Source organism: Pipra filicauda, unplaced genomic scaffold, assembly GCF_003945595.2.
Source record: "Pipra filicauda isolate LSUMZ 115617 unplaced genomic scaffold, ASM394559v2 scaffold89_size2521313_pilon, whole genome shotgun sequence".
Taxonomy (NCBI): Eukaryota; Metazoa; Chordata; class Aves; order Passeriformes; family Pipridae; genus Pipra; species Pipra filicauda.
This window is the reverse complement of record NW_024105086.1, coordinates 2,196,473-2,339,149: the sequence shown is the minus strand read 5'-3', so window position 1 is coordinate 2,339,149 and position 142,677 is coordinate 2,196,473. Positions and strand designations below refer to the sequence as shown.

The 142,677-nt window shown below is 46.7% G+C and overlaps 4 protein-coding genes across 7 annotated transcripts in view; 2 read left to right on the top strand and 2 right to left on the bottom strand.

Annotated features, from left to right (window-relative positions):
- Positions 1 to 7,577, bottom strand: part of UBE2B (ubiquitin conjugating enzyme E2 B) — an 8,852-nt gene extending 1,275 nt beyond the window's left edge. Inside the window, exons 1-6 of the mRNA XM_027747635.2 lie at positions 7,440 to 7,577; positions 4,117 to 4,197; positions 3,342 to 3,367; positions 2,229 to 2,318; positions 915 to 1,003; positions 1 to 111 (exon numbers count right to left, since the gene is read on the bottom strand). The exon at positions 1 to 111 is cut by the window's left edge and continues 1,275 nt beyond it. Of these exons, the coding sequence (XP_027603436.1) occupies positions 1 to 111; positions 915 to 1,003; positions 2,229 to 2,318; positions 3,342 to 3,367; positions 4,117 to 4,197; positions 7,440 to 7,483 (441 nt within the window). The 5' untranslated portion in view covers positions 7,484 to 7,577. The remainder of the gene's footprint in view (positions 112 to 914; positions 1,004 to 2,228; positions 2,319 to 3,341; positions 3,368 to 4,116; positions 4,198 to 7,439) is intronic.
- A 24,257-nt stretch (positions 7,578 to 31,834) lies between these two features.
- On the top strand, positions 31,835 to 49,663 carry PPP2CA (protein phosphatase 2 catalytic subunit alpha). The gene is made up of 8 exons (XM_027747629.2): positions 31,835 to 32,167; positions 42,685 to 42,894; positions 43,382 to 43,555; positions 43,735 to 43,824; positions 44,120 to 44,281; positions 45,025 to 45,143; positions 45,914 to 45,982; positions 49,511 to 49,663. The coding sequence occupies exons 1-8, from the start codon at positions 32,066 to 32,068 to the stop codon at positions 49,548 to 49,550; spliced, it is 966 nt and encodes a 321-aa protein (XP_027603430.1). The 5' UTR covers positions 31,835 to 32,065; the 3' UTR covers positions 49,551 to 49,663.
- A 5,738-nt stretch (positions 49,664 to 55,401) lies between these two features.
- On the top strand, positions 55,402 to 64,688 carry SKP1 (S-phase kinase associated protein 1). Of its 2 annotated transcripts, none has more exons than XM_027747600.2 (6): positions 55,402 to 55,500; positions 57,961 to 58,057; positions 60,392 to 60,465; positions 61,695 to 61,838; positions 62,501 to 62,641; positions 63,411 to 64,688. In XM_027747600.2, the coding sequence occupies exons 2-6, from the start codon at positions 57,961 to 57,963 to the stop codon at positions 63,444 to 63,446; spliced, it is 492 nt and encodes a 163-aa protein (XP_027603401.1). In that variant the 5' UTR covers positions 55,402 to 55,500; the 3' UTR covers positions 63,447 to 64,688. The 2 variants fall into 2 exon arrangements, with proteins under 2 accessions (XP_027603401.1, XP_039246911.1); XM_039390977.1 differs by lacking the exon at positions 55,402 to 55,500 and adding an exon at positions 57,515 to 57,562.
- Positions 64,689 to 68,052: 3,364 nt separating this feature from the next.
- Positions 68,053 to 138,040, bottom strand: TCF7 (transcription factor 7). 3 transcript variants are annotated; one of them, XM_027747594.2, is made up of 12 exons: positions 137,798 to 138,040; positions 137,637 to 137,703; positions 137,125 to 137,234; positions 88,002 to 88,134; positions 84,823 to 84,913; positions 80,308 to 80,394; positions 78,548 to 78,658; positions 78,156 to 78,318; positions 77,830 to 77,937; positions 75,894 to 75,942; positions 74,053 to 74,125; positions 68,053 to 70,011 (listed from the first exon to the last, which is right to left on the bottom strand). In XM_027747594.2, the coding sequence occupies exons 1-12, from the start codon at positions 137,993 to 137,995 to the stop codon at positions 69,696 to 69,698; spliced, it is 1,506 nt and encodes a 501-aa protein (XP_027603395.1). In that variant the 5' UTR covers positions 137,996 to 138,040; the 3' UTR covers positions 68,053 to 69,695. The 3 variants fall into 3 exon arrangements, with proteins under 3 accessions (XP_027603395.1, XP_027603397.1, XP_027603400.1); XM_027747596.2 differs by having other exon boundaries at positions 137,125 to 137,231; XM_027747599.2 differs by lacking the exon at positions 74,053 to 74,125 and having other exon boundaries at positions 69,855 to 70,011.
- Positions 138,041 to 142,677: the final 4,637 nt, after the last annotated feature.

The window sequence follows — 142,677 nt, the reverse complement described above, 5'->3', positions numbered from 1 at the left end:
TTGTTCCACAATAGCTGAAACTCTTTTCTCATATTCACGTTTGTTCTCCTGGTAAAGCTGTGCTGCCTGACTGTTTGCTGGACTGTTTGGATTGGGTTCATCAAGCAGAGACTGGAAAGAGGGGAAAACATAATGTGAGACAAACCAACACATTTAAATCAGGGAAAATCAAGTTATAACTTTCAAGTCAAATGTGTTTCACAGGGCAGACATGACTCAGAAGGGCCAGATGAATAAAACCTGGTTAAACTCATGGTTAGGCACCCATAATTACATTGCTGAACCTCAAATTACACTCTGCTTAAGCATTAGTGCTGCACACACTTGTAGGTTCACAAGCTTAAGAGGGACAGGGTCCTTTGTGCCAGTCAGCACTATGAAGCTAATTGCCTATTTGATAATTACACTACTATTGTCATTCAGGACTGAAGAGGGGCTTAAGATGTCTCCTACAAAACTCCACTGTAGAAAAATATAATCATATAGGAGAAAAGGAAATGTGCTTTTCTGCTGTGCCAGGCCATTTTCACTCATTCCAAGTAGTAGGTTCCAGCAGTATTGTCCCTTTGAGGACTTCAAAGGGCAAAGCTTCATGATAAAGGTTGGTGTTTGAAACACTAGGCAAATTTCTGCAGCTCGTGTCCTATCTTGACTAAAAATAGTTAAAAATGAACCCAAATCAGTAACTGCTTTCCTGTCCAAAAATATATAATGGCAGTTTTGTAGCTCAGAATCAGTAATTATGTAGGTCAGCACCTCTGCCTTCACTTGATCTGAAAAGCTACTGCTTAGCTCACAGGGGTTTGAAGTTCCCCTTGACAGAGATGCCTGGCTTATCCCCATCACTGAGCTGGGTATTCTGGAATAGAGACAAACAACAACATCATTGTTTGGTAAAACAGATGCAAAGTTACCTGAATTGAAGTTAAAATAGATGAAACATCATATGTTGGACTCCAGCGGTTCTGAAGAATATCTAAACATATGCTGCCATCCGCATACACTGCGAACACAACGGAGAGCATTTAGAACCTGTCACATTTAGAGTTCATTACATACTGTTCAAGGCAGAGTTATTGTTCCAAAGCACTCTGTGCATAAATTAATGCTTTAGGAAAAAGGACAGCAGTTATGTCTCACGAGCTTCTGTAGCTTGACACGTTGTGTTTTGGAGATTTATTACTGAAATTAGCAGAACGCTTAAGAGGAAAAGAAGGAAGGTCTGAAGATTTTGGCATTAGCACAGGAATGGGCAGGCTGGGTTTGCTGCTCCTCCAGTGTGACTGATCCATACCGTCACACAGAGAGGCCTCCCAGGGAGCAGCAAGGCATTTACTGCAGGACTGGAACCCACTCAGGCCATCACACACTGCCGTTTTCACACGCCCTGTGCTCACTATGAGATGCACCAAGGCAGACAACAGAAAATACGGGAAAGTGTGCCTGAAATCCTGCTTCTGTCTGGATTAATGGAGCCTGTGTGAACCTGAGACTCACCACTGAGTCCTACACCCTTGTGCTCCAGGTGTTTGTGCCAATAAAACCCAACAGAGCACAACCCCCCTGGCAGAGACACACTGGCCTGCACAGGACATGATGTATTGTTCCTACAGAGGGGCAAGAGGCAGGGTTTGGGTTTTTCTCAGTAAAACCTGAATGTAGGCAGGAATAACTGAGCCAAACCTATCAAGTGCTGGGGAGGAACCCCGGTGCACACCCTCCCAGTGCTGCCCTCATCACCGAGTTCAGGTCAGCTGCCTCCTCTGGGACTGAGCATCCTCATGTTCTCCCTGTGCTAGTCCAGCTTGGTCCAGAGCACAGGACAAAAGCAGGGACTTGAAACCTTGCCCAGCAGAAATAAATAACATTTGGCTCCATCAGGTCCCTGCAGTCACAATGTGGCTGCACACACACAACTGCTGTTAAATGGAAGGGGGCAGGAAGCTGCAACCAGAATTGCCTCTTGAAACCAACCTAAGTGCAGCTGCTGCTGAAAATACTCACAGGCTTTGCTACTGAGGGTACACATTGGTTAGAAAGAGGCAGATAGCTGCTTCTTAATAGCATCATAACTCTTAATTTTTCATCAAGCAGTTGCTGTCCTAGACATCTACTTAGGAGATGGAAGAGAGATGAAGAGCTGTTAAGCATTCTGGAGGTTTGGAGAGTACATGACCACACCATAATATTTAATGGGTATTACAGCTAAATAAAGATGGTTCACTCACCATTTGGATGGAACATTTTTGATAGAAACCTAACAGTTGGAGGTTTATTTGGATATTCTTCGGAGAATTCTATTACTAGTTTAAAAGTACCTGTCCAAACAAAGATAAGGACAATCAGATAACTAACAACAAAAGAACATCTCCAGGAACATAGACAAGAAATTAATGTATGTGTTCCATGATCAATACTTCTTCTCACCATTACATAAACAAACAACACTGAGTCTGATTTCTTTTCATGTATTTCGAGTGACAATGAAATCTAAGAGTAATAAACCCAGCAGCAGAAGCTGGGTAGAAGCTTGGAGACTCACTGTATGCATGGCAAAGGCAGCTAGAGCCAACTTTATCCCACTGCCCTCCCCTTTTTCCGTGACCCAACATGCTGGTTCTGTGGACTTGGGTGACTTGAAGGCGTTTCATTAAGAAGGCACTGTGGTGCCAGCAAAAAAACACTGGAATTTCATAATCAGCAATCTCAGTCTTTGGAGCTCATAACTGATTCACTGAAAACCTTTATTATGGATCAGTGAATAATTTACTGTAACTCCTCCAACCCAACACAGAGAAAAACCCATCTGCTGCCAATTACTGCAATAATACTATAATTATTAAACTCATTATTCCTCATATGCCTAAGGGAGGTTCATTACACACCAACTTTCATGTTTATGTACAAATTTGGGATTCCCTCGCCCTCATTGAGTTCTATATTCAGAACAATTCAAGGTTTTTCACCTGTTCTTCATTAGAAGAACAGCAATGAATCAAACATGCCAGGAAGATGAAACGAGAAAAGCAGAGTCTTGTTGAGCTCAGCTCTGGAGATGTGAAAACACATCTGGCAGCATTAGGCCAACATCCCCTGCTAAAAGCTCTGGTGTACATGTACAAACAAGGCTTGATGGCAGCACTGCTTTGTAGCTTCCTAACTAACCATCAGCCACTGTGACAAGACACTGCTTAGATCAAGATGCATATTTTTATGGCCAACAAACCTTGGTTTGTTTCAAATTATATACAGATAACATCTATTATTTTTCCAGAGCAGAACAATGTTAATACTGGCAATATTTATAAGAATGACAAAGAATATAAAAGTTAGTGGCTTACCATCTTCAAAAGGTGTCCCTTCCGGCCTGAAAGGTTTTGAAAAGAAACTCCAGTTAAAAGTGATCATTACCTACTTCCACACAGGCAAATTAACTCAACAAATTTATATCTTCTCCATCCTCTCCAAGATACAGGTAGAGGCAATAATCTAAATATTTAGAGAAGCATGCAGAAGCAATCTCTGAGAGCTTTGTTGTATCTAAGACACTTGTCTACAGTCACTCTGCTATTTGGGATATCTACTTTATCATCATCCCAAGCAATACGTGTGCCATTATGTGACCAGATGGGAATTAATGAGCAGATTACTAGCAAGCATGCTGCAGTTTTATGAAAGGATACTAAACCAGCTCCTCTTCTGTAGGATACATGTAGCTTCCCAGACAGAACCCGTACCTCGTCCCACTGGGAATCAATCCAATCACTGCCAATACATCTGGATTTAATGGCCTGGAACATGTGACGCTTATGTACTTTAAAGAGGAGTCCTGCTTTTTCATAACCCAACTCCTACACACTCTAACCCTTTCATTAAGCCACATGCAGGCTTTATTCAACATAAAAAGCTGAACAAATTTAAAATTTTAAGTTTTTCTTCCCTACGCATTCCGCTTTATTCCTGAAAACGAATTATTACCACAACAGCATCCTTACTCATTCTTCTCAATTTGATGACTTTATGTACAGAAAAAAAGAGAATAATTGTAAAAACAAACACCAGATTATTATATTTAGCCCACTGGTATAGAATTTCCTAGTGACCAAAAACTCTTACCCAAATATAACTGCATTCCACTGCATTATATTATTCTCGGATGGTGCACCACTGACACCCACAGGAGGGTCCTCTTGCAATCTAAAAATCAGAAACACAGAACGACAAGTCTTATATAGATGAAACACTTTCACCTGCAAGTATAATTTAACAGCAACATCCACATTTTGTAAATATTTTCTCATTCCAAATCAGAGAATACACAAAGCATTACATGCAGATTATCCATACTCTGAAAGACAAACCTACAAGGCAATGCACATAAAAGTTTTCTCATGTTTTACTCTGAGACACTCCAAGAGCCCAAAAGGTCTGATTAAGTGTTCAGGGAACAAAGGATTAACTGTAAAATAACTTAAAGCACCATGGACAGCTGGGATTTACAGTGCTGCATAGTGAACTATGAAAGAGCAATTGCTGCTGGCTGCCACCATGAAGAGGAGAAAAAGCTGCAGCCACAACCAGGAGCTGAGATCCAGGCAGTGGCACTCACACAGATCCAGGCAGTGGCACTCACACAGATCCAGGCAGTGGCACTCACACAGATCCAGGCAGTGGCACACAGAGCACACTGAGATCCAGGCAGTGACATTCACACAGATCCAGGCAGTGACACACAGAGCACACTGAGATCCAGGCAGTGACATTCACACAGAGCACACACTTGCTGGGACTCAGCACAAGGGACTGTCGGTGGAGCTTTTCCTGCATTCTCAGATCCGTGCATGCGATGTGGCTAAATTTGGTAGAAGCCTATTTTGACTGGCAAGCTGATTGCTTCAAAGGGGAGCAAAGGGAAAACCTGTGCACTGCTCCCTCCTACCAGTTCAACAATGTGTTTATCTCTACAGCAATCACTGGAGCATTTAAAACTATTTTTAGTTCCTTAATCCTAAAGCATGTAACTTACTGAAAGCCTCATAAACTTGGAGCAGACAGAAACATGTATTGCAGCCAAAGAACAGGATTCAAATACTCCCCTCTGCCCAGCCTTCTGTGTGTCAGGGTTTCTGCTTAAGCATCACATGAGACCCTGAACAACACGAATCAGTGAGTCCCAAACAACTTGCCTGATCAAACCTCCACAGCGTTCTACCTCCAGTTATGCAAGAATAAGGAAAATGCAGTGACTGCCTTTGCCTCACAAGGAATTCTGGAGTCTTACCATGAGGTTTGATCACATCACAGTAACTTATGAACAAGCTGCCACGAAAAGCTCTGCAGACCAAGGGACAAGTTTTAACTAAATGTCGATGTGCTAATGCAGATTTACTGAGAGCTGACAAAAGCACAGGCAGGCAATGCTCCTGCACCAGCACTGCCTCACCTGGGATAAACCCCATGTGTCCATGGATGCTGAGCCGTGGTGCTGCCCCAGAGCCCCTCTGAACCCGTGTTTACATCCCTGCTCTCCGAGCACATGCAGTTCAGACAGCTCAGGATCAACAGCATAAACCACCTACTATTTTGGTCAGGGAAAGGAGGAACAGGACTCCCTCCTCCGTGACAGCCGGGCTGTCTGCCAGCAGCAGTGCCTGAGCACTGGCCTCACAAATGCATCTGGAACACGGCTCGGGGGGTTAAATCAACTTTAAAGCACATGTGCACCCTACTGTCACAGGGGCTAACTGCAGAAAGGGTCTGGCAAGGACTGCAAGTGGCACCTGGAAGTCTTAAACACCTCAGGAAAATGTGGTGTTTGTAATCCCTTTTTATCAGCAAAAATAAATAAGTAAATAAATAAAACCGGGTTGTGTTTTTTTTTCCTTTTGGTTTAGTCAAACAAATTAGAGGAGCTACAAAATCTGCTGAACTGTTCTCTCTTCGCTGCTCCTGACAATCACAGTGTCTGAAAGCAGTTTGTATTTGATGACGTGAATCAGAGTTCACAGCACACGATGTGTTGTTTCAGTGTGATGAAGTACAAGTAACATGAGGCTAAACAAATATATAACTAGGAAAGGGCAGAGTAAAACAAAAAAATGACATGAAAAGGTTACATTAGTTTTGGGGTGTCATATATATGAAAAATAAATTTCATTTGCTTTGTGTATACTTCGTTATACTTTTCCACAGCTTTAAAGTCTTCTCTCCAGCCTTAACAGCAAAATTATTAAACCAGTCATTCTAGGATTATAAGGGCATAAAACCCACATCTGATTGCAATCTTCAAAAATTACTTAGTCACTCAGCCTGAAAAAAAATCACTGGTTCGTGTCATCTGTGTAACCAAACACAATAAAGTCCGAATATCCTGTTTTGATTTGAACAGGAATCAAGAAACACCCTCTTAACAAACACCAACACTCGCACACAACAGCGGGGGAGGGCTCCACGTCCCAAAAAACCCTCCTACTTCTTGGAAATCCACAAACTGGGCTTTTCCTGCTGTAGCCTTACGTGCAACTACAATACACGTCAACTGTTTGCTGATGTATTTTCAGGGCCTGCGATAACATCGCTATGCTAAAAAAAGAGACACTATCAAAGCTGACTCACCTCCAGCTACTCCCGAGGAACTCCAGCCCAGAGAAACCCCAGGACACACTGTAAATCCTGCAAAGGAACCCCCACCCTCCTCCACACTCTCTAAGTGCGTTTACGTGTCAGACTGGAAACAATTTATTCCAGAGTCAGTGGCTCGGCCATTAACATTTAAAAGAGTGCAACTAATAACTGCTCCTTTAGGAGTTCGCATGCATTACACAAAAGATTCCTCACGCAACTTTAGAGAGGGCAGCATGTGCTTAAAAACACCGAGGGGCACTTTGGCTTTTGCTACGTACAAACCAAAAGGGCACTTCGGCTTGTTTGCGCTTCGGTTTTTTGGGAGCCTACCCCAAAAAAACCTTAATTTTCAGGGAGACACTGCAAGCCTGGAAGGCTCCTAAATTCTGCATGAGCTATCCCAAAAGCCGGAGCCTTTGGATACCGGGGGTGTTTGGCGGGGGGGGGGGGCGGGAGGTGCCCACGGACACCTGGAAGCGCCGGGATCCCACGGCGACATCCCGACGCCCCGTCCCCCCGCCGGGGCATTCCCGGGGGCATTCCCGGGGTGCCCTCGTTCGCAGCCACCGCTCCAACTTTTATCCTCACACGCCCCCAGCCGTCGGCGCCGGGGCTCGGCGGCACGAACAAAGCCCCGCTCCGCTCGGAGAGAGCCCCCCCTTCCCCTCAGCCCGACGCCGCTTCCCTCAGCGGGATCCCCCGCTCCCCGTGAGGGAGCCCCCGCGCCGCCCCTGCCCCGGGGGGCTCGGCGCCAGCCCCGCGCTCGGCAGGAAGGCGCAGGACGGCGGCAGGTCCCCGTTCCGTGCCCCGCTCACCTCTTGAAGTCGCGCATCAGCCGCCGCCGGGCCGGGGTGGACATGGCGGGCAAAGAGTCCGCGGCCGCCGCGCCGCCTCGGCCCGCGCTCCCTCCGCGCCCGCCGGACCGCACAAACAACCCGCAATGGCGGCTCCCTCCGCGCGGGGCGGAGCCTCCGCCGGGCCGGCCCATGTGCGGGCGGGGCGGGGGGGGCCGGGCCGGCCCATTGCGCCGTGGGGGGGGGGGGGGGGAAGCGCGTGCGCAGCTCCGCGCTGGGAGGAGTTCGGGAAGAGCGACCGGGAAAAGCGTCCGGGAAACAAGCCGAGCATGTGCGCCCAGCCGGGTCGTGCGCTGAGAAAATCCCAGTCTGGGCGTTGATCGGGTTGGGGTTTCTCCGCGGCACGCACGCCAGCTCAGCCTGGTTTAACGCGCCCCTGCAAAGCACAGCAGCAGTAACGTGCGGTCGGATTGCGGGTTATAGAGTTGGGTTCTTCTGTGCTGCACGCTCAGCCCGCTTCCGCTCCTTGCAGTAACAGGGTGGTTTAAAAATTCAAGTTTTTATCAATTTTTAATTAGAGGTAATGACACATTTTGCCATATGGATTCCCCAGCTTCTCTCGATGTCCCCTCTAAAGGCAGACTGGTGTCCAGGCTCCCAGAGCCCTTCTTTTAATCCCATTACTCCAGCAGACAGAGCAGGGCTCTTTGGATTCGTGACCCAGTTCTTCCGTGGAGCCTTGGAAGTTATCCCTGAACTGGGGTCAGTGTGGTTCATGTGCCTTTGCTTTGCTTCCAGACGATTTTTAGGAGGTCAAATCATCATGAGACTCATAAGGAAGTGACAAGAAAAAACACTGCATCCTCTGCCCATTCCCTTCGCCTCCAGCCATCCAGGTGCTGGAGCAGCATCAATCCAGGGTTTAACAGAGCACAAAGCTCAGTTCTGGTTGTTGAGAAAGCTTGTGCCAGGCCCACACTGCAGCACCCACTGACTGGGGGATTTAGGAGAGGCTGATCGGACACTGCCTGGAGTCGGTACCTCACACAGGGTGGGATTTAACTCTGCAAGGCTTTACCTCTGGACACTTCAAGCCAACACCCACCTCAGTGGAAACATTCAGCTGCCAGCAGTGAGACAGAAGTGTAGGGATTCATGTAAAGCCTGGTACTGCAGGGAGAAAGCTTTCCCAAGAGGTTTGGTAATAGGAAACTACCATTCCCCAGGCACTAAAACATTACTCTCCACACTAGTGAAGAATGGTCCCTGCCAAGCAATCCCCCCCTCTGGACTTTTCCTCCTCCTCCCATCGCACAGACATTTTCACTTCACATTCCACTGCTACTCCTCTGCCTTTCTACAGCTTATATTTAGCTCCTGCTAAAGCAGACTGTAAAAAAACAAGTGCAAGCTTGGACTTGTACACATAATTAGTGTCATTTAAGAACATTAATTAATTCATCATTAACAGGCACTGCTGCAGTGCCCAGACAGGGCATCCCCTGCCCCAAGGGCAGCTCTCTGTCCTTTGAAGCTCGAGCCACCCTCAACTTGCCCAGCAAAATAAACAAAACCCAAACACCAGCACCAAACTGGAGTTAAACCTGAAATCCTTTGTTGTTCCCACCTGGCTTGGGAACCTTGTCAGCCATATTTCATCAGTGACAATATTTCTTCTTCTCTGACACCACTGGGGAACAGTGTGTTGACATTATCTAATGGAACATTTTCTTTTTAATCCCGCCTGGCAGTAACATGTGTAGCTTGCAGTTTTATTAGTAAGTTGAAAGCTTTTTTTTTAACTCTGAAGAACCACCTGCAATTTCTGCTCTGTTGATTGCATGGCACATGTATGTTTTAAAATTAATATATATTGTCAGTCCCAGCTAACAATTAGAGAGAGGCTCTGGCCTTGCAGAGGTGGTTTAAAATGTCTCAACATGAAATCTGCACTAAATAAGCACTTTAGATTTAAAGCTGCTGATAATTATTTCCAGTACCACCTTGCTTAATGAATTTAAATGCATCACTGCCATTATAATGTCACTATGGGCATCTCAGTTCAAATCTTTTCGGGAGGGGGTGTGGGCTGTGGGGAGTTGCTGGTTATCCTGCCTGGGTGTTGCTGTGGCTGTTTCCATACCAGCTGTCCCCTGTCCTCAGCTCCATCAGGCCGTGGCAGAGGGAAAGCAGAGCTGGCTGAGAGGCTTCTCCTGGTTCTGCAGTTCCAAGGTCAGGGTTGGAGCTCACGCTGCCCTGCCCCAGCCTCCCCAGGTGCCCTTTTTGTCAGCTGGGGATTACATCACTGTGCTCTGGCTCCCTTCCCGGCATCCCCAGTGCACATTGGCCACCAAAGGGGTGGTGTATTTGTTACACCAGTTCTGTGCCGTCCCCAAACACAACAGGGATCATCGACAAGTATTTCCTTGCAAAGATAATTCAGCATTGTGGGGGTGCAGTGGGGAAATCTCCTCTAAGAGTTTAGTTTGAGTTCAGACCTCTGTCCATGAAAGGTCTGCAGGAATTTTAGTCTGGACATGGGGGAGGTTGGATTTTCTCCTTGCCAGACACAGCAGCTCACTCTGATTTAACTGAACTTCTGCAAAGTACAGGAACAATAACTTGCAGTCAGATTATAAGGGTATAAATTTGGGCTCTTGCTTCTGTGCTGTATGTTCATCCCACTTCCACTCTTTGCAGTAACTGGATGTTTTAAAAATTTAGTTCTTATCAATTTTTAATTAGGCATAATGGCACATTTTGCCATATGGGTCCCTCAGCTTCTCTCGAGGTTCCCTCTAAATGCAGACTGATGTCCTGGCTCTTGGTGGCATGAAGGAAACGTGGCACCATGGAGAGTGGAGCCCTCAATTAAAATAATAAAAAAAAAAGGGTAATTAAAATGGCAGATACTTTTATATTGGGTTAAAACTAGCTTTGGTTTTAACCTAAAGCTGCTTCAAAATATCAACAGAAAGTAATGTAAAAATGAAGTGGCAAATGGACCTCAGTGTGAAAAAGTACATTTTTACTGTGATTCTTTTAGTACAGGAGTTCCTATCTATGATTTATTAGTGTAAATAAAACACAGTCAAGAGGGCATTTTAAGCTAATGAAAGGAGCTGCTCCCTTCTTTGCTCTATTCCTGGCATAGCTGTGTTAGTTCAGAGACTGGAGATGCACTGTGAAAAATAATGTGGTAAATGTGTGTGAGTATTGGAGGAAGGCTGAGGGAGCAGAGACAAAGACTTTCAGCATGTTTTCAAATTAATGACAATCTTTAATTAAGCAAATTATAGTTCCTGTTATCAGCCTTTTAAAGAGGAAGTCTCTATGAATTGAAATAAAAAGCCATGGTAAAACTGTTTTTCTTCTTTTTACCAACAAGGATTTCATCATAAGAATATTGTCACCCTGATTCGAGTATTTAGGCAGGAAAAAAAGACTTCACTTAGTGTTGGAATTTATCCATCATACAATTCCAGAGGAGCTTCAGCATTATTTTCATGGATTGGATAACAAAGGGCTTAAAAATACCTTTTCCAGTTGGAAAAAGCATCTGAGTACCTTCACAACAATAAAGTAAGAACTCAGGGAAAGACTGATCATAAATAAAATGTTATTGCTTCTAGATCACACCTTTTCTTTATTGTAGTGATTTGTCATACAGATATCAAAAGTGATAATTCTTTATTAAGAACAAGAGTTTGTTTCACAGTTTAAGGCTTCCAACTGGTGTGAAATGACCTGCAGAATTGGAACAACCCAGTGAAGAGACCTTGGATGGATGATGGGAGGAGGACTTGGTGTAGCAGTGGTGCCACTGCAGAGAATTTGGACCCTCCTCTGAAAGTTGGAAGAGTTAAAAGTGTTCAGTACTTTGCCTCCCCACCTTGTCCTTCTCCTTGGTGCTGTCTCATCTCTTCTAATCACTTCTGGTTTGTCCCGTTGGTAGGTTGGGTACTGTGCCAAAGCCCTGCTCTCTTTTGCTCATCACCTACATTAGCAGTTGCTAATTGCAGCAGGATCAGGACATTGATGACTTTGGGAAATGAGGGCACTCTGTGCCTCAGAGCCAGTTCTGATGGAGCAGGAGGGTTTTTTTCAGTTCATGCTTTCATGCCTTGAGAACTTTTAAAACCAAGAGAAGCTGATTCTTATTAAACTGTTTTGGGGTTATTTTGGTGGTTTATTTTTTTCCCTTCCTTTGTTATACACCATGATCTCATCCAAGAATATTTTGTTAACACAAAGTGGAATTACTGAACTTTCTGATTTAGGTTTTGCTTAAACATGAGCTACCCCTGGTGATGTTTATACAGATGATGTGGTTACATGATGGTACAGGGCTCCTGAACTGGTTTCAAAAGACATGGAAAATATATATGAGGGGTTTTTTTGGAGGGGGGTGGCACCTCTAATTCAGCTGGTACAGAAGAAGCTGTCACCTGCACATGAACTTCTGGATACAATGTCAGATTAGCAAAAGGAAAATAATCATCTAAAAGCTAAATTAAAATGGTGACATACAATATGCCTACATATGAGGTCAGAGCTACCATTATGCTCTGGTTCCAGATTCAGAGCAGTGCAAGGTTTATCTCTGAATACAGCACTGTTATTGCACCAACCAAACAGCAGAGTTGTTTTATGAATCTCTAGAAGATGATAATCTGTGTTATTCCCAGGTACCCTGTGCCTGTTTGCCCTGCAGATGGTTTTCCATATTGTCCATATCAAAAACATTCAGCAGTGCTGGCACTGAGCCCCTGTGACTATCAGTGACAAGAGCCCTGTGGAGCAATGCAAGAGAAATTGCTGGAAAAATGAGGAAGCAGCAGCGTGGAACTTTGGAGACACAGCACACGTGGGTAACAACATGGTAGCTTGGAAGTTTTTCCAAGTGTGTACTTAATTCCCACGGAAGATTTTATTCTGTATTTTATAAAATTCCGTTATTGCCCTCCTATTCTTATGGAATTCTGTAGAGGTTTGGAATTGTGGAGAGGAGTGATAACTCCTGTTATAAGCCACGCTCTCATTCATATTGTGAGATATTGATTGCTATTATTCTTAGTAATAATAATAAAAACAACAGTGCCCTGCTGTAGTTATTCTGGCAGTGCTGAACTATAAATATTGAGGTAAATAGCTCCTTAACAAGCCAGGATAATTCCCTTAGTCTCAAACCTTGGACAGGGTTTGTGGAGCAGAATGAGTCAGCGGGAAGGATCTGCTCTTACACATCCCTCTTCTCCGAGGGGAAGCACAGGCAGGAACACAGCAGGGCATTTGGATTCATCTCAGTTTGGAAGACAGCAGGCTTTTTGGGGAGAGGTTTGGAATGTATTTTACCAATCCCCACGTGGGTACAAGAAGAAAATGGTATTCAATCTTTATATCTCTTTTAACCAGCCGATTTATTATCTGATCACAACGTCCTGTTTGTCAAGCAGCTGGACACTTCTCCAGAGATTTTTTTATAGAGCCCAGGATTTTCAGGGATGTTACTTCCTTTAGCCCAGCATCCTAAAAATGCAGGGAAAAGGTTTTCCCAGCTCACTGCCTTACTGGAGATGCTATTTCTTATCAAAAAACCTATTTCCTCTTAGAAACCCTGTTCAGTTCCAGTTTGTTGCCCTAACTCATATGGGGAGGGTTTAATTGGGGTGTCCACACAGGAGGAATGTGGCACATCAGAAACTGTTAATTGGAGAAGTTGGGATTTTCAGAAATGCCAAGGAGACTCAGAAGTGTAAGTGCCATCCACGGTTTTCTAAGCATTTCATTTAATTTAAATTCACTGATGTTATAATTACTATATTCACTGAGATGCAGTTGCAGACACTAATGGTTTAAAAAAAATGTGTTCTGTTCAGACATTGAATCTCGTTTCTCCTGATGTCAGTGGGAATGGGAATGGATTTAAGTTTTGCCATTTCCATTAAGCAAAATCAAAAATCCAATAGGCAATTTCCTGCCATAAAAAGATCTGAGAGAGCAGATGGAGGAGGAATAATCTAATTGAGATGCATTTTCTTTTTTACTAGCTTGCTGTATTTCATTTTTAAGAGCATACCTAAAATGTCTCCTTCCCCAAAGAGAGCTTGTTCATTAAGTCTTAAAATAAATGGCAAGCGAAAAGCTCTTTTACAAATTCAGGGTGCTCGTGGTGATACCAGGCATTTCTCATAACTGATTAACACCACAAAAACCCAAACAAAAAAATGATGAAGCGCTCTCCTGATGACAGACCAGCAAAGCTTTCACCAGCAGCAGGCTCTTCTGACTCATTCTTTGTGTTGCAATCGAAAATGCAGTCGCTGCAGAGGAGTGAAGGATCTCATTCACTCGTGGGGGGACGGGGAAAAGGAAAGACCAGAGGCTGAGTTTTCCTCCCATGGCTGGATTAGAGCTTTGAGAGGGGCTACTCCTTCCTCCTCTGCTTCTGTTCTGTCCTTCCAGACCTCTGATAGCTGTAGAGGGAAATCTCTACGAGGGAAATCGTTGAAACCTCCAGAGCCACTGAATTTGTTGGTGGTGGGTCGACTCTGTGTTACAGATGTATTTTCAGAAGGTTTCGAATTGTAACAACTGAGTTTAATGCTTAAAATGAAACAGAGCTTTGGAGTGCATGAGAGAGGAAAGGGAAAGCAGTTTATCCGTTAGGCTGCTTGGATTCCTCAGAAGGTCTTTGTAACCCTTCAAAATCCTTCCACGTTTTGAGAAACATCTCTCAAACATTTTGAGAGATTCCAGGAGGATTTGTTTTATTTTGTCTTAGTGTGTTTATTTGGATTTTCTTTTAGATTTTCCACATAATTGAATCCCAGAGAGACAGCATAAAGGGATAATATAAAGTGCCCCACTTTGGAAATGGCCACAACCACCCAGCTGTGGTAGCTGGAAGATAAATGGAAGTGCAGGGATGGAGGATGTTTTTCCAGAATGAGGACATGATACAGGAAGTTGGTCTTTTCTTCTACATTTAGAGGGGTATCAGTCTATCCATTTCAGACATTTGATTTATTTGTTGAGGTTGGAAGCATCTGTTTTTCATCCCAACAGCCAAGGAAGAGAAGCAGAAATCCTCAGAAAATGCTTCATATGACCCCAGTTAGGCAATAATTAAACTATTAAATCAGATGTTCCAAACTGTTTATGGAAGAATACCCTCTGTTTATTGGAATAGGGATCCCACCTCTCTCACCTGGGCCCTTTAGTTTAGGAAGCTCCGGGCTGGCAGTCTTAAAGTTGAGTGGTATCCCTGAGAAATGCAGAAGAGGATGTGGATGAGCTCTGGAAACACTGCTGGCAGGAGCCTGAACCCACCTGGGCTGGGCTGCAAACCTGCTGCATCTTCTGACACGCTCAGAGATGATGCTGCACACTGGGGGAAGACTCTGCAGCAGGAGCTGCTGCATGTCCTGGCTGCCCAGAAGACCCATGTTGATGATCTTATGGTGCCTGCCTCGTTTCCTATTCCATGCTCAAAAACTGCATGACTGTAAGGACTTCAGGCTCTGTTCATGCTGTGAATCGTGTCCACAGAAACATAAAGGGTAGGGCAGCACATGTAAATGCCATTTGGGAATAAAGATACAGGGACAGATCCTTGTTTATAGAGAGAAAGAGAGGTGAGACGGCCTTCAGTCGATGTACAGTTGCCACAGCTACCCTGACAGTCCATTCATAACCCCTATCTAACAAATTAGAGGAGTATTTTGGGACAGTCCTCAGCCAGAAGAGTGCCCTGGAGGGAACATTTTCTCCGGTATAATTTAGGTAAAACTCTGGGGCCCTTACCTACCCTAGAACTGGGAGCTAAAATAATAACTCACCTTCCACCCACCCGCTGTACCAATTCAGAATGATGAGCCAAAAACCATGAACTAGGTTACACAGCAGCAGAACAAGGCCCAGACACCCCAGATGTTACTGAAGGAGGTGCAATGACAAAAAAATTATAGGATAATTTAAGTAGAGAACGGACACTGAATAGCACCAGATGAGAAGATTCTTAATAGCCTAATGATATTAATTTATGGATTATCTAATTATATGAACAGTTATCAGTTCATAGCTATGTACACAGTGGTAAACTGCTCCTGTAGAACAAACTGTCCTTGTGCAGATGATCAGAGGAGCCCAGGAATGTCCCAAAGGGTCCCCAAAAGCCGGAAGTGTTTCCCTAAAGTTCTATAAGGTCTTCCACAAATCATTAATTATATGTTCTCCTACAGAAGACAGACTCAGAGACACTGGCCATGTCTTCAGTGTGCTGAGCCTGCTCCTTCAAAGGCATAAATGTATCCTGGAAAACTGTTGGATCCGTCCCTTTGCAGAGTGAGGAGAAATCACACAGTGAACAGTGAAGAAAAACCATTTTGTTGCCACCCAGGCAGGGGGTGAATAAAGCAACCCCCCCAGTCGAAACAGCAGATACCTTTTCACATGTAAAGAAAGGCCAATGAGTTGTGGGAGCTCAGGAAACGTGATTTCTGCTTTTTACCTTGTCGTGGCTCGGCTTGGCCACAAAGAGAGGTTTTTACAGGACACTTCTTTAAAATGCTGAGCCTTTTTCTTTGTGGCACACCGGGGGCACCACACCCCGCTGTGACACGGCCTGAAGCGTCGTTTTGGAGTGATTTCTCCCAAAATCTCCCAGCACAGCCCGTGCTGTGCCGAGCTCTCCAGCCAGCAGGTGTGGCTGTGGAGCCTTTCGAAATCCAGGGATTCCTCCCGTCCGTCCGGAGCCTGCGGGGAGGTGGCATCATCCTACCCACTTCCATCGAGGGTATCCCTTCACCCTGGGAAATCCCAGGGGAACCGCAAACACGTGTCTTTTGCACTGATGTGGCCTCGGGATTTGTCGCTGCGAAGGAAAGCTGTGAGTTGTGTCCTTTGCTGTCAAACTCCCTTTTTACTGCACAAAATTGCTGTTATCCTTGGAACTACTCGTGAGGGATTTGTCTCTCTGAGTTGTTAAATAACAGTTTAGTTTTAAAAGAAAATATAAGAGAAAATATAACTTAAAAGATCATTTCACCCTTTGCTGTCGGATTCTTACCAGAGCTGAAAGCCAAGTTCTTACAAGAAACAAAATTAAATTCTCCTTCAAAGCACAGAGGGAACTACAAAGATGTAAAACTACTAAAAGGTGAGAAATGCTGGTTTTAGGGCCTGCCAGAATGGTCAAGGATTTGGGAAGGTGAGAACTGCCCTTCTTCAAATATTTATGGCTGCCTAAAATTGTTATTGTAATTACAACCCACTGGTGATTTTAAACACCAGCATCAGAAACGTCCTCACTTGTTAAAGCATCTTCCAGGTAGGGATTTGAGACATCCTTTAGGGTTACATTGCATTGTTACAGAGTTGTTATATTTCTCTTGCAGATGATCATCTGCTGTTTTATTCCAGGTGAGTTAAGAAAACACTGGACTGAGTGTTCCAGCTGATGTTTTGTCATAGTTTCCAAAAATAAAAGAAAGTAAATGAAGATTGTACAAAAGCAGTTGTGATTGTGGAGTCAGCAATTGCTGAGCTGACTTAACTTGGAATAACAGCCAGGGAAAAAAACAACAAAACTTGGCTCATAGAAATTTCCTGAACTGGAACAGTCAACAGGATTATTTTTAGTTCAGGTTTTAATGTTTTATCATTTAAAGGGAAAACAGTTGTCAGATGAAAAACATTACGTATAGACTGAACAAAAGGTATTTTCTTACATGCTAAACAACACATTTTTACAGGTATGGTTTCTCAACTACAGCTGCTTCTTAAGTTTTCCAGCCTCAGCATCATTAACAAAAATAAAGCTGATGTGAAAAAGTGAGAAGGGACATTTTAGCCAAAAGCTATTTTTTGTATACTTTTACAGTGATGTGAGGAAATGCTTGAGTGAGGGGTCCAGCATTGCCCAGGAACCTCCTTTACTCCTAAACACTGATTAGAGGCTGTAGTCTGGGGAGGAGGATGACAAGCACGAGGGATTTAAAACATTAATTTAATTTTTTTGTTGTTAAATAGCTAGTATTTAAATATGCACAGCGAAATTACCTATTGAGGCTCCACAGTCCAATTTTGTATCTGTTTATTCTGTATAATCAGGAGCCAGATTTAGCTTTGGCTGTAGCCTTTTATCCCAGCTAAACACACTTCATCTACAAGTGTTCTGAAACTATATTTCAAAATTGTTTCAAAACAAATATTTGGTACAGCTTGATCAGTGTTTCTTTTGGCAGCAGCTCTGGCTGATGCAGCCCAAAAAGTCGTGCTGTTTGTTTGCAGTCCCACATCTTTCCCTAAGCTGTGCTGGCCTAATTGCACGGGGGGTTGTGCAGTGAACCCGGTCAAGGGGCTGATCTGGACTAAAATACCCTGACCAAAGATGGGTATTTTGAACTTGGATCCTTTTCCTGCAAAACAGCCTCCCAGAGATGCTGTGGCACCGCTCAGGCAGTGGCCTAGGGAGGGACACAGGGAAAAGAGGGGCAGCTTCACCCAGGACATGGAGCCATAGGCTTGGCTTCACAAACTGAACCCCCTACAGTGACTTTGACCCCTTCAATATCTAAAGAAAAGAAGAAAACAAAAAGAAATTGCATAGCTCTGACACTGCAGTCTTGTTTTAATTATGTTTCTCCAATATCCATGCCTAAAACAACTGAGTGTACTGTGAAATAATGGCATGTTACAGGGATTAGTACACACAGAGAACACATGAGGAATCTGCACAATAAGGTAAGATGAGGGAAAACATGCATTTCTGGGAGGAAGATCGACTTACAGAACATAAATTGCAAACAAACAAAAAAAAAACCCTTACACAATTAATAGGTATTTTATAGTTATCTTTGTGTTTTCTGTTAGCAGCCTCAATTGATGGTGGGTCTGAGCAAGATGAACAGTTACCCATCAACAGCCAAGTAACCACAGCATGATTCAGGATTGTAACTGAGGATAATTTACCTGCAGAGGCAGCAAAAGAAGCTGGGACTAAAAAAATACTTAGTGGAGGTGAATTAAACTGCTGTTCCCACATGTTTAACTGAAACTGGAAGGAGTTTGGGTGACACAGAAAATGTGTTATTGGGGCTGCATGGGAGGTGTTGTTGGAGCTCTCTTGTCCTTCCTGGGTTTTTTGGGAGAAGCGATTTCTGCTCCATCACGACATAGTCTGGTGTCAGGAGGTGTCTGGGGAGTATTTAAAGAATGTTGCTGAGCAGCAAAGCTTGTGCAATAAGGAAACTGGAAGAGTTAATGAGTTGTGAAGTCTACAGGTCTTTGTTGATCACAGCAATTGGGATGCAAATTCCAATTCTTATTGAAATCACGTTTCCTATTTATTGTCACATATTTAAAATTTTTCATTAGCCCCCCCTCCCCCCCCCCCCCCCCCCCCCCCCCCCCGTGCATTTTCCAGGTGGTCACTGATGTTGCTAGGAAAAAAAAGCACAAACACCCTAATAGCAAGACACAGTAAAAGGCTATGAAAAGCCTGGAATGTGACAAAAATAAACAATGTTAAAAAATAAAGAGCCCTATTACTATGTTTAAAATAAATATATCCTTTATTGGGGGGTTTTATAGCATGATAAGTACTTAAATTCAGCAATTACAATATAAAATCTTGAAATATGAACAGTTTTGTACAACGTCTCATGGCAACTAAAAGTCACACCATCACAATTAAGATAATTTGGGCGCATCTTAATTTCTTCCTCTTTATCCTTGCACTGATGATTAAACTTAAGCACTAGGATCGTGCTGCCCTTTCCTTTATGCTCTCTGGCCTGTGGTTTGCTGCCAGCTGTTACTATTTGTGAAGTGTGTCCTGCACATGGCTCAAATTTACCAACACCAGGCTAGTCCAGCCCCATGCCCTGTGCTCAGATACTGGAGGAATTAGAGGAGATTACACCCACATTTAGCTGCTAGGCTATTTTTAAAACCCCTTCCTCTCTTAATGCGTTTTCCCACATAATCCCATCTAAAAATTTATTTTGAGGGCTTGGGGTAAGTAGGGAACTGGGGGCTTAAAGTCACCAAATCCAGAAAAAGCTTGTGTGGGCTCGGGGTGAGAGCTCAGAAAAGCGGATTTCATCCACTGCATCCCAGCTGAGGAGAAGGAAGAGCACACCTTGAAGGTCCCAGAAAGAATAAGAGTAGCTATGACACTCAAAAAAAAAAAAAAAAAAAAAAGGTGTGAAAGGGAGGCTGAGCTAGCAAATCCTCCCAGAATAAATAATGAAATATTTTCCATTTTAAATGGCCAGCTGGATCTGACACTATCCTGGCTGTCTGGATCATGTTCCTTCCTTGTTGTGCTGCTGGCTGAGATGGTTTGGGGTAAATAAACTCATTGCTGAACAGGGCAGATTCCCCATCTGTGAAGTGGTACTGACTTTGCAAAGCCCACTGAGAGCTACTGATGGAAAATGCTATTCTGGAGTTGGTAATAACATGTGCACTTTCCCTATAAAAGACCAGTATTTAAATTATTGTAGAAATGTGCTCAGTGTGTTCAGGTAAAAGCAATTATCAGGTTTAAAAGGGTGGTCAAAGGAGACTAGATAATCAAGTCGTCTCTGCTGTTAAGTGCTGTGACCCTGGGAAATCAGTAATTCTCTGCCTAAGTGCTGTGTGCCTCCAGCCACTCTGCAGAGGCAGCAAAGAACATCATGGAAAGAGGAAATCCTGACACAAGCAGGAACCTTCTTGCTGGAAGAAAACTGGGGGGGGAAAAGGTGGAAATAACTACTCAGTGCAGGGACATCTGTTTTACTCAGTGGTTCTGTGAAGGCACTGCCGGGTCACAGCACTGCCCACCAGGGGCTGTGCGAGAGGCTTTGCACAGTCACACCAACCCAGCAGCTCTGGGACTTCTGCTCTTTGCCACCCCTTTCTATCTATTGGGGATTAATTATTTTCTGCAGAGGAACTAACATTAAAATTGTTAAGTATTTTATTGCCCCTGTGGATAAATGTTTAAGAACCACGTTGCAGTTGCTTGACTGCAGAAGGGCGTTTTCCAAGGGAAAAGCCTGATTTTAAGGGACTGTGTCAGGCAGAGTACCTTATTTACACTTTGAAGGGCTTCAAACAGATTTCCTTTCTAGTTGGTTGTGGGGTGTTACTGATGGTAAGAGCTGTACTTCTTACACCTCTGATGAACAGCACTCTTTAGATCTAATGGAGGAACAGTTGCTCCAGCTGTTGGAAAGAAAATAGTCATTTTCCTAGTGTAAGTATTTTGGACTCATTGGATAATTCTTTCCTTTGTTGTGTTGCAGAGGAAGCTTACACAGGCTGTGATGAGACAAAATTACCTCAGATATACAAACATCCTCTCAAAATTCAGCACTCTGGATCTTCCTTGGAGTCCCCTGAATACAGCTGCTAATTACCTCATGGAATGTGTTCTGCTGCAGTGTAAACCCAAAGGAGAGGCTGCTCAGTAAAACCAGAGGCTTTACTTCAATGGTGTGAACGTTTCCCCAAACCAAAAGTCCCTGCCTTTTGAAGGGAAGGAAGGACAAGCTAATTGTTAAAGTAGAAAAGCAAGAAACAGGCAGTGCAGGAGCCATTCCTCAGCTGAGAGCTGCAGGGGAAGTACAGGGAAGACAAAGGAAAGCAGGGAAAAGGGAGTGACACATCTCATGCAGGGGTGGGCGAAGGCTTGAGCACCACATATCAGGTTCCCTGGCAAAACCTGCTGCCATTACAGCAATGTTCTGCCTTGCTCTGAGGGAGGTGGGATGTGTTATGCTCTGAAACCATTAACCATCCTGTTTTTCATTTCTTTACCCCAGGTAGAGAAACTTCAGTGTGTTCAGGAGTTGAACGCTGAACATTTGAAAACCTGAGATCTCTGTGACAGATAAATATGTGCAGTTAATAAATGTATTGTTCTTCCAAGGCCTAGAAGCAAATGCAGCATTACTGAAGACGGAAACAATTTGGTTGATATCACTTAAGCCAGAATGAAACATAAATGCTCACATAATCCCCTGTGACCTCTCAATTATTCCCACACAGTGTGACAGTGATTTCACACTGAGGGGAAGTGCAATTTAAACTTTCTGTGCTGTGTGTGCTCATCCCTTTAACTTTCTTGCTCAATAGTCACCAAGGCAAGTTAATCTGTAGTGTATTTTAGCTGGAGTAAGGGTTGCAGCAGAGACACTTGGGCCCATTGTGAGCCTTTGTGTTCTTTCTAGTACTATTTTCCCTGATGATTTCATCCCTGTCCCAGTGTCTGATTATCAGAGGAATAGCCTTTGTATGCAGGAGACAATGTATTGATTGCAGGCCATGGTGGAGCTGTGTGGGAGACGGGTATTATGTATCTACAGCTGGAGCTTGCTGAGTAAAGAATCACTAATACAAGACATTTGCTGTAGCTTTCCATAGATAAAAACATTTCAGTAATAAAACAGAGGATTCCCCAAGTGTAGCTTAGACAGGTCTCGCTCAAATATTTACAGTCAAGTATAAATATTTTCTGAGATTTAAGAAAATCTAGCAGTGTCCACTGCTGCTTATAAAATTCATTCACCTACTTTTGGATTTTCTTTTTCTGTCTTAGCTCTAGTAGTTAAAAACCCTGTCTCAACAGAAGTAAGACAGTTTGCTCTCTGAACTTCTGAAATCTCGAGAGTAGCATCTTGATTCCTGGGATTAGCAAAACACTCACTGATTTTTTACCAGTATCAACATTTGGTTTGGATTGTCTGCCTTAAACCTACCTCTGAAACCACGTCAAACCCGACCCCTCTTGTTACACCAGTCTTCATACTGGACAGGCAAGCTTGTGCTTCTGAATATCTACTCCTTTTTTAAACACAGGCAGAATACATTGTCCCCTTTTCATGTCACATAAAATCCACAGGTGAACAGTCAAAAAAAGATTCACTGTCGGGTGGCATGTGAACTATACTGGCATGGAGAAACACCCTTTTCTAGCTGGGTTGGTCATATGATTGGTATTTGGCAGAGAGTCATAGCATGACTCAGTGAAATCTTTTCAACAGTGAAGCTTCTCATATAGTAAACATTCCCAAGCACTAGACTGGAGTTTTATTTCACTCAAGTAAAATCCCATTATATTAAATTATAACGTGGGGACATTCTCTACATTAATTTAAAGGATGCAGCTCTTCAGGTTCTCACCATCTGTTCTACCCTTTAATTACAAACCCAAAAAAGCACAATTCACAATTCCATGATAAAAAAGGGAAGTAGAAGTGATTTGGATGCACTACCAGCATCTGCTGCACGCTTGACAATAAGATGTACTTTGCTGGTAACACCCCTGCTTTAAAAATACATATTAGTAGTTTCAAGTGGATAAATTTAGTCATTCCCTCACCTAGAAATCTTATTGTCCAGTGCTGTGGTTCTGACTTTACCTTAGACAGAGCTGCTTTTCAGGACAAGTGAAAATACCTTTGTGTCTGCAAGCCATTGAACACTGCAGAACCTTTTGGGGCAAGTGAAAAGCAACACATACCCTCTGTCAGTATTTTTTTAGAGAGGCTGCCCTCTCTAAAAGGGATGTATATATGTATATATATGTATTCCTTCTGGATGATATGTAGAGAGCATTAACATTTAAAACAGATGAACAAAATGCAAGTATTTGCATTCAGTGACACTGCCCAGAAGCTTTTTCACAGACATAATAATGAGTTTGTTCTCCTAATAGTTATTACTTTTCTGCTAAAGACACCTCATACTTTGAAGAAAGTGTATTTCAGTTTAAAAAAATCTGCTCGTATAAGTAGCAAAAGTAATAGTAGCTGTAGCACTTCACAGAAGGGGAAGTGGGAGTTGGAATGGCCCTGAAGATTTTAAACAGACACAAGAGACATCTCCTGTCTCCTGATCTGTTCACCAGCCCGTGGTGCCTCCTGCTATACTGGTTTCCTAGTACAGAGTGAGAACGAGAGTTATTTTCTTCAACACAGAAGTGCATTAAATAGTCACATAAAACCAGAAGAACTTGTTTTGGAAGAAGTCAGCCCTATCTCAAGGCTACTGCAACGTACACACCTTTATTATGGAAATTCTTTCACTTGGTGCATTATCTACACATGAGTAATTCTTGACAGATTTTGGTGCATTTCCTGACTCTCCAGTTGGACACTGTCAAAAAAATGGAGCTGTTGTAGCGATACCAGTGAAGTTTTTCTGACTACTAAAAGAATAAATATGAATGATTTTCTGGTGTAAGAGATAAAATTTGTTAAGGGAAATGTAAATATAGAGAGGGAAATTTATGAAAAGGTACATTGAGAGACTTCATGTAGGAAACAGCTGCATTACAAGAATGGTTGGTTTAACACTTATGCTGTTGAGAATAAATTGTGTTATAGCTCTGATGCCTGGAAGGTGATATTTCTGAAATAAACATTCTTCTCAAGAAGTTCAAATGGATTTTTTAAAGATTTTTTTTTATAGTAAAGTGTGAATCAAAATTAAACTTGCTGGGCAGTGCCCCCCAGCATGAGACCAGTGATTCTGTTCCCTTGTGAAGCTGGAACTCCTCCCTCTCATTCTTCATGGCTGAGATCAAGCACTACTGTGATAGACCCTGCACTGCCTCTCACTCACTCAGTCCTGATAAATATGCATTCATTATGGAATTGAAAAATTCTGATTGCTCAAGTTAATGACAGTTTTCTGAAACCAGTTCTTCTCCCTGATAATATACCTGATAACATTATTTGACTATGGAGTAATTATTCACCCAATGAAAACAACAGTCCTAATTTCACTGATCTTTTCAGTTTCTAATCTGAGGAGGAAAACCACACTGCTGAAGTGTACAAATTAACATCGTGCTTGTGCTAGATATGTACACCTGGGAGTACATCTCTGTGTACCTGGGCAGCAAGGTCAGTACGAGCTCCTGCCTTTGAGCAGAGAGACTGAGCTTTTGGATGCCCTCAGTGCCTGTGAGTGACACTCAGGGGGTTACTCAGCTCAGGGTCAGTGTGCACTTGGGCAGCCCAGCACAAACCCAGCTTTTAACCTGCAAACCTTAAGGATTTGTTGGTTTGAGCTTCCAACAGCTGAGGAGGGGGTGACATCTGCATGACAGACAGGCAGTACAATGCAGTGGAGTTGTGCACTCTGGGGCCAACACAAGGAGTGTTACTTTGCCAGGGAAAGTGCTCAGCAGTTCCCACTGCTGCCATACACATCACTGAGGAAGTCAGATGCTTTGGCAGTAAGATCCCAGTCCCAGCTGAAATGCCAGGAATTTTGGCATTACCACCTTCCAGTGAGATTAATGTGTCACCCTTCGTGGCCATTTCTCATTCTTCTGCCAAGTGTGAGATTTTCATCAGTCAAATTCATAACAGTGTATTTTTAACTTTCAGGATATTTGCCTTATGCTCAACTCCAGGGAGAAAAGCCAGTTTAGAATGACATTTCCAGAGCTCATGAGGTGTTGTGGATCATTTGGCCAAATCCAGTTCTGTGAGACTGAAAAGGGGAAAAAAGAAAGTTTTGGACAGGGAGAGGGATAGAGGAGAAGAATAGTAATCAGGAAGAATGGGTGCTAGCTTTGATGTGATAAAGGCATTGATCAAAGAGGGAGGTCACAGCATGCAACAAAATAGGATATGAAAAAATAAAATCTGCTCTTCAAATAGAAGAGATCAGGGCTTGTTATTGTGATCACAGGGAGAGCAGGGAAGCTTGTGACTGCTGAATATTACATCTAATAGATGTAACACATCTAATTGTAATATTAATGTACTGTAATCTTACATCTATGACATCTAATCTTCGCAGGATTGATCACTACCTCTTCCCAACATTTTTCATCCTTCCCAAGTCACATGTGTTTGGTGGATGTGATGAGGAAAGGTGGGGAAAGGTGACACAGCTCAGGGGTGGAAGGGTGAATGTCTCAGCTACTAAAAATGGAGACAGTACTTTGTGTATGAACACAGTGTTACTAATGAGGAAACTCAGGTTTATCAAGTGCAGCTCTATCCACCTGGGGGTTATTCTAAGTAATTTACCATTGTTACTCCATTTTGCATGTTTATATATTTACTATTCTTACACTCACAAATATTTTGACTGTCATTGAGTTGGAATGACTGGTAGTTTCTGCTTAGGCAAGGTAGGATTTCCAAGGATGCTCATGCTCAGGACTGAGGTGGGCTGACAACACAGGACTTTGTAACTCCAAAGCTGAGGCAGTCCACACATTTTGACTTTAATTAATATCTTTATTTTTATTAATATTAAAATGACATCTCAAAAAAAGAGGAGACAGTTCTATCTAGACTCTATATAATAGTGCAAATAATTTCAGGTTGCTACAGCATGTTCTTCCAGTCCACCCTTAAAATAAAGCTTTTGGTGGGAACGCTGTTACGTAAGGCTGCAAATGAGATTTGGAACAATAAAAATAATTATACAACTTGCCACCTATTTGTAATACCTAAGATGGAAGGCACTGAAATTCTGAATGAGAATATTTAAAGAGCAAAGCACAGCAGTGAACCCTCCTGTTACAATGAGATCTGATTCAGTATTAGGTTAAAAATAAGGTCAAGTTCTTATTTGTAACTAGCTATTACTAATAATACACTTGTTAACCACAGTGAAGCAAAATCAGGACCTAAGAATAACTGTACCTGTGCAGTGCATTTCTCCTTTGTCCTTTAGCACACACACAAAGAGATTTCAAAAGAAAATACCCCTCCCCAGGCTCTCTATTCAGGGGAAGCATTCAAGCAGCAGCCAGGACACAGCACTGTTTGGAACTGAGCTTGAGAGCTGGATGGCAAGGCAGCAGTTTAGCCAAGCCATCTTTAGCAGGTCATGTGTACCTATTTTGTCACACAAGACACCTGTGACATCTCCAAACCAACATGGATATTATATTAATATGCACTAGAGGTCATGGGTTCTCCCCAACTGGGTTCATGCTTCCTTCACTTCAAGATGGTGGCAGGAAAGTGAGGGAGGAATAATTCACATTTTCTTGCTGCAATTCTTTTTTGCACAGTTTCTGTAGCTTAGCTGCTTGGCCCAGATCAAGGTCATTAAGACAGTAACTGTGATGTAATATGAACTGATGAGTAAATATCTGAAAAAAAAAGAAAAAAGCTTTAATATGCAGAGAATCTTCTGCATTCACCCAAATAAACAGGGTACAAAATTGCTCCAGCAGTTGCCTGGCTGAAGTGTAACAGGATCTCCAAGAGGCACAGAATAAAGGTGAGAATGGTTAAGTGCACAGGGAACGACTTTGCAGGGGCACAGTTAAAGAGCAGAAATGTTATGATAATCACAGGCAAAACGTCACCTGGATTTATAGACATTTAATGGGGTAGCAGTCTCATTCCAAGGAAAACGATCCTCGTTATGTCCCTGAAGCCTCCCCAGCTACATTAGCCAGCTGCCTTCTTTTGGATTAATTCCTGCATTTTGGCCTAAGTCTGTGTAACAAGAGGAAGAGAGAAAATGCATCCTGCAGAGGTTTTAGCCAGAATTCGGCTGCCTCATTGTATTTTTCACAGGAGTGAGCAGAGCAGCCCCTTGCTAAGATGTTGCAACTCAAAAAAACCCACCTCTTACAAGTCCTACGTTTTTCAGATTCCTAAAGCCAACCATCTGAAAGCCAGAAACTGGTTTCTCCATGGGGTGCTGGCAAAAAAAGCAAAGATATAATATATCTATCCCATATCTGACACAGGAAGCTTTACGTAGGAATTGTCTGTACAAGGCATGTGGGATGTGCCAAGTTTGTACCACTCATAAAAAAACCACTTTGGATCATATTATCTCCATGACAACTGCTTGTGTGTATTAATAATTTGTTGTGTGCTTAAACAGAGCCTATGGGAAGGACTGAATAATAGGAGTTCTTCCAAAGCAAGCACTTGTAACGCAAGCTGTGCTGATCAGAGTCACACCAGCGATCAGCGAGCCTAAAGCCTCCCAGCACGAGCTTAGCAGGACATTTCACAGATGCTTATCTGTGTAAGAGGAAGGAATTTAAGGATGGGCCTAAGTATCTATTGAACTGGGGTCTCTAATCCCGACTCTAAATGCTTCTGTCTTGTTTGGAAAGTGAATTAACTTCAGGATCTGTGTCCTCACGGGGCTGAAGCCACGTGTTTGTCCACCTGGCCACAAAGTGACAGTATTTGTCCTGGCAGAGGTAGCATTGTCCAGTGCTCTATGGATTAGAGCTGTTAGGTGGTGGATGGGAAGGACCATGTGCTCCGCTGCACAGGGATGTACCCACTGCCCCAAGGCTCCTTCCAGCCAGCCAGGCTGGACTCAAAGGTTAAAGTACCACACTCTGGGGAGAGAGCAGGGCATAAAATATTAGCAAAATATTAAACCCCTAACATTTGAGAATGAGCACTCCGTTCTCAGCCTTTTAAAGATTCCTGACTATGAAATATCTGTAACCATAGTGATTTGACAATGTGATTTTCATGGTTACTTTGTAATTTCTTCTTTCAGTAAGACACTGCTCTTCCAGCTTTATCTGCAACACCAGGGAGGATGAACTAGCAGATCTCAGTAATATGTTTTGTGGTATATGAGGTGATTAATAATGAGATTCCATCCTTTACAGGAGCTGTTCAGCTGAAGTGAGTGGGCCTCTGTTGATAGTGGTACTACTGATGTCACTGGTTCTGTCATGTACGATCTGGACTCTGAAATGAGTCAAATACACAGAAATAGTATTTGTTCATGGTGATGTAACAAATATCTGATATAAATTGTGTTCTTCTTCCAATCTTTTGCAATCATTCTACTAAAGATGACAGGATTTGTCTGACTTAATGGGACTATTAAGACACCAAACTTGTATTTTGCCTCAGTAAGTGGCCAGTATCTGAATATGCAAGAGATTACATGATATATACTTCTGACTTCATTCGACCAGGAAGAGTCCCTTTCCCCACAGAGGCAGTTGACTCCCATACTGATGGATGAGTGGCTATACTCTTTGCTTGCAAAAATACCCATGTTAATCAAAGGAGGCAGCCCTACATCAAAAGGTGGCAGCTCATTATTACAACATTGTATAGCCTTTTAATTGTATAGTATAGTCTTAGTATTGTATGGCCTTTTAATTCTGCATTTAGTATTAAAACACCATAGCAACAGACACTTGGGACATGCATTGACGGATAATTTAGAATCAGTAAAATATTCAGAGAGAGACAAGTGTGAAGAAAACTGATTTACGTGTTCCTTACTCTACAATGCTTAATTGACACTACATTGCATAGTTGGACAATGTGATATAAATCTGCATAGTTTAAACACTGATGTCTCATAGTACAATGGAAATGTTGGTGTTACTGCATTAACTGATAGGATTATTGCAGTTGCTAACACGCTCATCAACGAGTTTGGGATTAATTTCAGACTGTTACAGAATTAGTTGGCACTATAGGTGGCTTTGCAAAAAGCTGAATAACCTACAGCTGGATGTGTGCAAACAGCAGTGCAGTGAGTGCCCAGTTCACCTCTCTCAGGAATGCCACACGTGTGACACACAGGTTTGACTCAGGTGTCAGCACAGCACTGTGGCCTCACTACCCCTGAGTCATCAGGGCAGCCACACCCAGCAGCTCCCTGGTTACAAACCACACACACACAAGCCTGGCATATATTCACATACTAAATATGACTTATTACTGCCATCTCACAGTTCACAATTTAATCTTCCCGTGCATCTGAAGCACTGACAAACCCCCACCTTACGCAACAGAGCAGGTATTCTTTCATTATTGTGTTCTCCTTTGAAGGCTCTGATAACTATCTAAGAAGAGAAAAGCAACTGTGATTCTCTAAACTATTGATTATCACTCTCAGGCACGAGGGAGGAAAGAGATCTGATTTCTGATCTATTCAAAACAGTATGAAGAGAAAATACAGAGCTAATGCTTGAGATGGAGATGAAGATGGAAACCAAAGTTTTCCCCTTCTCTGTGACTGTCCAGATTAAACGAATCCCGAATTTCCTTTGCTGAGTCCCGAGTTCTCCCCTAGTCAGTGGCTTCAGCCGCAAGCAGGGAGTGCTGAATCACCTTCCCCTTCCCAAGTGGCATTTGTCACTGTGACTGTGCCACTGAGTCTTTTGATTATGACTGAGCCTTTTCAAACAGAAAGTGTTCCTTTCTCTAACACTGTGCTCCCGGGAACCAGCACAATTGCTCTGAAGACAGCAGTGATTGTTACTCGGTCTGTGAGGAGCCCTGGCTAACCCACACTGGCTGTGCTTTCCCCACACCTACCAGATAAAACATCGCAGGACTTCAGGCGCAGTTCCATCAGCAAACAAGCCAGGTTAACAGTTTCCTGCTGCTGAGAAGGTTCTGTGTCTCCTCTCTCGCTCAATCTTTCCTTTTCCAGAAACCCAGACGGGTGCAGGGAATGCAATCCTGCCCCGTTCTGAGCTCTAGGATTGGTACCCAGCACCCTCTTTCTCAGCTGGATGGACTGCCCGCCACAGAGAGCCCCAGAGTTACAGCTGATGACCCAAGCCGGACCATCCCCACAGCTCCTGACTGACACCACAAGGAGTTCAAAGATGTAATCGCCTCGAGTTTCATCAAGAATTTCACTATCTGTATGGAAAATACAGAGCTAAATGTGCTCTTCAAACATCTGACTATGTCAGAAGGTCAGCAGTCATTAAAGAAAATGAACTTTTGCTTGGCAAGTTACACAAGAGTTGATGTTATTGCTTCATATTATTTGCTCAAGATTATTTTGGGACTACTAAGGAAGATGTGAATTCTTGAAACCTATCACTTCTCAGTGAATAACACTTTTCCTTCTACAAATTTAAGCACAAAACTAAGTACATCTGAAGATGGGAACCTATCTAAAAAGAGCAACAACATTCTGGAAGGAAAACAAAGCACCTGAGTCAGGTCATTCAAACAAACTCATGTCTACCAGGAGAGTATGACACCAAGAAACCGAGACTGACCTACGAAAGCAAACATTCCTTACCCCTTGCTCACTATGGAATCCTTAATTTGCTTCAATAGTAGGCAAAGAATTTAACAAGTCAGACTCTGTATTAGGCAAATGATGACCAAGACAATTAGCGCAAATTAACGAGGAAAAGTCCCTGAACCCTCTTGAAATGAACAAATCAACATTTTGTCTAAATTTTGACCCATTAAGTGAAAAAAATATTTTTTTTTTTTTTTTACTGATCATTTCATGCCTTTTGGAAGTTATTTAAGGGAACTCTTGCATTGACTGATTTCTCTCCCATTTAAGATGCAAATTGCAATAAGACACATAATCTATTACAAATCGGTGATGCCTATTTTCTTCCATTCCTTTTTGTTGCATCTTATCCCTGTCTTACTGACATATTTCCCATTAGGAAGAAAGGAAGCGTCTGAGAGCACTAAGGTAGCTGAGGTCCACCACTAGTTTCCTGAAAGGACCTGAAACATGTCCACCTTCCTGAAAGGTTCCTGAAAGGTTCACCTTTACTGAAAGCTTACACTGCACTTCGTGCATTATTCCTGTCCAAAAAGGTCAGAATAAACCCTGGTCTTCCAAGAACTCTTTCAATATAAATTGTTTTTTAAAGAAACGCCACACAGCCTTTCTAACCTAAGCACTACATGGTGGTACAAGCGAGCTGATATTATGCTTACGATTTAAATCTGAAAAGCTTTATTTTTTAAATACCAACACCAGCAAGCGCCCTCTCCTTCCCTGTTCCCTGGAGGACAGGGTAACGGTGCTCAGGACTACGGAATCATGGAATTGCTGGGGTCGGAGGGCACCTCTGGAGATCATCCAGTCCAACCGCCCTGCCCAGGCAGGGTCACCTGGAGCAGGTGACACGGGGACGCGTCCAGGTGGGTTTGGAAGGTCCCCTGAGGGGGGGAGACTCCACGCCTTCCCTAGGCAGCTGTTCCACCCTCAGCCTTAAGCTGTTCTTCCTCATGCTGAGGTGGGACTTCTTGTTTATGGCCATTTCTCCCTGTCGTGTGGCTGAAGAGAGCCTGGCACCGTCTCATTGGAGATATTTATGTGCATTAATTACAGGGAGAACCGCAAACACTGCGGAGCCACACAAAGCCATTGGGGACCCGCGTCCCGCCTTGTGCCCCGCGAGGAGCCGGCGCTGGGCACACGGGGACAGGAGGGGCAGGCACGGCCACGGCAGCGACCCCGCCGCGGCGGTACCGCCGCTCCCGCCTCAGGGCTGGGAGCGGCCCCGACAGCCGCCTCCCCTCAGCCCCTCACGGGCTCCAACCCCTCGGCCCGCGCGGCCCCTCAGCGCGCACTCGCGGCCCCGCCCGGGCGCTGCGCAGGCGCCGTGCGCTCCCGCGGCGTCCCCCTCCCCGCGGCGGGGCGGGCGGTGACGTCAGCAGCGGCGGCCATTACACGGTGCGGAGCGAGGAGCGGCAGCGCTGCCGCAGCCGGAGCGCCCCGGGCCGGCCCCGTCCCTGAGCCCCGCGCCCGCCGCCCGCCCGCCCTGACGCGTCGCGGCCGCCGCCGCTGTGGGGAGCGCGGATCGCAGGGGCCCGCGGGGCGGTGCGGCAGCAGCAGCCGGTGAGGAGGAGGAGGAGGGAGAAGAAGAGGAGGAGGAGGGGGAGAGCGGGATGGAGGAGAAGGTCTTCACCAAGGAGCTCGACCAGTGGGTGGAGCAGCTCAACGAGTGCAAGCAGCTCTCCGAGGGGCAGGTGAAGAGCCTCTGCGAGAAGGTGAGGGGCTGCGGGGCCGGGCGGGGAGCTGGGGCGGGGGAGGCGGCGGGCGGCCGGGCGGGGGGTGCCCGGGCGGGCCGGGGGCGATGCGGGGGCCGGGCCGGGAGGGGAGCGGGGCCGGGAGCGATCCGGGAGCCGCTCCGGGCTCGCGGCGGCCGCTCGGCGCTGCCGGAGCCGCGGCCCCGCCTCCCGCCCGCTCAGCGCCTCCTAAAATGGCGCCGCGGCCGCGATGGATCCTCGGGAGAGACCCCCGAGAGACCCCCCGGGTGAAACGGGAAATCACCCCCCGGAGCGAGAGGGAGCACAATGGAAATAAAAGCTTGCGGTGATCGGGTGGAAATCACACGCCTTAAAGAGCTGCTGCTTTGATTTTTTTTTTTCTTTTTGTGTTTTTCATGATATGAATAAGCACCGATACGTTTATAGCTCATTGAAAAATAAACTGGCATCAGGGCTTTGGTTTCTCTGAATGAGGTTCTGGATTTCATGGAATTCACAGAATAAACGTTCGAGATCCTGTATAACTGGATGTGTTTTTAAGGTGATGGATGGGAAACATTGGAACTCGGATGTTACAGAGCGCTGTGTTGATTCAGGCATTTGTGGCACAGAAAGGTTGTAAAGCCAGCCCAGGATAGATTGGTTGCCTTTTGGAAATTCAAGAAAAATTTTGTTCTGGTAGCATCCATATGCATTTTCCAATTGGATTCTAATTCTAGGTGTAACTTAATAGCTGAGTTGTTTTTTTTTTTTAACTGAGGGTTTTGTGTATTCTTACATTCCTAGACTGAAGGATGGAATATTTGTGAATTGTGTGGGAACTGGACATTAAGGAATACGTGGATCACTGTACTAAAGTTCTAAAGAAGCCTCCGTACTTGCCACAGAAAGTAGTTAGAATATTTTAAATTTGGAATCATGCCTTCAAATACTACACCATGTTGTTTTTGAAGCAAATTGTTTCCAGAGGACTGTCTATGAACCTAATAAAGAACTTTTGGCCAGACGGGTTCTTGCTCCAGTACAGATTTTAGTTCACTTGTATTCCAGCAACTCAACATTTTTTCCGTTTGATCCAGGCTGTGTATTTTAAACGGTGCTGCGAGCAAGTGGCAATGTCACTGCCTGGATGTTTCCATGTGCTTCTCCAATGACAGTGGTCCAGCTTCTTCCTTGTATTGCTTTGTTTGAGAGGCGAGTGTGTCACTTGCCATCATCTATAAACTGAAGGGTGCAGAGTCCTGAATCCCACAGGAGTGGGGGTGTTTTGGGGGGCTGGATGGTAACTTGCAGGACCATGAGGGATATACAAGAAGCTTTCAGTTCATGGGGGTTTTGGTTCAGTGAGGAGCAGGCATGCCACTAGAAATTCCTTACAGAGGATACAGTAGTCCCAGTCATCATTGTTGCACGAGATGACGTTTTCATTTTTTCCCAGTGAAGAATGGAAATGAGCTTTATTTGTGGATAAATGTGTAATGCTCATCACCAAGCTAATGGTAAAGGAGAAAAGAAAGTTGCGTGTCCACCTGCTGGGTGTTGACATGAGAGACCAGGAGAATGTTTGAGAGAAATCTACCTGAAAAATATCATTTAGTAGCAACCTTCAGGTTGTCTCAAGTCGGGTGTCTGTGAGCAGGTCCAGACCAAAGGTGGCTGTTCTCTGGATAGTGGGATGGAGTTCCCTGCGTGTGCCGGGTGTGGGCTCAACACTGTGCAGAGAACAGCCACAGCCTGGGGATGTTACAGAAAGGTGATTTGTTGCTGGTAACTACAGATGGATTTACTGGGACTCTCTGCTCAGAGTAGTTTAGTTTCTACATGGTTGCTGATGCAGGGAATTGGAAGCAGGCCCTTGACGTCTGAGTTTTCCATCAGGTTGTCTCTGCCCCTCAAGTGGGAAGCTGTGACTGTGGAAGCAGGGCATGAGCCGAGTTCTGCACCTTCCTGCTGAGGGACAGCACCTGCTTTAAAGTGTTTCCATGTCTCCAGCACTGACTCTCAGAAACTTCACTGAGTTGTGCTTCGTTTGGACTATTTAAGTAGTTTCATGGATGTAATCACACCAAAAGGTGGTTTTTCCACAAATAGCTTAATGTCTTAAGGGCAATGCCAAATATAGCTCGTGTTCCAAGGGACAGTAAAGACCCTACTGGGTATGAACTGTTGTTCTTCACCACATTTCATTGTAGCTAGGGCTAGTTAAAATAAACAAATAAAAAATATCTTTGTGAGAGCTTTTCCCCTATAACATGTGGATGGGGTGATCTCCCTGACTAGTATTTCTTGATCTGCTGGGGCTTCATGTGTGCAGTGTGGTGCCTGTGTAATGAGAACAAGCCTAAGGGCTCTCTTGTATTTCAGTATTGATACCTGAAGAACATAACAGCATTTTATGAGCATGATAATTAAGTGTGGCCTTTTGTGCATCCCAGTTACTGTCTTGGTGCATCTTACATCAGCCATGGTTACCTGGGTGATGGTGGTGGTGGGAACTGGGCAGAAATGTCTTTGAAATCTGGGAGTAATTTGTAACCGTGAATAATACATAATACGTTCACAGATGATTTGAAATAATATCAACCTCTGAGTGGCAGCTAAATTATTCTGGGCTTAATACATGCTGTGTGTTTAATGTTGCATCAGTTGAGTGACCGACTGTGTGTGCTTTGCTTCAGCATTTAAGTGCAAGTTCTGAAAAAGTGGTCAAAATATGTCCAGTATAGTTCACTGTTACATGTCAGCAGTGTTTGTCCTCTTAACACTGAGTTGTTTATTGACAGAGGAGAAAGGAAGTCCTTTATTGCCAGGTGAGGGTTTTTCCACTGGCCATTTTGAATGAAAGGATGCTGGTTTGGAATTTCTTTTCCATACATTGTGAGGGTAGAGGGAAATGGTGTTGCCTCGTCACTGGTGTATAGATGGCCTTTATGACAGGAGGTTGGGGGTGTGGTGCATTGCTCAGGAAGGTGGGATGACAGTCTAAAAATGCACAAAGGAATGAGTTGAATTTGTGGATAGTTTCCTTTGGTTACTGCAGAAGGGATCTAGTGCAGGTGGAGGCAGAGGTGTCAGAGTGTCTCCCCTGGAAACGCTAGTTTGTGATTAACTGGGTTTGAGCACAGCATCAGGTTTTTAGAGAGAGAGGACAGTTTGGTCATATAGCTGTGTAAAGTGTTCAGGGCTCTTGAATTACTGGTGAAATGCCTCTGAATGGGCAGTGCTGCTAGCCAAAATATTTTTAAACTAAACAAAGGGCTGATACTGGGAAAGGCATTCAAGAAACTTTGATTCAGGCTTTGTCTCCTGCAGTTTTTGATCTGTAACAATGATCTTGGTTACATATGCTTTTTGATTTGTCATCAGTGCTAATTTTCATAGAATAAATACGTTTCTGGGCCATACTGTTCTCTGGTATGTACCTTGTTCATGGTGTATTTTTCTGATTTTTTTTTTTCCTGTTGCAGAATTTTGAATTTGTTTAACACCTGATATTCCAAGTTAGATTTTCTCTAACCAAACAGGCTTGTACCTACTGCAGCTGTATGAGCTGCTCCAACTCGTGTAGCTTATGTTGAGTGCCTTAGTTCTGAGAGGGCAAGTATATTAGTGGTGAAGCTTTCTTTTGGGTCAAGAAAAGCCTCTGCAATCAAAGTTCAGTTCCTCCAGTGCGTAGGACTGGCATGTTTTGTGGATCTCACTCCTGTGTTTTAAGCTGAGTTGTCTGCCCAACTTCTTTTTCAGACAGAGGCACATGCTCCCTTCTGCCTCCTCTGCTGTTCAGGAGTCACCTTTCTTAGCTGATTATTTTTGGCCAGAAGTGAATGTTTTAAACTGTCTCCAGCTGCATTTGCAAGGGCTTTTCCATTAGCTAGCTTCCCATATCCATCACGTATAACTGTTCTTCAGACTAAGATGTTTGTGAAAATTATTGTTCCTGTCTGAACTTGCTGTAGATCAACCAAAAACCCTGCCCCAGCAGAATTCCCTGGTAGTGAGATTATCTGTGTGGTGGGCTGTGCAGCGGGCAAGGCGTGTGTCCCTCCACCCTGGCCCTGGCACAAGAGGAAGGTACAGCACTGCACTTCTGCCTTGCTCCTGCACTGGCTTCTGGATTCTCTACCAAGGGAACCCTTCACCTGCTGCCAGTGGCAGGAGGGCCCCTCTGGAGCTGTTCAGGGGGCTCTGGGAGACCAGAGGTTGGTTTAGAGCTCCTTCACTGCTGCTTTGTGAAACATCCCCAGGGGCCAAGTCATTGATGGGGGTTATGTAGTTACACCTTCCATCTCTGAAGAGTTACAAGTGTAGTGTACAGAGCCTCTTGTAACATTTTAATAACTCTGGTTTCCATTATTCCAGAACATTTTCACCAAAGAAGTCAATCCTTTTACTCCCAGTGTTCTGGTTTGTTGTTGATTTTTTTTTTTTTGTTTTGTGGTGGTTGATAATATAAAATGGAAATTCTTTAAACAGAAGGCATTTGAAGTGTCAGCCTTCCGGTCTTCTCACCTAGTTCTGATTATACTCACAACACCTTGATGTGCATGTGAAAATTTAGTCTTGTGTGTGCCAGTGATTGTAGCATCAGCAGCTTTCTGCTTTTTTTCAGTTCTAGTAAATTCTATAAAAATTGAATTGCGCTGGTGGTGAGGTGCTTTGGTTTTGGCTTTTTGGTTTTTAATTACAGCATTAGTTGTGATCAAATAGGAGTGAGAGATATTTGGGTTGTTTTGGGGATAGCTTAAGCTAACAGAAGTAAGCACTCCTAAGTCAGAGCAAGTTCCTATTTGAAAATACCTTCCAGTGCTGGTTAGCTCTGAAGTACCTCTCTTGGGTTTTAACACACGAGCCTGCCCCATCCTCCATCTGGTGTTCTGACTGCACCTCCACCATCACTGTGCCAAGCTGTGGTTGGAGTTGTTGGAGCAAAAGAGTTGAAAACCTTTTGAGTTCATTGTATGAAGCTGGACTTGTGGATATCAGGCACAACTAGTTTGGAAATGGCTTTAGCCTGTTTCTTTTTTTTACAACTGGAATGATTCAAAATGAATACAGCTTGTTCTACAGATGGGACTGAAAGCAGTGTAAGTGGTCAGCTTCTACATTACTGCCCTGGCTGTGTTTCTTGGAAGTCCCATGAGGAGAGGAAGGCATCTGGATTTCCCAAGCTATGTGGCCCCCTATGTTTTGAAAAAGCTTTTCTAGACTTTTTTTAAAAATTTAAAATTAAACACGCTAAGATCTTTTATATGAAGCAAAATAAGGACATTGAATTTTTTCAGAGAAGCTCCTTCCTTCAACTACTGATTGTTAAATAGCAGTTCCCCTTTCCTTCTCTTATATCTGCATCTGAGGGAAAGAATATTCCATCAGTTAACACTGAGTTTGTAAGACTGCTACCGATTTTTCCAAATGGAAGTGTTGAGGGGACTATCAGGGCTACAAGTGGTGTCAGTATTACTTTGTAATACAAAGGCATACAGGGTTATTTGGCAGAAGTTCAGTGCTTGCATGCTTTCTTGTAGACCTTCTAGAATTGACAGGAGATAAAGGAAGGTGGTTATCTCAATCTTAGCTGCAGTACTGGCATTGGGATTGCTCTTCTGGCTGGCTAATGTCTTGTATTTAAACTGGTCTGTCTTTGAACCAAACAGAAGAGACGAGAACTGAATGTTTAGATGCTCGTCAGAACCGGAGAGAAAGCAGATCTGTCATCTTCTGTTTCAGTCCTGGCAAAAGAGTATTTTGCTGCTGTGACTTCTCTGTGGATGGAAATCCTGGTTTTACTTACTTTGGAATACTAAATAATTAAATGTCAGCGGGGAGCTTTGTATTTTAATTTTGTTCCTACTTATACATTCACATTGAACTCCTTAGTGGATTGCCAAGTTCAGCAGAAATCAGTTCCCCATTTGTGTCGTGTGTAATCTGGCTGCTGCCATGGCTTCTTCACAGAAGGGTGATATTGGAGGCTTCATTTACCTAGTTTTGTTTAAAATGTCAGACAGTGAATGAAAATACCTTTTGTTTTAAAAATGAGCCCACTTTTTGTTGGAACACGTTCTCTTTCCTCCTCAAGTAAAGGGGTGATGGGGGGAAACCCTTAAATTGAAAAGCGTGGACTCTGCAGAAGAACTTGCTGACTGTAATGGATGACTTTGCTTGGGACTGGAATCTCTTCCAGGTCATGATGTTTGGCCAGCTAAGACCAGTATTCATCCCAATTAGCTGATCACTGTGCCTTTAGTCACATCCTGTGCACCTTGGCCACAGGAAATCATGGGTGTGGTCGAAGGCTTCGATCTCATCAAAATGTCTTTGTGGTAACTCCCAATAACTATTTGTCTGGGTTACTGTGGATGCCTCTCATCACACACTTTACTAGACAACGTGGTGGGCTGCAGGTGTGAATTCTGGTCTGCCAGGAGTGACACTTCACCATCTGCAGCCATGGCTTTGGAACTGTGTTGTCTAATTAAAAGAATGGTTGTATTTCCTTTACTGAGTTAGTGGTGATCTTTGGTAAGTGCTTCATAGTGCTGCTTCGAGCATTGATTTACAAGTCTACACAGACACACTGGTGTTCACTGTTTGATTTAGGTCTTGTTATTTTTCTTTTATGTGCCCCAGAGTTTTTCAGGGTAGGTAATTGGGCTGAGTTGTCAGAGCTCCTGCTACAATGTAGGGACCTAAGAAGGGGCTGGAGTAATAAGAAATATCTGGTATGTTCTGGAAACACAGAGGAATTTGGTTGCAGATTAATTCAGAGGATTTTGCAGAAATGGATCACTTGAAATTAATTCTCTGAGACAAGGTTGAGGTACTCTGCTCAAGAGGGAAACTTGCTTATCCTCGGTGTAGCGAGAGTTGAGAAAGAAAGAAAAGGATGGATTATGGCTTTTGTGGCACTTACAACTCTGAGCCTTAATTTGTGGCATAGAGGGTAAAATTATATATAGGGAACAGGGGAAATAAGAGAGATGTCTGCATACACACAACCCCTGCATGTTATGAAATATGTTGTGAGGGTCTGAAAATCATACTGTAATAACTTTAGTAGTCATGCATTTTTTTAAATTCTCATCCATGGCTGTTCATTCACTTGGATCTTGCATTGTCTTAAAACAATGAAGCTGATCTTTGTGTTTTAAGAACAGTGCTTTGCATAGATGTGCTTTGTAAACAGAGGCACCCAAACAGTGTGGTACTGTTCCACTGGCCCTTTAGATGCTGTGCAGCAGGCCAGGAACAGTTTAATTCTAAACCACTAGGGTTTAGGTATTTTTATGCAGTGCTACTTGCTTTGCAATAAAGTGAAAATGCGCTGTTTTCTTGTGTGTTTAAACCAATATTGGTTTTATTCCTGTTATGCTTTGGGATCATACAAGTTGTCTTTTTACAATGTCAGCAAAATGGCTGAGCAAGCCAGTATCAAGTCAGAATGAACTCCAGTTGCTGTGACTAAGCTGAAGTGTATTTGATGTGCTTATTGTGTGAACTTTGAGATTGTTCTAAGTAAAATACGTGACTTTCCACCTCAACAGTAGTGTTGTGACACCATTGCACTTGGTTCTTATGTTCTTCTTGTGCAACTGTGTTGCACAGCCACATGGTTTTTTGCATTAGACTTTATTGATGCTTGGATGTAAAATCAGCATTTACCAGCTTGAAGTAATTGTGTTCTTTTCATCTTAGTCTGTATCTGTTTGCACTTGATTTTGAAATCTGAGAAAAAATAGTTGGACTGATTTGGAGTTAGGGTCTTACAACTGTAATGTAGCAGATTGTTGGTAACAAGTTTTTGCTTAAGTTAATTAATCTCTAAGTTGTAGAATATCACCACAAGTCAAACTTCTGTGGTGTGGGGTACTTACAAGGGTTGAAGGTGTACAGAAATAATGCTAAGAATTGTTAAGAACTGAAAAAAGGCTGAAATACAAAAGAATAAGTGTCCAAGAAAAATCTGTTTCAGAATTGTATAGTTGTTTGTCCTGATGATAGACAACAAAACCTGGACATATCAAGATGTTGATGTCAAAATACTGCAGTGTGTTGCACTGTTATCCTTTGTGGCAATAAGTCACTGAGTTTTTGAAGTTCAAGGGGTTGTGGGTGTGCTTCTTTCTCTCTCTTAGTTCACCTTTGTGAGATGGTTGGATCAGTTGCTTTCTGCCTTGTGCTGAAGGATACTGAAGATTGCTCTGCTGCTTCCTCTCCATGAGGAAGTGCAGGAGAGCTGCTGGTGGGAAGTCCATTTGTTGGAGGGGAGGATGGGCAGGGAGGGAGTTGTGTGATGTGGCTGAGTAAGTAGCATCATCATGGATCTGGCAAAAGGATCAATAAAGAGGGAGTGGAACTAGGTGAGGTTGCACAGGGTGGTGTGATCCAGTACGAGGTCAGGGGCACAGAGAGTGCAGTGGTGTTGTTAGTGATCACTTCCCTTTGTGAAACTGGAGTCTTCCATGTGCTGCTGTTTTACCAACCTGTGTTCCTTCCATAGGAATGAATGTGGAAATTTGGTTTGGTTGATGGACTGCTTGTTGGTGGCTTGTTTTCAGGATGTTACTTTTCCCATGTTCAGCTCTGCCAAACCTCTTTTCTGGAGTGCTTAATCACTTTTATATGTGCCACTCTTAATGTTGTGGGACATAAAGCTGTAAATGGACTAAGCAGTTAGTAACACAGTATTGCATGAAACTGGTTTTAGAACATGGAGATATTGGAATCCCTGCACCAGCATTCCTCCACTGCAGGATTTAAATAGAGATTGCTGTTCTGCAAGTTGACCTGGAACAGTCTTTTTCCATCAGAGTAGCTGTCTGAGTTATCTACGTGTTTGGTCACGTGAGTATCTGAGTGATTTAATATTTCAGAAACCAAGGAAGCAACAACTCCATGGCTGAGAAGTTCTGCCATTCTCATCTCAGTCAGCACAAACGCTGCATACCTTTGATGAAAAATGAATGCTGCATTCTTTGTGCAGTGCTTAGAAAATACGGTGGTAGAAGCAGTCTAATTAAAGAGTAGGGTTTTTTATTGGGGTGCTATAAGCATCTGTAAGATTCTCTGTCAAAAGGATAATTAAGCTGGCTAAAGCTTCTGAATGTAAGAGCGTATTAGAAGAGGCTAAAGCTGTTAAAACACCTTCAAAACATCCGGTGAGTGTCACTGCATTAAAATGAACTTAAGTCAGGCTATCTTAAAATAAATCTACACTTTTAGCATCTACCACAAGCCAGCAATGACCTATCTTTAGTAGGAGGCACAGCACGAGTGGAAACTGTCATAGGGGGGTTGACTTCTGTTGTAAATATGTCAGTAAATGCGTCTGCAGAGTGGTTCCAGCCTGGGCTGGGGCTGGGGCATCTCAAGCTCTGTGCTGTGCAGGGTGCTGAACCACGCTGCATTCTTCCATTTCTTTGCAGTGTTCAGTGAAACATTTCATGTTCCATCTCATGAACCTCCATTATTAAACTGTTTGGTGCTTCTGTTTGAAGTGGTGACCATGGTGGTCAGCCAGGATGATGTGAGGGGACAGAGAGACCGCTTTTGGGTGGGAGAGTCAGCCACTGTCTTGTGATACCTTGGGTTATAGAACAGAATACAGTTTTTTGTCATTCTGAATAGGATCACTGAGGGTTGAAAAGCAGGGAAATCTTTGTTAGATGGTAACTTGTAAACTTGTTACTATTTATATTTCTAATACCTTCTTGATTTAGAAAATTATTGTGGCATGTGTCTGGTGACTGTTCTGAGAACAAACTGTAACAACTCTTTGGCTATTTTAAAATTACCTTTCTGATGCTATATTTAGCCTGTGCTGCTTCATACAAATTGCCTTTGTGTGCAAGTTTTATGTACGAAATTCTGTGGGGAAAAAATGGTGATGACAAAGATGTTTCCCAGTTTTGATTTATAAGGACACAACTTGATGTTATTAGTCTGTGTTTAAACACAAAACTTGTTGAGAGAGCTTGTGCAGGTAATTACCTGCTCTGTAATTGCTGCTACCAGTGAGGGCTTATGTTCTCATTCTGCTTCATGTAGGACTCACTGCCTTTGTGGGTGAGTTGGTGTCTGTGCAGACGGATGTCAAGATGTTGGTAGTGTTTTAGCTGTGTCTTAAGTTTGGGCTTTTGGAGGACGTTGGCAGGATTTTTAGATTTAATTTTTCCAAATACTTACAAACCTTTTTAAGTTCCAGCAATGATGATAATTTTTTTTTATGTTTTTGTAGACAGTTTGAAGTTTCACTGAAGTTGGAAATTACCTCTGAAATACCATTCTCAAGGAGAGAAAACCCCCACCAAACCAAATTTCTGTTGCTAATACAGGGCTGCATAAAGCAAAATATTATTTTAAGTAAAGGGAAACTCTTATCTCAAATGCCTCAGAAAAGGAAGGGACAAGAGTTCCTAAAGAGAGCAGGTAGTAGAGAGCAGGAAGTGGTAGAGTGTGCTTTGAATAAAATGACTGTTCATAGACAAACTCACAATGAATGTGTTTTTGTTTTGTAGGCTAAAGAAATTTTGACAAAAGAATCTAATGTACAAGAAGTGCGATGTCCAGTCACAGTCTGTGGAGATGTCCACGGACAATTTCACGACCTCATGGAACTTTTCAGAATTGGAGGCAAATCACCAGACACAAACTATTTGTTTATGGGGGACTATGTTGACAGAGGCTATTATTCAGTGGAAACAGTCACATTGCTTGTAGCTCTTAAGGTAACTTTTCTTCTCAGCTGCACAGTTCTGTATAAACATATATAATTACTCTGCTGACTACACTTAATATCTATTATGATTTTCACTATGCTGGTATTAGAGGTACACAATCTGACATGTTGGCTGTCTTTAGTTTTCTAAGTCACTCCTTAAAATAAATTCATGTTCGATGCAAGCCTGAGCTTTATCTAAAATGAGTACTTTTTACTTGCCTAAGTAGCAGTCTTTAAGAATTTGCTGAGAGAGATCAGCTTAATGCACAGTTGTACTGAAGTCCACTAGTAATACTAAATATAATTTGTAATTAATCCCAGAAATATTTGGCAGTTAAAAATTATTCCTTTTTTTCTCAAAGGCTATAGGTGAACCTTAATCTTAAGAAGGGCTTGGTTTTAATTGCTTTATTGATGGGGATTAAGGGGTGCAAATTGTGGTTTTGGGAAGCCACACGTGTTTTGATGCCTCTCCCATGCACTGTTGTGTTCAGGTCCGTTACCGTGAACGTATCACAATTCTCCGAGGGAACCACGAAAGCAGGCAAATCACACAAGTATATGGGTTCTATGATGAATGTTTAAGAAAATACGGAAATGCAAATGTTTGGAAATACTTCACAGACCTTTTTGATTACCTGCCTCTAACTGCCTTGGTGGATGGCCAGGTATGTTGACATTTGCCAGAGTTAAATGTTGTTGGTTGTAAAGAGAGCTCCTAACGCTGCATTCTGTCGGCTCTCAGCTGTAAAGGAATCTCGTGCAGATTTTCTCCTAATCATTTATTCTAAACCATTATAATTGCACTCATTAAATAAATAAACTTCATATGTCTGAACTCCTGCAGATTTTCTGTCTACATGGTGGCCTCTCTCCATCGATAGATACACTGGATCACATCAGAGCACTTGATCGCTTGCAGGAAGTTCCCCACGAGGTACTGAAAAATCATTTTCTAAACCAATGAGTTTCATGATTCAGCATGTATTGGGTGGTTGGGTTCACAGGCTGAAAATGAAATTCAGATCCAGCTTAGCAATAAGAAAGTGCCTGTCTTCCTGTTCTGGGTTTTTGAAGGAAAGGTGAGGGACACCTGCCTAAAGAAAGAAACATATTAAGTCTCAAAGTGTTGCTGCAACAAGTTGTGTGGGAGGGGAGTGTGTGCAAGTTCTTTGTGGGCTTTTTTGGTATTTTGTACTTCACCTCTGAAACATCTTCTGCATCTCTTACAGGGTCCAATGTGTGACTTGCTATGGTCAGATCCAGATGATCGTGGTGGCTGGGGAATTTCTCCTCGAGGTGCAGGTTATACATTTGGACAGGATATTTCAGAAACCTTTAACCATGCCAATGGCCTTACGTTGGTTTCAAGAGCTCATCAGTTGGTAATGGAGGTGAGCAGGACATCCTGTGTGTTCCAACCTTGAATTCTGTGCCTGGTCCATTCTCTGTGTGCCAGAGGTGTGCACGTGCTGCTGTCACAACTGATGGTCCAGCTGAGAGTCTTCCAGAAACTTGACCTTGGCAGTATTGATGTGCAGTTACTGAAAGAGCTTCTCAGTTTGATAGTGGGATAACCTTTATTTTGGCCTTTTCTTCTGAAAATTTACAGTAATGTCCCAAACCAGGCTTTTTGTACTAGATGTGGCATTGCTTTCTGTGTAGATAAAAAGGTTCTTAAATATGTGTTCCTTGAAAAAAGATGTTTTTTTTCTTTTTATCCTACATGAGTGCTTTTGTTGTCAGTCTGTGGTTATCTCTGGCAGTTCAGATCCTTAAATGTATGTCTGGATTCTGGTTTTGGTGATCACAGCTGAAGGTTCAGAGTAGATTGTGTGCTTCAGAATTGCTGTTTTAACTTTCTAACACTAATGCAATGGCAAATTCTCGCTGCTTTGTTTTGTTTTTTTTTTTTAATGTTTAACTCATATCTACTAGTAAGAAGCAACCTGTGAAGGCCAAAATTCCTTTTTCTCTCCAGAAGTGAAATAAAGACATGGCCTTACCCTTATTTAAAATGGGGTGCCACAAGTGCCACTTAGGGCTTTGCACATTAAAAATTCGATGAGTAGTCAGGTGGTTACATGGGGTACAAAAGTGAACTTGACTGTCATAATTCTTTTTTCTCCCTCTCCAGGGGTATAACTGGTGCCATGATCGGAATGTAGTAACAATTTTCAGTGCTCCAAACTATTGTTACCGTTGTGGCAACCAGGCTGCAATTATGGAACTTGATGATACTCTAAAATACTCCTTGTAAGTATGTTTAAAAACGAGAATTATATTGCCTGTGGTTTTAAGATAGTTGTTGTAGCAAGTTATTTAATTATTGTGTTAAGGTATGGGGTTTTTTTTCCTCCTCTATGCTTTTTGGAGGTGGAGTGAGTGTGGTATTGTTGGGTTAGTCACATTTAAAGTCTTGGAGTCAAATATCTGGGACAATTTTTGAGATCTTCTCTGTCAGATTAAAGTGAGACTCCTCGTTTTTGTTTTGTATAACTAATTGGAGTTTAATGAATTACTACAGAGCTACGTGATTTGAGAGTAGGAGTAGTTTGTCACATCTGAGGTAATGCCCTCCTGTAGGTCTAGGCCAAGAGACTTTTGGAATCTTTGAATTCTTCAGATGTTGGGATGTCAGCTTTTTAAGTGAGGTTTCTAATTAACTACCACAGCAACAACTTCACTAGTAAATGGGGGAAAAGCTTAGTGTAAACTGACCTCTTTGACAATTACTGGAGACTTTAACTTTCTAAATATATGTTAATGTTTAACCAGTTTGAGTCTTAAAGCTAAAATTAATCTCTCTCCAGACCTTTTAGTAAGAGGAGTTTTAAATGTGGGGATTATAAGTACATACTGATAGAAGGGGTGGAAGAGGTTGAACGCTTGGTCTACAGGACTTCAGTTGGGTGGTAAAACTTGGAAAGACTTACCTGGGGTAAACCACTGCTGCTGTAACTCGGGGCTGGAAGGTACCTGAGTGGAAGCTGAGCCCTGGTGTCCTCACTGCTGTGTGCTCTCAGTTTGCAGTTCGACCCGGCGCCGCGCAGAGGGGAACCGCATGTGACCCGCCGCACCCCAGACTACTTCCTGTAAAGAGATTTTAGACCTGTACAGTATTGCCATGAACCATATGTTGACCTAAAGAAAATGGGAAGAGCAACAGTAACTCCAAAGTGTCAGAAAATATTTAACATTCAAACTTTGTTTTCACATGGACCAAAAGACGTGCCATATTCAAATACAAAGCCTCTTGTCGTCAACAACTGTGACCACTTTAGAATGAACCAGTTCATTGCATGCTGAAGCAACATTGTTGGTCAAGAAACCAGTTTCTGGCATAGCGCTATTTGTAGTTACTTTTGCTTTCTCTGAGAGACTGCAAATAATAAGATGTAGACATTAACACCTCGTGAATACATTTAACTTTCCATTTAGCTATAGCTTTATTCAGCATGACTGTAGATAAGGGTAGCAGCAAACAATCATTGAAGCTTAAAGAACATTTTTAAAATAAGTACCAAGGCCTCATATTTGTTCTGAAACTGTTTGTTTGTTTTATTTTCAGGGAATACTGTTTAATTTAATTGTATTGATTTTTTTTTTGTCTGCACTCAGTTCCCTTTTCCACTCTGCCCTACCATATTGTCCCTTGTAATTGTCCAAGGATAGTGAATTACTTTGAACAGAACTGTTTTTTTCTGTAAAACAATTGTTACTGCAGGACAGAGCTGCAGTGTTTTTCATAATAAACTTGTGAACTAAGTATGGAAAAATGTCAAAATCCTAATTGCATCTCAGGTCAACTGTGGTTTAATAAACTAACATGTAGCTGGATGGGTTTTATAAACTTGCATAGAAATTTCCACCTTAAGTAACTAAAACTGAGGTGATCTGGAGTGTGCTGGAAAACTCTGACCTTTTGAATCCTGGGCCTGTGTCTTGCAGCTGAGAACAGCTCACTGGTTACTCACATGTTGCTCTTTCCCTCTTGGTGCTCTACTGAAATACTCAAAAATGGAAGAATATAGGATCACTTAATTGATTGTGTGGCTTATTTTCAAGTGTAAATCTAAGTTTGAGTCATTTACAATGTAGGTGCTAATACTTAAAATCATTTTTCTGAAAAACTTAAGAATAAAACCAGTTTTCTAAATATTAAAGGAAACAACGTGAAGTTTAGTACTACGTGTATTGCCCAAGCTTCTATTCTGAAAAATAGTGGTATGTGGTTTATGTTAACTTCTGTTCAAATATTTCCTTTCTACTAACTTGTTTCAGAATTAGAATCCCAATTTGATAATTTTGTTCAAAACAGAAATTCAAATTTTTTGCCTTCTTAAAGCTTGTGCTTCAAACTTCTTGGGCATGTTGAAAAGACACACTGGGCTGTTGGTTTTATGGAGGACTCTTAATATTCATATTGTTTGAGACTTTAAATTTTTTGGGCACAATGTAGATTCTGTAATAACATGGAGATTTGTTTTCTACTGCTTGTTTCTAAGGGAATGCACTGAAACTTTGCAGATTTCCAACCCACCTGGAGGCCTGGTCTTAGCCATGCTTTTTGGGGCTTTCTTGCTTTTCTGAAAAGCTGAAGGCCCACTTAATTCTTTACCTTGCAAAAAAGGTGCTGCATTTCACAGTGTTCCTTCATCCCCTTTCAGAAAGGCTCAAGGGGTTGCTTTTCCTTCAGCAGAATCTCAGCCTCGTGTCATAGGTTGGGTTCCAAATGGCTGCTGGGGAGCTCAGTCTGCTGCAGTTTGATCTCTTGCAGGAAGAAGTGCATGCTAAAAATAAGTGCATCTGAAGTGGCTTTTTTTAGTATATTGGGAGCTTTTGCTTTGATTGCTGTTGAAAACCAATCCTTTGCCTGTGGAGAGCAGTTCACGTTCCATTCCTGTCACTTGCCATTCCCTGTGTTTGTGTAGATAGAACTGTGCTTTCATTGACACCATTCCTTCAAGAGGAATGTCTTTGCCCTATTTTCTGTTTTCCTTGTTGCTTTAATTGGCGTGACTCATCTGCTCTGAGCCCCTTCCTTGCTTCAGTTTCTGTACACAAATCCAAGTGCTTGTTAGTAAAGTCCATGGACAATGTTGGAGTCACTCCAGTTTTTGTGCTTTCCCCAAATTACGCTGTGAGGGTCTGTGTGAAGATTCCATTGAGAAAACCACGTTGTGAGCAAAAACTGGTTACCCTGCTGGAGTACTAACCAGCTAAAAGTGTGTTGGCAAGATTCAAGAGGAGAAAGAAAACTTCAAATGTCAGTAATTGGTGTTTGATTTATTGGTAGCTGATCCATTAGTTCACCTGAGCAAGGCTTCCTTCACTTCAGCCTGTGAGGACACTGGCTGCAGAGAAAGGAGCATGATTAGGGTTTGTCCTTGTTCTGGAGATCAGGGGTGATGTTTCCTCTGTCATGACAAAGACTGATGAATTCCAAGAAATTCACAATAGTAGCTGAGAATCCCAGATTGTGGTAGTTCAGTGTTCAAGCAGGAATGTTACACCCAGGGCTGACACTGGGGTTTAGATTTGAGAATGAAATTACTTTTCTGTGAACCACTTTAAAGACTTTCTCCTTCTTCTTTCTCAGAACTTGGCCAGAGCCAGGAGAATCCTGGTGGACAGAGGGGGGGTGGGTTTTGGGTTTTCCCTGTTGTGTTTTGCTTTAGACATGTGGCCATATCAGCTGGAAGTGAGCACCCTGCACTGGTGGAGGCCTGTCCTGAACTAAGGGGCCATTAAATCAAGAGACCAAATCACACTCCTACACAGGAAAACATTTAAGTAATTTTGCTTTTGAAAGGAAAAATGAGACAGATTTGAAGTGCGTGGATTTGCCGGGGTTTTTTCCCCCTTCGCCCTCTTTCTGCCCCTTTCTTCTGCCTCTTCCCACCCTGTGCTTTGCTCCCTTTGATCCCTGGGGATCGGGGCTGGCTGCTGCCAACAGCCCCTGCTCGTCTGTGACTGAGCTGCCTCTGGAGAGGGATGTTTTTCCAAGGTAACCAGTGTCTGTGACTGTCACCTCCTGCTCATGTATGATTGTTTCCAGCTGCTGATGCTTCCATACACACTCAGTATCCCAAGTGCTTGGGCAGTGTTACCTGGTTTAGGTCTCTTATAATACCTTGGAAAGATACTGGATACATGGGAGAGGGAAGACAGAGCCTTGCCTCCTTCTTCCCACGTGTCTGGGTGGTAACAGAACAAATTCTGCCCTGGGGAAAAGGTGGTGAGGGGAGACCCCTCTGCTGAAAGCTGGGACATTTCACCTGCCTGTATCTTAGTCTGCTTACTGTCAAAATCCATCTGGAAATAGAGAAAAAACTGCTGAGAGCTGCCAATCCATGTTCCATGAGAGGGGAGTTTGTTTTTGTAGTAGTCAACTGAAATACTGAAAGGCATTTTCATAAAGCAGTTGTAGGTTAAGAGCCTGGGACAAAGTCTTTGACAATTTAAAAATTCAGCCTGAGTCTTAAAGGTAAAGAATTTCCTCCTGTACAAGACAAAACCAACCTTGTTACTCAAGGGCTGGGTTTATTTTGGGCCTTTTTTTCATAGTTCGATAAACACATTCATCTGTTTTTCCCCCTCTCACCCCTTTGTTTCCTTAGTAATACTGGAGTGCAGTTCCTGCTGTTGGAGAAGCTGTGACCTCAGGAGGGGGCTGAAGGATAAATGTTCATTCAGGAAAAATGGTCTGTAAGAAGAGGCAAGTGCGATCACAGCTTTGAATTTCAGATTAAATACTTCTCCAAGTTCAGTGAGTTGAAGGTGTGGCCCCACTCCCCACCTCCTTATGTACCTGTCACACACTCATTTATCACTTGAGTTGCTGCCTGTTTTCTCTGAATGCAGAGCACTCATTGAAACTCGAGGTGTGTTTTAGAGGTTGTTGCCTAAGTTAAAGCAAATTTTACCCAAGAGGAGTGGCTTTTTAGTGTTCCATGGTTTTTGGCAGCCATGTACATGGTTTCCACGAGCTTGGATTTTGGAGCCAAATGCAAGCAACGATTTTTGAAGCCCTGTAGAAGGCATTGGGTGCCTTCTGTGTGCTACAGCAATCTCAACACGGAGTATTGGTGCTCTGCAAGTTCAGGAGAAGGTTGGAAACAGGTAGAGAGCCAAGTAAAAGTCACACTGGGCTGTATAAAAATCTTTCAGTACCCATGAACACACCAGCAAAGCCCTGCAGAGTCAGCAGTTCATGAGTCAGCCTTCTGTGGTTTTACAAAAAGTTATTTCAGTGCTCTAATTCATTTGGCTGTGCTCCTTTTTGGATGGGAATAAAGGCAGGCTGCTCTCTTGAGCAAGGGACCAGAGTGCTTTGGCATATGGACAGGAAAAAAAGGCTGAAACAACACTTTAGGTTTGAAATTAAGCAGTGCTGCATGTTTTAGCCTTTTAAAACCTGTGCTGCAGCTTAAAAGCTTTATTCTCTAAGATGGGTTGAACTACTGATCTCTTAATTACTCTCTGGTGAACAGAACTGCTTTGGGGTGGGAATTAAACTGATTGCTGCTGGTGTATAAAACATTAGTTGGTTATAGTATCTGGGACTGGTGATGGAGCATCCTGGATGAAGACTTGCAGGAAAATGATTGTGAGGAGAAAACTTTCCTTTTTGCAGCTCCTCATATCATTGCACAAGGTTTTATAAATTGAACTAAACCTTTGCTATCTGGTTGTCTTGACTTCTGTGTTCATCTTCCTCGTCAGATTTCCCCCAACCACATCTGGATTTTTGGAGGTTGGGTGCTTGGGGCTTTTTTAATTATTTGTTTCATTAAACCTATAACCTGTTTTCTGGATTATGCATTTAAAACCCAAAGCGCTGAACTGTCAAAGAGGAATGTGACTTGTTTACATTGCTAATTGCATGATCGATTGGGCTGAAAGGCTTTAGGCTGGCTCCCAACTGCCTTTATTTTTCAGGAGTTTAAAAAAACACCCCCCACACCCAGCCTAACCATAAACCTTGTGGGAAACCCTTTATCGCGGCAGTCGGTGCAGGACTGGGCAGTGACTGCTGCTCTCTTCCTTGTTTTATAAGGAAAAAGGGGGGGCCCTGGAGAAGCCCTGTCTGGGAGGATCCTGTGGTGTTTCATTCCACGCTTGACCCACTTTACAGGCAGCTCTGCTCCTTTTCCAGCGCCGTGTTGTCCTCGGGGAAGAGGAGCACAGCCGGCTGCTGCTGGAGCGGGACCGTGCCCGGGGGAGGGAGGGGGTGCCACAGCTTCCCGGGAGAGAGAGAGAAAAGAGAGAGAGAGAGAGGCTGGGGATGGGTTCTCTGACTGTCTGGTCATGAGTTTATCCAGCTTTAGCTCTGCCCCTTTTTCCCTGGAATCTCTTTTAAAAATGCTTTGAATTAGCCTGACTTCTGAAACACACTGTCTTTATTCCCATGGACTTTGAAACCTCAAAGCAACTGCTCGTTATCATCCGTGGCGTCAGAGCCAGCCTGGAATTTGCTTTTTGGACTTTGAACAGCTCCAGGGTTGGACACCAGTGCCAGGCAGCCCTGTAGAGCCAGCACAGTTCCCTTCCCCTCGTGCTTATATCAAGGATATATCAAGGATATTCACAGTTCCATGCGTTACCGCTTAACGTCGTTCTTAAGGCCACATACAGCGAGCCTGCGCTTCTCCCGGAGTTCTTGGAATGCTCGGGAGCGCATCTCCCGGGGCTGAGCTCCCTCGGAGCGAGCCCCGGCGCCACCGCGTGGCACTGCCCGGCCTGCCGTGACCCTCTGCTTAGGCGAGGTTCTCACACGCGCTGTCTCCGGGCTGGGCTCCTCTGGAACGGTCCAGATGATTTCAGAGGATGCCACGGCACAACTGGTACAAAAATCACTGTTTAAAGTGTGCGGAGGTGGAGGGAGGATGAGGTTAGGAAGTAGATGCTGCAAATAGGTTTGAGGTAGGTGTTTCTATTTTTAGTCTTCCCCCCTCCCTTCATCTTTAGTTTTTTAAACTATCTCGAATCCCTGCAGTTATGTAAGGGGAATGTGAGCAGAGTTAGAGGGAGAAATAGAAGCTGATAATGAAAAAAAGCCAGTTGGTGTCTGCTTGGCAGAATTTGGTTGTTGGGTTTGGTCAGTCCATTGGTGTCTACTTTGCTCTCATGAGACCCCCACCTCCAGCTCTGGGACCCCCAACAGCACAAGGATGTGGAGCTGCTGGAGAGAGTCCAGAGGAGGCCAAGGAGATGCTCCGAGGGCTGGAGCCCCTCTGCTCTGGAGCCAGGCTGGGAGAGCTGGGGGGGTTCACGTGGAGTAGGCTCCAGGGAGACCTGAGAGCCCCTTCCAGGGCCTAAAGGGGCTCCAGGAGAGCTGGAGAGGGACTTGGGACAAGGGGGAGTGGCATCCCAGTGACAGAGGGCAGGGTTAGATGGGATATTGGGAAGAAATTCTTCCCTGTGAGGGTGGTGAGGCCCTGGCACAGGGTGCCCAGAGAAGCTCTGGCTGCCCCATCCCTGGGAGTGTCCAAGGCCAGGTTGGATGGGGCTTGGAGCAACCTGGGCTGGTGGAAGGTGTCCCTGCCCATGGCAGGGGGTGGAACTGGATGGGCTTTAGGGTCCCTCCCAACCCAGACCTTTCTGTGACTGATTCTATGGCCTGGACTCTCACCCAAGTGCTGGGCTCTGTCACCCACCATCTCATGCTGAGGTACAACGGGAATGCAAAGTGACTCCTTTCTCAAGGATGCTGCTGCAGCAGAAGTTTTAATGAAGTGGAAATGCAATAATTAGCTTTTCATATAATTGGCTCTTTCAGATTTGTCCTGAGAACAAGAATTTTCCTCTTCTGCCACTGCATTGTTGCAAGAGTGCTTTAAACAACAGTGGCACAGGCCTTTGAGCTCAGTGGTGTCTTCCTGCCATCTCTCTCACATGAATAATTCTGATGTTTTCTGGTTTTACACTGAACCAGTCACTTCAATTGTTTTCAAACTTGTTGATGTGGCTGCTTGTTTTTAAAAAAACGTTCCTTATCTTTTGTATTTCTGGGGGTGGGGGGGAAGAGGATTTTTGGATTTTTGCAGCATTCTCCCCTAGATGTAGATGAGGTTTTTGTTCAGATTCCATGGTTGTACCTGGCTCAGGGAACCTCTCTCTGGTTCAGAGAATCCAGGCTGAGTTCTGTGCAGTTTCATGGAGCAAAGCTGAGCCCTTTCAAGCCTGATTGTCATTAGACCTTGACAATCCCATGTCACGCTCATACTATTGAAAAATAATCAGTGTGTTATCTCCATAGTCTCTAAATCAGCCAGCAGCAGCAAAAAAAAAAAAAGGCAGTTTCTCAGTCAAAATGGAATGTGAGGTGTTCTGAGGGGCGGGAGGCTCCGTGATTTTTGCCTGAGAGAAGCAGCCAGGAAGGGAATCGGGGGCTGTGGAGCCGGGGCAGGGCTGCGTCCGGGAGCTGCTCCCCCCGCTCGGCGCGTTCAAACCCCTTCCCCCGCTCAGCCGGCTGAGCCCCAGCCCGGGGATGCTGCGAGTATGTAGGTCAGAGCTCTTCTGGATCTGATTAAGCGTTAAACCAAGCTCAGTTGCTCCAATCTTTTCAGGTATTTGCTTTAGTATTAAGCTTCCCCCTCCCTCGCCTGCGTTCGCAGCGGTTTTTACCTCAGTTGCGGCGTCCCCGTGGCCGACACACGGCGCGATTCTCTGCGCTCAGGGGGGCGATGCTCGGCTGGAGGATTATTTTGCGTTACAGTCGTTACCTGCGCGCGGAACAATTGAAATCGGGCCGGCCCTTTTCGGAACAATCATGTCCTCTGCCTCGCAGCTTTAGCCAAGGACGGGTTTTTTGTGCCATTAACGCTGCCTCGCAGGCAGCACTCGGGCTATCGGCGCCGCAGCAGCTGCTCTTGCAGGGCAGATAACGGGAGGCATCTGGAGCGCCGGGGAGGTTCTTTGTACGATATGTGGGGCACAGCGGGAGGTACCGTCCCGGCATTTGGCATATCTGTGCCAGCCGGCTGCCTCTTCTTGGGCCGTGCGGTGTTTATGCTGCTTTGACTTTCCCAGACTTCGAATTCAACAGCGAAATCCCCCGAGGATGGAATTCTCTCCTTTGGAAAGCTGTAGAGAGCTGTACCGAGTATAAAACTCATCAGGAGTATAATTTTTAATTTAATTCACCCGCAGCTATAATTAAGGAGGGAACTTCGCTCTCTGCCTGTTCGAGATTCCATGAGGTTTGTCTCCTGGTGAGAGCGAACCCCATCCCCCCTTGGCCGAGCCTGATTTGCAGTCTGAGAGCTTGTGCTCACTGGTCACGAGCCAAATCAGAAACCTTGGGCTTTGGCAACATCGGGAAAGGGGATTGAGGATTTGCAGATATGTTCTCCACAGACCACCTTCTGTCATTCTCTGATCCTCTAAACCAAGGAGTATTAATATAAATAAATAAAAAAAAAATGAACAAACAACAACAACAAAAAAAAACAAACAGGAAAAAAGGAAAATAAAGGAATAAAAGGAAAATAAAGGAATAAAATAAATAAAAGGAAAATAAAAAGAAAATAAAGGCAGTGTTGTTTATATGGAGTGAATGTGGCTCTCAGCATTGGAGATGGAGTGACTGAGGGGGAAAGAGGTAAATGTGATGAAGGTACAATCACAAGGTCTCAGTAGACATAGTTTGGAGGCTTCACACTCTATGTATGTGATATAGGATTGTCACTGTGTAAATATCTTCCCTACTTAAAAGGCCACTTTGCCACAGAGGGCTCAGCACCAGAGTGTGGAGCAAGTGCTGTGAGAGCACAACACGGTGCCCTGGACACCTCGTGGAACCACAGAGTGGGTCAGGATGGAAGCGACCAAAGAGGGCCATCTGGTCCCACCTCCCTGCTCCAGCAGGGCCATGCCAGAGCACATGGCATTGTGTCCAGAAGGTTCTGGAATATCCCCACTGAGAAGACTCCACACCCTCTCAGGGCAGCCTGTTCAGTGCTGGGTTCACTGCACAGCAAAGTTGTTCTTCCTCGTGTCCAGGTGGGACTTCTTGGGCATCAGTTCCTGCCCGTTCCTCTTGTGCCATCGCCGGGCCCCCCCACCCCGAGCAGAACCTGGTCTATCCTCTGCCCTCTCTCTGCAGGCACTGATAAATGTTTCCTGCACCCTCACGACGGGGTTTCCCTGCACGCGCTGCCGGAGGGGGTCCCGGGACGGGCCGTGAGAGGGATCGGAGCCCGCGGGGGTCCCGTCCGGGCCACGATCCCTCTCACGGCCCGTCCCGGGACCCCCGCGGCGGCGCCTGAGCGCTCATGGAGGCCCCCTGCCCGCCGTTCACTGCCTGACAAACTCAGCACCCTTCGCTCCGCTCCCCGCCCTCCCCCCGGCCCCTCTCCCCGCTCTGCACCCCGCGGAAGGCAGCGCGGGGCCGCGTTTTCACCGTTCTGCCGCCTTCGGCGCCGTTCGGAGCGCGGTGGCGGGGCGTTCCGCTCAGGCGTCCGCGGCGGGCAGCCCGTCGGTTGCGAGGCGGCGGGTCCTTGCCCTTCCCCCGCCCGCTATAAAAGCGCCGCCGCAGTCGGGCCCGAGCGCCGCCGCCACCGCCTCCTCACGGTGCGAACGGAGCTGCCGCCGCCTCCTCCTCAAGGTGAGGCCCGAGAGGGGCCTGGGGTGTGCCCACGGGAGCGAGGGGGGCACTGTGAGGGGGCGGTGGGAGCGGCCTGGCGCGGGCAGAGCCCGTGGGGTCGTTGCGGGGGCCGCGGCGGAGCGTTGGGCGCTCCTGGGCCCTGCGGGGCTGAGGGGCTGAGCCCGCCCGCGCTCGGAGGGGATGAAGCTCTCAGGGGTCCCGTGTTGGAGCCCCCGGGGGTCAGTGTGGGGAGCGCTGCCCGCGGGGGTGGCCGGAGGAGCCCCCCGGACCCTCCGGTGTGTCCGGGGCGGCCGCGCCTCGGGGGTGAGTTGGTCACCTGGTTACCGCGCCGGGATCCATCCGGGATGGGGCTGAGCGCGGCGTTCCAGGATTATCCGTGTAAGTGATCGCCGTGGTTCAGGTCGGGCTCTGACCGCCCCCCCAGCCTGTTCTGCTGCTGTCGAATAAAGCTTTTAGGACTCTCCTGCTTAGTCACCCAGCGGTGCTGCTGCCCAGGGACCGGCACCTGCCAGAGCTCTGCTGCAGCTGCTGAAAATGACTCTTTTAAATACATTTTCCAGGCAACTGAACTCTGTGGTGTAAAATAACGAAATGTGGGTAAAACCCCGATTTGTTCTCAGTGACAAGGCAGTAGATTAACTTCATTCTCACTGTTTCAGACCCTCAGCAGTAGCTGAAGGGCTTGTTTAGAAGCGGGTTTGGGTGACACGAGGGTCTCGCTGGAAATCCCGGGGCAGCATCCCCCCCTGGCCGGCTCTGCTGAGCAGGATTATGTAAGCCGGGCTCAGGAGGCTGGGTTTGTTCTGGAGAGCTCCCAGGCAGCCACTGCAAGAACAGATGCATCAAATTTGATATGTGTGCCTACAGCACTTTTTCCCAGAGCATCACTCAGACTGCTAACCCAAGATTTTATGTTATTTATAATCCAGGTTTTATTTCTGTGCACGTGTGTGTATTTATATGTTTGTACCTTTGGAACAATCATGACTGTGCCCCTCCAGAACACCCATCTTAATTAGAAGTAGCACTGTCATATAGGGTTTCATTGCTGTGTAAACATTAACTGGCTGCTCGTTGCCAAATGGAAATTAAAGCAATGAGGGCTCCAGGCTGGTGTGAGCTGCTTAATAACGTGTGTTGGCCGAGCCTCCCTTGGCCTGGCTTTGCAGCAGCTCTGTCAGGCTCAGCCACACTGATGAGCTTTCAAAAAGGGGTAATGCAAGTTTGCTGTAAGTGGCCCAGCTAATTCACTGTTGGTGGCTCAAGTACTGCTGCCAGGAACTGGTGTGCAAGGCTCCTAAGTTTGGTAGGGGAAGGACATTGGAAAATTGAGATTGATTTGAAATTCTTTGTTCCTAGAGCTGTTGAGTGCCTTGCAGGCTGTACAAACACATGCTTCAGTGATCTTGAAGCAGGTAACTCCAGGGAAAAAATGAAACTGTTGCAATAGTTTGCTGCTAACAAAGGAGCTTACGACACATCCTACTAGCTGGTTGAGAATCAGTTTATGAAAGTTATACAGGCAGACAGTCGTGTTTATCATGTCCTTCAGTTGGTTCCAGTGCAGCGATACCCCCACACTCTGCATGTGCTGGCATGACTCCTGGCTGCTGTGTCATGTGCTTTACTTTTGGGTTTGAGTTGTTAAACATCCAGAAAGATGTTTTCTTGTAAAATTTGTATTTCTGCTGATGACATCTTCAAAGCCTGCTGCTTTTTATTGTAGGTATGATCACATTTTGTTTGAGAAACTTTGTTAAAGTGCATGGTCATGTCAGGTACTAACAAAGTGCTGATCTAACTTCCTGCTTTGCAAGAGCAGCAGTGAGTGCTGAAACCTTCCTCCTAGGGGTGTATTGCTTTTTAATCTCTTGAGAAAACCAAACACTGTTCTGAAGGGAAAGCCTTTGATCCTGAGTAATCTGGTTTGTTTAACTCTGTTTGGAGCAGGGGAGGCTGGACTAGGTTGTCTAGAGTAATTCCTTCCAACCTCAATGTTGTCATTCTGTTCCAGAGGCTATCATTTGAAACTGCTTTTGAGATCTGACATCATTTGAGCAAAGTGAGTAGCAGTTGTTTGGATTTGGAGATAAGTAGTGTTTGGGAAGTGTTGAAAATTAATTCAAGAGAAAATAGCTCCAGTGTTGCACTGTAAAAAAAATAAAAATACAAGCACTATTGACTGATGAATTCTATGTATTTTATGTTTTCACATTAAGAAAAAAAACTCTTAAACTAGTGTTAGGCTTTGATCAATCCGTGTTTCTTAATCGTGAGGATTAATGAGTTTAGGGCTGTTGATTCGAGCAGTGAATAATCTGAGTGTGCTCTAAGTGGCACCAGGCTCTGCTGTTGAGAAGGAGCAGTATAAACAGTAAAGGTGATGTACCTCTTTGGGTCAGCTAAACTTGTGACATCTGCTGAATGTTGGGTGGAAATAACTGTCAAATTCTCTTGTAGATGCCTTCAATTAAACTGCAGAGTTCAGATGGAGAGATCTTCGAAGTTGACGTTGAGATTGCAAAACAGTCTGTGACCATAAAGACTATGCTGGAAGGTAAGTGTGAGACCCTGGGGGTCACAGTGTGTTCAAGGAGGCCTCTTGAGCAGGAATTGTGACCAGAGGAGACAAACTGGCACTGTGCTGGAAAAGGATTCCCAGCCCTCTGGAGCAGCTTGGTGTGTCCTGCCAGAACAGCTGGAACAGTCGCTGCTGTAGCTGAAGCTGTTCTGGGTGGATGTGCTCTTGCAAAAAGCTCTTGTTAAGAGTACTTACAGGGATGCCAATAAAATATAAGCACCCCACTGCCTACGGTTTTGCGAAAGCTGAGCAAACAGAACATTAATAATATTAACAACTTCGGTTTATTTAATCACCCAAACCAATCTTAGAATGTAAATATCACTTAAAGGGAGTGGGAGATCATAAATAATGCAATAAAGAGCTGAAGTGAAACCTATATTGTGAGCTGGTAGAAGCAGTTAAATTATTTGGGATAAATACTTAGTTCTGATCTCCTGCTGACATAAATTTGAAACAAAAGAACTCGTGGCGGGGGAGGGGAAATGTGCCAGATGGCTGAGATACAGAGCAAACTGTGTCTAATCCCTCCAGTGCAAATCCTCATTGTTTACTGGGGGTTTTTTTCAAGTTTTTTGATGTATTCTTGAATTAACTTAGAAAAAAAATATTTCTGTAGATGTAGTTCAAATGATGCTCTTGGTTATAAATCTTTGGTTGTGACACCTTAAAAGAACAGTAAAAATAGGGTTGAGATACATCAGGCATTGAAGTCTTTTTCTGTTAATAAGATGCTGTGGAACATGACTGGCAGCAGGAGCAGGAAATGGAATGCATTAGGGAGCACAATTCCTCTCAGTTTTCTCCTGCAGGAGCTGTGTCACTGCTGGTGTCCAGTGACACTCAGGTGGGGATGGAGGGGGAGTGTGTGAGCTGGGCACCATAAACTTACCTCTGCTAAACTGGGGGAGAACCAGTCTCCCAGTACAGGTGAAATGCATTTTCAGGTTATGTTTTGGGTGCTGCAGCTGAGAGGGGAAGAGCTGAAAGGTTTGGTTGTGTTGGGTATCAGGGGACCACCAATAAAGTACCAGTTTTCTGATAATGGGTGACAGTGCTGGTTTGGAGGTGATGGTGACAAGTCGAGCAGAGTTGACTGAACTTGAGATATTGCTTGAATTATTTCCATGTACCAACAATTTTGGACTGGTCACTTCTTACACTGGATCTGCCATCATGCTCAAAGTCTGCTTTTGAAGTCTCTGTTAGCTGGGGGCACCTTTTAGTGGCAGAGTTTTAGTTCTGAATTGAGGAAGCTGGTTATTTCAGACAAAAAGTAGTGTTAATGTGCCACTGGTAACAACAACTGACTTGTCTAAATACAGAAAAAATACATGTTTTTTTTTTATAATGTTCAAATTTGATCAGTGACAATGATCGTATGGTCTTAAAAATGGAGTTCCTTGGTGATGTAGAATTGGCTCATCTGTGCATGTAATGAGTGAAGTTTTGTATAGTTCATTACATAACTAATTACAAGATGTCTTTGACAGCCAGGGTGTCATCCAACTGTTGGCATTTGGATAATAAAAAAGCATATTCTCTAACCAAAGATGTGCTATTTGTTCTGTGTATCAAATCCAAACTTTAACTATGCTTTTCTCTCAATTTTTACTTCGATTCCTTAATTATATCAAGAGGGTAGAGTGACAAACTTTATCCAAAACTGGAGCATGCTGACAAGCTTTTAAAACAAGGAGTGTCAGAAGTGTACTGTATAAATGCTTTTTTGATGAAAGGGTTTGTGCTGCTGTGTTATCATGTGAACTTTTTCAGCTGGGAAGGATCAGTGCAAGGCTTCAGAGCCAGAGAATGGCATCTCTGTGGCTCCAGTATTTACTGCTCATACAGAGCACGAGGCACTGTCTCTACTTACCACAGTAGATCTGAATTCTTATTTAACAATCACTGGAATGGGAGCTCTCAGTTTGAATTTGTGGATTGACCCCTGTAAGTGGTAAAAATATGTAAATATTTATCAGATTGTTGAATGTTCCCTATTCCCAGAATACTGAACTAGCAAGTTCTGCTCTAACAAGTACCTGACTGCTTATAGGTGATGGTTTGTTGATGCTCTATGTGATGAGGCAGCTTTATTAGCCACTTGGCCTAATCTTGGTATAACCTGGGATGTATAATGCAACCATAGCTCCACAAAGCTTTCTAAAAGCTCCTGATTTCACCATTTAGAGATCCTTTGCTACCAATCATTCAGCCTCAGTGTTGTTAAAACAGTGGATAACTGGTGAAGCATCCCAGTTCAGTAAATGGTCTTGTCTGCCAATTGCTTAGTCATCTTTCCATTTTTAGATTTGGGAATGGATGATGAAGGTGACGATGACCCAGTCCCTCTTCCAAATGTTAATGCAGCTATCTTAAAAAAGGTAAGATGCTGGAAGTGGTTGTGCTGTATGGCAGTAATGGAATGTGAACTTCATCTTGGGAGTTGGGTATTGTGAACTGTTGGATAAAAAATGCTTTTCATGTGCTGGCTACAAGGTTAACCAAATCCATGTGCATGAACACGGGATCTGGGTTATCTGGGAAGTGGGGTGAGGCTGGCAGGAGCTAATGGCAGAGGGGACACACAGGGGTGACATGGAACAGCAGCTGGAGGCCAGAGAGGCTTCCTGAGGTGCTGGGGTGGTGCTGGACATGTGTGCACACGGGCATTTCATGGTGTTAAAGCACTGATTTTAACTGGATTCTGTGCACTGAGGTGGCTGTTCATGAGATGCAAGTGTTCAGAGAAAGGATTCAGGACAGGCAGTGGCAGTAGCTGTGCCTGGGTGGCAGTGACAGAGCTCAAGGGACACTGTGTGCACTTGGTGGCATTAAATTCACTGCCAGGCCATGGAACTGAGTCACGTGAGAAAAGTGGGGTAGTGTGTGTTTGTCTGAGATGCTTTTTGCTTTGAAATAGGAAGTGCAGTGCCAAAATAAGCACCGGTCTGTTGTGCCTGTTTTGGGGTAAATACAGGGTTGGGAATTCTTTCCTGGCGAACAGACACAAATAACTTCACGCTTGTGGAGTCTCTTGGATTGGTGAAATGGAGCAGGATTTTGCTTGCTGTAGATCCATTCTCCTTTTAATTGTCTGGTGATGAGATTGCATGTTCCCAAGCTTGTATTGTTTGGTTGTTTTTTAAAGGCAAACAAGCCAGGTGAACTTTGTTCTGGGGTGAGCATGACCTGCTGGTAGCTGTTACCACCCTGCACTCTTCCCCTGTGGAGTATCCTGTTTAATAAAAATTATGTTTCTGCAAACAGATTGAACGCTGCAAAATGAGGTTTAGTTTTCTTGGTACGGTCCTGTGTGTGTTATAACAGGGTGTAATAACTTTACAGCACCAGCAGCTGGCTTTTAAGATTAAGTAATTAATGTGCTACTGACTCATTGAGATTCCTGAAGGCTGTTGTACTCTGGGATTGGGGATCAGTTCTTCTAAAATTAAAATATTGTTGATTTGAGCATGTTCATGCAGGATTCTAACATTAATCTCGAAAAAAACGTCCATTTCTTCCTAAATGAAGTTAAGTTTTATAGTTGGGGCCTAATGGGAGAATCACTTGGATAAAACTCTAATATAAAAACTTTAATGTCAAAAATTAGGTGATTCAGTGGTGCACCCATCACAAGGATGATCCACCTCCTCCTGAGGATGATGAGAACAAAGAAAAAAGAACAGATGACATCCCTGTGTGGGATCAAGAGTTTCTGAAAGTAGACCAAGGAACCCTCTTTGAACTTATCCTGGTGAGTATGTTCAGAAAGTGCAAAGGCTGTGCCTGTGAAGTGATCTCTGTTAGTGCACTTGAGAAACAGCCTTTGTGCTTCTTGAGTAACTTCTTCATTGGGAAGGGAGGTGGTTCTGGTAACTACTGGCTGGAATTGCTGAGGATGTTGGAATGCTTGTCAGTGTAATGCTGGCATTAATTGTACTCATTTATCAACCAGTTTTCTGAATATTGCTGTCTTTTATTCTTGTGGCTCTTAAGTCTGAGCTGAGGGTTTATTTCTAGTCATGGAGTTCTGGAGGTCTGCACACAAATTAAAATACAGCTTGGACTTACAAATTTGTACCTTGTATGGTCCTGTGAGCCCACATTAACCTGCCTTGGCTAGTTAACAGGACTGCAGCCCTGAAGATCTCGGATGTTTGCAGACTCCTGAAAGCCCTTTGCAAAAGGAGCAGCAGGAGTGTGTATTTTTCATGGTACAAATGACTTTCCCTTTTGTTTGGCAAACAAGTTGTAGGTAGTGTCACTTGAAGGTTGTAGCTAGAAGCTTCTCAAAGTGGAGATGATCTCTTTGCAGTTACAGTGTTCTACAATTGCAGTGTAAGCATGACTTTGGTAGTACATCTGCAGAGGCAGAATATTGATATGGAGGCTTTACATTTGGCAACTCTTCTGCAGGCTGCAAATTACTTGGACATCAAAGGTTTGCTTGATGTCACATGCAAGACAGTTGCAAACATGATCAAGGGGAAAACTCCAGAAGAAATTCGCAAGACATTCAATATTAAGAATGACTTCACTGAAGAGGAAGAAGCACAGGTACTTGATCTGGGTTTAATTACAATTGAGCTGGCTTTTTGTGCTGGATTAGTGTGTGGTGCTTCAGAATTTAATGTCATACAATTGACTCGTTAATAAATGTAAACTAATGCATAAAATTCTCATAACTGGGTTGCTACTGGTAGAAAACTTTTTGGTGTCTACTGCACTTGCAGCCCATTGCCTGAAAAGGTCAAAACAGCATATTGATTTTTCTAGCTCCAACATGTACCTGGTAAGAAAGTGTGTAGGATTGTTTGTGGCAGCCCTAGTTGGCTGTTTGGGAGCTGTGGTCGGAGTGCTGGAGATGCACTGCTCTGTGTGGCTGGAAAGGTAAGATGTTTGGGTTCTCATCTTTAACGAACTCATTGATCTTAAAACTTGAACAGCAAACCAACTGCAAAATGGCAGAGCTGAGAAAGAGCAGAATAAGATGCCTTGGTTAAATACACAGGCAGTGACTGGACACTTGGATTTGTCTTCAGTGCTATGTCATGAAACGAGCAACTTAGACTTAAACTAATCCACTTGCTTTGCTTGGTGGAAAATTTCCCAGTGTTGCTCAAATATAGGCATAAGTTTCCTGGCTTACATTGATAAAAAGGTCAGTTTGGAAGACTGACTTTCTAATTGCAAACCCTGCATGAAGAGTTAAAGCTGCTCCAAGTTGATGCCTCCCTGCAGGAAATAATCCTCAATGTTTATGGGAATTGACAGCCAACTCTTAGGAGTTCAGTGCAACATATTAACATTTAAACTGTTCTTTCAGGTACGTAAAGAGAACCAGTGGTGTGAAGAGAAGTGAAGTATTTGTGCCTGATACTCGAACACTGTAAGGATTGTTCCAAATACTAGTTGCACTGCCCTGTTCATAATTGTTAATATTAGACAAATGCAGCAGCAAATGAAGTTGTGTTAGCAGGATATTGTTCCCTTTGCATGTGTAGTGGTTTTTTGAGTACAAATCTAAATCTTCTGAGTTTTTACTAGCGTAATTGGATGTCTTTTTACTTTGCAAAGAATAAAATTGAATTAAGTGTGGATTCTGTATGGGAAGTAGCACTTAAGGTTATCATTTTCATTACACTTTTAAACTATTCAAGTCCAGTTACAGTGCTGAGGATTGACTCCGTTGTAAATAAAAACATCTATGACTTCTTCCTCAAGAAGAGCAAAACACTTGTATTTACAGGGTATTGATAGTTTCAGAAAGAAAACCAAACTAGAGTGTGTCTTGGGGAACTAGGTAATGTAAAAAAAAGTTACTGGATTTCTTCCAAAAACATGGTGGAAAAAAATTAGTGTTACTTAAAGCTATATAATTTTCAAGATGGTTCTTGTCCTGCATTTAAACAAAAAAAAAATTAAATATTTGACCACTTGCTTGTCCTGTTAGTCTTGCCTTATAGACTAGTGAAAATGTGATCTTGAACTAAGCAAGCTCCTGACAGCTAAATTTGAATACTTCAGCCATGTCTTGAAGACCTGCCTCTAGCTGGTAGCAAATAAAGTGTGTTGCTTTATGCACAGGATGGGTGTGTTTTTATACATGTTACTGTTAAAAGTGGAACCCAGATTTGACCAAAAATGACTGACATTACCAAAGTTAATATTATTGACCTGTGCATGCCATTAGTGGCTGGTTTTTAGGCAGTTTTAAAGAACCCTTGTGATGTAGCTCTTGAAAACATGGTTTCATGTGTCCACAGGAAATCTTATGCCTCTGTATGTGATACTTCAGCTTGTAGAGACTTAATTATTGCATACAAAGCTAATGCAATATCAAGCTTAACTTCTTTGGACAAAGCCACTTGCAACTAGTTAAACAGTAACTGGTTTTCTGATTTTTATTTTATTTTTTTTTTTACAGTTCCCTTATAGGGAGTAGGGGATGGTTGTGTGGTAGATCTTTGAGGTGTGCTCTTAGCTTGTATTGCATTCCATTCTCTGTATAAACCTTAGAGTAGAATGAACCTTAATAAACATACTTATCTCACTTTAAATATCGGTGTTTCACTTCTGAATTAATAAAGGGCTTTTAAACTTTCGTTTGCAAACGGTCCTAGTTATTTGGAACTAGACAATCTTGCTGCCACTTCTTTCTGAGTGTACAAATAACAGCACTGAGGCAGTGGGTGATTGGAATAAAGCAGATGTAAAGATTCTGTTAAATGACTAATGCAGGACAGTGGGCAACTTTCAGATGAATTTGAGTGATGGTTAAATATCCAGATGGATATGTTTTTTGATGCTTACTAACTTTTAGATAGTCCTTGATGTAACCATTCTGAAAGCATTAATAACTTTCTCTAAAGCAGCATTCAAACCCAAGCTTTGGATGCAGCTGCTGCTCACATCTGCTTACTCCTGAGGTGCTGGGCCTGCCTTTGTGCTGCTGTGTATTGTGTGGGTGTCTTAGATATTGTCAGTGGGCAGAAAATACTCCACTGCTGCTCCTGGACATGCTGAAGCCTTTCCAGCAGCCTGTATTGCAAACAATACACCTCAGTTTAAAAGTGCTCCCAGAGAAAAACCTTTGCGTGACGTTTCTGTGGCTGCAGTTGAATATTCAGTTTATCCTGGATTCTTACAAGAAATAAATCCGTGTGTGTACTGCTCCAGAGTATTGCAGTTCACCCTCAGAGTGCTGTGTGGCTCATGCAGAAGCCTGTCCTGTAATTGTGTTTGGTAGGAACCTGTGTGAATTCCTTCAGGTGCTTGTCATGAGACAGTGTCCGTGTGTGTCAGCAGCCGCCGCCTTGCACGAGGCCTCAGGGTGCTGTAGGATAAGGAAGAGGCAGTTTTCTTCCTCATTGCATTGCTTGTACTTTGTTTGCCATGCCATGACCACACCTGGATAAAAGCTGGCAGTTCTTAGAGCAGCTGGCCTAAAGCCCAAGCCGTGGTGGCCAAACGCTGCAGCCCAGGAGCCTCTGCTGAAGCTCCAGGCTGTGACATGTGGCTGATGACCCTGAGGCAGCTGTGGAGGTGCAGGATAGGGCTGCTCTGTGCTCAAGGCATTCTGCAGCTTTGACAGATTTTTAATACTCTTAGTAGGTAGTTAGGATTCCATCCTGGTTATTTTCTCTAATTGAAATTCCCCTGTAGTAGTGACTCAGGCTTCAGCCAGATTCACATTCTGTAGCTGCCTGGCCGGGATGGCAGCAGGACAACTTTGGGTTTTTTTGAATCTCTCAGTTGTCTCACCCACTCCAGTGACATTATGCTGTGCTGTAGGGAAGGACACGGGGGAGGTGCTGAGACAGCTTGGGCTGCCTTGTGTTTCCTGTTTCAGCTGAGCCTGTTCCCTGCCTGCTGCTCCAACAGACACTGCCTGGGAACTCTGACATTCTAGAGAGGGGGAGACACTGATTTCCCACTGTTAAACTTTCTGTTGCTGTTTAACTTGCATGGTGCTTCCTTAACTTTATTTTTTTTTTTTTTTTAAAGTCATGGCATGATCAGGGATCAGGCTTCTCTTGGCTAAAGGGATTAATTGTGGGGGAAGGCTGGGTATCAATAGGGATTGTAGAAGAAGGTGTATTTCTTTTTACTCTTGCTCTACTATTGCAGTCTTACCCATTGAAGACTACTGGCAGTTATTCTAAAAACTATTCATACATGCAAATGCTGAAGGGAAAAAAAAAAAGGCAAGCAGGAATCCTCTTGAATGCTAAGAAATAGTTATTTGAGAGTTTGAGAGGATTATAATTTCCAGTGGCCTCTCTTGAACAGCCAGTCTGGCAATTACTTTATTTATAAAGCTATAAACATATTTTGAACATAAAAGCCAAAAAATACAAACTCAGTGAAGTAAAAAAATTACAACAAATGATGGATAGTCATTGGACAAATGAAAGTACAGCTGCAAAACATTTATCCCTGCTACATACATACAGTGATTTTACTTGGTTTAATGAAGTGGTACTTCCATGACTTCTACATTCAAACTGATTTCGGGAATTCAGATGTGTATTTCAGGAAGAGTTAAAATTGCTGTAAAATAACTAAAAAATTCTTGTTGAGATAAAAATGTAAGGGCAAAGTTTTCCTTCTATTAAAAAAGAATATTAACACAAAATAGCAACACTTCATATAGCAGTTCTAAAGACACTTTTTTTGGTATTAATAAGAGTAACTTTGTTTTGGCATCAGTTATCAGCTGTGGGGCATGGAACAGAAGTCAGTTGTGCTGTTTTGTCTTGGAAAGGGGCAGCTTAGAAGATATCTCTTCTGTGTTTTGGGATAAAAATAAGTCAATTTTCTGTTACCCCAGTATGAACTGATTACAGCATATCACAAGGGGGGGTTCTGAGTTTATCCTGTGGGTCAGTCTGGCTGTAACCTGTATGTACAGAGCAGAGCACGGGCAGGATGAGTCTGTGGTGGAGATGGGTGTAAGTGCTCCAGTTCTGGAAATGCTTCTGTGCCACCAGGGCACGAGGAAGGGCTCCTGGAGAGGGGAGTGGTACTTCCACTAAGGAGATTTGGCAGCAGTGGGGTGGAATAAGGATGAGAGGAGGCTGTAATGCAGACAGGCCTCTGGCTGGTCGGGGCAGGGACCACAACACCGAGGAGGGGCCAGAGGAGCCTTGAAATAATGGGAGAAAGTCCCAGAGTGTGAAATGAGTGAGGGCTGCTCTGGGTGCTCGCGCTGCCTCCTCCTCGGCCAGATTAATACTGATCAGGGCCTTCCCCTCAGCTCCCTCTGCTCTTACTCACACCCATCTGCTTTTCCTTTACACCTGCCTTTGCTTTGCTGCTAAGTTCCATCTTCCATCCCACCACCGAGTACCAGTGGGGTGTTGAGTTACACCAGCTTTACACCCGGTGTGGGGCTGGTCTGTTGTCTGTGGTGTTCCCTTGTACAGCACCTTACAGCAGAGGGGCTCACAGCAACAGATGCTGAGCTGAGACATGGCCATTTTTTAAAAAAAACACTTTGTCTTGTTTCTTTTTTAAATCAAGTGATTGGAGAGACCATGTCAGATCTGGCAAAAGTCTGCTGAGTTCCTCTGTTCAGCACTGGAACATGCTGTTGGCTAAGCTTGCTAAAATAATTTAAAATGAGCAGATTGCATATTGATCTAGTGCTATGTAATTAACCCTGTGAGTGCAGTCAGTACAGGTGGCATTGGGTCAGGTAATGCTACTTCTCTGAGGGCTAAAATGGTTCAAACTTTAAAATGACTCTTTGCAAACTCATCAGGTTTGTGCACGTAGCTTTCAGTCAGTGCTTCTGAAGTTACATTTACACAGGAGAGGAATAAAGCAATAGGTTTAGATCTTCTAAACTAAAACCAGAAAAAAAAGTCTATACTGCTGTAAGCAAAACTACCTAAATAAAGGGAATAAACCCAAAGCTGCTCTACAGACTAATCAGGTTTGGCTTTTTTTTTTTTTTTTTTTTTTTTAAATTTTAAATCTTTGAGGCGTAAACTTGTTTAAAAAGTTATGTTTAGTCCAATGTAAAAAATTAGGGTTTGTGTTTTTGCGTTAAGGAAAAAAATATAAAAATATTTTGTACATTATAAAGGTCATCTTAAATTTCTCGCAGTTCTACAATAATATTACTACATAATTTGTATTCAGTACTCCAGAACCTATCTATCAAATAGGAAAAAAATAGACCCCCCTCTTCCTTTGTGTGGTGTCATTTTTCTCTTCAGCAGTCTGGAATATATTTCTTTCAAGCAGGAAAAAAAATTGCACTGGACTAGATTGTGACCTCTGTGAGAAGTCTGTAAACCTGAAGTAAATCCAGAACTTGGAATTATTTGGGATTTACACCAGTTCGGGGAGATCATAATCCGTCCACAGTGTTTTTTGTTTATCAAACTCAAAATATAAATACAACACCAGAAACCGGCAAACGTTTTCAAGCTGGAGAGAACACATCAACATTTGGTGTCGTCATGGGGGTGGAGGGAGAATCTTTCAGAAAAAGCTAGAATAACGGTTTTTTAAAAAGTTACACACTGAATCATGAAAAGCAGGGTTCTGATCTCACCGAGGGCACGGACAGACTTGGCCTGCAGCCAAGGGCAGGGCGGTGCTGCTGTCCCGGGGCTGGCAGAGCTGTGCTGGGGCAGAGCTCACCCCTCTCCCCAGAGCCTCTGCTCAGCAGGAGGGGCCGCCTGGGCCAGTGGGATCCTCAGGGCCTTTCCCAGGGCCCACCCTGCCAGGGCCGCCCCTGGGGGGGGCACAGTCAGTCAGGGCCTGCAGCATCAACACAGGGATTTCTGAGGCTTTGCCCAGCCTGTCTGGTGGGATTTCTGACGGTCCTCATCTGCAGAAGACAATCTCTAACAGCCAGGGAGACCCTGCCCCTGACCAGTGCCCCCAGTGACCATCAGCCCTTCCTGGGGTCAGTCCATGCTCCTTCTGCTGGTGCTGCACCACCGTGGAATGGGACACGTCTGTGTTGCCTGTAAACAGTATCTTCCTGTTCTCAAACAAGAAGTGTAAAAAATTCCCCTGGTTGGTTGAAGTATTTAATTTCTTTATGAACCCGGTCAGATCAGAGCACTGGCACCGCTACAGTTACTTTTCAGACAGAAGGGCTTTTAAAAAACGCTCCTATTCCAGCTTTTCCAGCTCCATGGTGGAATGGCTGGGAGAGATCCGTGAGTGACTACACTTTGAAGCAGCTCAGAGGGCAGGGCTGGAAGCCAGGGTTAGATGGACAGCACCTACCACCTACAGCAGCAAGCTGGGGACTGGGCTCTGCTCTCTGCCACACTGCCAGATAATGCAGTAAAAAAACAAAACAAAACCCCAAACAAAACAAAAAAAGCAGCACAGGGCAGGGACAAAAGGCTTGTTTACTCATTAGCACTTTAAATTTTGGCAAGTACTTATTTTTGAAATTTTTTTTTTTTTTTTGAAATCGCTTTTCTACCTTTATCACCCGCCCCCTCCAAAAACAACCAACCCCAACCAGAGGAGTTTTTCCATCATCCTCAGGGTCATCCCGTTGCGTGTTTGACGGTGAGCTGGGGGTTCGGCCGGGCCCCTGGTCCTTGTCCGGAGGAGCCGGGCGGGCGGGCAGGGACTATGTCCCCGCGGGGGCGCGGCTGTGCGCGGGGGACGCGGCCGCGGAGCGCCGGGAGCCGGGTCTGGAGGGGCCGGAGCCGGGTCTGGAGGGGCCGGAGGCGGGCGGGAGCTGCGCGGGCACCGGGCGGGGGTCGGGCTGGTCGCGGTGCGCGGGGTCGGCGGGGGCTGCGAGCTGCTCTGACGGGAAGGCGGAGGGGAGGCATCGGAGTGCGTCCGGAGGGGATGGAGGCGAGTCTATAGCACTTCCATCGGAAGAAACTGGGCTGGCACAGCGTCCTTCTCCTTGTAGGTACCGAATGCACTTCTTTTTCCTCCTGGAACAGCGGGGAGAGAGGGCTCGGTCAGTGACGGGGGGGTCACCGGCAGCCCCGGTGCTGCAGCGCTGCGGGGACACCGCCAGGAGGCGCCGGGAAAGGATCCAAGGGAAAGGGTCCGAGGGAAAGGGTTCATAGGGAAAGGGTTCACAGGGAGAGAGTTCGAAGGGAGAGGGTTCAAAGGAAAATGGTTTGTAGGGAGAAGGTTCCAAGGGAAAGGGTTCCAAGGGAAAGGGGTTTAAAGGGAAAAGCGTTCCAAGGGAAAGGGTTCGAAGGAAAAGGGTTCCAAAGGAAAAGGGTTTTAAGGGAAAGGGTTTGAAGGGAAAGGGTTCCAAGGGAAAAGGGTTCAAAGGTAAAAGCATTCCAAGGGAAAGGGTTCAAAGAAAAAGGGTTCCAAGGGAACAGGGTTTGAAGGGAGAAGGGTTCGAAGGAAATAGGGTTTGAAGGGAAAAGGGTTCCAAGGGAAAGGGGTTTGCCAGTAACGTGGGGAGAGGAGGAGGTCATGAAACCAAAATAAAAAAACAGTAATAAAAATGAAAATAGAAAAAAGAGAAATAATAAACCCCAAAATAATAATAAAAATAAAACCCGCAAAATGAAAATAATAATAAAAAGCGGAGCAATATAAAATAATAAAATAAGAATATAAATAATAATACTAAACACGATAAAAGTAATAAAGCCCCAAACAAGAATTAAAAGCAGCCCAGGAGGTCACTCCTCACCAGCCACCACCCCGGCTCTTCAAATTCCGGGAGGCTGTGTGGGGTGACCACCTCACGAGTTCAGGACCAAAGCACTGCCCCCCCGGGGTCACCCCTCCCCACAGAGCCCACGGGACACACGTGTGCTGGTGCCAGGGGGCAGTCACACCCCTGTGCTCAGCAGTGCTGGGTGGGACACTGCCCTTCACACCAGTCCTGGCTTTTCTCGTCCCAAAATCTGAAGGTTCCAAGAGCCCATTTCCCAGCACTTTCCTGGACTTGTGCACAGTATCATCTACTGGTTTGGGTTGGAAGGGACCATAAAGCTCATCCTGTTTCAACCCTGTGCCATGGGCAGGGTCACTCCACTAGACCAGGTTGCTCCAAGCCTTGTCCAACCTGGTCTGAGCTCTCAGCTTTTCTTTTGGCAGCAGGAGCCCCTGCTCTCAGCTACTTGTGCATCTCTAAGTATTTCCCAGACACTCCCACCTCCAAGAACAACTCAGTGATGCAGCTGAGTGGAAAGTGCTCAACAGAGGTTCAGGAGGAGGGAAGGAAATGGCCTGGGACTGGCTGGAGGTGGTCAGAGGCTGTCTGAGGTGTTGCTTTGGATGCTGGAGCAGTCCAGGTACAAAATGACAGATTTGGCAGCAGGACCTGAGTGGCCCTGCAATGGTGCCAGACTCAGTTCCACACTCCCATTCTGTGGAGTGTGACACACAGAGCTCAGCAGCTGGGGAAGGATTCACTGACCAAAGGGGTTTTTCCAGGAAGTACCCCATGGCAGCTCTCCTCCCCCAGCCCTGCTCTTCTGGTAAGAAGCCCACTGGGACTGGGAAGGTCCTGAAGACAGCAGCACCTCAGAGCAAGGACCAGCCTCCCCTCATCCCTCCTGGAGAAGATGCTCAGGTTTCCCATTTGTTTGGATGTCACGATTTGGGGGTCTCAAAAATCCAAGTCACACATCATTCTTGCTGTAGCTGGTTTAGGACACGATTCCTCCACATCCCTGGACAGTTCTGTTCAGTGTTTACCCTGAACTCCATGCACCTGATGGTGCATGAGATGACTCCATGAGGTCATCTCATGCACCTGATTGTTTTAACTACCCCTGGCTGTCCAGTCAGTCCCTCACACTGCTTTGTCTTTTACACACTCTGTTGAGCTGGTTTTCCTTCTCTCCATGTGACAGATCCCTCATGTCACTTGCTGTGGGTCCTTGAGCACCTCTGCACAGATCCTCAAACAAAAGAGCCCTCAAGATGTCACCTTAACAGTAGCGAGGGGACAATTCCTCTGCTGGAGATGGCATTAATGACTTTACAGCTAAAACAGGTAGAAGAACATCTTCCTCCCACCCAGCTCCCTGCCTTGGCTGTCTCATTTGAGGAAAACAGATCAAATGAGAACTCGCTAATGCGGGCACACACCTTTCTTTGATCTCCCTAATGAAAAACCAGACAGTGTGAGAATGTGTATGAACTAGTCCAGTATTAAACATGACTTTCACTGGATGTGAACAGGAGCAGTGCTGTTACTGCTGTCAGTGCCATCGTTAGCCGTGGTGACCCAATTAATGCGATAGAAACACAACGGCCTGGCTTTAACTCGCAGGGTATTTTCCACGGGTGGTAATTCCCCAGGGCAGACAGGCCTGAGGAGGAGCTGTGTTTCCCACAGACACCTCAGGAGTAGCTGCAGGATGGAGTTTCAACGACCTGTTTGAGATGACACGAATCTGTCCATCAATTCATTGATCTGATTTACAGCAATGGGGAGAAAAGAGCAGGTGTGATACTACAGACTGCTGATAATGGACCAGTCCGTGGGTTATGCTGAGGGGGATGGTACACAGCTAAAGGGGTTTATCTCCCTCCTTTTAGCAACTTATCCCTCTCCCTGTAGGAACTACAGCACCCTGGAGTGTTTGTCCAGGGTGTGAGGGAGAGGGTGAAAGCTCTGAAGCAGCAACACCCCGTCTTAACCAGGTAACCTCTCCTGTGGATGGAAACCCTCCTGGGGAAGTTGTTCTCTGCAGGTGAGCAGAGCAGGCAGGACAAGAGCCCTGGAGTGTTAGTGCAGGAATTGCAGAGCAGCTCTGGCTGACCAGGGTTTGGTTACACAGGGGACACAGTAAGAGCATGCCAAGGTCTCTGAGCACTCCAGCAGCCTGTGTTAATTGGGAAGCCGTGCAGAGGAGAAGCTGAATTCAGAGTTGCAGTGGAGGCAGAGCAAAGGTGGAGGAACTGCCCACAGAGGCACAGGGTGCTCAGCCTGGCTGCAGGAGGGATGGGGGCCTCCAACAGCTCCCTCTGGACATTCAGGTATTCATGAGACACTAAGGGAGCTCTGTCCAGATTCTCAATCAGTTAAAAAATGGTGCGTGATGACACTATCTGGGGTGTAAAAGGTGAGCAGGGAGCTCTGCTGTTGTGGCACCCCGAGATGCAAGAGGGGAGCTCACCTGGGGCTCAGCCACAGGGACCAGAGCTCGGGGTGCAGCAAAGTCTGGGCCAGATTTGGGTGCACTGAATGATTTCAGTCACTTCAAGCTGCATTAAGCACATCAAGCAATACTTTACTTCCAGCTTTTCCTACAGTTCTCAATGCATTGGTATAAAAATGTGCTGTGAATCACAGACCTCTGTCCAGGCTGGAGCCTCCCTGTGCTCCAGTGCCCAGGTCCAGAAGCCCCGACGGAGCTTTTTCTGCCTGGCTGCCTTTGCAGTCCCCTGAGCCAGGCAGTACTTGGTTGATGCACTGAACTTTCCTATCTCCTGGCCATGTCCATTCCCTGGAAGCCTGAGGGGCAGGGCACTGCACTGTTTTGCTGCTCGAGGCTGTCCCACCCCACCCATGGTGGGTACTGCGAAATTTAAGGGTCAGGAAGAGCTGGATCCTGAAATACATGGTTAGCCCAGTATAAATGGGAAAAAGAAACCCACTAACTCCTCACTGCTGGCCCTAGGGTGCTGTTTATGTGATTGGAAATCACTAACGGGGGGGGGGGGGGGAAAAGCCCCACATCAGGGTCACAGAGGTCTCCACCCTGGAAATAAGCCTTTAAGACCAGGGAATTCCATCAGCTGAGGAATATGTACAGCACTACACCAACACTGCCCCGGGGGTGTGAGAAACCCAGCGTGCAGCCTGACCCCTGCAGCTCAGGCAGCAGCTCCGGAGGATGCCCAGAGAACACCCAGGGAACACCCAGGGAACACCCAGGGAACACCCATCCCCGCCCGGCCGGAGCTGCCCCCGCCGGCACCGGGAGGACCCTGGAGCTGCACCCACTGTCCCAGGAGCACCCCAGCAGCGAGGAGATGCCGATACACACCTGCACGGGCCGCACCAGTCCGTTTGTTGGTTGAGGCCAAAGCGAGCTCTGCATTTCTTAGGAGAGGCAGGATCTGAACACAGAAGCATGCGCGGCGAGAATGGGCAAGGCAGAGGCACAAAGAGGAGGAGGAGCAGGAGGAAGAAAAGAGGCAACATCATTTTAGCCACTTGAACACACGACTAACAGACTACAATCCCATTTTTTTTTTTCCTGCTGGCACCACCTCTCCTGGAAAAAAGTGATCGTTAGGCAAATATCGGTGATCACTGCTGGCAGCTGGAGGAGGAGGTTTGGGAAACAGCTCTGGGAAACGTGGGCAATTACGGGGAAATCCACGGACCTTCGAATTTCTTAAGTTTGGAGATGCTGCCAAATCCCAGAGGCGCTACCTGGCTCCTGTGTCTGCATCCTTACCTGCTCCCTGCCTTCCCAGCAGCGACAGCCAGGGCTGCCAGCGAGCTCGGACTGCGCACAGAAGAAAGAGGAGGAAACGTTGCAGAAGCAGCTGAAAGCAGAGTTAGCACCGAGGAGACCTAGGCCAGGTTATTCCACTCTGTCCCCCCCATCATTCCCCTTCCAGTTTCAATGGAAAAACTCTTCTCCATGGCCTTTCTAAAATGTTGCAGTTTTACTGTTTAATTATGGGACTCATTAGGGTGAAGCCCTATTTGCTTTCAGGCACATCCTGTTTTTCTCTAGTGCTGTAAATGGGATTTGAACAGCACATTTCTGTGCTGGATTCAGCCTCCCTCTCTCAGGAAGGCTGTTGTGTGTGACCAGCAGTTGGTTTCAATCCGTTATCATTTTTGTATCACACAGACAGGACATATATAGGGATATATAAATATATATACACACTACATATAAACCTGAAAACTTGTATTCCCTTTATCAGTCTAGACACTAAGATCAGTAGTGTTAATTAAAGTGAAGATATAACTGCGACACAGTCATGGAACTGCTTTTTAGGGACAATTTGAAGATGTCATCCAGTGGTGATTCATTAAATTAATAAATTTGCTTAGATAGCCAATAGCTTATCATATGGATGGCACAGTTTCATCCAGAAGTAAGAGCAATGAGCAGTAATGGACTGGTGAGCTGGAGTGTGGGAAAAGCTCTTTGTGACTCTATAGGCAATCCCAGAATGGAGACACTGAGAAAAACAGTCTAACTTCATGTATACGTGATGCCACAGTGGGCAAGGACAGTCTCTTGATGGTTTATAACAAATATTTATTGGTACAGATATTATTTGTTCCTGATATGGCAGAAATACTTCAGAAATCAGCCCAGGAATAGCTTTGGATGATGGGGATATGTCTGAAATCTGTCAAAGGGGCCTTTCCTCATCAGCACTGGGGTGCAGGGAGGCAGCTGGTACTGGGTTTTAGTATGACTTTGCTTCAACCTTGGTTACTTTGAAAAGAAAACCAAACTTGGGGTAGCCCCATGGGTGATCTTCAATCCTGTCACTGCATTTCATCCCACCCACACTCCTGATGCATTTGAGAGCTTTCTTCAATTGATGACACTGATGGGGGGATGTGCCCTGGATGTTTTCAATAGATTAAGTTTAGTGATAGTTTATATGAAGTTACACACTCGCCAAAATCTAATCTTTCCCGCTTTCACACACTCCCCATCTTCTAATTCAAACACGTCCATGAAAAAGTCACAGAAATGTTAATTTGCCATTTCTTAAAAAATATAATAAATGTGTGTTTCTCTCGTTAAGCTCAGGAGAATAAAGGAAAACATGGTAAAACACAACAACTGCTTTGGTTTATCCCCTCTGAGCGGGAATGCAGGGACAGCCACCCCACACACGCGTTTACCTGAGTTGGAATCTTGCTGCTTTTCCCGTGTTCGTCTCTTCTTTTTCCCCTGGGAAATCAAAGGAAAGGCTGTTATCCGTGCTCCAGGAGAAGGAGGGTGCTGTGCAGGGTGTTTGGGGCTGGATTGGTGCTGCTGGCTCAGCCCACTCCAGGGAGAGATGAACTGGGAAGGGCTGCAAAAGGACTGCTCCACTTTATCTATCAACAGCTGATGCTCCTGCTGTATTCTTATTCCTCTTCCTTCTTTATGTTTCTAAAAAACCCTCGGCCCATTTTAGCACCTTCCCTGTTTCCAAAATGTGCTTTACTGTGGTGCCTTATACCCAAACAGAAATTGCTCCTTAACGTTCCCTGATTTCAAACGGGAAAGAACGTTTAAGGAAATCCCCAGAAATTTATTTTCAAATCACACTGACCTATTTCAGTGCTTTTGCAGCTCTGGACCCATCTTTTGTTCTTCTTTCACTAACAAGAAAGCCCCATTTTATCCCCAAACTGCCTCTCTTGATTCACAAGACGCAGCAACTCCCCTCCTGCCCTACTGAGCTGATTAATGAGGGCACAGCAGCGCAGGAGCAAATCTGTCTGTGAGGAGCAGCAGCTCACAGGGCTGCCTTTGACCTGTGACTTTTTATATGACTTCTTGTGGTTTGAGTGAAGGTGGAAAGCTCTGAGCTGTGGTGAGCTTTTTCTTCAGTGGGGGAGCAACTGTATTTCCTGCCCAATATCCGCATCACGTGCTGCAGAAGTGACCTACATTCCTCCTCCTCCTTCTCCTCCTGCTCCTCCCTGCTCAAGCTCCGCAGAGAAAAGCATCTCTTCAACAACCACAACACCCAAACCAGCTGGTCTGCAATGCTGGGAGGACCAATATCCATCTTCTGGAGCAAGGAACCAGCCCGTGATTCCCCAAGGAACCAGATGAATGATGATACAGGTTGAGATTTCCATGGAGGGTGTGCTTGGTCTTGGTGCCGTGCCCTCCAGGTGTTAATGTCCTCCAGATGTGTGCCCACCAAAATGTGGGCTGGGGGTTTCCCCTCACCTCTGCTTTTTCTGCATCATCTCTGCCCTCTGTTTTTTAGGGGGTTTCGGGGTGGTTTGGGCTCTTTAAGGGTGTTTTCCTGCCCTTGGTGGAGTTTGGGCTTTCTGGAAGGAGGGCTGTGGTCAGTGTGGGATGGATGGGAGCTCACTGGGCAGCTCCCAGGGGAAAGAAACTGTCTGTGAGGGAAATGATGGAGCCTTAGATCAAAGGGACAGAGTCCTTGAGTGGATGGACAGACCTCTGAAGACTTATGTGTGCTTCTCTTCAGGTCTCTAACGAGCTCATTAGGCACAACAGTCAGGAAAGTCACAAGGAAAAACCCTTTTCAAAAATATCCACTATTTTAAACCACAGAATACTAAAATGGTTTGGGTTGGAGGGGACCTTAAATATATCCTACAATCCTGTTTCAAACCCCTGCCATGGGCAGGGACACCCTCTACTAGCCCAGGTTGCTCCAAACCGTGTCCAACCTGGCCTTGAACACTTTCAGAGATGAGGCAGCCACAGCTTCTCTGGGCAACCTCCCTCCCTTACCACCCTCACAGATACCTCAGCTGCTGCCCAAGATGTTTTATGTTTCTGTAAAACTGTATTTCCAAGGACCATCCCCATCACTTCAAAGCTCCTCTTCCTTACTCCTTGTATTTGCTTGGACAATAAGCAGACAAACACCTGTGGTAGCTGGGGCTGTACCATTCATCCTATAGACAGGCAATAAACCAGGAGGGTGCTCCAAATACCCCTCAAATGTGAATTCCCACAGCGCTGGTGCCACCAGGAGCGACACTGCCTGTGCCAGGCAGGCTGTTTGGCAAACACCAGCTGTCACCCCCGGGGTCATTTGGGGCCATGCCAAGGGAAGGGGGCCCGAGCAGGGCGGGCACTCACGTAGTTGTCTCTGGCAGACCAGCCAGGGTAGAGCTGCATGTGGAGCTGCCGTTCCTTGCGAGCCAGTTCGTAGTACTTGGCCTGTTCCTCCCGGGACAGCGCGTGCCACTGCAGGGACACACACAGAGCAGTGAGACACGGCCCCCCTGCCCCCTCCCAGCCCACCCACCACGGCCATCCCGCCCCGGGGCACACCCGAGCCTGCGTGTTTGAGGGATAAGAGCACCCAGCCTTGAAGCAGATGCTTGTTACGTGCTGAAGAGCATCTGCAAGGGACGGGGATGTGGCACTGGGGGGGGGTGGTGCTGGGCCCCACGAGCTCTCACCCTCCTTCCCAAGATCTGGTTGATGGCAGCGCTCTCCTTCAGGGTGCACTCGGCGATGACTTTTGCCCGCATTTCTTTCATATACAACATGAAAGCGTTCAGGGGCTTCTTGATAGTGGGCTTCTTGGCTTCCTTCTCTCTCTTTGGTTCTGGTTGAGGTTTCCTTGGTGGGACCAAAGGAGGAGCTGTCAGCATCAGAGCCATCCCCCAGCCTGGCTCAGCAGAAAACTGCCCCTCAAACCAACCTGACAGTGGGGGGCCAGAGCTCTGCACCTCAGGTGCAGACAGAGCTCGGTGTTCACCCACCCTGCCCCCAAAGGGGCATTAAGAGGGATAATTGAAATGGTTGCCAAGGTGCCGTTTCACGAGCCCTGCCCGCACTTCCAACTCACATGTTTCGGTCATAGTGCTCCATGTCCTGCTTGCCGGAGTGGGGCACGATGGCGGGGTGCGGGATGCCGGTGGTGTGCATGCCAGAGCCCAGCATCAGCGGGTGGGTGAACCTGCAACAGAGAGCGGGTGAGCCGTGCCGGGGGGGCTGTGCCGTGCCAGGGCTGTCTCACGGGATGGCACTCGGACGTGGCGGAAGCGGACGGAAAGCAGAGGACACGGAAAGCACGTGGGTGCTGCCAGGCTGGCGGGGGGTGGGCAGTGCCCACCACCCCGGGTCACCCCTGTGGGCACGCGGCTGGAAAGGATCCGGTGCCACGGCGAGGGAACCGCCCGCAGCGGGAGCCGGCCTGGCCGAGGTCCAGGGCACTTCCAACCAGCAGCTTCAGCTACTCAGATCTCTGTTGCTGCAATATCTTATTAGCACTGCACAAAGAAACAACAAGCTCAACCGGGGCTTTGGATGGGAGAGATGAGGACCACCCCACACCTTCCTTTTAACAGAAACAGCCTAAGTCTGAACACGAACCCGACTGCAACTCTAGGAGGTGCACCTTGCCTGAGCAATGCTCTCCACAACACAGGCTGAGATCATGAGAGGTCTTGCTCGCTCTCAGGCTTCATTAGCTCTCTCCGGAGTTTTGGAGGGTAAAGCCAGCACAGTCAGCTTTGCCAAGCTTGCCACTTTATGACTGCAGCTTGAGATGGCAGAATTGCCCATGGGAGATGAACTGTTCATTAGATATGCTGGCACGAAAAGAAAAGCTGTTTAATTTAATCCACCAGCACAGTCTGATCCTTATCTGACCAGGTGTACTTTCTCGGTTGCAGCACTGCTGCAAAATCCACCCCAAAATCCTGCAAGCAGGAGCTCGGGGAGGCTGCTGGGGCTCCGGGGGGAACCGTTAGCTCCTCTTGCCTTCGCCTTCGAGGCTGTGCAAGGCTGATGCCTCGTGAGCAAGGAGGGCTGGCAGCGCTCCCTCCCCTCTTCTGCAGGACTAGGGGCTCCATGGATGGGGGATGAATGGCATGGATCGAGGGTTGCATGGTTCCAGGTTTCTGCATGGCTAAGGGCTCTCATGAGTGAGGGTTTGCCTGGTTTTCCTGTGGGAAATCTCCACTAAAAGCTCTTCAGGACAACATGAAGCAGAAGCAAAAGCTGGTGCATGAGCCCAGACACCCCTACAGAGCCACGGGGGCTTTGCCCAGCAGCACACCTGGAAGGGCTGGGCTCTGTCATGCCCATCCACAGGGGATGTACTGTGCTCACCTGAAGGCAGAAGCTGTGCTTTTGTCTCACAGAACTGACTTGTGCCCGATGGGAGGGCAGCAAATCACTGCCCATGGCCTGTCCTGCTTTTAAAGCTGAGACCAGGAGAACAGAGGGGCCTCTGCAGAGCAAAGCTCAGTGGTGGTGGCAGCAGGGAAACATCCAGGATTAGGGTCAGTGGCACAGAGCAAAATCCTGAGCAGTGGATTCCAGCCCTTTTTCCCAATGCTGAGCTGAGGGCTGGGGTTTCTGGCTCTGTTTAGACTTCTGCTCTGTTAAAACCCAACTGCTCTGCATCCTTCATCCTCGATGTTCCCCCGAGCACCCTCTGGACCAGACACTGCCTCAAAGCGCCTTCTCTCCCCACGGCTGCCCCGGGGCGGGTGCGTGGCTGTCCCTGGGGGCCGTGGTCTGCTGCAAGCTCCTGCTGCACACACTGCAAGCTGCGAGAGCAGCCGAGCTGCTGCCCTGTGTCACACAGCTCATACTCACCTGGAGAAAGAAGCCCCAGCAGAAAGCGCGGACGAGTACGGCTGTCTAAATCCACATGACGGGAGCGGATAGACAGACTGGCTCTGCCTGGGATCAGGAAGAAAGAGGCTATAAAGTATCCACAGCTACGTGGTGTTTCCTAAAGATATCCTTTGCTAAGGGGACTCGGAGCACCGATGCCCCTGGCTGGCAGGACACTCAGGCTGTCCTTTGGATTCAAGGGGCCCTGCAGGACTTGGACATTATTTTGAGAGAACCTGGGCCTTCCTACAAAGGTTGGATTCGATTCTGACCCCCCTTCCAACCCTGGTGCTGAGCAGCTCTGCAGCTTTGAGTTTATCTGGTTAAAATGCAAAATGCAGAGGTGTGTGCTGAAAAATCAGCTGCTGTTGCACAGAAGAAGTTGCTAAAAAGAGCACAGCTTGACCAAAAACCTAAAGCCTGGTCAGAGTCTTTGTGCAGTGCACAAGAGGCTGCAACAGGAGGATGAACATGAGGAAGAACTTCTTTACTGTGTGGGTGACTGAGCACTGGAACAGATTGCCCAGAGAGGGTGTGGAGTCTCCCTCACTGGGGATATTCCAGGACCATCTGGATGCAATCCTTTGCCATGTGCTCTGGGATTGCCCTGCTTGAGCAGAGAGGTTGGATCAGATGACCCTCTGTGGTCCCTTCCAGCTTTACCCATTCTGTGATTCTGTGATCATGGAACTTCCTGATGTCTGGAGAAAAAGTACCTACTCTCTTGTATTCAGGGATACTCTGATTTCCCCAGCATATAATTTCAAGGATGCCCATCAGTTTTAAACAGCCAAAAGCTCATTCCTTTTCAAAGTGCTTTCATACTGGGGACTGGGCATGTACCAGACCTGGAGCTGGAAATTATTTCTGAGATAGTAAAATAACTATGCAGGAAGTTCCTTGTTGTTCCCAGCAAGGGAACCCCCACATTTTCATATGGAAATAGCTCAAAAATACCTTGGCTTGTTCTGCAAACCCACCAAAAGATGCTTCCAGCCTAAAACTGCACATGGAAACTGAGATTATAGAATCACAGAGTGGTTTGGGTTGGAAGGGACCTCAAAGTCCATCTTGTTCTACCCCCTGCCATGAGCAGGGATACCTTCCACTAGTCCAGGTTGCTCCAAGCCCTGTCCAACCTGGGGCACGATGGGGTGCTTACACCTGCACTGGTGCTCATGCTCCTCTGGCTGGGCTGCACAGAGCTGTGCCTAAAACCAGCACCAGCTATTTTCAGCTCTAATAACCAAAAACCCCACCAAAAGTCCACTATCATCAAGTGTGGTGCCCTGCAAAGGGCCGAGCTCTGGGGTGCCTGGGATTTTTCAGGGCCAAAGACAAGTTTGTGCCCTGCAGAGGAACAATGACAGTGGGGCAGCAGTCAGGCCCCTGAGCCACGCTGGGCAGGAAGGAGCTGCCCAGGGAGCTCAGGGAGCTGCTGTGCCTCGGCTTGACCGAAATCTGCAGGATCTGTGTGCAGGGAAGGAGCCGGGGCGGCGGGGCTGTTTACACCCTGCCAGGCAGGAGCCCTCTCCCACCCCTTAGATGTCGGCGGGTATAAACACACCAACAAACAGCCAAGTGCCGCCGCACCGGGAAACCCAAACAGCCTTTGAAGTTGGAGGCGGCTGCCCCAGGGCCGAGAAAACACTCGGAGCTAATCCAGAAGCGACCTGCGTTACTCCAGAGGCTGGGATACACCGGGACAGGAACAGAGTGGGGCACTCGCAGCTTCATCCGAAGTCCCTCTGACGTGCAAATTAGTGCAGCTGTGAAATCAGCCCCTGATGGTTGGGAATGCACGACTGCAGCCCGTGTCATGGAATTACAGACCGGCTTGGGCTGGAAGGGACCTTAGAGCTCATCCAGTTCCACCCCCTGCCATGGGCAGGGACACCTTCCACTAGCCCAGGTTGCTCCAAGCCCCGTCCAACCTGGCCTTGGACACCTCCAAGGATGGCACATCCACAGCCTTTCTAGGCAACCTGTGCCAGGGCCTCCCCACTCTCTGAGTAAAGAACCTCTTCCTAGTATCTAATCTAACTCCCTCCTCTTCCAGTTTAAAACTGTTCCCCCTTGCCCTATCACTATCTGCCCATATAAAAAGTCCATCTCCTTTTTTATAAGCTCCCTTTGTGTACAGGAAGGGGCTGTGAGGTCTCCTCAGAGTCTTCTCTTCTCCGGGCTGAACAGCTCCAGCTCTCTCAGTATCTGCACACTATCACAGATGCTGGGAGGGCAGCTCAGACACAGCCATGGGATGGCAGTGCCGGGGCTGCCAGGGCACCAACACACTCTGCCCAGGGCACAGGAGAGTCACACCATGTGCAGGTTCCTGGCCAAGGCGAACTGCCAGGCTCCATGAGCAAAACTCACTTGACTGGACTCTCGGAGGCTTTTATCCGACTGTCATCCCAGCTAATAACAGAGAGAGTGATTGCAGCTCCTCCTCCCGAAGCGCTCGGTGAGAACAAAACCCGTTTCTGCTCAACTCCTGCCTGCCAGCTCGTGCAGGAAAAGTTGCTTCCTGTGTGTGGCCATCCTGGCTCAGCAGCTGACTTGGTGGCACTGGCACAGGCACAGAATCATGGAATGATTGGGCTGGAAGGGACCTTAAAGACCATCCAGTTTCAACTCCCCTGCCATGGGCAGGGACACCTTTCACTACCCCAGGTTGCTCCAAGCCCCGTCCAACCTGGCCTTGAACTCTTCCAGGGATGGGGCAGCCACAGCTTCTCTGGGATGCATCCTTGGCATGACCATCCCTGGCACACAGCCCCTGCTGCCACGAACCTGACGGGATTTGGTGCCGACACTGGTATGCTGAGCCTCAGCTGAAAACTGGGCACTCCAGGAGTGGGTTTGAGGCTCTTTCCATAAAGTTTAGGCAAGGAAAAGAACGAGCAAAAGCTCTATTAGGCACATGTGCCTCGAGGTGCTGCTCTCTGCATGTCAGGCCGTTGGTTGCTTTACCATATCTGCTCTATTAGTCACTAATGAAGGCATCTGAGGATGCCAAACCCTGTGGATGCTGAAGAAGCTCTCAGCCATGCAAACTCCCTCTACCACCAACTACCCCACAAAATCTCCACAACAGCCACACTGCTCTAACTCCATTCTCCCAGGGCTGCCTGAACAACACTGTCCCATCCCAGGAGTGGACCTTCCTTTTGACAAAGAGGCTCGTTTCTCTCCATCTCCCAACTATTTCTTTCATGTTACAGCACAGTCGCCCCAGTCCTTGTTTTCCCTGAGGATGAATCACATCATCTGAGGAGTTAAATCATCACCCAAGAGTAACAGATTTAGCACAGAAGGTGAAATGTAATCTCTTTGAAGCCGAACTCTGTATCAAAGGCCTCAGCTCCTGTTTCCTTGTGGTTAAATATCTGGAACACGAAATTCATAAACAAAACAAAGCAAAAAGCTCCCCTCTCCCATTCTGCAATTGGTTCTTGTACCTGGAGCTCTCTGTGGGGCTTTGCTGATAAAAATCCCTCAGCACTGGGAGGATCTGGCCACCTGCCCCCATGATCACCCTCCCTGCACTCTTTTTCCCTGTCCTGACCACCCTGAATTGCCACCTGCAGCCACCACCCTTTCTGTCAGCCTCTGTCACGCCTCCGTGTCCTCAATGGGGGCTAAAAATTAACCCGAGGAGTGACGATGCCCCCACGGCAGCCCCGGCCAGCCCCGCTCCCCCGGCCAGCCCCGCTCCCCCGGCGCGCTCGCGGTCACGGGGACACAGCCAGGGGACACGACCACAGGGCACACACTGGTGTATTTTTAACTTGTGTGCCTGGGGCAGGTTTCCCAACAGGCTCTGCTTTGCAGGATGCTCCTCAGGGCTGGCCCATGCAGGAGGGACATTTTGGGAGCACTCCAGCTCATGGTCCCTCCTTCCCCATCCCCACTGGGACAGCAGTTCCCACTGAGCCAGCAGTGCTGTGGCCAGGCTGTGGGTACTGGGGTCGTTTGCTGGGCAGGTCTCTGCCATGGTGTACTTCTTCCTTGTGTGTCAGACCCTAAGAAACACCATGGCCTGGCAGATAGATCATCCCACAGGATTACACTGTGCTGGTGGCAGGCTAAGGAAAAGCACTGTTTGTGCCGCAAACTCCAGCAAGGGAGAAAATTACCTCCCGCTCAAGAGAGAAACTTTTGCTGGGATTAGGAGGGATAGGTAGGAAGCTCTCCCTGGATTCCCTAATCCACACAGGTAGTTGGATGTAAGGCAGCAGACAGTTTTGGCTCAGGCAGGTTGTAACACCTCTCCAGGGGTGCTGGGATGAATCCCTCAGCCTCTCCACGCATCTGCTCCCCATGTGTGACACAGGACTAAATTCTGCCTGTTCCCCCAGCACACAGGAGGGATGAAGCTGTGGGGGGATGAAGCACCGTGGAGGTCAGGGAGGGCACTGTGGGTGCTCAGTGACCCGTCCGTGCGGAGCGTCCGGCGGGTGGGGCTGTGTGGGCAGAGCCCTCCTCACTCACCATCCCATCGAGGGCGTGATCTGTCCCACTCCTCCAGGGGGCAGGGGGTAGAAACCAGGGATGTCTGACGTCTGGGAAGGACGGTGCACTCCTGGAAGAAGGGAGAAGGAGATCAGTTGGACCCAGCACCGCATCCCCCGGCTGGCAGGGACCACTCCCAGCCCAGTCCCCTGGCTGCTTCATCTTTGGACACTTGTCCAGCAGGCCATATATATGTGAAATATCTGTCTGCAAGTGGCAGGATACTGCAATTCCCCTTTATTTGCTGTGGTTCTCTCTGTGGGGATGTGGTGGGTCACTCATGTTGCTGCAGAATCACCAACTCGGGTAAGGTGGTGGGGAATGCAGCTCGTTCCTGTACAAGCATCATCCCTGCTCCATGCCACCCTGAGAACAAGCAGCAACTTGCTTTGCCAAGGATTTAGTTGACTCCAGACATCCCTCTGCCCTTCCCAGAGAGCCTCATGAGGTGCTCAATGGATGGTCCAAGCTGTTCCTATGCCCCGTCCCCATCAGTCACCCGCGGGACCCCCCGTGAGCAGGCAGTGGGGATGCTCCAGCAGGCACCACTTCTATCTCCATTTTAAACAATTTGAGTTCAAAACAATTGTTCCGTGGGCTCTGTGGGTGCCAAGGAACTGTGGAGGTGGGTATGGTGCCAGCTGGGAATTCACCCTTCACACGGGGAATCCCTGTGGGATCTTCAAAGCCGCTGGCACGGGCAGCACGGCCAGGGGACACAGCCCAGCACGGCTCCCTTTCCACCTGGACTGGAAAACATCCTGCAGAGCCTGAGGCTGAGGGTGGGACTCAGACAACCAGGGAGCTGCTGGCAGGAACAGCCTCCAGCTGACCCCTGCACTGGGAGACTGGAGGGGCACTGGGGCTGAGCTCTGTTGCACAGGGGTGTAACGCTGGCTGCTACCCAGCCTCAGACAAAAACTGGGGACAGGGATTGTCCACTGGCTGTCCTGGGTGATGAATACATGGAATAAATTGGCGATGAGTCGCAAGCAGCTGCAAACTCAGAAGTCTGGATTATTTTTTTATGTGTAGTAATGATTAATTATTAATTAGGAATGACACCAACAGATTCCAAGCATCTTATCAGGAGGTAGCTAAAATAAATATATAACTGACCTGAAAGGAATATATAACTTAGTATGAGATTTGCTTCAAGTGGGACTCAGCAGCCCTCTGAGGGTCAAACAAAACCAGCACTCACGTCAGGCAGCTGCTGGAATATCCTGAGATTTGCACCTCCAACAGTGCAAGTTGCATAAGCCAGAGCACAAGTTATTCTTGCTGGCCCAGTGGTTGGGGCACCAACCACTGACTCAGAATTCCTGCCTGTATTTCCTTGTCTGTGTGTCCTTGGGCTACTGTGAATACGTTAAAGGCATGCTGGGAGAATGAGTATGATGGTGACTCTCAAGTGCTTACACTGGGTGATAATGGGAGCTATTTCAGTGATGGAAACAGAGATGGGACACATCCAGAAGGAACAGGGAAGAAAACCCTCGCCCAGCAATACAGGGATGGGGCGTGATCCCAGCTGCACCACGGAGGCAGGTCCCAGCTGAGGATGATGGTCTGAACCTCTGCACAAATAGGACCTGGGGGTCTCTGGGAGGGACAGACTCCCCGTGTCTGTAAATGCACAGGATACACGGGAAAGGGGAGACTGGACAGTGCCTGCACTGAGGGCACACCTGGGTGGGCAGCCCAAGGACAGCTTCCCAGAGTTACTGACCCACCACAGAACGCTCAGGGACTGCCCCAGTGCCAACTGCAGCCTCCACAGAGGGACACAATCAGCTCATCCCTTGGGTGATCTGCTCCTGTGCTGCTCAAGGCTTCCCAGGCAGGCAGTGAGTCCCAGGAGGCAACTCACAGCAAGGGGCAGGGCTCTGCCAGGCACTGCCAAGGCAGAGTGAAGGAGGGTGTGTCGGGTCACCTTCCCTGCAGACTCAGAAATCTGCAGTCTTCCTCTCGAGACTCAAACTCTGCCGCTAGCTGAGCTTCAACAGGTTTATTTTGTTAACTCTTCCAATTTTTCTGCTGAGTTTATTATGCTCTGGTGGCTGACAAGCAAAGTGCTGGCTGGATGACAACCAGGATGTGCCTGGGTATCTCTTACACCTAAATCCTACCCATTGCCATCCCTGGTGAGTCCAGAACGTGGCCCCTGGGTTCAGACCAGGGATCACTCAGCCAAAAGCATCCTTGACAGCCCATTGTTTTATCAACAGTGTTAACTTGGTGAAGCCGATGCCTCCAGGACAGTTTGGATCTCTCCTGGGTGGAGGCCTTTGCCCAAATCACAACAGTTGGTTTTGTGCCTCTGTTTTGGCACTGATTTCTGGGCTCTGATGGGCTCTGAACTCCTTCCTGAATACAAAACTGTGAATTTGCTTGCTTTCCCACGAAATCAAGATCATGGTTGTGTAAAAGCCTGGATAATCTGAAGAGAAGTTCTGCACTAATGTAAGGTTGAGAAAAGTTTGATTTTACACTCACTTTTGCCAGTAACCCATGAAGAATGATGGAACGATAAACTGGGGTGAATTCCTCTGCACATACCTGTCTTTCACAGTTCAGGGTATGTTTTACAGTTCAGGGTTTAACCTCTGCCTACTGTACTTTCCTCTGTAGCCTCAAGAGCCAGCTGACATGGCCTGAGCTCACACAGGAACCCAAAGAGCCAAACCGTGTGACAACCACACAACGTGCGGCTACGGGGACACACATGTCACAATCCAGTCAGCTATCAGACACCGATCCTGTTTAGTCAAAATATTTCCTGTTTCAAGCATTTATTTTCTCAAAACGACAACCTGACAACAGTTTGGGTATGAGTCAAAGGAAAGATTACTTTCCATTTTCTGGTTGACTCTCGCGCATCACCGCGCAGCCTCTGCTCCGGTCTCAAGGTACAGGACAGCTTGTACAGAGAGCTGAACTCACCCCATCAGCAGGGCTGGCACTTTGGATACCAAACTGCCCTTGCCCAGGATTACAAGGCATTGCCAATAAGAGAAATAACCTGCTACTGCTGAGCAACACCCCAGCTCTTGACTTTTCTCACTGATTTGGGACCAGGAAGGTGACAACCTTCACCTCAGTGGTCTCCAGCACTGTCCCCCTCCCACCACACAGGCCCCCAGCACTGCCCCTACCTTGTTTCTGGTTGATGTCAGCGGGCAGGTGGGGCGAGTGGGAGCCGTGGCTGAAATGGTCGTTGCTGTACGGGATGAGCGGGGTGAGCGGGTGGACTCCGTGGGACGGCTGCACGACGGGAACTTTGTTGGACTGCAAGACACAAGGAGGGAGAGCACTCAGAAATCATCAGGATCCATCAGCAAAAAGGGCCAGGGAATCGAGTCCAGGCCCTTTGCAGTCCTGTGATCAGAGGTGAGGCTGGGAATGACTAAAAACACTAAACAAATCACTAAATCAACATTACAGCACCCTGCTAGAAAAATCCATAAATGAAGCAGGGACAACAGCTGGATATGATTACATGGATAGGTGGAAAACAGATAAAATCAGCATGAAGTTTTCAAAATTCAGAACTTTTTTTTAATTCATTTCCAGTACCTTTTATTCCAGGATGAATGCTACAAGCATGTTACCCAATGCAGTGCTCTTGTTCTCTGCTGTGTGCTACCACAGGGTCTAAATCTGGACTCGCACATCTTTCACATTCACTCAAAACCATGCTTGGGCTTTCCTAACCAGGGCTCTCATGCAGGCACAGACACAGAATCATATAGGTTGGAAAAGTCCTTATAAAGACCAAGTCCAACCATTAACCCAGCTCTGCCAAGGCCACCACTAAACACTGAGGGCAACGCCTTTGAAAACATGACGTGGTCACCAGCGAGCCCTTGGGCTGAAATCCCCCTTGGACTGAGGTCCAGCGCTCAGGGAGAAGGACCAGGGGGAGCTGAGGCAGCACTGGGGATGCATCAAACCCAGGACACTAAGCAAAGAAAAACCTGTCTCCTCTTGCAGCTGCCCCGGTTAAACACGGTGTGGCCGTCGGAGCCCAACACCTTGTAAAAGGCTCTTTTTGGTGAACATAATGGGAAGTACTTCTGTGTGTTGGAGCAAAGAGAGGGGAACCTATTCCAAAGAGCTGCACAGCTGTAAGGACCAAACACAAACACACACACACACACACACACACACACACACACTCTCTCTCACTCTCTGCCATCCACACCAGCCTCCTCGCCCCGAGCGTCTCGCACTGCTCCCTACATGTCTGGTTTCGCCCAGGGTTGCCTTTAAGCCCAAACTGACAGGGCAAAGCCTTGGTGGTGGAGTGTTAGGATTTGTCCCAGATAAATCCAGAAAGAGAAACAGGACAGACAGACAAAAATGGGGAGAAAATGGCAACAGAGCAGGTCAGACAGCTCTGCAGGGGCTAAGAGCTGTGGGCATTGCCAGCCAGATCTCTGGTTCCACCAGGGACTGCAGATGATTTGCTGTGTGACTTTTGACAAGTCATTTAGGATCCCTGGACTCGATTCACTGGTGCCTTTCACTTTGGTAATGATTTTGCTCAGGCAGAATGAGCACGGAGCTCCAGTTGGCTTTGGTGGAGGTGGCACAGACGGAGACAGGGCTCTGGTTGACTTGTCCTGGACCTCTCCCAGCTGCTCCAAGCTGCTTGCACAGCAGAAAGGGAGTCCTGGGCAAGTCCTGTGTTTTGCATCCCTGCTCTGAGAAGGAAACCCATGAAGCGTAAAGGAAAACAGGCCGATGGAGAAGCCACTTTACATCTGTCTTTCCCACAAAGGTTTGCTCATGCAAATGAAAACCAAAAGGCATGCAGGTTTGCATTTGAGAATGAATGAATACCCTAATTCCTGATGCTTAACAGGGGTAGATTTACTGTGTACAGTGGGATAGTGGGAATGTAACCCCCCTTCCCAGCACAGACTGGTGTGCAGGTGTTCCTGTCCTGCAGCAGGGCCATGGGTTGTGTGGTTTTCCCACTGAGAGTGGTGCTGGGCTGGCTCCTGCTTACTTAAATACATGTTTGGAGCTCTGAGCTTTTTCTATTCTTAGCCATGAAATGAGACAAAGAATAGCTTTTCAGTGATATTTCTAAAATTAGCTTTGGCTGAGCTTGTTTAAGAGCCACAAAGCCCAAATGAGGGATATGCTGTTTTACATGTACATTTGAACATGACACTGGAGCAGAACGAGCTCCGTGATGGGCTGTTTTGAAAACTAAACTTGAGCATTTCTGCTGTTCAAAGCAGGGTAGATCTTTCCTTTCCATTTGCCTCGTGCCTGATCCAAAGCACAGCACCAGCCACCAGCCAGCCTTGCTGCCTGATGACTGAGAACAGCTCTCAGAGCAATGACAGAAGACACAGACCACTACAGCTGCAGAGGAACAGTCCTGATGCTGATCCACAGGATACCTCCACAGGGAAAAGCAGAGAGCAAAGCTGCTTACTGCAAAGGCATGGACTGTCCTGCTTCCCATCAAAGCAGAACATGGAAGTGTTCAAGGCCAGGTTGGACAGGGCCAGTGAAAGGTGTCCCCGCCCATGGCAGGGGAGGATGGAATGAAATGAGCTTTAAGGTCTCTTCCAACTCAAATCATTCTGTTATTCTATGGTAACCTGGTGTTACAAGAAGGTTGCACTCGGCTACTCAGATTTTCCATTGGTTCAGATGGCAAACAAGATGCTGCAACAGCAGGAGCTGCCATCCCCATGGCCCTTCTACATTTGCCCTTGCCTCACTCAAAAACTTTTCTGCTCTCTAAAGCCATGAAGATCTGGTGGGGAAGGTTGCTCAGGAAGGAGGCCAGAAAAATTTCTGCAAGAGGCTGTTTATCCCCCTCCCCCTTCCTCCATTAAGGAGTTTGTCACAGAACGAGCCAACCAAGGGAACAAGGAAATGCTGCACAAACATCTGGAGAAACAGAGAGAACTCCTCCAGTGCTGGTCCCCAGTTCAAACACCACAGCTGCTAATGGTTGTGGTCCATGGCCAGGACTGCAGCTCCTTGTCTTCCCACAGCTGTGCTGTGAAACCACACCTGGCTCATAGAAATCCATATGCCAGAGAAATGGGATCGATTCCTCTTTTTTGCAAGGATCTAGACTGCATTCCTGCAGATCAGCTGCAGCACCTGAACCTTGAAGAGGCTTTTCAAAGCCAGGACTTAGCAGCTGACAGTGTTTTACGCCATAAAAATAACCTGATGTAAATGTTTTCTTCCAAGTGGAGGTTTAACAAGAGGGCAGTGGTTTGGTGTCCTCCCAGCAGGTCCCCTGGGAGGACGTGGGGTGCTGCTGGTTGGGACTTCATGGGGATCTGCTGTGGTTTGGTGAAGCATCTTTTTTTGTCTCTTCCCCAAAGCTGGGTTTCAGTACAGCCCAGAGCTGCAGTGACAGAGCTGCTCACTGCCCACCCCCCAGAATAACACAGCTGGTGCCCAGGATCACAGCCCAACCCCAAGCTGTCACCTCTTGTCCTTCAGCAGCCATGGGGGGTCATGAAAGGGCTCCAAGGACAGCTTTGCCTCACCTCTCCAGCACAGCCCTTTGAGGGCAGGTGGGAGAATGAGCTGTGCAGCCACACCCTCGTACAGAAATGGAGAGACACCTTTTCAGCAACAGCAGAACGGTATTTCCAGAGGGGACGGAGTAGCAGGATGGGGTTTGCAAGCCTGGAGGGCCTTTTTGCCTCTCAAATTTGCTAAACTGCAGCTCTGCTGAGTGCCCACCCCCCGGTAAGTGCTGCCTGCTTGGTGCCCGTGTGCTGGGCCAGGCACTGACGTGCAGCACATCCCCCTCCCGGGACCAACCACCCCCACCACCCTCCCTGAAACCAAAAACCCCAACGCTATTGTGAGGGAAGGAGATCCCACTTCGAAGCCAAGAAGTGACATTAATAACCAGAGGTAATTGGAGGAGCAGAGAGAAAACACAGTTGCATTAATTATTAAGGAAGACTAATTGTTGGCAAGAAAAAATTAGGAGACACCGCTCACGCCCGGGTGTCTGATTGCCATGGGAGCTCCAGGCTAGCTAGAAAAATCTCTTTGTGCTGAGCACGCACAAACCCAGCAGGTCTTTCACATGAGGATCACCCTCACCATCAGAACTCCAGTGTTTTTTGACTCCAAGGTGCCTGATCAGGCTCAGCATCCTTCGCCTTTACTCCCATCCCACACCACACGTGCTCTGGCTGTGGGTAGCACTGGGGTTATATAAGCTGCTGGTTGATCAGAACTATAAATGAGGGGGTTTTGGTCAAAATGTGGGTTTTTCAATAGAAAATCGCGTGAGATTATAATCAAACATTTTCTGGAAAGCACCTCGTGTTAGCAAGCATTTTGATTCCTTTTTTAAAGACTGATGTATTTAGTCATGACATGCTAAAAATGAGTGGCTTTGCTTTGCTGGCTTGATGGAGGAATTTTCTTTTAAAGATTTTTCTTTTAAACTTTAAAGCCAATCTTAGCAAAACGTAGCACAGAAGGTCAAAAGTAAAAATTTGAGTGAAATGATCAAACCAAAAAATTTCCATGGCCAGCAAAATTCTTCAGTTTTTAACTCTGTGAAAATATTAGAAAAAAAATTGAAGATTTTTTTTTTTTTTCTGCTTGGATCACTTTAGGAAAAGAAACAAATGGAAAAAAAGAAGAGAATATTTTGAAACCTGTGAAAAGTATTCCTTGCTACAACTGAACACAGCCATCAAAGGCAGAATTGGTCACACCAAACTTCCTGGGGATCTGCTAAGGAACCCAACAGCTGCTTTCGTGGATGGGAATGACTTTAATTAATTTTCTGACAGAAGACAATTCACAACTAAAATAAATCAGCTGAATTCTACTGTCCCTTCCAAGAGTTGGTGCCCAGTTTGGTGAAAAACATTACATTTCATGCTATTAGATTTTCTCTGGGGACAAGACTCCGAAGATGCTGTGCTCCCCATGGAGGATAACAGGGTGCTGCCTGCCTTGCATGAACCACAGCTCCCATAGCATCAGCCAACACCCTGGAGAGCCAAAAGCCCCATGGTCAGACCAAAATCAAGGAAAGCAGGGAGGAGGCTGCTGGGAAGCCCTGCACTGTGGGAGCCAGGGATGCACAGGAGTCTGGAGAGAGGAGGAAGCCCCAGGGCCCCTCCGGGCATCCCAGAGTCAGGTGCCCCCATCACCCCGGTCATGCTGGCCCTGGCAGCACCTCCAGCCTCGGGCAGGCTGGAGCACCCTGGGGGTGCAGGATCTGAGTCCCCAGCACGCAGGGTCAGGGTGCAGGGCCGGGGGAGTGCTGCGGTTCCCAGCCCGCCAGGGAGCCGAGCCACAGGCAGGTGAGATGAGTCACATCACTTTCAAATTTCCCCACATGGTCCGCCCCAAAAACAGAGAAATGAAAGAGCCCTGGCCAGTGCGGGGCGAGGGGCCTGGGCAATGGATGGGAGCTTGGGGTGGCAGCTGTGCCGAGCTGGTGGCCAATACCACGGGAGCTCAGGCTGGCAGCTGTGCCAAGCTGGTGGCCATCACATGGGAGCTCAGGCTGGCAGCTGTGCCAAGCTGGTGGCCATCACATGGGAGCTCAGGCTGGCAGCTGTGCAGTGCTGGTGGCCATCACCACCACGGCAGAGCGGGGATTTGGCAGTCCCAGAGCCCTGTGTCACCAGTTGTGCTGTGTGTCCTGCTGCTGGGAGCATCCCCACGGCTGTTCCTGGCTCAGAGCTGGCAGATGGATGGGGTGAGCTCCACCCCTGCTCCTCTGCCCTGCACACAAGCTCCAGTCCAGCCCCAACAAGCTGCCCCATGAGCGTTTGCTCCGACGTCACTTCTCAGAGGGGGTGAGATGAGTCGACGTGTCGTCTACGAGAAACAAAACCTACCAAGTTTTGCTGTTGCTGATTCAATGAGGAATTAATTCCTCTTAGCTGCAAAATTAGTCATCGTGCCAGAGAAAGGTAGAAGGTCAGGTTGCACCGAGCATGCACTGCTGCTGGGGAAGGTACCTGTGACCAGTGGGACTGTGCCTTGTGCTCTTTACCCATCAAATCAATCCAAATTAGCAAGTGATTAGTGACATATCAGGGACATTAGGACAGGCTGGATGAGGCCCTGGGCGACCTGGTCTAGTGGAAGGTGTCTGCCCATGGCAGGCAGGTTGGAACTGGATCATATCTAAGGTTCCTTCCAACCCAAAGCACTCTGTGATTCTATGCTATTATTAAGGACATTATTAGGTACATCGTGTCCCAGGAGGGCTCACAGGAGGACTCCCAAGGGAACGCTGTCATTTGGGGCACTCGGGGATCCGGAGCTCACACCTTCCACCCAGCTCTGCAGAGTTCCAGGGTTGGGATCCAGAGCTCACACCTTCCCACCCAGCTCTGCAGAGTTTCAGGGTTGGGATCCAGAGCTCACACCTTCCACCCAGCTCTGCAGAGTTTCAGGGTTGGGATCCAGAGCTCACACCTTCCCACCCAGCTCTGCAGAGTTTCAGGGTTCCTCTAAGTTCTGGAAACACCTCCCAGCTCAGAGCCCCAGACCTTCAGACACATTCACCCCTCACTGCCCCGGGGTGTCACAGGAGGAGATGCTGTGATAACAGATCACCCCAAACACCCGCTGCAGGCCATTTGTGGCACTGCCTGCACCGCCGGGACCGGAGCCCTCGGCAGCCGTGGGTGACGGCAGCGCCGACTCATTTCTCGCCTCAGCTCGCTCTTTTCTCCTTTCTCACTTTTGCTGCAGTCCCAGCGCCCCAGCCCGCTGCCGCAGCACAGAGGAAACAGGGAAAGTTAAAGCCACCCACGCCCTCATCCAGCCATGCACCCCTCCAGCAAAGCCCAGCTTTGGCTGCAGCTGCAGCATCAGCATCTCCCTGGCCCCTGCCTTGGGTCAACAGCGAGGCTGCGGCACAAGGGCTGGACCAGGTCCTTACCCTCAGCACCACCAAGGGTTCCTCCAGGGACCAGACACCACCTGCCCCATGGCCAGAGGAGCCCCATGCACCCCATCTCTGGCTGGCCCCAAAGTGCTCATGAGCAGCAGTGAGACGAAGAGGAAAGTAATAATATGCAGCTCTTAATTCTTGCATTAATTCTGCATGTGAATCGCAGCAAGGAGCAGATTGGTTTAAGAGACACATCACACACACAGGCAGATATTATCTTTGCTCAGGTTTTTATCCAAATATTGTCCTCACTCAGGTTTTTATCCCTGCACTCCACGTTTTGTGGTTGATGGAGCATTAATTCCCTCAACTCTTCCCTCTCCCCCTGCTTTCTTTCAGCTTCATGAAAATGCAGCTCTGCTTTGAAAATGCTGATGGGGCACCTGGACAGACAGCCCCACTATTCTCTGAACACTCAAGGGGATGTGCTCTCCTTAGCAGCCAAACTCAGCTCCCCTGGTGCTGATTTCCCTGGGACTGGGATGTGCCTCCGGGGACAAGTTCCCTGGCATTTCACACCTTCCATGTCCCAGCACCGAGATCCAGTCACGACAGGGGCAAATCACAGAATCATGGAATGGTTTGGGTTGGAAGGGACCTTAAAGCTCATCTTGTTCCAACTCCTTACCATGGGCAGGGACACATTCCACTAGACCAGGTTGCTCCAAGCCCTGTCCAACCTGGCCTTGGACACTTCCAGCGATGAGGGAGACACAGGGAAATAACTTAAAACCCTTCTAGAACTTCTCAGTGACCTTCTGTGCTGCTGCTGGTTTCTGGTTTTAAGCAATAATGGTTATTATTTTTAAGTTAAACTCTTCAGGGGAAATCAGCTGAGTTTTTCACGGGCACAGGAAGAGCTGTTTCACTTCTCAAGTATTTATGTTCTAAGAGAAAGATGTAGGTGGTTCTTCGTGAAAATTACCAAAAAAAAAAAAAAAAAGAAAAAAAGGCATGGAAAAATAAAGATCAAAAGTCCCTCCCAGAGGCTGCTGCATTAGGGTGACAGGGGCAGTTACACCCCATATCAGAGAGGTGGTACCCCCAGAAAAATAAAATTTAGGCATCACCACCAAATGTTTACAGTCCCATTCAGCAGAAAAGCCACCTCACTCCAGAAGCTTCCTCAACCCTGCAGAAAGTCCTCTTGTGCAAGGCTCTCTTTGCTTGGGAAGTGCTGTTGCTGTGAGTCTCAGAGCACCTGCTCAGGAGGGGACAGAATCATCCCCCAGTCCCAATGTGCCACTGCCACAGAGGGCAGCAGTGACATGAGGCTTCATGGAAACAAGTATAGTCCAGGGGCTGCCCCACAGCACCAAACCCCAGCTAGTTTCCTCCCCAAACCAGGGTAATATAATGGCAGGGGCTGCCCCACCCCCCAGCTATTTCCCCTGTTCTGCAAAACCCACCCCTGGTTATTGGCTCTCTCGTGTTCTGGGCTATGGAGAAAAAACATTTCTGGCCCCGTCGTGCTCTGAGGTTCTGAGAATTTGAATCAAGAGCTGCAAACCCTGGAGTTACCGGTAACTCTGAGGCTCTGAATGCCAAGGCTCTCACTTGACCTGTGGGGGCTGATAGGATCTGACCTCCTTTACCTCACTTCTCGACGGCGAGTGCTCGCTCCAATACCCAGAATTAATCAGGAAAATGTCCAACAGGGCAAGGCAGGAAAGCAAAACAAAAGTATGTCACAGAGGTGAGGCTCACCCTGTGGTCAGGCTTGAGACACCACTTCCTGAAGGACCAGGGACATTCCCTTGTGTGCCCAGCAGTTCCGGGACCAGCCAGACCTCAGGGTGCACAGGCTGAGGGTCTGCACTGGGAGAGCTGTGTCCCAGTCCCAGGTGCTGGTGGTCTGGAGGATTTTCACCTGTTTGGAGAAGCCATTTGCAAATCCCAGCTCTAGCTGGGTCTTGGATCTGAACCCAGATGGCTTTGGCATCTGGTTGTCACATCCTTAGGTATGAGGAAGAAATTCTGAAGGTGGTGAGGCCCTGGCACAGAGAAGTTGTGGATGCCCCATCCCTGGAAGTGTTCCAGGCCAGGCTGGATGGGGCTTGGAGAAGCCTAGTGGAAGGTGTCCCTGCCCATGTCAGCGGGTGGAATGAGATGAGCTTTAAGGTTCCTTCCAACCCAAAACACCCCTCCTCTCCAAGGACGCTCTGCAGCAGCAGATGGAAAAACCTGTGAGATCTCTGGTTCCATGTGCCAGCCAATGAGCCCAGCAGGAACCCTCCAGGTGCCAGGGATGTGCAGTTTTCTGGAGGCAAAAGTTTGCTCACAGAATCCCTGGGCATGAGCAGAGGGCTCCTGGCTGCTGGCTGCGTTTTTCCTTCCCGTGTAAAACAAAAACAAAACCAGCCCATGTACTTGAAAGAGCACGGGGGAGTTTACAAAACACAACCCCCCAAAAAACCCTGATGTGATTTGAGGCGTTTCGATTCACCAAACATCAGAGGGGGTGAAACCTGCCCCTCCACATCACAGTGCCAGAGTGCAAGGCCACCGTGGGTGACACCATCCTGCTGGTGTCACCCCTGTCACACCGGGACATGGGCAGGAGACACATCACAGGACTTTTGTCCATCTCTAGGCTTGGGGAGGGACAGTTGCCAGCCCCTCCTGGCAGGCACATTAATCCCTATTTTTCTCTTTTCTTTTCTTTTCTTTTCTTTTCTTTTCTTTTCTTTTCTTTTCTTTTCTTTTCTTTTCTTTTCTTTTCTTTTCTTTTCTTTTCTTTTCTTTTCCTCTTCTTTTCTTTTCCTATTCTATTCTGTTCTGTTCCTTTTAAATCTGCCAGTCTCAAAGCTCAGCTTCAGGGGAGATCCCACTATCTGACAACATCACTGGTTGGAAGAAACAGAAAACAAACCCAAGGACCTCACCCCATCTGAGAGTAAATCCCCATCTTGGTGACTGTGATGGGAAAAAATAACAGTAACAATAATAATAACAATCCAGTAATTCTGCTGACTTGTTCAGAGGCATCAAACACCAAGAGAAGGTGTTTTACCACATGGGAGGTGGCTGTGCCCAAGCACTTACCATAGCTCAGTGACAGATAAACCAAAACAACGAGGGATGACAATCTGTAACATTACTGTCCTCCCTGGGTAGGCATTTCCCTCCTGGGGTGAAATCCTTGGCCATTTATAAAGATGCTGGGGTGCATTTCCAACACGGATGGCCAGGAACAAAACCTTCTCGGGGCTCTCTCCCAGACCCTCCACAGCCTCCCTGCCAGCCCCGCGTGGGGACGGGTGTCATTCCCACCCCGGCACTGGCTCTGCCAACCAGGGAAGTGAAGGGCAGGGGTGAGGGGCATCCCTCCCTCCCCACAGGGACCCCTCTGGGGACCCCCGGGCTGGAGAGGGGCGAGCTGCCCGCTGCCACCCCCACGGTATCCCAACCTCACTCACATTTCTTTCCCAGTTTCCATGACAAACGGCTCCCCGGGGGCCGTGGAGGGAAGATAATCCCCCGTGGAGCCGCAGGGATGCTCTCTGGACACCCTGCAGCACTAAGGCGATAGCAGCTTTCCTGGCTGCTCACTTTCAAGGGTGACATGTTTACAAAGAATGCTACAGCCGCTAATCCTGGATGATACCCTGTGTCTGCCTGGGAGAAATCCTAATTTTCTCGATAGGAGGAATTAGTTCCTTTAATGCCTAATACCCTTTTTTTTTCCTCTGAAAGCAAGCAAGCATTATTGTGCAGAGCGGAATAAACATTTTAATTAAAATGTGGAATTTATCTTCCAGTCGAATTCGTCTGAGCCCCCGACGACAAACTCTGCTTTCCCATTTTGAATCTTCCTCTGATCTCTTAATGCGAGCAGCTGAATTAAAACCTGGGCTTGGTGGATTTGCATATAATTAGAGAGCAAGGGAAATTAATAGGGAATTGAATGGGCTTCTCCTCTGCCCATCTGATGTTTTTACCAGATTAAAAAGAGTTGATTTTTTTTAATGACTGTAAAAATGTATTAAATATTATTTAAACTTTTTTTGTTTGGTTTTGTTTTGTTGGGGGGAGGGAAGCAGACAGACTAAAGAAGCAAACTTATACGTATGATAATGAACAACTCCTATCGTGGGAAGCAAATATCATTGTAATTAGGATTAGAAAGGAATCCTAATTAATCTTGTCCTGCCACTTGACTTCTAGAAGTTCCTTAAATGTTACCTCCTATGAGATGTAAAACAAGGAGCAGTTTAAAGGCTCGACAGCTAATCCTGGTGGCCTCAGCAGCACGGGGTGAAGGCTCCTGGATGAGATTTAGGATGGAGAGCTCTGATCCCGTGAGCTGGACTAGGACTAAAGGGGAACACACAGCTCTGCTGCCTCAGACTCCTAATTCCTCACAACAAAGTAGGTAATGAGAGAGCAAACCAGGAGAGATGGGATGCACCAAGCACCACAGCAACCCCCCACTCCATACAAGCATCTCTCCAGATCCTCTTCCATGGTTTTTTTTTCAATATTGTCTGTTTAGCAACACTTCTGGGGCTCTTTTTCAGAATGGGACTCCAGGTGAGGGGGGGAATAAATGAGGTAACTCCAGTGCTGTGCATCCCCACCCCATGCCTCGATTTCATCTTCTCCACACTCGTGATGATAAAGATTACCCACCATGCTGGTATTAAGTCATACATATTTTAACTCAGCTCTTGTCATGTGTCATCAAATCCTGTTTTTCAGGTATTGAGATTCATGGATTTAATTGTGTAAGATTTTACTACGGGAGTGGATGGTCATGAGATTTTTTTCATCTTTGTGTCTCAGCATGGAAAGCAGGTTGGAGAGAGCTGGTTTCCAAACTTCAGAGCCTGGATGAAAGTCTCATTTTCCAAATACAGCTAAATACAGTGCCAGGAGATGCCATAACGGGGGATTATAACTTGGCCTAGTAATAAATGCAGCAAACTTTATGCTAAATAATAAATAATAAATGAATCCTGCTATGACTGGGTTGTCTTCTCAGTACATTTTTACTAAGAGCTCCCATCATTTTTTGGCTATGGCTTTATGAAAGTGACTGTGAACAACAGCCCAGGAATAACCTGATTAGGACAGACACGAAAAATTTTCACCTCGAAAACAGAGACCACACAAAATGTGCCCAGTCTTGGATTTCACCTTAACCCAGGCTAATCAAAAGTTCACAAGGCAGGACTGATAAAAGGCTTCACACTGAAAGAACGAGAAAGTCACAATTTCATATGGTTTTCATGAGAAAAATAATCGATGAAACTTTTCTCTTTCAACTTGGTTTTGCTTTGAGTTCGGGGTTCATCAGAATACAAGAAGCCACAGGCACAGACCCACGAGGGCTGAGATCTCAGCACAGTTCTGATGATCCAGTTCTTACTGGGGGAACTCATGACCTGGCCCAGGACTGCAGGGGGTCAGGAATTTTAAGAAACATTTATTTTTGTCTGAAAAACCAAGTCATGGAAACCACAACTCCTTGTAGGGTGCATCAAACAGCTTTGCTGGGAGAAGTTTTAAGTCCTGGACAGAGACTTGAGCCACCTCCTGGTTGATGTGCTCGCCTTCCTGGGAGGCAGAAGAGCCAGATACAAGCCACGTTCATCCCAAACCTTTCTTTGTATTTTCATGCTTTGATTCCCATCTCTGATGAGATTTTCCTTTTCCTTCCCTTCCCTTTTTTCTCTTTTATTTTCCTTTTCTTTCTTTCATTTCCTTTTCTTTCTTTTGTCTTTTCTTTCCTCTTATTTCCTTTTCTTTTTCCTCTTTTCTTTTCCTATTCTATTCTGTTCCTTTTAAATCTGCCAGTCTCAAAGCTCAGCTTCAGGGGAGATCCCACTATCTGGCAACATCACTGGTTGGAAGAAACAGAAAACAAACCCAAGGACCTCACCCCATCTGAGAGTAAATCCCCCCAGGGCTGTACCCCTGGCTGACCATGGAGAGGTCCCAGTGGCCAGTCCCCGACTGGGGAAAGCAGCCTGAGGAGGTGGTTGGAGGCACCTGCCTGTTCCCATCACCCCAGCTGGGAGGTGTCACCATTTCACGGAGGCAGCGAAGGGGAAAATGTTAAAATGCCACCTTTTCTGGCTGAGGTCAGACTTGTTTTCCAAAACAACTCGCCCTGGGAGCTCGCCCTGCCCCGCGGTCAGCTGTGACACGGCACTCCATGGAAAAGGCTTTCCAGAAAAGCCAAACAAGGCAGAACTGGGCAAACAGAAGGGTGTGTGTGGAGTCGGTCCCACGGGAGGCAGGGATCAGGGTGGCTGACGTGCAAGCAGGTCACTGCTGCTCTGGTGCCTCTGCCAGGTCTGCCTGCACCACGCAGGGCACTGGTGCCACCAGCAGTGTCCCCAGGGCAGGTGACTGTTTTCCTTGGGGCAGCTCATTTTGTGGGATTTTCTGGGAATTGGAGGGGGTTTCTGAGCTCCTGGGGTCACCACAGGAGAACGTGGGGACTTCAGCCCTCTGCGACCCAAGAAAAACCTCGGGGTTTTCACGGAGGAGTTTGATGAACTCACTGATTTGGGGCCTGTTCTGTGCCAGCAGCTCCCATGGAATACAAACTGACTCACAACAACTTCCCCAGCATTTACACCCGTTTGGATGAAAAGAAGAAGGAAAAAAATTCAAGAAGAAAGAAGAACAAATGATAATATGAAGCTCCTGGCATAGATATTTTCCTAACCAGATAATTAACCAATTCAACCCACCACCACCAGGGATCAGGTATTTAACTGCAGGTCATTTCGTAACACAGACCTTTTTTTAGCGTACTTGCCATGGCCTCTGATCTACTGCAATAACTGACAGCTGTATTTGCTGAATGATGAAACTGAGATTACAGAGAACATAGATCATACTAAAAATACCCCAAAACACCTGCGTGCATACAACCTCCACATGCCTACAGTGACATTTTTAAGCTTAGGTATTATTTAGGGCCTGAGCTCCAAGTCCACGTGTCCCACATCTGCCTTCTGACAATCTAGGAATGAAAAACTTATCTTGCCACCAGGACAATGATCCACAGGCAGAAGAAATCCTTGCTTCAGGACTTTGCTACATGATTAAATCCTATACTAGTATTGCATTTTTTTCATAGCAAAAGTTCTCTTCATTACCTACATATTGTACATTTGCTGAAAAATCCAATTAAAGCACTACTGCCGTTGGGTTTGGATTTACATTCTTTCCAGCAAAGTTTGCAATTAAAAAATAAACCCAGCTATCTTCTGGCCATCATCTAAGATCCTCAGAATGCAAAAGGTAAAAGGCATATAGATTACAGAGGATTACACCTTTTTACACCTCTCCATTCTAAGTGAGGTGCTACACAAGGAAAGCAATTTCTTTTTAAGAGACATTCTTAATATAATATTTTCCCTTTAATTTTTTGGCTGTCTCTTTCCACTGTTTCAGGACATAAAGCAACCTGGGACTTCAGGAGGAAACCCCATCTCAGAACAGGTGACCCCATAAGTCCCCAGCTGAAGTGTTTGGGGCATCTCCAGACCCTTTTAGCAGAAGAGTAACAATCAAATGCATAGGACTGAAAATAAGATACAATTCATGCCAAAGTGAAAGCTTTGCCACTGATTTATCTCATCTAAGGCCAAGGACATGTCACTGCCTCCAGTGCTGGCAGGTGTCCATTCAGGTCTTGAATCACAGACTCATTTAGGCTGGAAAAGCCCTCAAAGATCATCGAGTCCAACTGTTAACACAGCACTGCCAAGGCCACCACTAAACCATGTCCCCCAGGCCTTTAAATCCCTCCAGGGGTGGTGACTCTACCACTGCCCCGGGCAACCTGTGCCAGAGCTTCACAACCCTTTTGGTGAAGAGATTTTTTTCCTAATGTTAAATCTAAACCTCCCCCGGTGCAACTTGAGGCTGTTTCCTCTTGTTCCATCACTTGTCACCTGGGAGAAGAGGCCAACCCACAGCTGGCTACAACCTCCTTCCAGGGCTTTGTAGAGCAAGAAGGTCCCCCCTGAACCTCCTTTTATCCAGGTTTGAGCCTCCCCAGCTCCCTCAGCTGATCCTCATCAGACTTGTCCTCCAGACCCTTCCCCAGCTCTGTTGGCCTTTTCTGGACACACTCCAGCACCTCACTGTCTTTCTTGGAGTGAGAGGCCCAAAACTCCACACAGAACTCAAGATGCCTCCTCACCAGTGACTGCAGAAGAGGGAAGAGCCAGAGTTTTCCCCTGAGATGAATACTTGTTTGCTGTGTTACAGGGAGACTGGTGACATGGCTATAAAACATTGCCTTTAGTCCACCTCTCTTATCATCACATCTCTCTGCCTCAGTGGGACTGTTTCTATGTGTACAGGCCTATATTCGAACCACAAATTTAACAGAAATTGCATTTCTTAACTGTAAAGTGTATTTTTAGGGTGGAGACTTGTTATCTCCTGCATCTGAACAACGTGGAGCTCAGCAGGCTCACTTCTGCTTGTGATCTTCACCAAGCAAACAGTAAATATTGCTTGTAACAGGGGACTTTATTTAAGTATTTCTACATATTTGATACAATAGTGTAATAATAGCTACCAGTTACTGATCAAGGTCTGACAGGCAGCTCAGAGACATTTCTCTGTCTGTTTGCTTGCTGACCCCAGAAAAAGGAGTGGGGAAACTACCCAGGAGCAGAGGCAAATGAGCACTTTTCCTTATTTCGTCTTTTATGACAGCAAATTTTGCCACTGATTTCAAGAGGAGTGTATTGTCTGCCTCTCTATAGCCACCAGCATAAAAAGCTGTGAGGATCAGAAACTGGTTAGCAAGAGCATAAATACGTGCACGTACACGAATGCCAGGGCAAACACGTGCACAAACACGCAGGCCAGGGCTCTCCTCCTGCACCAGGGAATCACAGGATCATGGAATGGTTTGGGTGGGAAGGGACCTCAAAGCTCCTCCAGCTTCAACCTCCCTTCCACGGACAGGGACACCCCAAGTCACTGCCAAGCAGAGGGGGAGCCCCTCACTAGCCCCCCTCATTAGTCCTCAGGCTCATTAGGTTATCAGGACCCAACTATTCCCATTAAACAAAATCCACCGGCATGTTCCTTTCATTAAAAAAGTGTTAATATTTTAAATTACTATAATTTGTGCTTGGGACTAATAAATCTTAATTATTCAGCAGAAAACAAATTGTAGTGTGGAATTTAATCCCTCATATCTACTCTATCTACTACAAACGAGTTACCAGTGATCTAAGCAGGAGCTACCTGGCAATCAGTGATTACACGATTTATTTTTTTTAATTTTCATTCTCCACTGGGTATTATCTGAACACCTGCAGTGCCTCTGTTCTCACCTGACGTGTACTACGCTGTGCTGGCTGCAATGACATCTGCTGGTGGCTACAAACCTCCTCAGCTGGCCCTGGTAATTCCATTCATCATAATAAAAGAGGCAGCTATGTGCTCCTGCACTTTTGGTTTTGTTGTGGTATTTTTTTTTTCCTCCAGAGCTGTGGAACAGTATTTATGTGAAAAGGAGTAATTCTGCTACACCTGAGCAAGCTCAAGAGGTGAGGTTGTCCAACCCACCCCAGCAGTCCATGGAGCACAGCACTGCCCTGAAAAGCCTCCGTGGTTTCTCCAAAAATCCCGTGTGCCACGGGTAAAAAAAGGAAGGGGTGGGTTTCACCGGTGTGGAAGAGTTAGTGTAATTATAAGTTACAGGATCATGGCAAAATCCAGAGCAAAGCAAGGCATTTCCCGTGGCAGATCTCCAGCAGTTTCAAGGGAAGATAACCTCAGTTCTGTCTGGGTGGCACAGACACGTGTCGGACAGCACAGCAAAGGACCACACTGACTGGAGTTCTGTAGGACTCTGGGCCCACAGACTGGCAAACTTCCTTTTTCCTGCCCTGGGGGTCTGCTGACACACATTCCCTACCTTCCAGCAAGGCTGCCACTGTGCTGGGGGTTGCTTCCCACAGAGCACAGGAACTGTTCCATGGAGGAGAGGATGGGCCACATCAGGTAGATGTCAAGGCCAGGCTGGACAGGGCTTTGAGCAACCCGGTCTAGTGGAAAGTGTCCCTTCCCATGGCAGGGGGTTGGAACAAGATGATCTTTAAGGTCTCTTCCAACCCAAACAATTCTGTGATTTTATGATTGGGATGGACTGTTGCTGCCAGGGCTGTGGAGCCACAGGACAGCCCCGACTTCCCTGAGGTGCCACACTGTGTATTGAGTGCCCAAGCATCTTAAAAAAAACTTCCTCAGAGAATTTGGGTCTCACCGAAACCTAATTGTCTTTATGCTAATGGCTGAATTAGTCTGAATCCTGGTTCCCTTTGTGCTGGGATTCCTGCTACCAAACATGAGGAGCGAGGAGACACACCACCAAAGCCAACACATTTCAAAATGCAGAGCCATGCTGCAGATGCCAACACCTAAAGGAATTTGTCACAAACCACCCTCCAAACGGGCCAGCACTCACGGAGGGTGAGGCCCAATGGCATCTTTCTGCTGAGACTGAATTTCTCCTGCTCCTGCTCCACGGACTTGAACGCTGATTGCAACAGCCCTGCCCCGACCAGGGTAAGGACACGTAAGGAAGTATTTACAGCCATCCCTGCTGATGGGATTTTTTGCTGGAAGGGATGTTACTAGAAGAAAAATGCTGTAATATAATTTTAAGTATTTCTAACAAAATGTTACAGAGTAGGAAGAAGGGAACATCGCCTGATACCACAACATAAGGGAACCACTTCTCATCACCCCCTACTTACACATGATGGGGCTTCTCTCTTCTGTCATATTGCAATAAGGTAAGAGTTAACTTAAATTCTGGAGGTAGTCACTTAATATTTTTAACAGGAGGGGGCTGCAGGCAGATTCCTTGCAGGGAGAAACCTCTAAGCCCAGCAGCCATCCCACACCACAGCATGACCCAGCCACAGCCTGTGGACTTCCAGGCAATGTAAGAAGTGAGGTCAGGGCAGGATGGAGACTGAGGGACACGAAAAGGTTGTTCAATTTTGCACGGCACGAAAGACTACCAGTCTACGAGCTTGGAAGCTTTGAAGAGCCCGATTTGAAAAATCGAAAGAAATGAAAATAAAATAATTAAATAAGTCAGATGGCAGCCAACAGACTGCTCACCTAGCATTTTCCCACCTCGGGCAGGAGCTCTGATTAATGCTAATTAGCTTATCTTCACATTAGATCCTGATGATTCATCACTTACTACCCCAGGAATTATGACGCACTGGGGAGAGATATATTTGTAGATTCCATGGGTGTATGCCATGTCTGGAACACTTAAATGATTTTGGCATGAAAAGGGACCAACCACAAGCCCAGCTAATCAAACCAGCATTTCTCAACCTACACCTTCCAGTAGTTATAAAGAAGATTCAGAGCAAAGACAAGGCTATGGCACTGAAGACAAATTTATCTGCCTCATCAGTGGTGTAGAATCTTTGCAGAACAAAGGGCTTTATCGGCAACCTGCCAGGAGCCTGTGGCTGCTCCTCGTTTGCATATAAATTTAAAAAGAATTTTAATAAGTGTTAAATGCACATGATTATTTCTTATTTATAGCCCGAAAGTAGGTGTATGCAGCGCTTTATAAAACACGGAGAGGAGAAAAAGCACCTTTGGGAGCCTGAACGGAAAAACCAACGGAAAAAACCTGCGAGCTCTTCGCTGAACTCGCTCCTCGTACCCGGCTCTGGTCCCCCACGGCCACGGGCACAGCGGGGCCAGCTTGGAATGGCAGCCTCCCCCTTTCAGAGGTGATGCATCAAATGAGAAGGGATGTGCTCGCAGCTGTGTGCTCCTCCCCGCAGAGGTGTGCAGATGGCCGGCCACCCCCCCTGCCGCCCGGTGACTGTCACTCGGCACGGGGCTGGAACGGAGCACTGCATCCTCACAGCTTCGGTGGGGGTGCTCTGCAGCACGGGGGGTGCTTTTGGGATGGACTTGGGCCTCAAGCTGCTTTGCATTCAGTTGTGAGCAAGCACGCAAGCAGCCTGGAGCTTCTCTTCTTCTGAGAGTCTTCAAACTGTTGATAACAGAAATCCAAACCCCTCTTTTTATATGTAAAACAGGAGTAGCTGTCATACTCCTTCCAATGAAATATTCTATTCTATTCTATTCTATTCTATTCTATTCTATTCTATTCTATTCTATTCTATTCCATTCCATTCCATTCCATTCTATGCCATGCTATTCTATTCTATTCTGTTCTGTTCTTCTTTTCCTCTGTCTCTCTCATTTGTCACTGAGCTGCAAGGAAGGGAAGGTCATTCCCTCATGCCTGTCACACACCAGGACCTGCCACCTGCCTGTGTTTGCTGTAAGCAGGATAAAACAAAAAAAAAAAAGCTGAAATTTTCTGTGGGGGTTGAAGATTCAGCTGTCTTTCAAAAGCAATGTGGAGTCATGAAACAGAAGAGATCAAAGACTTATTTGGAAACTTGAGAGCTATTATTGGATACAGTCCCTTCTTAGTCAAAGCATCTTTATCTCTTCTGGAATTCAGAAGAATTTCCTCAGAAACAGATCCTTGCACCACTGTGGAGCTGCAGTCCATCAAACATCTTATTTACAGGTTAATTAAGGAAACTGTTCTAGCCCAGTCATCTCACAGTGATGACATCAGATAATCTTCCTTGAAGCCTGTTTTTTCCAAGGAAGACTTTCATCAGAGCGTGCACCTATGGTACCAGTGTTTATTTTAGCCATGTGAGAGCTGGCAGGGAAATCTGGGACAGGACACTCACAACCCACTCGCTTGGGAAACCTGCACTACTGACTGGAGACATGGCACACTGTTAGCACTGTCCCATGTTTTCCTAGCTCATGGCTCCTGTGAAACAGGAGCCTAAACTAAATCCTGAACTTAATTTGGAGAATAACATTAATCCCAGACTCAACTCCAGTCCCAGCTCATGGCACTCTGGATCTTAGTGTAGTTTCTACCCAGAAAAAACATTCTAGCAGATCCACCTGGACTCCCCCGGATTTAAGGCAGGCTGCATATAGCCTCCACCTTTATGGCTGGGGTGAGAGTTTTGGCCAGATTAGTATTTGGCAAGGGGTAGGAGATGGTGTTGAGGCTGGAGTAGATGTTGGGATTATAATCCAGGTCAGGAAGAACAGATGAAGCTGGGTCATGAGAAGGTTCAGTGGAGGAGGATGAGCAAAGCATAGGGAGAGGACATGAAGCTCTTTGAGATCATTTTCCTTTGGCACTGGTGATGGCTGCATGGGAAGGTCCAGAAGGAACTGATGGGCTAGGATAGTAAAGGGATTTGGGGGAGACAGCATCAAAATTGAAAGCTCATGTTGAGTCAGCCTGTGACTCCTTTGAAATCTGGGGTCACCAGGAGTCACTGGAGCAGTGAACAGGTTGAGGTTGAGGTCAGGGTTAGAGTCTGAATCCAGCAGATTATATGGTGGGCTCTGAATGTGCTGCCACATCTAGAGCCATTATATTTAGTTTGGGAACTGGGAGAGGTTTCTGGGGCTGACACTGAGTGTAGGATTAAGGGCTTGAACGAGGAGAAACCACAGAGATTGTACTATAGGCATCACTAAAGCAACCTGAGAACTGCTGAGTGCCCCTGGGCCATACTTCCAACCACAGCCAGCAAGGCACTGATGGCCAAGGCTCAAGGCAGTAGGTAAAGCTCAGAGAGAAAGTGTCAATTGAATAGTGTACCATGGGAATCCAGAAGCACCTACACTGTGTCATGGCTTTTCTCAGTCCAAATCTTAATCCTAAAATTGTCCCCTCCTATCCAGTGTCTCCCAGCAGCCCATACCCCCATGCAGGTCATTGCTCTGTCCTGGTTCCCAGGCTCCCTTCCAGCTTTAGGTCTCTACCAGCCCAAGCCTTCACCCTAAAGCACATCCTAACTCAAAAAAACCCAGATTTCATTTTTTTCCTAAATTGTACTTTCAAGCCAAATCCTCACAAAATTGTTGCCATGTGAAAAGATGACGTCTTGGCTGTCCCAGCTGATTTTCTGTAGCCAGCTCATTATGGGTCTTTGTGCTAATTAAGAATACGAGGAGTAAATGAGAACGAGAAACTACCCAGGGAACCTGTTTCCTCCAGGGCAGGCTGAGTGACCTGTGAAACCCACACATGTTGTGTTACAGACTGTAAACCCTCAACACTGTGGGAGGAATCAAAAGTAAAAGCAATTATGAGGGAAGGCAGTTCCCTCACCCACCCCACTAATGCACCATGATAAACACACACAAGCGTCCCTTGCACAGCTCTGTACTGGGAGGTCTCTTTTCCTTTCCCAGTTCCCAAGGTGGAAACTTTCCATTCCAGATGATGCCTTGTAAATGTGGTCAACCACCCTTTCCCCCCCTGACTTTTTGGAGTAACAAACAAATAAAACCACCACCGAGATTTGCACCCTGGCCTTCCTTTCACAGGCACAGGTCACTGGAAAATGGGCAGCAGCTGTAATTGTGCTCCTAAGGAAAAGGCATGAAAGGGCTCTTGAGCCTCCTTGCATTTTTGGGCATTTTAACCTGGATCTTGATCTTCAGCGTGTTTGAAAGCGGAGTAGAGGCAGCCTAAATGAGTTCTGTGCACAAGTAATCCTTCCTGTCTCCCTTAGCTCCTCCACAAGGGCCATACCCTGCCCTCTCTGAGCTGGAAAGACAGTGTCATCCACGTGGGATGCTGAACTGTATAGGTCTTGTATGAGCAAAAGCAAGGAAGATTTTCATGCACTTACAAATTAAAGAATTAGAAAGACTTGACCTTGTCTATTAAGATTTGTAGAATCCCAGAATGGTTTGGGTTGGAAGAGACCCTAAAGCTCATCCTGTTCCAATCCCCTGCCATGGGCAGGGACACCTTCCACCAGCCCAGGTTGCTCCAAGCCCTGTCCAACCTGGCCTTGGACACTTCCAGGGATGGGGCAGCCACAGCTTCTCTGGGAGACCTGTGGCAGGGCCTGAGCATCCTTAGGGCTAAACAGAGGTTAAATGTGTGTCCAGTATGCTGGGATATGGCTGAAGTCACCACCATGAGTGTTGAGTCCCTCCTGCCGTGCAGAACCTTCTCTCCATAGCTCAGGGGGCTGGAGCTCCACTCATGCACTGCCCCAAGGCAGACACAAACTGCTGCTCACTCCAACCCAACTGCTCTGCAAACCAAAATGGTAGGAGGACATCACCCTACAGCAGCCTGGGCAGGTGTGTGCTTATCTGTATTTGTCTCTGTGCACACCGAGGAAGTTAATTTTAGTTTCACGTCTGAAATTCTTCACTGCCTGAGCTACATACACGCTCTCCTCTTTGGTCTGTGTGTAGCCAAGTTCAGGTGAAAAACACCATGTCTGTATTTTCCATGGTAAACCACACAGAGTTTAAACTCACATCACTGTATTTGCAAACATGCAACTTCTGCATGCGCTGAATCCTGTTTCGTTTGAAACCCTCACCCCCAAAGTGTCTGACGTTAGAAAAAAGAAAGTTGAATTCTCAACCACAAGCAAAAAAACCTCACACTGGCCCCACTGTATCCTGTGCACCATTAGAGAAATAGGAACCTGTGTTTTGATTTCCATGCCATGTTGTCTTTCTGGTCTGGCTAGGGTTGGTCTAGACTGTATTCTGAGCAGAAGGAGAAGCTAATCCTTCGCCACCCTCCCCCTGTGCATCCCTGTGATACGGGATGAGCCCAGGCTTCTCAGGCACAGGAGCAGGAATAATCACCCTCCAGGACCACACATTAATTTGTTCTGCTCTGTTCCTAAATTCAGTCTCTCTCCTTCAATTACTGCTCTTCCACCCAATCCGCAGCATGAGATTTTGCAGGCTGGGTATTTCAGGCTCTCCAGATCCTAATTCCCCATTTCTGCTCCCGGCCTCCCATGCTATGGGAGCCTTTTCTTTGCTCTATACACTGCCTGAAGGATGGGAAGCAAACCCAGGGCTCTAAAAACACTTTTTACCACCCAGACACTTCATTATATCATTCTCTTTTTAGCAGGTGCTTTAAGCAGAAACATTTGACCGAGGGAAAAGAAGATTAATCCAGTTGTGAATGACCAGATACTCTCATTAGCACTGGCTGACAGGCTTTTCTTCAGAAAGTTGCGCCACTGAATCTGGCTTGCCTACATTCTTTGTAGGTAATGTAATCCTCATTTAAAAGAGAGCTGTGGCTGTCCAACCTCACTTGTTACCTCCCTTCCACAAACAGCAGTGGAAGGCAGCAGATGTAGAAATTAAGACTTTATCATTGGCCTGCACTCTGTGACACGGCACAGGCTTCGTTTGCCTCGACAGAAGTGAACTAAAAAATGGAGAAAAAAATGAGCTGAATTTCTCATTCCAGCTTCTGCAGCATCAGCAGTGTGGCAGCTCCAGGCAACAATGCCCAGCATTTGGGGACAGGACGAATTTGGGATACACCCGGCCCTCGCCACCGCTCCAAGTACCTCCCTGCGTGCTCCCTGTGAGTAATGAGCATCATACCCTGTCGACTCATCCATTACTCACGGCTAAATCCATGTGTGGTGGCTTGGAAATGAAACATAAAGAGAGATTTTTATATAAATATCTGTCTGAATGTGTTGCTGAGGGTATTAGCCAGACTGAAAAGGAAAGTATTATGCCAGGCCAGGTTAGCACACACTCGCTGGGAGGGCACAGGAGTCATTCCCAGAGTTTCCAAGGAGCGACCCACTGCTCACTGATGGATTATTTCCAGGCATTTCCACTCCTACCTGTGATTACAGCAGCTCAAGCTTCTCCCCTTCCTCTCTCTGGGCTTTTTTTTGAGTGACCCAGCTTGGATCTCCACAGCTCGTGGAGGAGAACACTTCACCCGTGCTCTCTCCATCAAGCAGCAGAGCTGACTCCCTCCTTTTCAGCTGATTCCACCCACCCTCTTTGCAAGGGAAAATCCAAATCTCTGTGAAACTGCTGTGAAGGGAGCGGGAAAGCAGAGACCAACACCCAGCAGCTCTCAGCGTGCTCTGCTCATCATTTAAGAAGCTGAGTTTTAAAAAATGTATCAGAGCAGCAACATTTTGCTCCTTTTCTGCTCCCTCCCGCTCCAAAGCTCATGGAACGTGTTCTGTCTTAACCAAACACCCCGAGGGGCAGAGCAAAGCGCCCCAGTGACTCACCCTAAACAGCACCCACGTCCTACAACCCGAGTGACAAACCCGGCAGCCATTTGTGCTGCGTGTGGAAGTCAGGGCATTCCACACATGTGAAACACAGAGATTGACAAGAGTTGATTCCAAACAGCCCTTCCCATAAAGCTGATCAAGAGTGGCTGTGCTGCAGAGCTGTGGGAATAACGGAGCCCCAGCTGGGATCCCTGGGTGCTGCTGTCCTCAGGCTCCGACCTCGTGCGCTCCCCTGGGAGTTTGGTACCTGGGACACCGGTGTCACTGGAGCAATTCTCTGTTTCACAAGCACTCTCTGTGCTGCTGCACCTCCTCCCTTCGTGTGTGATCTGTCTGCTGTCAGCACGCCAGGAATGGGGACATGGAGAGGGCAGAGTGGCCCAGGGATGCACCTGGGGAATGAGGGCTCAGCACCAGGGGGCACAGGGATGCAGGAGAAGGATGCACTGCAGACACCATCCTCTGCCCCAGGAAGACGCAAATAATACCCCCACTGCCACTCTAACCTCCATCTTCCCCCAAGGAGGGAATTCTTTTGAGGACTGGGGAAATCCCACAGCATCACTAGATTTTTCCAGGAAGGCTGGAGGATAAAAAAGGCACCTGCCTCCATTCAAGTCTCTAAAGCCTTAGAGGCCTCTTTGCCAGCAGAACATCAATGAAATAATACTGAGTGGTTTGTGGGATTGGGATAATTTTATGTAGAGGCATTTTGAAAAGGCTGGATCACCACCACCTGGCAACAGTGTGAGTCAAAGATACATCCGAAATCCTCCTCAGTGGCAGAAGAGGTGCTCTTAACACAGCAAAGTGCTTAAAAGGAGATAAACTTACAGCTGCTCTCCAAAATAAAGTAATTAACTATTTTGTCTTAATTCAGGTGGATGAGCATCAGGAAATGACTCTGGAAAATGCCCATATTGGGTTCCAAGGTTGTCAGCCCTGTGATTTCATGATGCAATTCCAAGGCTGTTTTTTCAGTGTTAGTCATGCAACCTTTCTCTGGGATCTGGATGTCAAGCTGGGTCAGGTTCTCTCCTTCCTCCACCCGGTCACCAATTCTAAGGAATATATAGGTCAGATTCTATGCAGACACTCCTGCAAAGCTATTACTTCAAATTATACGTCAATTATGCATGTTGAATTTAGCAACTCTTCCTTATAAATGCAAGCTTGCTTTGGGACTTTAAAACCCTCAGTATCTGCAGTAAAATATTTTGCTTTACAGTTGTTGTCCCGAAACCAGACAGGACCAGCAGAGAATGAAAGTTGTCTTCTTCAAGGAACTGTGTGGTGGCCTTTGGAATCAAATTCTGATGGTCACAGAGATTCAGAAAATCTCAGCACCACAGCTGCTCCTAACACTGAGGGGAAGGCAGAGGACTGAACGGTCAGAAAAAGTATTGATGTTTGCAACCTAAAGAGATGTTGATCTAGAGTTTTCTACCTCTTCAGCAAGAACCTTTAGCTTCAACCATGTAGAAAAAATGTCCAGCAAAGAAAGCTACGTTCACATGGAACTCAGGTAGAGCTGGAGAGGCTGGATTAGAGTCAGGATCTAAAGAAAACATTAAAGAATCATATTCCTTGTTTTGCATAGGGCAGTGCACATGAAAAACCACCTAAAGCACAGAAATGAGCATAATTCATTTTCTTCCACCTAATCTGGTCATCTGCAAAGAGACCTGGGTAGCATTACACACATGGCAAACTGAAAATGCAAGAAGGCAAGTGCAGCCAACGATGCCAACGAGTAAATGCAGAAACTCAAGCAGAATGAGATGAAGATGAAAGAGAATTTCCGAGTGACGCCGTTTGGAGTCGCTTGCAGGCCTTCACAGCACCACGGCCTGGTCGGCTCCAACAGCAGGACACGAGATTTTACCACTTCTGGATTTTTCCTTCATACACTAGAGATTACAGACTTGTGGGTTAATTAAGTAGAACTAATTCTCTTTCATTGTTGAAGCTCAGTACTGACAAAATGACAGAAATTCATGACCGACCAAGCAAGAAAAAACCTCGTGTGAAATGCAGACAGAGCCAAACTGGGGGGCAAAGGTGCCCCTGACTCTCCAAAGCAAGATTTCACTCAGTGTGATGGCCTGACTGCCCACACTGGGAGCACAGCAGACTGCAGGCTCCTGGTACATCTGGGGAAGGCACCACGAGCCCTGCCAGCTCCCAGACCACATGAATTGTGCCTCAGGATTCTCAAATTCAAAAACATGCAAGACAAATGGTCCCCTTTGATACCACAGAGGTCCTAAAATGTCTTCGGGTCTGGGATTCAGCTTTCACCACTCTGTCTGTGGATGAAGTCCCCTCCCAAGAGCCAGTCTGCAGTGTCTGGAAAAGCCACGGCCTGTGGCAGAGATGGGGAGCACCAGGGTCACTGCCTGGGAGTGTTTGGGACATGTAATGATAAAAGGCTTTTTCCACCTCCTCAGAGGTGGAGGTGTTGGGCATGTGAGGAAGTGGAGAATTCACAAGGTAATTTAGCAAAGAAAAGGAAGTTTGAGAGGCTTTGTGGTAAAGTCAGTTAAAGCAATGGTATAGCACTGAGGTAAAATAACTGAAGATACAAATCCCACATCCACTAATCTCTGTTTAATCAATGCCATTGAAAGAGGCTGAGAAAAAAAGTCTGTATTTCATTCTGTCAAAACCAGACATTTTTGGGTCTTGATTGCAGGAAATACATCACTGGAAATGTTGCATCCTACAGGGAGCTGACCTGCTGGAATGTCCTACAATTTATCACAAATTTTGAAATTTTATAAATGCCTGAGACTGCTCAAGAAAGGCATATGAGTGGTTGTTACTGAAATGCAACAGGACTTAGACAGCAGAGACCTGAAGGTACCCAGTCAGCAAAGCTTTTATGTAGCAAAACAAAAAAAGTTTACAAATTAATTCCTTGATCTTGCAGGTATAGATCCAGCACGTGCAAATACAAATACATACAAATAATTTTATGCACCGTTTGTTGGGCTGGTTTCAATAAATCCATAAATGTGAAACCATTCACCTACGTGAGCATCTGCAGGTCCGAGCCTTACACCCAGAGCAAACTTTGGGAACGTTGCCCATGGAAGAGGCAGCAACCATCAATTTTACAACACAAGGTATTTACAGCTGTAAGTCTCTGGTGTCCACACAAATCAGATGAGACCCAAGCTTTTAATAATTAATACACTGGCACAGGTTGCCCAGAGAAGCTGTGGCTGCCCCATCCCTGAAAGTGTCCAAGGCCAGGTTGGACGGGGCTTGGAGCAACCTGGGTTGGTGGAAGGTGTCCCTGCCCATGGCAGGGGGTGGAACAGGATGGGCTTTAAGGTCCCTTCCAACCCAAAACATTCTGTGATTCTGTGACTTTGGGACTTTGACAGCTTGTATTCATTATTGAAGAGAAATACAGAACTGAAAAGGGATTAAACCAACATAACATGCAATCATGAAACAGCTGCCTGCAGAATTTTACCTAAAAACCTACATAGCTTTTAGAGAATGATTCCTCTTGCCATGAGCATGTTGATCATGGTGTGGAAAGGAGTGAAGAATTCCATCTCTGAACTGTATTAGAGAATTACACTCCCTGCCACAGAAATTTGCAGGCTAGATAAAAACACCATAAAAAGATGATCTTAGACCTTCTGGGAGCCTTACACATGGGCACAATACTACCTGGAAGTAAGTTTCTTAGGAATCTGAGGACACGGTTCTTTTTTGGGAATGATGTGGTTCTTTTTTTTGGGAATAATTCACAAGCAACAAGAATAACCAAAAAGTAGGAAGAGCTGCTGCTGGAGAGAGAGCACAGCAGTGGATCAGATAAAGCAGGGAAAACGCAGAGCCCCGGGATAACGAAAGCTCCAGGGCTTTCCCAGCTGTGGAGAGCACACAGAGCATGCCCCTGCCAACTCACACCAGCACAACATCCAGCCCTAGACACAAAGGTAGCTACCCAAGGATGTCATATTCCACCTTCAGAGCTAAAGAAAACAAATTACCCACCAGCAAAGGGATAATTTTTGCCACTAGCGTGTTCTGCAAGTGTAGGATACAGCACTCCCAGCTTCTGCCTTTGCTTGTCATTTTGTGTGCTGAGATAAAGCACCTCTGCACAGCCCTTACACTAAAGGCAAATTGTAAATGCAGGGTTATAATTTATTTATGTGCATTAGAAACTAGCTAATTTGCACTAGTGACTAGATACCCTATTGGAGGTTTTCATATTTTATGAATCAGCAAGCGAGCTAATGAACAAACAATTAAAGAGTGAACAAAGAAATGTACTTTGTTTGTTACTCTTAGTGAGCTCTAATAATACATTATATTAGTTAATACATTTGGTTCAAGTGATGCAGTCTAGACAGTAACCCACACCATGTGCTGAGATATTTCAGAAAAGAAGGGAAATGTCTGTGCAGGGTGTGATAATGAGAAAGAAGGCAGGGCTGTGTGTGCAAGGCAGGCAGGGAGGGTCTGTCTTGGGATGAGCAGACAACTGAAAAGGAGGAATGCTGCTTTGAAAGGTCTGGGTTCATATCACAGAATCACAGAATGTTTTGGATCGGAAGGGACCTTAAAGCTCATCTTGTTCCAAGTCCCTGCCATGTGCAGGGACACCTTCCACTATATCAGGTTGCTCCAAGACCCATCCAACCTGGCCTTGGACACTTCCAGGGATGGGAATCCTTAAATACAGCTGTGGGTCAACAAGCAAGCAGCTGTTATTTGCACAGAGAAAATCAACATATTTAGGAGGTAGAAACAGAGGCCATCAGTGCTGCCTGGGTAAGTGCAAATGCAGCCATCAGTCGATGGGACGTGCAGTGGGAAGGCTGTGACTCAGCTCCCAGAAAACAGGAGAAGGGAGGTGCTCCAGCAGCACATCTCCCCTGCCCTCAGACCAGCCTGGCCCTCTCCGGCCCTGGCAGGAAGCGTGGGCCGGGTGCCACGGGCTTCACAAGAGATGTGCCCACAGCTCCGGGCTGGCTGCTGATGGGGCACCCCGGGCACCTCGACCCTGCTGCCGAAATCTGGGGCCGTGGCTGTGTGCCCACAGCTGGGCTCTGCTGGCAGCTCCTGCACCCCGACCATCGCTCCATCAAACCAGCCCAGCAGCTCCACGGGCGACCAGCAGCTCCAGCTCTCCCTGGCTCTTTTCAGGCCAGCTATAAAGCTGGTAAACACTTGGACTCGTCTGACAAAACATTCGAGCAGGAGGAAGTGGGGTGTGTGCAGAAATACTCCATTACATATTGTAATGGCAGACATTAATTCAACGTTAATAACACTTTGCACTTTTCAATCACATATTCTAAAACCCTTTAGATAGGTGGGGAAGCATTTGGCTGATGATTACTGGGCAGAGCCCAAAGGTGTATTTTTCCCTTAGGCACGAGGAGATGAAGTGACTTGTCAGAGTGGCAGAGCTGGGAAGAGAATCTACATCTACCCATTTCCAGACCTACATTCCCATCTAGTTGCCAGAAAGAGGAGTTAATTTAAATATTACCGTTTGCTGACCTACTTACAACGCTACCATCAAAACTTGGAAGCCGTGATCAAGTATATTCCCCTCTATACTTGGGCTTTTTTAGGATAACACTATCTTTGAAGTACGCCTTTCAGCTGCATTAAACATATGGATCATTATTATTTGCTCCACTTTCTTAACGAGTCCCTGTTTGCTGCAATTCAGCCGCTGCAGACTCTGGATAGACTCTCAGCCCCACAGCCCTGAAAAACAGCTTCCCAGCTCAGGGATTGCTCTCTGTTACTGTCACCCCATGGCCACCACCACGCCCTGCCCGAGGAGCCGGCGGTACCCAAAGACACAGTGCCTGTGCAGAAAGAGCAGAAAGTGTGACTGTTCCTGTACCTGCTCCTGTTTGTCCTCTTCTCCTCGGTTTTCTTTCTAAACAACCTTCTCCCTCCTCAGCCAGCCCATCTTCAATACTCAGTGGGCCACTCTGTCACCTTTTATTGTCAGCCTTCCTCCCTTCACCAAAACCCCAAACACTTTCCTGCCTGCAGAGAGAACTGCAGGCACAACCGAACGTCAACAACCACAGCAACGTGAGAGACGGATCCGCAATACCCTGAATCTCCTTCCCGGTGGCAGCATCACCATCAAGGCTCTGCTCCCACAGCTCCCCAGCTCCTGGTGCCCCACAGCCCACCAGGCATCTCCGTGCCAGGCAGGGCAAAACCCCGACGGAAGTTTAAGCCGCTGTGCCAGATTGAGAAGCTGATAGCAAAAATCTGATGTAAGAGGACAGAGGAAATGGTCAGCACTGTGCCCAGCTTTGAGGGCTGACCTCCCTAAGTAGGTCATGTCCTGTGGAGGGGAAATCACGGCTGCCTGACCCCGCTCAGGCAGAGCCTCCTGGGCACGGTCACCCCGACCACGCTCCGCTTGTCCCACACACAGCCGGGAAAGCAGAGCTGCCTGCGGCCACGGAAGGGCAAAATCCCCATCTTAATCCCCTGGGCAATTCCACCCCGACCAAAACACCATCCCCAAACCTCCGTGTGCCTCTCCCTGCGTCTCCGGGAGCCGTTAGACGTCCTCAGCCTCGCCGTAACCTCACTCTATCCAGACTGTTTACAGACATTTTATCGAGGTGCACCAGGTGTGGATGCGGTTACCGACTTTGAGACCGTTTACCTCATCCTCCCTTCTGCATCACATTGTCACCAGCTGTATATAAAAATCAGATAACGATGGTACTTCGGTCACAGCCAGCTCAGCCTCTGCACCCTCCCCTCACACATGCACTGGAGGCCGTGATGCATGTACAATCCTGGCAGCAAACCACACACGAGCTGCTGCAATCAAATATCTGCCTTATCTCATTTTTTGCTGAAGTAAATTACACTGAATTTTTTTTTTTTTACCCTTTTCAAAGCTGATACACAAATGACAGGATGTTGTTGAAGGAAAATATGAGCTTTCATAAGCTATTATTATTAGCACATGTGCACCTCTCTGCTGCTTTGATCTTACTGTAGGTTTGTGTTTATTCCTCCTGACTCTGTACCGACTGAACTCAAACCCGATGTCTGCCCCGATAGAGATCACGAACAATTAAAGTTGGATTTGTTAGCCACAACACCATGGAGCCAGAGCTATGGGACAATTAGCAGGGTGACATTTCCCCCCAACACACTATATGTAGTTTTCCCAAAGTCTCTGGGCCGTGACAAGGTGTTTGCTGTGGAACGGAAGGGCGGTGATGTGTGCTGAATGAGGGCTCTTTGATATTTCACATGTAAGTCAGAGCATGTTCAGGTTTTGTTTGCAGCGGAACTGTGCTGCTTCTATTGTTTTCCGAGCAAAAAAAAAAAAAAAAAAAAAAAAAAAAAAAAGGCAATCTTCAAAAAAAAACCCTTACAGGCTGCCTTAAATATGTTGTCAAGGATTTACAGCCATCTCAGCTGGGTTTAGTGACCAAAATAAGTTTATATATTATTAGGTGTAGGGTTTTTAATACTTTGGCTGGCAGCACAGAGTCAACCCTTCTGCAGAAAAGGAATTCCCAGGGTGGTTCTGCTTCGGTCATCAGGGGAATCCTCTGCTGAGCTTCAATCCATTGCACATGCACAACCTCTCTGAAGGCAGAGAAGTTTTAGAGAGAATACTCAGGGTGTGATTTGGTGGTGATGAACAGAAAGAAGAAAATGGATCTTAGTCCCTGGATTGAACATGCAAGGCCAGTGACCAGAAACAATCAAGTGGCTTTTCAGTTAACAAATATGACTCTATTATAAATTAAATCCTGGGGACTCAAGGCCAGGGGTGATGTGGCCCTGAACAACTCGATCTGGTGGGTGGCATCCCTGTCCACAACAGGGAGGGTGGAATGAGATGGTCTTTAAGGTGCCTTCTGACCCCAACCATTCTGTGATTCTGGACTCTGTGACTCCAGCACCTGGCAGGATCCATTTGTGCTTGGTGCTGTGTGGATTTGCAGCAGGGTCCTTCAGCTGTAAAGGCAGCTGAAAACAACCCTGTTAACCAAGGTAAACGGGGGGAATGAATTAAAGAGAATAAAGCAACAAGAATGGGACAGGTGTTTTATCCACTGGCTTCGTGCACAATTAGACAATAATTTTAGTGTGCACTTTAAGCCCAGCCATGCTCTGACACATCAACAGGCCTTGGGAGGCAGCACGTGGGGACAAGTACAGCAGTGGTGGGAGCCTCACGTTTGGAGGAGGGACTCTGTCCATCCTCCCCTGCATCTGTGGTGCCACGGCCCCCTTCTTTGTCCCCACAGGCCACACGGACATGCATCGAAAACACCCCTGAAAAATGGGGAGGTTGATGTATTTTTAAAACCCTGCTCAGCTCACTGACCTTCAAAGTGCCCCACCAGTGTTTGCAGCCCCAGCCAAGCTGGTGGCATGTCAGGGCTCGGGCTTGAGCAGAGCGATGCCACCAAAGTCTCAGTGAATGCCACCAGGTTTGGTGGTGACACGCAGGTGGCAGGTGGCTCACAGTGCTGGCACGGGTCCACTGCAGAACCAGATGTTGTTTGTATTGAAGGGCGATGGCAAACTGTGCAACAGCAGCATCAGGAGGCTGGAGAGAGCCACGTGAAAAATACACCAGGGAAAAAAAGTACGTCCAGGGAAAAAAAATATTCTTGATGAATGGTTTTGTGAAAGTTCTGACCTGGTGAAAAACGTTGCTTAATCAACAAACGGAGTGGAAAACAAACACTGAGCACAGACAGTTTTTCAAAAAAATAGCAAAGACAAGAAGTTTGCAGAACTCTGAAAATTCCCTAACGACTGCGGAAAAGGAATTGGGAACGGCAGCAATCACAGGAGACAGCGGCTGCCAGCGCTGCTGAGTGATATTTACATCAATGTCCTGCCAACAATACCATTACTGGATTATCAGGGTGGATTAAGCCTTTAGCCAATTACCCCGACTGGTAAATTGTAGATTGTCTAGACTTTTTCATGTTCAACAATATGCATGAAGTTTCTCTTTATCGCCGCAGCATCACACGATGCTCTTGTGGGATGTAATCCTGTGCCTCCCCGGGAGGTTCAGGTGAGCCCTGCCTGCAGCTCCAGGTTGCCTTAGTGTGGCCCTGTGCACAGACAGATTTATTTCAGACAGGATTCTCATAAATTCAGAACGACTTCCAAATTTCTTGACTAGGAGATCAAAGAGGCGAGCATTTGCTTCGTGCCATCTGGGGAGCTGCTCGGCAGGGCAACGCAGTCTGGGGAGGGGGGAGGAGAAGGGAAAAAAGCAAGTCTTGGAGATTATGCCCTCAAAAACAAACTCAAATGCCACCCTCACATTAAAAAGCGCTGGTTGGCAGTAACAATTAATTTCTTAACTGAAACCCGCCCAACTGTGTCCAAGTGTTTTAATTTGCCTATTGCTACAATATGCAAGGGAGCTGGCAGTAATGGATTTGCAATTAAAACTAAAACTGGCAAAGAAATCGCAAAGCTGGCAAAAGAGCTAATCTGCAAGCCATGATCACAAGATTACGAAGTGTTTATGCACATGCTAATTACCCGAGCACATCGCTGAGAATGGCTTGTAGGAGAGAGCACTGGGTTTGCGTGATCTAAATCCCCGGATCCACACGGCCAGCCCAGTCGGCATCCCACCTGCTTCCCACAGCTCCCACGGGCTGGGGAACACAGGGAATCACCGCAGTCCCTGCGTGGAAGCAGGAAGAGGGACAAGGGACTGACAGGCAGAGGGTCCCTGTGCCATCCAACATCACAGTTGGGGAAGGATGGGTGACAATCTCCTCTCAAGAAGCGGTCACTGGGAGCTATGTCCTTGACTGGAATACGGAGACCATTGGTGTGAAATTAAAATCACCCTGAATAAACCAGCACCCAGTTATTCACCCTTTCATCCTGCTATCTCTTGGCTCTACAAATAGTTATTCCAGCAGGTCCTGGAGACTGCTGGTTGCACAGCACACGGCCCCACACCACAACCTCCGAGGGCAAACAGGCACCTACTGCCACGGGCATGAAACCTTCACAAATCACCTGCAAGGGACAGGCTGGGAAGGGAAAAGGGCTTAAAAAGTGATCAAACATCCGTGCAAATAGCTCATAACAGCAAGTGACAGTGGTCAGGGGCACCGTGAAGAGCAATTTTGAACCACAGGAGAGGATTTCAAGGAGAAAACAGAGTGGAAGAGTAGTCCCAGAATAAAAGGCTGCTGGGAAAACTGAGATTCTTTAATATATAGGATTAAGGATTGCCAGTATCCTCAGGGAGGAAATGCAAATGGGGTTTAGACCATTTTTTCCATAAAAATTAGGAAGGAGAAAGAATAGACTTTGAAGTTCAACATGTTAGCAAATGAAAGCAACAGCAAAGGAGACACAAAGAGAAAGCAAGCCCTGGACGCCTGGAATTATGTCTTAAACACTTGGTACCGAAAGACAGAACCTGAGGTGATGAGGAGACTTCCCTCTATGCCGTGCACAGATCCCAGAAAATCTCTAGATTAGAAACTGCCTGAGAAAAAAAGTATTGCACAACCAAGGCAGGATGGAGTTGAGCATCCAAGCGGGATTCTTCCTGCCTTATTCAGCCAGACCGGGAGGATGAGGCTGCTGGGAGCACAGGAGGGAGCACATGGTATGTATGCCAGGCTGCTCTTGGATGTGTGGAGCGGGGAAAGGTTCTCTTTGCTCCATGAAATGGTGGCTGGAGCTGGCACAGAAGGAGGGGACAACTAACAGGTACCTATGGAGATGTGAGCAATCCAACGGGCACCTCTACAGAGCTTTGTAAGCTCGGCTGTGTTGATGGAGACTGATCATTCCCGACACCCTCATGGCTGCACAGAGGTGGTGAAGGACCGGGAGGACACTGTAAGGACACACAGCAACAGCCATTGCTGGGTCTGGTAGAGGATGGACGGTCTTTGTGGTGACTCCTCAGAGGTATCAACGGTCTCACTTGATTCTGGGAGGTGGCTGAGATGGGCAGTTTGTATCTGGCTGGTGGTCATTCCAACCTGTGTACTTGTGCAAGGCAATTACAGAGCGAGTTCAGCCCATCATTACTGGTGGCCATGGAATGCCATGTGTCAGGAAATGGCACCCGACCATCACTGGTGCTGATAAGAGCTGTGGAGTTAATGGGTGCTACGGAAAGGGAGGTTCAAGAGAGAAGTGCTTCAAAACTTGGCTTGGAAATTAATTTATCCATCCCTACCTGTAATGCACTGTCAAGCAGTTCATGTCCAGCTATTGGGGTGACTAAATGAAACTCGGGAGTCCATGGCCTAGAGGAGATGATGCACCATGGTAAAGCAAAGATGATACAATATTGGGTCCTTCAGACTAGGAACTCCATGGCTCTACAGCTGCTCCTTGCTCAAAGTCATGTGTGGACTCTAAAAGTCTAAAGATTATAACACAATCACAAAGACTTCTGTTGCCTTTTTTTTTTTTTTTTTAAATATATTTGAGAGAAATTTTTCCTAACATCCAGGGATTTGGTTGGCTTCTCTGTACTTTTTATCCAGCACCTAAGCCAGGCTCTGCTGCTGCTGGGGTCTGCCATTCTGCCTCTCGCAAGGAAAGCCCCAGATACAACTGTTGCCTATTTAGAGTCATCTACAAACCAGTTTAATAAAAGCTGACTGCATCTGCTTCCATGTTATTAGTTCTGCCCCAAAACTCTGTTCCTGGCAACACAATGTTCCACGCTAATGAGCCAAATCTTCCCCTCCCATGGCAGTACTCCTAAACCTCCACACCATTCAGTTCACAAAGTTACCACCCTGTTTTTCCCTCGGGGGAGGGAAGGATTGCAGCTGCAGAGGGGGTTCTTCAAATAATATGAAGGCCAAAGATCTGTGGGAAAATCTGCTCTCAGACAAATAGCACTTGGGGGCATCTGCAGAGAGAACCAGCCCCTCTTTACTTCTGTCTGGGTCCCACGTCCTTCTGGCAGCCGAGTTTTTTATGAACCAGGCTGCCATTAATCCCCTGCCAGTTCCTACACCCTACCATCCTCTGTGGGCAGACAGCACCGAGTGGGAGATAATGCTGCAGGGAAGTGGTATTTACTTCAGCTGGATTTTGTGGCCTTTCGGGAGAGTTTCGGCTCAGGGCAGTTATTTCTCACCCGCTCCTGCTGCAAAAAGGAGGGATTTGGTGAAGGTCAGGGTGGCTTTTCCTAGCTCCTCTTCCAGCGAATTTTCACCCATTCTTGCCAGTCCTCTCCCTGCAGCCCTGAGCGTGAGATAAACAGCGATGCGAGGCTGTCGCGCTGCAGTGATGCTGCCCAGATTAAAGGGAAATCAGATAACTCATTACCTAACTGAAACTCGCTGCTAGACTGCTGGAGAGGGCGATAACATCTGCGAGCTGGAGGACTCTGCTGCCCTGGCAGACACCCTGCGGCACCCCAGCTGAGCTGGGGGGGCTGCACCCCGGCCCTCCCGCCCGGCTGCCTCCACACCTGGCGCGGGGAGATGCCTCGGGATGCGGAGGTGCCGGGATGCAGAGATGGAGATACCCAGGATGGTGAGATGCCCGGGATGCAGAGATGCCCAGGACACAGAGATGCAGAGATGCCTGGGATACAGAGAGAGATGCAGAACCTCAGCCACCACAGACACGTGTGGTTTTGGCCTCCCCACACTCACACCTGGAGCCGCCAGTAAGGAAAGTTCAGGCGTGGAAGTTGACACAGGCACAACTGATGGCTTTAATATTCTACAAACGATGCACTCCTAGAACAGTCATCTTTATCCCGTCGTGCCAGGTTTCCTTGGGATTCTGGAAGTTGGACTGAACTCATCTGACCGCCTCCACTACTTGCTGTCTGCTATAAACCTTTCTGCACCCCATGCGACAGCAGCATCTCCCTGGAAAAGATTTCATCCACTTCAGACTTTGCCTCAAGCCATTAGCTGACAAACTGGCAGGGAACTACTGTTAACAAATGATTTCCTAGAGATTACTGTTTAAGTAAAAAAGGTTCCAAGATAAATAGACTCATTCTTCATGACAAGGAATTTGAATTATGCATCCAGAGGTTTGGTACATGTGTCCAAAAGCTACGCCGTGTGATCCTGGAGGTTGTTCTCATCACCATATTACAAGTGGGTAAATAAATGACATTTTGTCCCTGGTTTAATAAGGAGGATTTGTGCAGCTTGTGTATTTCAGACACATTGGACCATCCCATAACTGTTCCCATCCAACTAATGCCACTCTATGAAATTACTGCTTAGGCCATAAAGGTGACTTGTTTTTAAAGCAAGAAAAGATGCCAATTGCCTTGAAGGAGTTGTGGTCTTAAGGCCACCTGCAACTCCCTAGAAGGTTATGAAATTGCAATTTGTTTAATATCTTGAAGTAAATGGTCTAACAAGCAGCACAGATTACTTTTTTTTGGCTAGTCCTTCTCTGATCGCTTCTGACACATCCCCTCTCGCAGTCCCCTGCGTGGGATTTTATGGTTTTTTTCAGTATCCATGTGGCTGTCCCTGCAGTGCTCTCCAAACATTACTTACACATGAAATGATACAGCTCCACAACACTCCTGGGGGAAACTGAGTCACGGAAAAACAAGCTCCTGCGGGACCGGGAGCAGGAGCCGGGATAAAACCACGCTTCCTCCGCCACAGCCCTGCACGGCAGTTACAAGACTATCCGGTTCCTCTGCTATAAAACTTGGTAACATGCCTCACTTCTTACCTGATTTTGAGAACATCCTGTGTTAGCACATAAACAACTGGTGCTGCTCGTGTCTGTTTATCTGGCTACTCCCCCCGTCTGCCACGGCACCTGGTGCTCTCGGGGAAGAGGATCCCGTATCAAACGAGCTCCTGGGCACAGGAGACAGGCAGCTCCCGCCCCCGGGCACAGCAACGCACCCACCCAGCACCCAGGCACTCACCGCTGGTTTCAGAAGGAAATTTGGGTCAATAGTGATTCCTTTTGATATGGGAACTGATCTTTCAGGGATTCGCTGCAGCCTGCCTCATCCATCACTGTGCATTTACATGCAGATCCGTGTGTAAGATGAGCAGAATCACAGAATATTCTGAGCTGGAAGGGACCCAGAAGGATCACTGAGTCCAGCTCTTAACTGAATGGCCTGTACAGGGATCAAACCTGTGACCCTGGCATTATTAGCACCATGCTCCAACCAACTGAACTCATCTCAGCACAAATAGTACATTATAATTTGAAAACAACTTATTTTGTGAAGTTCGAATACATGCATGTAGTTATATACTATTTCCAGTAAATGTCATTAACCAAACAACCAGCACTGACATATCAGGCAATTTTCTGTCCTCTTGAGTCAAGAAATTAGATTTTCCCTACGACAGCTCTTGTATTCAAGTGCTGTCCTAAGTCCCAGTGAGGGATATTTAGTGCTTTTACCTGAGTAGTGAAAAACTTAACTTGCCAGACAGAACCTCAGATTCAGCCACCAAATTAATCATAGAGAAAAGAAAAGGGCTTAGGCACAATGTCAGCTTCAAGCCAGAAGCATTAAAAACTTTTTAGCTTTTTCTAAACCCCACTGTCTGCTGCATTATACAGAGCATGATGCCAACAGGAGCCAAAATGTCTTAGCACTCAGTTGCAAATAGATCCTTAAATTACTGACAGTGTGGAAATCAATGCATTTACTCTATAAAACTAATGCCTTGTCAAAGTGTTCCCATGTCCCCTAGTCCAGGATGTTCCAGGGAGCTAAGTCAGCAACAGTAAACCCACTTCTGTGATGTCACTTTACAGCATTTGATTCTTCAGAGTTTCCAACAGCCTGCAAGAAAATCGACTGATCAAGCTAAAAACTGGAGAGCCTGTTTGCACTGGAAGAGGACTCCAGACCTGGACAAGGGAAAAGAGCTGCCCTGAAGTTAAAACAACCTGGAACAACTGTATGGCTCCCTGTAAATCCCTTGGAGAGTTTGTATCCTGCCCCACGACAACCAGATACATCTGATTTGAATGAAACCTCAGACTTCATGATTTTCATGCCAGCTATTTCAGAAGCAATGTCATTTTCTACAGTACCCTGTTATTTCACTCACCATCTCCACAGATTTTGCTCCAATTCCACAAGCAAACTTATTTTGAGGATACAGACTGTTTCCAACTGGTTTTAGAAGGGCCACACACTTAAAATCGAGGACAGGCTCCAACCACAGCCTTCAGCCACCCTCATGTGAAGGTGCACATCCCCAGCATAATCATGTAACTTATAAAAGAAAAATGCAAACGAGAGATCAGCACCGAAGATTCCAACGTTCTTCAGAAAACCATCCCTATAGTGATGCTTTCAAACAAATAACGAGCTAAAACCGAAACACAACAGCAGTAAAGTCAAATCTGATGAGCTCTTCAAAAAGATCTCGAGCGATATCAGCTGGCAGGACTCTGTTGTGTGTCCCAGAGCTACGGCAGTCGATCCCAGCCAGGGCTTTGCTGAGAACACACCGAAGCCAGGAGGCTGCAGCCTTTCATATCCCAAAACAAAATCCAAGTTCTGATCGCCGGGATGAGGAAGAAATTTTTTTTGTTGTGAATACACTGCTGTGTAATTACTGCAGATTTACTTCGTTTACTTTCTTTTGAATACTACAGCAGATACAAAGGCTGGGGAGATGTGGCAGCTTCTTGTGTTATCACCTAATGCTCCAGGTTTACATTCTAAGACTTAGTTCCCCCAAAATACCAGGGATGCGTGTGTCTGTTGAAGGAAAAAGAAAATAATTTCCCTGCTAGGAGACAGGGAAATACAACTGATGCTGCCAATCACTGCCAAACTGATAGCAAAGAAAGAGTTTCATGTAAAATTAAAAAAAAAAAAAAGTAATTTGCTCATTTTCTCAATAAAATCAGGGTTAGAAACATGGGGATAAGATCAGAAAGGAATGCCACTGGGTAAAGGACTATTCATGGGACAAGAACATGGAAAATTCCATAAAGCACAAATGTTGCTAAGAATATTCAAAAGTCAAAGCTTTCTGTGGGTGTGCATGCATAGAGATGTCAACACAACTATTTCATGATCACCGAAATTGCTACTAGCCTGCATCCTCTCTGAATGGCTATTTTTAGGACCCGGCCTTTCATGTGGTATAATGATGTGGATTTTACAAGAGCATTTATAATGTGTTTCATATGGTGCACAGTCCTGGAGAAATTGCTTTATATCAGAGAAAGTCAAACTAAAAGGTTTGGGTGTTTATTTTTTTTTTTTAAATTTTTTTTTTAAATTTTATTTCTTATTTTATATTATTGCCTCTAGTTATATTATATCTAGTTTATATTATTGGATTTCGGAATCCACATATCCCTTTGGATGGTGAGATTCCAAAATTGGCAGTGCCACACTCTGTAAGTTGTAGCAGGAAGCCAAAGCTCAAAGGCCAATTTTCATCCTGGGGTATGGTGGTGTCAGGGATTGTGCTGTGTCTCCCGTGTTAGAATCCAAAGCCAATGACTCCTCTCCACTATCTCCACTCCTGCACCAGTAATTCCAGGGCAGCAGCACGTTAACAAGAGCCACCTCATCAGCCTCTCCATGCTAAGAACAACAAATTTTCATGTGGTAGATCTTACGATGGTTTATTTCCTAAACATGAAAGGAACCTCCGCAGCGCCGTCTCCTCAGTGTCAGAATAAAAATCCCACATTTCTGCTCCTTTCTGAGCATTTTGCTGCAAAGAGACTCTCCCCAGCACTCCTTCCACAAGTGCCTTTATAATCACATCTCCCTTGTGCCCATTCAAACACACTTTATAACCTTGGGCCTTCACGTTTTACTTTTGTGTGAGTCCCATCAGAGCACAACCTCAGTTTACGCTACTCCTCGGAGCAAACCACAAACTCAGCACAGAGCAGACAAGTTGAATCACTTAAAAAAAAAAAAAAAAAGGTCTTTTTTTTGGTCAGTCCATGATTACTGTGTAGCTCTTCAAGGCAGACGTGTACTTTGTATATTATATAGTTCCAGATTCTTCAATGGAACAAAGGAGATACTGTTGAGACGGTTTTTTGCCTATCATTTAATCAAATGCAAAGTTGTTATAACCGGAGGGGAAAAGTGCTCCAGATTCTAGTATCCAGTTTTACTTTGGTTTCAGAAACTTACCACAGCATTGTTGAGTTTATTGTTTTCTTTCACAAAATACTAATTTTGGGACCCCGTGAAACACAATGAAGCAGATTCCTTTCGTGGCAGCTGAGCTGTGTTTAGCACAGAGGCGGTGGACGGGAGAGGAGCAGTGGTTTAAAGACACTTTGGTGACCTCTTCCCCAGCACTTCCAGCCAGCAGGATGCTCTGCATGGGGACAGCTGATTTTGCCAGGTTTTGCTAACCCTCATCATTCTCAGTACTGAACAAGTGTCTCACTTCCTCCATGAAATCACAGAGGCACTGGTGGTGGAATAGTCCTTTATAACTTTTGGAATGGTCATAAATGGTGTGTCCAGAGCAGGCCAGCCAAGCTGGGGAAGGGTCTGGAGCACAAGTCTGATGAGGAGCAGTTGAGGGAGCAGGGGGGGCTCAGCCTGGAGAAAAGGAGGCTCAGAGGTCACCTTCTCACTCCCTCCTGACAGGAAGGTGGAGCCAGGTGGGGGTCGGGGTCCCTCACAAGTAATAGGTGATAGGATAAGAGAACATGGCCTCAAACTGCACCAGAGGAGGCTCAGATTGGATATCAGGGAAAGCTTTTCACTGAGAAAGTTGACAAGCCCTGGCACAGGCTGTCCTGAGAAGTCACCGTCCCCAGAGGGATTTAAAAGACATGTAGATGTGGCACCTGGGGACACAGTTTAGTGGTGGGCTTGGCAGTGCTGGGTCAACAGCTGGACTTGATGATCTTACAGGGCTTTTCCAGCATAAATGACTCTATGATCCTAAATCATAAAGACCCCAAGGCAAAAACCAGTGACAAAGCAGCGCTAAGTTGTTCCACAAGGAGGTGAAGGTGAGAACTCCTTGTCCAAGATCATTAACCAAGGAACAGTTCCCTCTGCAATCGAGCCTCAGAGGAGCACAAGGTTACAATCCCCTCCTTTAAGGGATGGAGTGGGTGGGTTTGTGAGCCACCAGCATGGGCTGAACCGACAGGCCCATGGTGAGAACAGGACCTTGGGTGACATTCACAGAGGGTTTGGTCCAGACTCTGCAGGTTCTTAGGACACCTCATCATTCACCCCATGAAACACCCGCAGTGCCCGGGGGCTGGGGCAGCCGTGCCCTCCTGGACACACTGCTGGACAAGCCAGCAGGCGGAACAGTCTCCACTGATTCAGCTGGATTGAAACTGGAAAGTAGGAAGAGAACAGCTCTGCATCCTGTTACCAACCCTCTGAGTCACCCGTCCTCCTACCAAACCTTTGTTTCATCCTCCAGACACAGAGTCTAATGAGCAAGGATCATGTTATAGCCTATTTCTTAAAGAGAAATTTGAAGAATAGCACATGAAAGAGCCTGGGGGGGGGGGACTCACACGTCCCAGCTCAGCACCAACCTGGGATTTGATCAGGCTGAGCAGCTTTCCCCGCCACAGTGCTCTGCAAAGAGCTCAGGAAGCAACTTGTACCTACTCTCCTATTGCTGTGCCCTCCACCCACCATTGGTAAAGGATGAGGTAAGAGCATGTGTACATCAGGTTGGGAGAGATGCTGACCTAAGCCATCTCCTGGTTCCCAGAGCAATGAGGTGGAGTGGCAAAGGCATGGGAAACCAAGGGCCCTGAACAACCCAGTGGTGGCATCCCTGCCCATGGCAGAGAGTTGGAACAGGATGAGCTTTAAGGTCTCTTCCAAGCCAAACCATTCTGTGATTCTATGAAATGAGCAGCAAACGAAAGGAGAGGGAGCTGCAGTGGCTGTGCCAGCCCAAAACCTCGGAGGAGTGGGATGAAGAGAAGCTCCCACATTGCCAATGCCTTCAAGAAGACAGTGCTGAGGACGTCTGTCACCTAGTCCCTCTTCAGATCAATAGAACAGAGAGGAGAGGACAATCCTTGAGGATTTGTTGAGGAAATTTTCTCGTGACTCAGACGTGGTGCAGGAGATTTTAGTAACTGAAGAGCAGCATGTGCCTGGCTGTTGTTCACCCAACTCCAACCTGTCCAGCAGAGCCTCCCTGTGCTCACAGGTGCTCGGGTCCTTTCTCACCTCCTCTGTGGTGAATTGCCAAGGGGGCTCAAAGGCCAACCCCTATGAAACAAAGACTAAATTTGGTCTTGATGAACCACAGCCAAAAGGCAGAACTGCAGGCACAAAATTAATGGCAAAACTGGTGGTGTTTCTCAGCACTAGACTTTGCTCTCCCAATAACCACCATGCCATGCACACACAGACACACACAGTCCACGCCAGATTGGGATCTTAGGCGTGCAGCTCACACTACCTGAATCCCGAAATCCTGCTTCCCTTGCAGATCACACCACAGATAGAGAGGGTTCAGCCTGTGATTAGGATCTGGCCCTTTGCAGATGATCTTTGACAGCAGGCAAAGGAGTCATCCCTACGGAGCCAGCAATGTCTGTTTAGTCACAGGAACACACCAGGGTTACTGGGCTGGGTACCTGGGAACAGGACATCCCACCCTATGGATTGGTCAGGGGCTTCACCCCAACACAGGAATTTAATGGTGTCTGTGGAGCCATGGCAGGAGTGAGGAAAACGTGAGTGCACTGCAGAGCTCCTCCTGCTCTCCCTTCTCTGGGTTACAGCTCCACATACCAGACCAGCTCTGCACTTTCATCTCGGACGTGCCACTCAAACCCAAATCACTTTGTTCTTCACAGTTAAAATTTCAAAAATACTAATCATTAACATGGATGAGCTTCGGGAACTTGAGTTGATGTTAAGTTTTTGCTTTTCTCTCCAAATTCTCAACCGATTGAGCTCATAACACTTCACAAACAGCAACAGTTGGAAGCTTGCAGGAACGGTGCCTTTACCATACACATCTCATAGCAACTCCCCCCCCCAAAGCATCCCATGCCTGGGAAGCCAGTTCCAGGGTAGCCTGTGAAGGAATCCCAGTGGGAGAGCAGATATTGTTGAACTGTCTGAATCACGTGCACACTTATTCACATGCACAGATTTACATAAAACTTGCTTTTGTTTCCCTGTGACATTTTTCTTTCTCTTTTTTCCATTCCAAACAATTTTAAAAATAAGGTTATATTAGACCACACACAGGCAGTGCTGTATCATGTCACTGCTTCTTAAGCAGAACTCTCTAATTTATTTCAAAGGGAAGTTCTGCTTCAAAATTGAGGGTGTGATATGAACTCAGAAATTAACACAAGAATTTTCCTTGGGGGGGAACCAAGACTGAATCAGACATGCAATAAATGACCTCGGAAGCCCTGTGCCTTGGTACATCCACCTATCCAACATTATGCTTTAACATAAAAAATTATTTTCACCATTATCTTATTTCAAGCTAGGTAGAGGAGCTGAAAGAATTTGGATTTGCTTTGGTCAGGAGGCAACAAATTACTCATCTGTCTGTGTGCCAGGAGGTCCATCAGCAGCCGCCGCACTCCTAACGCTTTCTGCCGGGAATGTGACAATTGATGGGGACAGAGCACCATCCCGGCGAGGTCCCGCAGTGCAAACCCTGCTGCCAGGGAACCTGGCTGGGATGCTGCTCTCCCACAGCAACAGGCACTGCTGGGAACACACCGAGCTACTGTTGGCTTCCAGCTGCCTTCCCTCCCTCCCTCCCTCCACGCACATCTGGAGAGGGATGCAGCAGTCCCCTCGCAGCGACAAATCCCCGTCACACGGCGGCTCCGGGGAGTTTTCCCACTGGTTTCAACAAGATCAGAACCCAACACAGGAAAAAGCAATACTAAACTATTGCCCTGACAGTGCAAGTCAGGACAGAGAGACCTCGCAGAGAAGCAGCTGAGCTGCAGATTTCCTTCTGCCAGCTGCTGCGGGGGCCACAGCCTCCTCCTGCCCGGGGATGGGGCAGCCCTGGGGAAGGGGATGCAGCAGAACCAGCTGTGTCCCGGGGCTCAGGGGCTGCTGCCTCAGCTTCTGTCCGGCAAAGAGCAGCCCTAGACTGCAGCTCTGTGCCTTCTGACCTCGTGTTAGACATTTGGGCCCCGTGGCCCCAGGCCAGCAGTAACTGCACTTTCATCTTGCCCTGCCCAAGGGGACATTTCAAACCCTCTGAACGAGCTCCAGGAGCCCAGTGGACCACGGGGACCAGGCTCTGAGCAGGGGCACTATTTGTGAGTCCTGCTGTCTAATCTGGGGACTTGAGCCATGCAGGGCTGGGGAGATCCCCCCACCCTTCTGCTCCCACGTAAGCTCTGGTTAGACAACTTAATAATTAAGAAAATGAGGTAGTGTCTGTTTTCCAAAGAAATGGAGGCTCTTGGACTTCTGTTTTTCATACAGACAGAAAGCCCAGCGCCTCAGCTTTACATATAGAACATTTTAATCCTGCCTTCACCTCACATGCTCAGCACACACACCTGAGGTGCACAGAAGGTGTGAGGAGCACCCCGGGGATCTCTTCCATCAATGGGAGTGGGGAGAACTTGTGCCCTACATACAGGACAGCATGGCTCATTCCCCTATTTTATAAACCTATTTACAAAAGGAACTTAAAGGAACTTATAAGTGCTCCTTCTACCATTTAACTACCACATGGTACAAGATATAACAATGTTCAGAAAACCCCCGCAGGTCTAAACTCAATTATACAACTGTAGCAAGAAAAATATTTTAATCTGATCAAAGTGTTAACATGTTTGACCATGTCTGACCTCTAATGTTTGTAACCACCTAAAAGGCTGATGTTTTTACTAAGGATGTACCTTAATTTGATTTAAAGTCATTTGTACTATTTAAAAAAGGATATAGTTTTATGATTTTATATTTAATTTAGAAAAACAGTTCCTCAACTTGCTCATATTCTTTGGAAGTTTCTTGCAGGTTTTTAACCCATAAATCCCATATATTTCACTCCTGGAAAAAACTGGACTTTGCATGAGACGGGAGAGTGAAAGTGGAGCCATGAAGCACCATGCACACAGCACCTGAGAGCCAGGTGAGAGCTGGCTCTGCTGGGGGCTGGCAGACTTCAGGTGCACACGGGCTGTGCTGAGAGGCTCTTGACACCCTTGACATCCCCAGCCCAGCAGCTGATGGGGTTCACAGCTCGCTCCCAAAACCCAGGCTGGGCCCACTGCCTTGAAGCAGCTCCAGGAGCACTTTGGTTGCACCCCCTGTGAAAGCTCTACTGCCAGTCCAGGAAACCTGTGCCTGCTCAAACCAGCATCACTCCAGCTGAATTATCCCCCACTGGCATTTGCCACCTGCGGCCGAGGTGGGCCACCCTGCTGCAGGGAGCTCCTGCCACCCTCCTGCTGCTGCTGGCCCTCCAGGGACCATCAGCTGGGCTTGGCCTTGCTGCTGGTGGCAGGTACCCAGACACCTTCAGAGCATCGCTCTGGAGCGGCACTAGAGCTCGTAAATAACACGAGTGGGTGTGTTTTGGTAAAAAGAGGCAATTTTGGCTGGGAGATGCGGGGAGCCGAGCAGGATGCTGGGGTGAGCAGCCTAACAGTTAGTGGCTACAACCACCTTGAGGGAAACAAAGCAGAAGTGATGCTGCTGAGAAAATCAGAAAGCAAATAGGAAAGCAGCACTGCCGGTAGCAACACACCCACCCAGGCAGGCACCAGGGCTGCTCCAGCAGTGCTTGCAGGGCCCTGATGGGGTTCGTGGGGAGCCCACTGAAAAAAGTGTGGTTTTACAGAGCGTTGCAGGGCAGGGGCTCAGCCCCAGCCTCGGCTGCCCCTCGTCTTTCAGGGAGTTATACTCTATTCTCAGTCAGGTAAATTACTATTTTCAATGCAAAGCCCTGAAAGTTTGCCAGAGTACTCTTGGGTTAATCTTTTAATTTATTTTTTTTTTTTTTAAGATTCTAAAATTAATCCCAACTGCAAACAACCGTTTCCAGGAAGCCTCATTAACCAAAATACAATCTCCACTATCAAGAGCACGCATGGCTGTGATATGTAATCCCATTCACTCACACAGCCTTCCTCCCCGACTCTACTTGTGCTAAAGTGTTAATTAAACACACTTTTATGGATGGTTAAGTATCTGCAATCTTCGGTCACAGATCTGACCTCCCCAATTATTGGAAGCAGCCACCAGATTATAGCCCACACTTCACATAATGTACACAGCAGCAATAAATCTATATGAGAGCAATCCATAATTTACCATGATAACCTTTGCACAGTCAATGGAAACACAAGACAAAATTGCCCAGAATAATACACTGGAATAGCTATTGCAATAAATTGAAAAACCACAAGACCAGCCTTCATCTGAGGAAGAAATCTTCCCCTGTCTGTTAGGTAACAGACTTTTAGCTGAAAACATCAAATCAGCTCTTTAAGTCATACAACATAAGCCACGGCAGGACCTGAGCAGGCCCAAGGGCAGCTGGCTGAGGCACTGGATGATTTGGGTGGCTCTCAAGGGGACTGGATCATTCCTCCTCTGCTACTTCAGTTTTCTCCCCTTTGAGTTCTGCACAGTCTGCTTACTCCTGCCTGCTGCTCTGACAGTAACCACTTGGATTTCATTCCATTATCAAGGGGAGAGGCGATTCCCAAACCACAACCTACTTTTCAGCCTAACTGCTAATAAATAGGCTATTGCACTTTGCTGCCCATCTAGGAAGAGTTTAAGATTAAAAGAAATATTCCACTACAACAAATAGTTGCTGGACTAACATAACTCTGAACTCACCCAGATTCTATCCCAGGGAGCACACTAAATGTGTTTCAATAAGACAAAATTAATATAATTTAAAATTTATCAGGAAGTGAACAGCTTCATATTTTAGGGGATGGGGCAGTACCTGATACCTGGATGAAGGGACACAAGGTGAGAAGCACCAGAAGAAATGCTTATTTGGGTTACACTGGCCCTGCCTTGCAAACACATCTTTTCCTGTTGTAAACTGAAGGAAGACTTCAAAATTTAGGGACAGAGCCTCAGTATTTGCAAACTTTGGCAAAGTCACAGCAGTCTGCAGCCAGAGAAACTGATTCCCTGGGAAGAGCTGAGCTGGGTGCAGGAAGGTCTCGCAGGAACCCGTCTCCGGCTGCCCAGGCCAGCTGGGTCGGGTGTGAGGGCACGGCACTGATTCCCACAAATAAAATATTGAGTTCCATACCCCACAGTCCACCAATTTTTCGTAACACCAGTTTAACACCCTCCCCCTCCTGTGAACAAATGCCTGGAATTAAGGACGGTTTTATGGATCCTTTTAAACCTCACCCCTTTAAAGGCTAAAAAACTAAACCTGAAATAAACCAAATTACGTTCTGTCCTCCCTTGCCGACGGCTGATGCAGAATAAAGCAGAAACAAACGCAGCAGTGCTGGCTCCCCAGGAGCCACACCAGCCCCAACCGACTGCTGCAAAGTCAGGACAGTGTTTGCTGAAGTTCTGATAGAGGTGGTGACGGGAAAAGTCAGCTTGTGTAGAGAAGCCTTTAGTTTAATCACTCACGTAGCAAAACTTAGAAATAGTACGACACACAGAATTACTAAAGCTGATTTAAACTGAGAGGGAAAAACTTTACAGCAAGAAGACGGGAATAGTCCTCCGGCAGCGTGAAGCCTTTTCCTACAAACCTCTATTGCCATTTTAGAAGAACAAGACCCACTTTTTGGGCCATCATCCACCACAGAGCCCTAACCCACAGCACACCAGAACCTGGCTGTTTAACAAGCAGACACATCGAGCTCAACTTCAGCTGCGGGACATATCCCTGAACACAAACACCAGGAGCTGCTCCTTCCAAAGCCTGTGACCCAGAAAAACGAAGGGGCATTCTTCCGTTAGACATCAGGGTTTGATTGCTGGAAGAGTAAAGGCAAACCTAGAGGATGGGGAGGTCGGGAAAACAGCTCCTCCAGCAAATTCGGAGCCAAGCAGGCGCTTCCTGCCGAGCATCTCTGCCCCTTCCCATGGCTTCTCCCTTTGGCTCGGACAGAACAGCGCCCAGCTATTGCAGAAACCGGGCTCCCATTTGTTGGGAAAAAAGCACATGTAGGTGCCTGCACAATACCCACAACATACTTCAGCAGTGAGAGAGGCCATGAAAATTCTCCACGAGGAGAGGAGGAACTCACCAGAGGTGACATAGATCCATTTGGCAGATACGGATCTGAGAGCATCAGGAAAGGGTAGCCGGAATATGCAGATCCTTTATACATCCCTGGGTCCTGATGTTTCATACCTGCTGAAATCAACGTGCCCTGTCAAAACCGGCCTAACGACAGGTGATTCCCCTGCCTGTTGGGGGTCCCCAAAGAGGTTACAGCATATTGTGGGAGTCTTTTTGTCCTGGACTCCTTGGAGAAGGTGTTGAGGGGTGCAAGGTACCCCATGGGTGTGGGATCCCAAACTGGGGACACTGGGAAGCCTCGGTGCTGACAGACAGAGCTTTCCCACGGGGGGCTGTGGTGGCCAGGCTGACATCCCTCCCTCTCAGGGGGTGACAGGGTGATGGGCTGGGGGACCGGGGGGGATCACCACCCCGGGGAGGGCGAGCACTGGACAGAGCACACGGGGGAACACCAGCGGGAACCGGGAATGAGGAGAGGGGGACACACGGAAACACGCGGGGACTGCCGTGACTAACCATCATCCATGTGGTCCGGGAGCTTCTCCTGGTAAACTCTCTGCGGATCCTGCACTCGCCGGAGGGCCTGCATGGGGAGGAGAGAGAGGGGCAGCGCGGGGGCGGTGGGGAGGGGGCGCGGGGCCGGGCGGGGGGCGCGGGGCCGGGCCGGGCTCACCCACCTCGGGGTCGGCGGCGGCGGCGGCCGGGCTGCCGCTGCCCTCGGACTCGTTCACCAGCGAGGACTTGAGGTCGGCGAGGTCGCGCTCGGTGAAAGCGTTCTCGGGGATCTTCTCCTCCTGCTCGCCCTCGTCCTTGAAGGCCAGCATCTCGTCCGTGGCGCCCAGGTCGTCCCCGCCGCCGCTGCCCAGCTGCGGCATTTTCCTCCCGCCGCTCCCTCCCCGCCGCGCAGCAACTTCCCCGGCGAGTATTGTTCTCCCGGATCAAGCCCTCCGCAATTATTATTATTCTTTTTTTCCCCTCCCTCAATTATTTTTTTTTCCTCCTCTTGGAAAAAAAACAAACCTATATGTAAAAAAACTTGCTCCCTCTTGAATTTCTTTTTTCTTCCAGAAGTTTTTTCCTCCCTTCCTCTTAACTTTTAAACTTTTTCCTTTAATTTCGCTCCCCGCTTTCCAAATTCCCTCGAAACCCTTTCTTTAGGACAAAAAAAAAAAAAAAATAACAAATCAGAATCGCTTCTCCCCCCTCTTCAGTCTTTTCCTCCCCTCCCCGCTTTCCCCCGTTCCCCTCCCCGCTCCGGCGGCTCTCGGGGGGCTCGGCAGGCTGCGGGCGGGCAGGAGTCGCGGGATGCCGGGCTCCGGGGGCCCCCCCCGTGCCGCCGCCGCCCCCCCGCCCTCCGAGCCCCGGGAAGTTTGGCTGGAGCAGCGGGCGCCGGCGGCTGGCGGAGCACGGAGCGCCCGGTCCGACTGCGAGCGCGGCGGCGCGGCGGGCGAGCGCTGCGACATCAAAGCGGCCGCCGGGTGATTGGCAGCGCCGGGGAGGGGCCGGGGGCGGGCACACGCGGGGACACACACACAGGGACACACAGACGCACAGACACGGGCACACATGCACCGCCGCACACGCGCCGAGTCCCTGCCTTAAAGGGATGCTGCGGCGGGGTGACCCCCGTCCCGGGCCGGCTGCGGGGTGGGCAGCGCTGGGGGCTCGGTGCAGCCCCCCGGGCGTGTGTAACGTGTGCTGCATGCACAGGTGTGCACACGCGTGTCTGCTCGCACATGGGCACACGCACCTGTGCCTGCGTGTGCGCGCACATGCCCACGCTCACACGGGCCTGCACACACATCTGTGTGCATGCATGTGCTGCACGTACATCTCTGCCCATCAACATGCCTGAACACACCTCTGTGCACACACACACAGGCCTGCACACGCATCTGTGCATATACATGTGCTGCACATACATCTCTGCACATGAACACACCTGAACACGCCTCTGTGCACATACAGAGAGGCCCTCACATGCATCTGCGCGTGTACATGTGCTGCACGTGCATCTCTGCACATGAACACGCCTGAACACACCTCTGTGCACACACACACAGGCCCTCACGCACATCTCTGCATACCCACGTGCCTGCACACACATCTCTGCACGCAGACCTCTGTGTACACACACCTGTACGTGCACCTGTGCCCACACACCTGCACACATGCCTGTGCACACCTCTGTCTGCACATGTGCTTGCACACACACTTTGGCACACACTCAACCTGCACACACTGCTCGTGCCCACACATGTCCCTGCAGGTGCCAGTGTACAGCTACACAGACCTGTGCACACACATCAGCACACACAGTGGCACACGGGAGTGATCCCACACGTGTGTGCACAGCGGTGGGATCCACACACAGCCCCAAACACACCAGCAGAAAGGAACACAAAACTGTACCCATCAGGGTGCACAGCTACAGTCTGACACACACACATCTGCACACACACATCTGCACACACACACACATCTGCACACACACACCTGCACACACATCTGCATGCACACACACACACCTGCACACACACACACACCTGCACACACAATCTGCATACACGCATCTGCAAACACACACATATCTGCACACACACACCTGCACACAAACACACATCTGCACACACACACACACATCTGCACGCTCACATTTGCCTGTGAGTCTGCAAGCACAGATCAGCAGCACACAGACAAATACAGAGGACAGAAGGCCGTACATGGAACTGCAGACACACATCAGCACATACGTGTGTGCATACTGAGACACGCCAGGACACGTATGTGTGCACATGCACGTCAGCACATGTGTGTGCACACTGAGACACATCAGGATGTGTACACAGTCCCACACTGAGATATCAGGACGTGTGTGTGCACAGAGAGACACACATGAACACATGTACATAGGTACACAGTAAGACATCAGGATGTGGGCACACAGACGCACGTGAACACATACATGGGTGCACATGTACACACATCAACATATAGCTGTGCACATACAGACATCATCAGGCATGTGTGCACACTGTTACATCAGCACATGTGCACACACAGACACACGTCATCATGTATGTGTGTGCACACAGACACACTTCAGCACGTACATGTGTGCACTGAGGCACATCAGGGCGTGTACCTGTACACACACACAGACATCAGGACACGTATGTGTTCACAGATAGACACACATGAGCACATACATGCACACACTGTGGCATCAGGACAAATGTGTGCACACGCTGATATGCATCAGGGCATGTACATGTGACAAAGGCACACACAGCACGCAAACACACACACACGGGTCACACATGAGTGCACACACACACGGGTCACACGAGTACACACACACACGGGTCATACATGAGTGCATGCACACACATGCGTGGATCACGTGTGTGCACCCACAGACCACATGTGTGTACACACACACACAGGGATCGCACGTGTGCACACACAGAGCACACACACACAGATCACACATGGGTGCACAGACACACAGATCACATATGTGCACACACACAGAGATCACATGTGGGTGCACAGACACACAGATCACACCTGTGCACACACAGATCACATGTGTGCACACACACACAGATCACACATGGGTGCACACACAGATCACACGTGTGCACACACACACAGATCACACCTGTGCACACACAGAGATCACACGTGGGTACGCACAGATCACACGTGTGCACACACACACAGGTCACACATGGGTGCACACACACAGGTCACACATGGGTGCACACACACAGATCACACTTGTGCACACACAGATCACACGTGTGCACACACAGATCACACGTGTGCACACACAGACCACACATGGGTGCACACACGCGGGTCACACGAGCGTGCCCTGCCCACCCGCGGGCACACCATCGCCCCCCGGCCCCTCGGCAGCACAGACGTGACGTGGGGCTGCAGAAAATTATTAGTTTTCCTGACTGGCCCCGAGGGTCAGGAAACACGAAATTACCATCTTCGCAGCCAATTTCGGAGGCACTAGACACTTGTGTGTCGGCGTCGGAGGGTTTTTCAAGCAGTTCCCATGGAAAAGGAAACTCCCCATCTCTTCTGATCACATACGACAGGTCCTGTGCATGTCTCCGGTAGCTTAAAACAACACACCGATATTTATTTTCCTTAATTAAGATTGCATAAGATAGCCCTGGGTCCTGGAGACTTTGCTACAGACTGTAATGACGCCATGTAAATTGTTTTTTATGACCCAATATACAACATATTGTCACATTCAGCCCTTGAATAGGAAGCTAAAAATCTCGGCCCCTATTTTTCTTGTTAATTAGGGTATTATTACTAGGGATATAATCTCATTACTTTTTGGGGAGGAGAAGAACTAGTTGGAGCCACTTTGAAAAGTACTTGAATATATTTAAATGAAGCAAAATCCGTCTTTCTGCTAATTGCTGATTTTGCATGACATAGAATTATTGTTCTGATTTCGGGGGCACAGTTGATGCAGGGCTGAAGGAGATGAGAGGGGGGAAGGATGCTGTTTGCTTTTTTCCTGCTCGGTTTTCCCCTCCAAATGAATGAGCCGCCCCATAGGAAACTCCGTCTGCAAATTTCCATTCTTTTAAACATCCCAAAAATAAAACAAGATGCAGCCACTTTGAGGAATAATCATTTGAATGAAATATTTGCTACTTTAAGATTTTTTTTCCCCCTTCTTCTTTCAGATGATCCTCTTGTTTTGCATGTGAAAAAAATCGTCTGAGATTTACAGCCCTCCCAAATGGAGATAAAGCCTTGGCAATGAGTTGGAAACCTGTTGTAATCTGTGATCCAGGAAACAAAGAGCCTCATTAATGCAGAGACTTTGGTGAGCCTTTGATGTTAGCTAGCATAGCATTCACTCTCAGTTCCATTTGCATTTAAACATTCATAAAAACATCATCTCTGCTTCCTTTGCCTTAAGCAATTTAGGAGTAAAGTATAGCTTCTATTTAAAGAAACCCACTGTGGTGAGGCTTAGAATACAAATATCACATAATCTTCAAGCAGAGCAAATATTTTATCCTACATTTCTGGTGGGCACATTTAATAATATTATATTTAAGACCCAAAATAAAAGATCCGTCTTATTTTCATTAACCTTACACCACATATTCGAGTCAAAAGAGAAAACGGGCCCTGTTAATTTTAAATATACTACATTCCAATTTGTGGAAGGAAGAGAATCCAGAGGATTTTACATTATTCACAAGAGCTGAATTTTTGAAAACTGGGTGCCTACAGCAAGGTGCCTAAATCTGTATTTAGGCACACGACACTGAAAATTGTGAACATCAGATTTATATATATATATATAGTTTTCTGAACTGCAGAATCTTCATCCTGGTTTTAGAATGGAGTAGAAAGAGATTTAAAAAAAAAAAATTAAATTTTATTTTTAACAGAATTATAAAAGTAAAACACTAAAAAAAAAAATCAAAGTAAACCCAACATGGAGATTTTCTTTCAAGAGAAGGCACTGTTGCTCCCACACGGCATCCTGAGGGAACGGCATCAC

Coding starts and splice junctions, on each gene's coding strand:
- PPP2CA (XM_027747629.2), top strand. CDS start 32,066: ATGGAGGAGAAGGTCTTCACCAAGGAGCTCGACCAGTGGGTGGAGCAG. Junction 42,895..43,381: donor CATTGCTTGTAGCTCTTAAG/GTAACTTTTCTT, acceptor TGTTGTGTTCAG/GTCCGTTACCGTGAACGTAT. Junction 45,144..45,913: donor GATACTCTAAAATACTCCTT/GTAAGTATGTTT, acceptor GTGTGCTCTCAG/TTTGCAGTTCGACCCGGCGC.
- SKP1 (XM_027747600.2), top strand. CDS start 57,961: ATGCCTTCAATTAAACTGCAGAGTTCAGATGGAGAGATCTTCGAAGTT. Junction 61,839..62,500: donor CCCTCTTTGAACTTATCCTG/GTGAGTATGTTC, acceptor ACTCTTCTGCAG/GCTGCAAATTACTTGGACAT. Junction 62,642..63,410: donor CTGAAGAGGAAGAAGCACAG/GTACTTGATCTG, acceptor CTGTTCTTTCAG/GTACGTAAAGAGAACCAGTG.
- TCF7 (XM_027747594.2), bottom strand. CDS start 137,995: ATGCCGCAGCTGGGCAGCGGCGGCGGGGACGACCTGGGCGCCACGGAC. Junction 80,395..84,822: donor ATCACGCCCTCGATGGGATG/GTGAGTGAGGAG, acceptor TCCTGATCCCAG/GCAGAGCCAGTCTGTCTATC. Junction 75,943..77,829: donor GGTCTGCCAGAGACAACTAC/GTGAGTGCCCGC, acceptor TTGATTTCCCAG/GGGAAAAAGAAGAGACGAAC.